This window comes from Ranitomeya variabilis, chromosome 3 (genome assembly GCF_051348905.1).
Source record: "Ranitomeya variabilis isolate aRanVar5 chromosome 3, aRanVar5.hap1, whole genome shotgun sequence".
NCBI classification, from domain to species: domain Eukaryota; kingdom Metazoa; phylum Chordata; class Amphibia; order Anura; family Dendrobatidae; genus Ranitomeya; species Ranitomeya variabilis.
Window position 1 is genome coordinate 767,152,332 of NC_135234.1, and position 144,179 is coordinate 767,296,510.

The 144,179-nt window shown below is 46.7% G+C and overlaps 4 protein-coding genes and 1 non-coding gene across 7 annotated transcripts in view; 3 read left to right on the top strand and 2 right to left on the bottom strand.

Moving 5' to 3' along the window:
• The first annotated feature begins 4,048 nt into the window (after window positions 1-4,048).
• On the top strand, window positions 4,049-111,956 carry LOC143817404 (sialidase-3-like). Of its 2 annotated transcripts, none has more exons than XR_013224131.1 (3): window positions 4,049-4,390; window positions 9,337-9,550; window positions 38,145-38,596. XR_013224131.1 is itself a non-coding variant. In XM_077298796.1 (3 exons), exons 2-3 carry the CDS (start codon window positions 9,353-9,355, stop codon window positions 111,379-111,381), a joined length of 267 nt encoding a protein of 88 aa, XP_077154911.1. In that variant the 5' UTR covers window positions 4,049-4,390; window positions 9,337-9,352; the 3' UTR covers window positions 111,382-111,956. The 2 variants fall into 2 exon arrangements, 1 of the variants encoding a protein (XP_077154911.1); XM_077298796.1 differs by lacking the exon at window positions 38,145-38,596 and adding an exon at window positions 111,313-111,956.
• On the bottom strand, window positions 42,832-48,791 carry LOC143818615 (uncharacterized). Of its 2 annotated transcripts, XM_077299869.1 has the most exons (6): window positions 48,560-48,791; window positions 47,558-47,714; window positions 47,119-47,243; window positions 46,903-47,037; window positions 46,335-46,406; window positions 42,832-45,007 (listed from the first exon to the last, which is right to left on the bottom strand). In XM_077299869.1, exon 6 carries the CDS (start codon window positions 44,987-44,989, stop codon window positions 43,262-43,264), a length of 1,728 nt encoding a protein of 575 aa, XP_077155984.1. In that variant the 5' UTR covers window positions 44,990-45,007; window positions 46,335-46,406; window positions 46,903-47,037; window positions 47,119-47,243; window positions 47,558-47,714; window positions 48,560-48,791; the 3' UTR covers window positions 42,832-43,261. The 2 variants fall into 2 exon arrangements, with proteins under 2 accessions (XP_077155984.1, XP_077155985.1); XM_077299870.1 differs by lacking the exon at window positions 48,560-48,791 and having other exon boundaries at window positions 47,558-47,840.
• LOC143818616 (uncharacterized) lies at window positions 88,315-94,006 on the bottom strand. Its single transcript, XM_077299871.1, has 6 exons — window positions 93,873-94,006; window positions 92,893-93,049; window positions 92,454-92,578; window positions 92,238-92,372; window positions 91,670-91,741; window positions 88,315-90,342 (listed from the first exon to the last, which is right to left on the bottom strand). Exon 6 carries the CDS (start codon window positions 90,322-90,324, stop codon window positions 88,597-88,599), a length of 1,728 nt encoding a protein of 575 aa, XP_077155986.1. The 5' UTR covers window positions 90,325-90,342; window positions 91,670-91,741; window positions 92,238-92,372; window positions 92,454-92,578; window positions 92,893-93,049; window positions 93,873-94,006; the 3' UTR covers window positions 88,315-88,596.
• Window positions 111,957-135,388: 23,432 nt separating the features above from the next.
• Window positions 135,389-144,179, top strand: part of LOC143817402 (piwi-like protein 1) — a 128,251-nt gene continuing 119,460 nt past the window's right edge. Inside the window, exons 1-3 of the mRNA XM_077298795.1 lie at window positions 135,389-135,602; window positions 142,696-142,782; window positions 142,977-143,430. Of these exons, the coding sequence (XP_077154910.1) occupies window positions 142,705-142,782; window positions 142,977-143,430 (532 nt within the window). The 5' untranslated portion in view covers window positions 135,389-135,602; window positions 142,696-142,704. The remainder of the gene's footprint in view (window positions 135,603-142,695; window positions 142,783-142,976; window positions 143,431-144,179) is intronic.
• Window positions 136,884-136,990, top strand: LOC143764021 (U6 spliceosomal RNA). The gene has a single exon (XR_013213009.1). It is a non-coding gene; the product is annotated as a U6 spliceosomal RNA (small nuclear RNA).

A 144,179-nucleotide genomic window follows, 5' to 3' on the forward strand; every position in this document is an offset into this window, starting at 1 on the left:
GCCACGTATTTAAGTGCCACGTGCCACGTATTTAAGTGCCACGTGCCACGTATTTAAGTGCCACGTGCCACGTATTTAAGTGTCACGTATTTAAGTACCACGTATTTCAGTTGCACGTATTTCAGTGCCACGTATTTAAGTCACGTTTAGGGTTAGGGTTAGGGGTAGGGGTAGGGTTAGGGTTTTCTTGTTTTTTCTTGTGTTTTCTTGTGTTTTCTTGTGTTTTTCTATAAAAACGCATGCGTTTTACACATGCGTTTTTCACACATGCGTTTTTTTAAAAACGCATGCAGATAAAAATGCAAGTGTGAAACCAGCCTTACATCAGTATCGGTAAACCAAAACCAGGAGCGAAACAATCAAAGTAAATGTAGAATAGAAACACGTCACCACTGGATTTATCACCCACTCCTGGTTCTGGCTTACAAATCCTGAGGTAAAAAACTGACCAAATACTGAACGTATGAGCGTGGTGTTAGACAGAACGGTCCAGTTGTCACCACTTCTGTGAATTCTGCCTCACCAACAACTACTGGGCTACGGCATTTTTTCAGCTACAATTTTAGCAACACAAAACTGAACAGATTTTCACAGTGTTCCCAATGACAAGCGATTGTCTATGTATATTTTATAAATTGACATTGAAATGACAATTGCTCTATTGCCTACACTTCGTCTTACTGCTCTCTGAAATCTGCAGTAACAGTCGTGACCACTAGGAGGCGATGATCTCCCATTCAGAACTGTAAATAAAGAGAAATCTGTCCCCGAAGTTCCGGCCGCACAAAGCCGGTGGTTTGCGTCTTACAGACTCGGGAGCCTTTACTGTGTGCAGAACTTTAAAGGAAATGGATTGACGATATCAGTTTTAGTGATAAAACTAGATAGTGATACACATTTTTTAAATCCATATTCCGATTATAATTTTTTTTTTTTTAAATATCTTCCTTCCATGATTATAGGGTAGCCATCTAATCAAAGCTGCAATTAGCAGCATTTAGAGAGATGATTTACTGCTGATAAATGGGAGGTAGCAAACGACAAGCTAAGACTTTGATTTCTATGTTCTAGTTTTCTAGACCTGTGCGGAGGTCACTGTGCAGAGAGGGGAGAAGGTGATCTGTTACCGTCACCTATTGGGAATGGTGGAACCTGTGTTATCTGCATCTAGGTGGAATCTGTGATCTGTGGTCGTAATGTGAGCTCTACTGATCAGGAGCCAAAGATCATCTCATTAGCCAAAGGAAAAATTGCAAGAGTTGGGATTTTTCTTTTCAACATAATAATATAGAAAAAATATACTGGTATGGAAAAAGTAAAAAATAAAGTTTTTGAAAATGAGAAAAAAATAAAAAAACAGGCATTTGAATAACCCCCATTTCCCCAGTTAACGACAAAGAAATGTGAAAAAATACATATCTGGTATCAACATGCACAGAAAAAGCATAACCTATCAAAATATAAAATGAAAGAACTCGATCTGTAAAAATAAAAAAACTGAAAGGGCAGAATTGTGTGTTTGTGATTGTGCAACACCACAACAAATCCATTAAGAAACAATCAAAGCATCCTATGTACTCCAGAATAGTATCACTAAAACTTCCGGTGACCGCGCCAAAAGCAATCCTGTCTATTCACCACTTAAACATTAGGAGTTTGGGAAAATGGGGACTCAAGCTATTTTTGGGGGACAAATTTCTGGATTTTTTCACCATTTAGATAAAACAATCTGCAAGTTTTGCATCATTATATTCACACTGACATGGACAGTCATATTTTCAGGTCGTATTTACAACAGAATGAACTCAAAAAAACTAAACCCAAAAAACCGTTGTGGAATTGTGTGTTTTTTTCATAATTTCACTTGACTTGGAATTTTTCCCATGGGCAGCACTCGGACCAAGAATCCAGTCCTGTGAACGAGCCCTAAGGGAGGTAAAGCACTTCTAATACATTTTGGGAATGTTGTTATCCCCTCTCACCATGGGAAATACATCAAGCCTAAGTTGTGGACCGTATCGTAACATTAGGCTCGGTTCACACATTGGTTTTTGCTGCATTTTTTTAATGCAAATCTTAAGCTGCGTTTTACAGCGCCAGCAAAAGCCGTGAGATTCCAGAAATCTCCTGCACACACATTGTTTTCTACCTGACTGAACTGGAAAACTGCGGCGTTTTTGAAGACTTCAGCATGTCGCTTCTTTCAGTGTTTTTGCAGCGTTGTTTCACCCATAGAAAACAATGAGTAAGTGCAAAATCGCAGCAAAAAGGCAGGTATCAGGTTTTGCTGCATTTTATGCAAAACACTTTTTTCTATACACTAAACTTTATCAGCATGCACAAGGGACAAATGTACCTAATAAAAAAGCAGCAGAAACCCGAAGCAAAACCTGCTTTTTTGTAAGCAGCAGTTTTACTGCAACGAGAGCAGGTTTTGCCTTATGAAAAACAAACAAACCAAAAAAGCAAAGTGTGAACATGGCCTTAAGGTACCTTCACATTAAGCGACGCTGCAGCGATAGTGACAACGATGCCGATCGCTGCAGCGTCGCTGTTTGGTCGCTGGAGAGCTGTCACACAGACCGCTCTCCAGCGACCAATGATGCCGAGGTCCCCGGGTAACCAGGGTAAACATCGGGTTGCTAAGCGCAGGGCCGTGCTTAGTAACCCGATGTTTACCCTGGTTACCAGCAAAAAATGTAAAAGAAACAAACAGTACATACTTACATTCGCATCCCCCGGCGTCCGCTTCCTTCACTGACTGAGCGCCGGCCCTATCAGCAGAGCGGTGACGTCACCGCTGTGCTGTACTTTCACTTTCACTTTACGGTGCTCAGTCAGTGTGGGAAGCGGACGCCGGGGGATGCGAAGGTGAGTATGTACTGTTTGTTTTTTTTACATTTTACACTGGTAACCAGGGTAAACATCGGGTTACTAAGCGCGGCCCTGCGCTTAGTAACCCGATGTTTACCCTGGTTACCAGTGTAAAATATTGCTGGTATCGTTGCTTTTGGTGTCAAACACGACGATAAACGCCGGTCTGACGACCAAATAAAGTGTGTGTGTGTGTGAGAGAGTGTGTGTGAGTGTGTGGTGCGTACGGCGTATAAATGTGTGTGTGTGAGAGAGTGTGTGTGACTGTGTGGTGCGTACGGCGTATAAATGTGTGTGTGAGTGTGTGTTGCGTACGGTGTATAAAGTGTGTGTGTGAGAGAGTGTGTGTGAGAGAGTGTGTGTGAGTGTGTGGTGCGTACGGTGTATAAAGTGTGTGTGTGAGAGAGAGTGTGTGTGACTGTGTGGTGCGTATGGCGTATAGTGTGTGTGGTGTGACGGTGTTCCGTTGGTGGTACCGCACAAGAGGCTGCGTGAGTGTGAGAGCGAGTGTGTGTGAGTGTGTGGTGCGTACGGCGTATAGTGTGTGTGAGTGTGTGGTGCGTATGGCGTATAGTGTGTGTGGTGTGACGGTGTTCCGCTGGTGGTACCGCACAAGAGGCTGCGTGAGTGTGAGAGCGAGTGTGTGTGAGTGTGTGGTGCGTACGGCGTATAGTGTGTGTGAGTGTGTGGTGCGTATGGCGTATAGTGTGTGTGGTGCGACGGTGTTCCGCTGGTGGTACCGCACAAGAGGCTGCGTGAGTGTGAGAGCGAGTGTGTGTGAGTGTGTGGTGCGTACGGCGTATAGTGTGTGGTGTGACGGTGCCCTGCTGGTCGCGCAATAGGTTGGTACCAGCAGCAGTTTCCATATTGAGACACAGATCACTTGGGTGTCCCAATATGGCGGTCGATGAACTTCCTCCGCTTGGAATTCTGGGATACGGTGACATCTGGACAGAACAGGAAATGAAAATATTACAAGGCAATTATATAAATAGATGACTATAGTATTAGTACTGGATAGGTGTTGTGGTGCAGTGACCAATGTTACAGCCAGAGGGCGCTGCATGTGCACTTCAAGATGCCTTTGGTGACATAATTGTGTTGAAGACCTGTGGTGATGTCACGCTCACCTGACTAGCCATGTGACAGGTACCTGGGTGTGGTTACACCTACATAATGGAGAGTGTTTGGTTCCTGTAGGTCTGAGTGTGTAGACCTGAATGGTACAGGTGCAAGGTCCTGAGAGAAACCTCGGTGTTAGGCATGCTAGCCCTGAAGAGCACGTGGTGGGACTTTGCTACTATTGGCCTGGGTATTGGATGGTCCCAGCCGGGGATGGACGTCCTGAATAGTACCCGGACAGGCCATCTGTGTGATCCCGAGTAACCTGGGTGTTGGGAGGTCCTGGGAGGAGGACTGGATCCCTGAACAGCACGAGGTGAGGACAGGGATCCGCAGAGCCAGAAACAGGTCCCGTGTGGAACTGCATTGGAAAGCCTGCAGCACTGACAAGCAGGTAATACCAGACTGTGTGTTTGGCTCCAGAGCGAGCCTGAATATCGGACTCGACCAAGAGCGTATGGTCACTGTCCTGATGGAACAGAATCACACTGTGAACATTGTCACTTTGATTTGCCTGATATGAAGATTGTTGTTTTGTGTTTCTGCCACTGGGGCTTATGGGGTAATAAACCCAGTTGAGTCTTTAGAAAGAAAACGTATTGCTGAGTGTTTTATCGCTGCCACGCGAGTATTCCCCAACCCGCAAGTAAGTGCAATCTTACAGTGTCTTATAGACATTTCACCGCCGATCAGAAGCGGTGTTTGTGGTGCTGTCATGCACATTACAGCATGGCAAACGCTGGATTTTTGGGCCCCCATTCAAGGGAATGGGGTCCGGGTTCGAGTCCGGGTACTGTTCTGGTACCCGAACCCAAACTTTTTGTAACTGCTGACCCACCAGATCCGAACATCCAGGTGTCCGCCCATCTCTACTAGAGATCCCAGACCAGCCCACCTAAACAACTAGAGATCCCAGACCAGCCCCCCTAAACAACTAGAGATCCCAGACCAGCCCCCCTAAACAACTAGAGATCCCAGACCAGCCCCCCTAAACAACTAGAGATCCCAGACCAGCTCCCTAAATAACTAGAGATCCCAGACCAGTATGTAAGCACATGCCATAGACTTTGAGAAAGAGAACAGTCCATAGCCCCCACCCATCGTTCCTACAGTCCCTATCCATACTTAAGGCTATGTTTCCACGGTCAGGATTTGCTGCGGATTGGACAGTGCGTACAGCTGCAGCGTCCAATCCACAGCGTCCAATGTTACAGCATAGTGGAGAGGATTTTATGAAATCCCATCTCCACTATGCGTACAAAGACGCAGGTGGCAGACCTGCATAACTGGACATGCGGCGCGTCTTCATAGACTGCAGCATGTCTATTTATCTTGCGCAAGACAAATAGCACTGTTCTATGTATAGGATGTGGTGATTCTGCATGTGTTCAATGAAAACATGCGGAATCACCGCGCATACAAAAGGGGGCAGCGCTTTGGGCGGGGTGGGTATCTGCTGCATTCAAAGCGCTGACAATCCTGAACGTGGACACATAGCCTTACAGTTGCTTTAGCAAAACTAATGTGTAGTTGGTCCTAACAATTAAGCTTGTTTGAATTTGATAATTTAAATTTGATGTAAATGGACAATAAATAGATGATAGATAATAGTAATAGATAATAAATAGATAGATGATAGATAGATAGATGATAGATAGATAGATAATAAATGATAGATAGATAATAGTAATAGATAATAAATAGATCGATGATAGATAGATAATAAATGATAGATAGATAATAGATAGATGATAGATAGATAATAGGTAGATAATAAATGATAGATAGATAATATATACACTACGGTTCCAAAGTTTAGGGTCACCCAGACAATTTTGTGTTTTCCATGATAACTCTTACTTTTATTAATCCAATGAGTTGCCAAATGAATGTAAAATCTAGTCCAGGCATTGACAAGGTTCGAAAAAAAGATTTTTATTTGAAATAATAATTTTCTCCTCCAAACTTTGCTTTCGTCACAGAATTCTCCCTTTGCAGCAATTCCAGCATTACAGACCCTTGGCATTCTAGCATTTAATTTGCTGAGGTAATCTGGAGACATTTCCCCCCCCATGCTTCCAGAAGCCCCCCCACAAGTTGGTTTGGCTTGATGATCACTTTTTTCACACCATACGGTCAGACTGCTCCCACAACAGCTCAATGGGGTTGAGATCTGGTGACTGTGCTGGCCGCTCCATTACAGATAGATACCAGCTGCCGGCTTCTTCCCTAAATAGTTCTTACATAATTTGGAGGTGTGCTTTGGCTCATTGTCCTGTTGTAGGATGAAATTGGCTCCAATCAAGCGCTGCCCACAGGGTATGGCATGGGGCTGCACAATGGAGTGATAGCCTTCCTTATTCAATATCCCTTTTACCTTGTACAAATCTACAAATCTCCCACTTTACCAGCACCAAAGGAACCCCAGACCATCACATTACCTCCACCATGCTTGACAGATGGCATCACACTCTTCCAGCATCTTTTCAGTTGTTCTGCATCTCACAAATGTTCTTCTGTGTGATCCAAACACCTCAAACTTTGATTCGTCTGTCCATAACACTTTTTTCCAATCTTCCTCTGTCCAATGTCTGTGCTCTTTTGCCCATATTAATCTTTTCCTTTTATTAGCCAGTCTCAGGTATGGCTTTTTCTTGCCACTCTGCCCTGAAGGCCAGCATCCCGGAGTCGCCTCTTCACTGTAGACGTTGACACTGGTGTTTTGCGTATACTATTTAATGAAGCTGCCAGTTGAGGACCTGTGAGGCGTCGATATCTCAATCTACAGACTCTAATGTACTTATCTTGTTGCTCACTTGTGCAGCGGGGCCTCCCACTTTTCTGTCTACTCTGGTTAGAGCCGGTTTGTGCTCTGCTCTGAAGGGAGTAGTACACACCGTTGTAGGAAATCTTCAGTTTCTTGGCAATTTCTTGCATGGAATAGCCTTCATTTCTTAGAACAAGGATAGAATGTCGAGTTTCACATGAAAGTTCTTTTTTTTTCTGGCCATTTTGAGAGTTTAATGGAATCAACAAATGTAATTCTCCAGATTCTCAACTAGGTCAAAGGAAGGTCAGGTTTATAGGTTCTCTAATCAGCCAAACTTGTTTCAGCTGTGCTAACATACTTGCACAAGGGTTTTCAAGGGTAGTCTAACCTCCCATTAGCCTTCTTACACAGTTAGCAAACACAAAGTACCATAACACTGGAGTGATTGTTGTTGGAAGTGGTGGGCCTCTATACACCTATGAAGATATTGCATTACAAACCAGACGTCTGCAGCTAGAATAGTCATTTACCAAATTAACAATGTAGAGAGTGTATTTCTGAATCATTTAATGTTAGCTTCATTGGAAAAAACTATGCTTTTCTTTCAAAAACCGATAATAGATGATAGATAGTAGATAGTAGATAGATAATAGATAGTAGATAGATAGATGGATAATAGATATATACGGTAGTTAATAGATGATCGATAGATAATAGCTATACAGCAGGCGAAATAAGTATTTGATCCTTTGCTGATTTTGTAAGTTTGCCCATTGACAAAGACATGAACAGTCTATAATTTTAAGGGTAGGTTATTTTTAAAATTGAGAGATAGAATATCAAAAATAAAATCTAGAAAATCACATTGTATAAACTATATAAATGTATTTGCATTTTGTAGTGAGAAATAAGTATTTGGTCCCCTACCAACCATTAAGAGTTCTGGCTCCTACAGACCAGTTAGACGCTCCTAATCAACTCGTTACCTGCATTAAAGACAGCAGTCTTACATAGTCACCTTTATAAAAGACTCCTGTCAACAGACTCAATTAATCAGTCAGACTCTAACCTCTACAACATGGGCAAGACCAAAGAGCTTTATGTCAGGGGCAAAATCATAGACCTGCACAAAGCTGGAATGGGCTACAAAACCATAAGTTAGATGCTGGGTGAGAAGGAGACAACTGTTGGTGCAATAGTAAGAAAATGGAAGAAATAAAAAATGACTGTCAATCGAAATCGATCTGGGGCACCATGTAAAATCTCACCTCGTGGGGTATCCGTGATCATGATGAAGGTGAGAGATCAGCCTAAAACTACACAGGGGGGAACATGTTAATGATCTCAAGGCAGCTGGGACCACAGTCACCAACAAAACCATTGGTAGCACATTACGCCGTAAAGGTATAAAATCCTGCAGTGCCCACAACGTCTCCCTGCTAAAGAAGGCATATGTGCAGGTCCCTCTGAAGTTTGCCAGTGAACACCTGGATAATTCTGTGAGTGATTGGGAGAAGGTGCTGTGGTCAGATGAGACAAAAATTGAGGTCTTTGGCATTAACTCAACTCGCCGTGTTTGGAGGAAGACAAATTCTGCCAGTGACCCAAAGAACACCACCCCCACTGTCAAGCATGGAGGTGGAAACATTATGTTTTGGGGGTGTTTCTCTGCTAAGGGCACAGGACTACTTCACAGCATCAATGGAAGAATAGATGGAGACATGTACCGTAAAATCCTGAGTGACAACCTCCTTCCTTCTGCCAGGACATTAAAAATGGGTCGTGGCTGGGTCTTCCAGCAAGACAATGACCCAAAACAAACAACCAAGGCAACAAAGGAGTGGCTCAAAAAGAAGCACATTAAGGTCATGGAGTGGCCTAGCCAGTCTCCTTAATCCCATGGAAAACTTATGGAGGGAGACGAAGCACCGAGTGGAGCAAAATTCCTCCTGACATGTGCACAAACCTCATCATCAACTGCAAAAAACGTCTGACTGCTGGGCTTGCCAACAAGGGTTTTGCCACCAAGTATTAAGTCTTGTTTGCCAGAGGGATCAAATACTTATTTCTCACTGCAAAATGCAAATAAATGATATAATTTATACAATGTGATTTTCTGGATTTTATTTTTGATATTCTATCTCTCAATGTTAAAATTAATCTACCCTTAAAATTATAGACTGTTCATGTCTTTGTCAGTCGGCAAACTTTCAAAACCTTTTCAAAAGGGGTCAAATACTTATTTCCCCCACTGTATAATAGATAGGTGGATAGATATTAGATAGATAATAGATAGATGATAGATAATAGATAGATGATAGATAGATAATAGATAGATGATAGATAATAGGTAGATAATAGATGATAGATAGATGATAGATAGATAATAGGTAGATAATAGATGATAGATAGATAGATGATAGATAGATAATAGGTAGATAATAGATGATAGATAGATAATAGATGATAGATAGATAGATACAGTATATAATAAAAGATAGATTGATTGATTGATTGATGGGTTTATCTATGAGATAGTCTTATGACCGTGCCCCGGTTTTATCTTCCAGAATCGTCATCGCCGCCATGAAGGCCTCACAACTGGAGAGGACGCCGCTGTTCAAGAAAGAGTCCAATGGCTGCGTGTACCGGATCCCCTCACTCCTCTACATCCCCGCAGAGAACCTGTTCCTGGCGTTCGCGGAGAAGCGTAACAGTGAGAGTGACACTGAGGCGGACAGCCTGGTCATGAGGAGGGGGATCTACAAGACCGGATCCGTGTCGGTAAGTTTACTGCAGCTTGTTTCTCAGCCACTTTACACCGGAGGAAGAATGATGGGCAGAGAATGATCACTCATAGGTTGTTCTGTCCACATACAGTATCAGGTTATCAGCAGCACATTTCCTGGCCTGTTTACACCAATGTGCTGCCGAGAACAGTGATTTTTGTTCTGGAATAAACAATCCAATCACCCAGTAAATAAGCAGCATTTTGCCCGTTCATTGGGTGATCGCCGCCATGTTTACTCCAATGAACTTCCGTCTGCACTGATGGGATAATATATAAATTCAGTGTATGGTACACACATATGTATGGACACAACGCACCACATATACACATGTATATACACAGAGCACACAAATATGTAAACAAATAGCACAGACATGTATAGAGTACACATACATACACACATGTATACACAAAGCATACACGCACATGTATACACAGAGCACATACACACATGTATACACAGAGCACATACACAGAGCACATACACACACGTATACACAGAGCACACACATGTATACACAGAGCATACACACACATGTATACACAGAGCACACACATGTATACACAGAGCACACACATGTATACACAGAGCACACACATGTATACACAGAGCATACACGCACATGTATACACAGAGCACATACACATGTATACACAGAGCACATACACACACACACACACACACACACATGTATACACAGAGCACATACACACACATGTATACACAGAACACACACACATGTATACACAGAGCACACACATGTATACACAGAACACACACACATGTATACACAGAACACACACACATGTATACACAGAGCACACACATGTATACACAGAACACACACACATGTATACACAGAGCACACACACATGTATACACAGAGCACACACACATGTATACACAGAGCACACACACATGTATACACAGAGCACACACACGTATACACAGAGCACACACACGTATACACAGAGCACACACACATGTATACACAGAGCACACACACATGTATACACAGAGCACACACACATGTATACACAGAGCACACACACATGTATACACAGAGCACACACACATGTATACACAGAGCACACACACATGTATACACAGAGCACACACACATGTATACACAGAGCACACACACATGTATACACAGAGCACACACACATGTATACACAGAGCACACACACATGTATACACAGAGCACACACACATGTATACACAGAGCACACACACATGTATACACAGAGCACACACACGTATACACAGAGCACACACACGTATACACAGAGCACACACACATGTATACACAGAGCACACACACATGTATACACAGAGCACACACACATGTATACACAGAACACACACACATGTATACACAGAGCACATACACAGCACTTACACTTATGCACAGATCACATACACACACACGTGTATACACAGAGCACATACACGTATGCACAGAGCACATACAAACATGTATACACAGAGCACACGCACACATGTATACACAGGGCACACACACACATGTATACACAGAGCACATACACACACGTATGCACAGAGCACATACACACATGTATGCACACAGCACATACACACACGTATACACACAGCACATACACACACGTATGCACAGAGCACATACACACATGTTTACACAGATCACATACACACACATATACACAGAGCACACACACATGTACAGTGGCATGTAAAAGTTTGGGCCCCCCTGGTCAAAATTACTATTATTGTGAACAGTTAAGTAAGGTGACTATGACATTTTCTCTTAAAGGCCTAAAGTTACAGATGACAGGTTTCCTTTGTATTTTAGGCCATATATTTATATCTTTGACATTTTAAAAATTAGAAAATTGAAAATGTGCCAATGCAAAAGTTTAGGCACCCTGCACGATTAGTACCTAGAAAAAAAACACAAAAATTGAGCTTGATTTAAGTTGGTATACATGCAGCACATAAACACAAGTTCACTTTGGCCATAAAGCATGCAGAACCTACAAGAAGCAAAATAAACATAAACCCTACTGTAAATAAATAAGCAAAAAAGCATTTAAATAACACAGGGTTCTTATTAATACTGTTTTTGATCAAAAATAACAAATGCCATCCCACCATCAGCAAAGTGATCCTGATCGGGACGGTCCTACGCTGTCTAATACTAAAAACCTTACCATGTGTCAAAGTTGACCTCAATGTGTGAATAAGGGCAGACAAAAGGACCTGGTCTCGACCTGTGGACACCAGTCTAGGGAAGACTTTAAATTTTATTAGTACCTAGTAGCGCCCCCTTCTGCAACTATCACAGCTTGTAAACTCTTTTTGCAGCCAGACAAGAGTCTTTCAATTCGTCTTTGAGGTATTATCCTCCATTCTTCCTTGGAGAATTCCTCCAGTTCTGTGAGATTCCTGGGGCGTCTTGCTTCCTCTGCTATTTTGAGGTGTAGACACAGATTTTCAATGATGATCAGATCAGGGCACTATGAGGGTCATTGTAAAACCTTCTGCTTGCGCCCTTTAGATGACATCTATTGTGGATTGTGATGCGTGTTTAGTATCATTCTCAGCATAGCTAGCGCGGGGGCAGAGGGGGTGGTCGCCCAGAGTGCCGTGCTCTGGGGGGTCCACCCGGAGCTACGCTACTGTAACTGCATCGGCTAGCGCAGCGCGCCGATACAATTACATTCTGCGGCAGAGCAGGGAGAATCCCTGCTCCCTGCCAGCAGTGGGGCCCCCGCCTGTCATCGCAAGGTCAGCTGTATCAGCATCTAGCCGATACAGCTCACCGCATTGATGAGAGAAGGAGCGTTACGCTCCCTCTCCCATCATCCCCCTGTCAGCGTCTGGCATCACCAATGCCAACACAGAGCGGGAGCGATGACGTCACTGTCCGGCTCCCGCGGTCAGGAGATGAGCAGGAGCTCGGAGCACCGCTGAAACAAGGAGGAAGAGAGGTGAGTATTTATTGTGTTTTTTTTAAGGGGGCTGCCTTATACTACAGGGTCTGCCTATGGGGGTGCTGCCTTATACTACAGGGTCTGCCTATGTGGGTACTGTCTTATACTACAGGGTCTGCCTATGGGGGTGCTGAGTTATACTACAGGGTCTGCCTATAGGGTGCTGCCTTATACTACAGGGTGTAATAATTATAGGGGATAACTCAGGAGACTTTGCGTGGAACAAGACAACAACAGGACACAGTTTTATAAGTGGTAAAGTCTATATTATCACAAGGTGATTCAAACAGGTGAAGAGAGAAACTCAAGTCCACAACACTTGGTGCAAATAATAAACGCAGCTTAGCAGTTATTACGAGCAGGAACGAAACAAGAGTGGACCCTCTGGACCGTGGGGGAACTACCCCTGGGCGAGCGGACCTAGATAGGAAACCAAACCCTATACAGGGATCGTTTAGGAGCAAGCCCAGAGGTCTCTTACCCACGGTGGAGTACCAAGAGGGACGGCTCCAGGAAGGAAGACGGGAGAGGCTGGAGGAGAACAAGGCTGAAGGTGTTTTGAAAGGCTGGAAACCGGAGCAGGGAGACTGATGGAAAGAAACAAAGGAACAAAGACAAGGGAAGGAAGGAGCGGGTACTGGAAGGGAAAGGAGGGCAATGGTGAGACTAGACGAGGAACCAAACGGAGTGGGTACACAGCACAGTAGCGGAAGGGGCCAGACGCACAAGCAAAAGCTAATGACAATCAGGCACAGAGGAACAGGTGAAGCAGCCTTTTGTAGCAGGAGCAAGAACAGGATAGGATGAGAGAGACCCCATGACCTCAGGGGGCGGTGGCCGAGAGGCTGTACCTGCGTCCAGGAGGGAAGCTAGAGCGCCTGCATTGAGACAGGACACCAGCCGAGGACCTGGAGACCGGAAGTGCCGGGGAGGCAGAGGAGCGTGCAAACCGGGACGCAGCAGAGGTGGAATGAGAACGCAGGAGAGTGGCGGTAGTAACAGGCGCAACGCTGGAGAGGTGAGAACCGCGCCGCAGGAGAGTGGCGGTTGTAACAGCAGTCTATAGGAAACTTCAGAGGAATAAAGCAGAAAGTCTATGAAGCACAGTTATTCTTGAGGATACTTGACACAAATAAATCCTTGTCTTAGTCCAGACACAGACAGATATGCTTATTAGGCAGTTCAAAACATATCTTAGCTCAGGGGTGGGGAACCTCGGCTCCTTAGCTCAACCAGGGAGGCCTGGTTAATAGTCTCAGGTTATTGCAAAGCAGCAACAGCTTACATGTCCAGCAAGTGCAGATGGAAGTAAACACGAGCAGCAGATGAAGGAGGATTACTGGAAACTTGTGTATGCAGCAGGAACTCAGAGCCAGAGTAGCAGGATCACCACACAGGTTAACAGGAGCAGGTGTATAGCCAGGGAGTAATCAGAGGTCAGGAGCTGGATGCAAGGCAGAATACTCTAGCACAGAGTGAAGGCTGGGGTGGAGTTTTATAGCAGGAAGACACAGTGCACATGAGACCAAAGACGCCATCTTGTAAAAGGGCAGTAATGCACAAAAGGTAAAAAATGTTCAGAGTCCTGACGCATGGTCTGCCAATGGGGGTGCTGCTTTATACTACAGGGTCTGCCTATGGGTGTACTGTCTTATAATACAGGGTCTGCCTATAGGGTACTGTCTTATACTACAGGGTCTGCCTATGGGGTGCTGCCTTATACTACAGGGTCTGCCTATGGGGTGCTACCTTATACTACAGGGTCTGCCTATAGGGGTGCTGCCTTATACTGCAGGGTCTGCCTATAGGAGTGCTGTCTTATACTACAGGGTCTGCCTATGGGGTACTGTCTTATACTACAGGATCTGCCTATAGAGCTATTGTGTTATACAACAGGGTTTGCCTATGGCGTGCTGCCTTATACTACAGAGTCTGCCTATAGGGGTGCTGCCTTATACTACAGGGTCTGCCTATGGAGTGCTGCCTTATACTACAGGGTCTGCCTATAGGGGTGCTGACTTATACTACAGGGTCTGTCTATAGGGGTACTGTCTTATACTACAGGGTCTGCCTATGGGGTGCTGTCTTATACTACAGGGTCTGCCTATGGGGTGCTGCCTTATACTACAGGGTCTGCCTATAGGGTTACTGTCTTATACTACAGGGTCTGCCTATGGGGGTGCTGCCTTGTGTTATATTGAGGACTATATGGCACATTATACTATATGGAGGTTATCTGTGGGGCCATCATACAGAGTGGGGATTACAGTGAAGGGGCCATAATACAGTGTTGGAGCCATCAAACAGTTTGGAGGCTACTAACGGGTCAGTATACTGTGTGGGTGGTACTATACAGTGAAGGGGCATTATACTGTGTATAGAGGAGCTGTACAGGGGGGACACTCGTGACTTTATTAAATGTAAAGTGGGCCCTTATTGTTATGGGGGAACAGGTTACTGTGACTGTCAAAGGGGCATACGCAGGGCATTATTACTTTCTAGGGGGCAAAATATGGCACTGTTTTCTGGGGCACTTGCGCCCGGCATTACTATATTATAGAGAGTTGCTTTAGAATTTAGAGGGCACAGAGAACTACACAGCAGGTGCAGTAATAGGGACACATAGGGCAGCAATGGCTCAGTATTGAGGTATCAGGTACAGTAATAGGGACACATACGGCAGCAGAGGCTCAGTATTGGGGTATCAGGTGCAGTAATAGGGACACATACGGCAGCAGAGGCTCAGTATTGGGGTATCAGGTGCAGTAATAGGGACACATACGGCAGCAGCGGCTCAGTATTGGGGTATCAGGTGCAGTAATAGGGACACACGGCAGCAGTGACTCAGTATTGGGGTATCAGGTGCAGTAATAGGGACACATACGGCAGCAGTGACTCAGTATTGGGGTATCAGGTGCAGTAATAGGGACACATACGGCAGCAGCGGCTCAGTATTGGGGTATCAGGTGCAGTAATAGGGACACATACGGCAGCAGCGGCTCAGTATTGGGGTATCAGGGACAGTAATAGGGACACATACGGCAGCAGCGGCTCAGTATTGAGGTATCAGGTACAGTAATAGGGACACATACGGCAGCAGTGACTCAGTATTGGGGTATCAGGTGCAGTAATAGGGACACATATGGCAGCAGTGGCTCAGTATTGGGGTATCAGGTGCAGTAGTAGGGACACATACGGCAGCAGCGGCTCAGTATTGGGGTATCAGGTGCAGTAATAGGGACACATACGGCAGCAGTGGCTCAGTATTGGGGTATCAGGTGCAGTAGTAGGGACACATACGGCAGCAGTGGCTCAGTATTGGGGTATCGGGTGCAGTAATAGGGACACATACGGCAGCAGCGACTCAGTATTGGGGTATCGGGTGCAGTAATAGAGTCACATACGGCAGCAGCGGCTCAGTATTGGGGTATCAGGTGCAGTAATAGGGTCACATACGGTAGCAGCGGCTCAGTATTGGGGTATCAGGTGCAGTATTAGGGACACATACGGCAGCAGCGGCTCAGTATTGGGGTATCAGGTGCAGTAATAAGGACACATATGGCAGCAGTTGCTCAGTATCGGGGTATCGGGCAGTAATAGGGACACAAACGGCAGCAGCGGCTCAGTATTGGGGTATCAGGGGCAGTAGTAGGGACACATACGGCAGCAGCGGCTCAGTATTGGGGTATCAGATGCAGTAATAGGGTCACATAGGGCAGCAGCGGCTCAGTATTGGGGTATCAGGGGCAGTAATAGGGACACATACGGCAGCAGCGGCTCAGTATTGGGGTATCAGGTGCAGTAATAGGACACATACGGCAGCAGCGGCTCAGTATTGGGGTATCAGGGGCAGTAATAGGACACATACGGCAGCAGCGGCTCAGTATTGGGGTATCAGGAGCAGTAATAGGGACACATACGGCAGCAGCGGCTCAGTATTGGGGTATCAGGGGCAGTAATAGGACACATACGGCAGCAGCGGCTCAGTATCGGGGTATCAGGTGCAGTAATAGGGACACATACGACAGCAGAGGCTCAGTATTGGGGTATCAGGTGCAGTAATAGGGACACATACGACAGCAGAGGCTCAGTATTGGGGTATCAGGTGCAGTAATAGGGACACATACGGCAGCAGCGGCTCAGTATTGGGGTATCAGGTGCAGTAATAGGGACACATACGGCAGCAGTGGCTCAGTATTGGGGTATCAGGTGCAGTAGTAGTGACACATACGGCAGCAGAGGCTCAGTATTGGGGTATCAGGGGCAGTAATAAGGACACATACGGCAGCAGCGGCTCAGTATTGGGGTATCAGGGGCAGTAATAGGGACACATACGGCAGCAGTGGCTCAGTATTGGGGTATCAGGTGCAGTAATAGGGACACATACAGCAGCAGTGGCTCAGTATTGTGGTATCAGGGGCAGTAATAGGGTCACATACGGCAGCAGCGGCTCAGTATTGAGGTATCAGGTGCAGTAATAGGGACACATACGGCAGCAGCGGCTCAGTATTGGGGTATCAGGTGCAGTAATAGGGACATATATGGCAGCAGTGGCTCAGTATTGGGGTATCAGGTGCAGTAGTAGGGACACTTACGGCAGCAGTGGCTCAGTATTGGGGTATCAGGTGCAGTAATAGGGTCACATACGGCAGCAGCGGCTCAGTATCGGGGTATCGGGCAGTAATAGGGACACATACGGCAGCAGCGGCTCAGTATTGGGGTATCAGGGGCAGTAATAGGGACACAAACGGCAGCAGCGGCTCAGTATTGGGGTATCGGGCAGTAATAGGGACACATACGGCAGCAGCGGCTCAGTATTGGGGTATCAGGGGCAGTAATAGGGACACATACGGCAGCAGCGGCTCAGTATTGGGGTATCAGGTGCAGTAATAGGGACACATACGACAGCAGCGGCTCAGTATGGGGGTATCAGGTGCAGTAATAGGGACACATACGGCAGCAGCAGCTCAGTATTTGGGGTATCAGCAGGATGAGGGGTTTGTGCACGTTGGGAATAGATGGTAATGGGGCTGGAATGTGAGAAGTGAAACGTGTCTTTGTTGTATTCTCTGCAGCCGAGTCCTGGGTGGAAGAAGTTGTCATGTCGGTCTGGGCCAGATGGAAAAGACGGGAAAAGTGACGATTCCATCAGAAAGAACGTCAGCGGTAAGTCATTATCTCTGTAACTGTGCTGTGATCTCTTATATGTTCTGTAGGACTGGTATCTACTAGTGATGAGCGAGTATACTCGTTGCTCGGGTGGTCTCCGAGTATTTGTAAATACTCGGAGATTTAGGTTTTGTTGACGCAGCTGCATGAATTATGGCTGCTAACCAGCCTGAGCACATGTGGGGGTTGCCTGGATGCTAGGGAATCCCCACATGTATTCAAGCTGTCTATCAGCTGTAAATCATGCAGCTGAGGCAACGAAAACTAAATCTCCGGGCACTAACAAATACTCGGAGACCACCCAAGAAACGAGAACACTCGCTCATCACTAGTATCTACCACTGACCATATGGCGGTAATATCCATGTTGGTCTTTATATGGAGATTATCTTCAGTAACAGCGCGGCCATCTGCTGAGGTTCTCCTCCAGTATTAGGGGGTGTCACCAAGTTCTATTCAAGGTTACCTGGTTAGGGGCCCACTCAGAAGCTTCGCCCCTCCCTGAACCAAAACCCTAGCTACGCCTCTGATCGTTATCCATTTGTAGAAGCCATCCTCTTCTTCTCAGCTTCAGCTTTTTTACAGATGGTGTTATGTTTGCATCAAGAATTTGTTGGAATTTCATTGAATCTGTAAGGTCGGGCCAGGGCCGTAGTCATGGCCGAGGACACCCGGGTTTCTGTGCCCTGGCCTCCCCTCACAGGAAAATTATCACTATTAGGCCGGCGTCACACTCAGCGTAAGACAATACGGTCCGTTTTTTACGGCCGTAATACGGCCATAATACGGAGAAATGTTCCCAAAATAGTGATCCGTAGGCAGGGTGTGTCAGCATATTTTGCGCATGGCATCCTCCGTATGTAATCCGTATGGCATCCGTACTGCGAGATTTTCTCGCAGGCTTGCAAAACCGACATCTAATGGATTTATGTGCTCAAATGTTCGGGAAAACATATATACAGTATGTATATGTATATGTATATATATATATATATATATCATTGAGACACACATATATATATATATATATATATATATATATATATTCTGTATTTATATTTCATTCAGCGCGATATCTGTGAAAAGCCGGTAATTCAATTGCCGGCTTTTCATTTCTCCTGCCTAAACCCGACAGGATATGAGACATGGTTTGCATACAGTAAACCATGTCATATCCCCCTTTCTTTTGCATATTCCACACTACTAATGATAGTAGTGTGTATGTGCAAAATTTGGGCGCTGTAGCTGCTAAAATAAAGGGTTAAATGGCGGAAAAAATTGGCGTGGGCTCCCGCGCAATTTTCTCCACCAGAATGGTAAAGCCAGTGACTGAGGGCAGATATTAATAGCCAGGAGAGGGTCCATGGTTATTGGCCCCCCTGGCTACAAACATCTGCCCCCAGCCACCCCAGAAAAGGCACATCTGGAAGATGCGCCTATTCTGGCACTTGGCCACTCTCTTCCCACTCCCATGTAGCGGTGGGATATGGGGTAATGAAGGGTTAATGTCACCTTGCTATTGTAAGGTGACATTAAGCCAGATTAATAATGGAGAGGCGTCAATTATGTCACCTATCCATTATTAATACAATTGTCTGAAAGGGTTAAAACACACACATTATTAAAAATTATTTTAATGAAATAAACACACAGGTTGTTTTAGTATTTTATTGCTCTCTCAATCCACCTGAAGGGGTTAAATCATATTACAGGCAGGAGCTGTGCTAATGCACTCGCTCGTACCTGTAACCCCGGGTGCTGAAAGGAAAGCTGGGCGATCTGTACTTACATTGAGTCGCGGTGATGCGCCCTCTGCTGGATGTCCTCATATGAACTCGAGCGTGGGAACTTTTCCAAGGCTCCAGTTCATGAGAACATCCACCAGAGGGCGCCTCACCGCAACTCAATGTAAGTACAGATCACTCAGCTTTCCTTTCAGCACCCGGGGTTACAGGTACGAGCGAGTGCTTTAGCGCAGCTCCTGCATGTAAAATGATTTAACCCCTTCAGATGGATTTACTTCGTGGGACGTGACAGGTCATCAGAGGGTATGTATATTGATGGTTTATTATTTTGCCAAGCGAGGGTCTTCAGATGGATTGAGAGAGCAATAAAATACTAAAACAACCTGTGTGTTTATTTCATTAAAATACTTTTTAATAATGTGTGTGTGTTTCATTCTGGATAGCATCAAATTTATACTCAATCATAACTATTTCAAATATGAAAATCAATACTATTTGCAAACATGGGGTACCGCAATGGGTACGCGCTTTGCGCCCAGTTACGCTAATTTGTATGTGGGTAACTGGGAACGACAACACATCTTCCAAAGCGGTACCCCTCAGACGGGACTGAAATTCTGGCGTCGTTTCATCGACGATATTCTATTTATATGGGAAGGATCGGCCACTGAATTGGATCACTTTATTCTAAATCTAAATAACAATCAGTTTGGTTTGGAATTTACACCTACCACTAGTACGGTGTCAGTTAATTTTTTAGATCTAACAATCTATGTGGAGAACAACATACTTAAAACCAAATGCTATCGCAAAGATGTGGACTCAAATAGTTTTATACATACATTATATCTAGTTGTCATCTCCCAATCTGGCTTACGGATATCCCAAAAGGGCAATACATGCGTATAAGGAGGAATTGTACGGATATTGATAATTATAATAACGAAACAATGCATATAACCAAACAATTCGAAGCCAAAGGCTATGATATGCAAGTTTTAAACACCACAAGACAGGCAGTAAGCCGTATACCGAGAACAACTCTATTAAACAAAGCAAAACTTAATAATAATTTACCCAATATCCAACAACAAATAAAAAACTTACCAATAGTGACCCAGTTTCATTCAGGTTATAAAACATTCACTAACATTGTTCGCAAATACTGGCCCATCTTACAGGGCGACAAAAATATTAGGGACCTACTGCCTAGTAATCCAAGATTCGTTTACACGAAAGCAAGAAACTTGGGCCTCCTTTTAGCGCCAACTACAAAATCAGTATATCAAAATAAGACAACACTCCAATCAGCAACCACACGTTTAGCTCATGGGTTCAAACCATGTGGTGTATGTCCATGTTGTACTCGCACAACTTTCAACAAGGTACTACAAACTATATTTATGGACTCAAGTGGGACTAAAACGTTCCACATTAAAAGTAGGATATCAAGTTGCGAGTCATCAGGAGTGATCTATGTACTGAAATGCCCCTGCAATAAAATGTATGTGGGCCGCACCAAAAGGCGCCTTAGAATCAGAATAAAAGAACATTTAGATAATATAAATAAAGGGTATACAGGTCATCCTCTATCTCGGCACTTTGCAGAGTATCACAATTGCTCATGTAATAATGTTTCTTTCTGTGGAATCCAATCTGTCCAGCAGAGTGCCAGGGGTGGGAATTTCATAAAACTAATGTCGAGGGTGGAATCCAAATGGATTTTCACCTTAGACAGTTTAGCCCCCAAGGGACTCAACCAGGAGATAGAGTTATATGCCTTCTAGTCTTTTTATTTGCCAATCTGCTATCATTCATTTTTAGACACACCCATCTCAGGAATGTTTATTACCTTTTAAATTCCACTTATTATATTTTAATCTCATTTATATTGTCCCATCAACGTTGGGGGTTTTAAATTGAAATTGAAATTTTGATCAGGTATTCCTGATCAATTTTATTGGATTTGTGCATATATATTTATCTCTTAGCCCAATTTTTTAATAAAGGCTTGGTTTTAAACTAATATTGTTCATAAAAACTGTATCTCCTGTAATATCCCTGTATTCAATGCCCAATATATTCAAACTAATGGACACTTTTTGTATGTTTTTAAGGGATGCACCATTCACTAATCCGCATAATTGCGGTGTGTATCCGTGTAGTAATTTGCATAGTAATTTACACATATGCCGATTATCGTCTCTCTATTTCTGATATGAATACCCAGCGTAGTCGGTTTAGTACGTGAGCTTTTCCCAAGAATGGCGAAATGTAAACATTGCTCTTTGAGGTATGCAGTAAATCGTCCGTCGACTCTCTCTGCGAATCACAGGGACAGGATAGGAAAGGGCCAATAATCAAGCACTATATAAGGATGGGTCCCACAGGGTACTGCAGCCCTGACGAAGAAGGTTGTTAGCCTTCGAAATGCGTTGGTTTGTGTCCCTGTACGCTCCCCGTCCTTACACTTGTGTGACGTCACATTTGAGCCACGCCCCTTTCACACTCCGCCACCGCTTCGGCGTCGCTTCCGGCCGGGGCATGCCAGAGGCAGGCAGTTCGGTCTAACCCCCTGTGACAAGCAAGGAGATACTCAGCGGGCGAAAGCCCTCACCTTATCCCCTCCTCTCTGCTCCACTCTATTACGGGACCGAACACTGGACACCTCCCGGGATAAGTTTAACTACGCTCCGGTGCCACTACAGATTCATGCGGTAAGTGCTCTTGTACTAAGTATTTGTCCGGCTGCATTGCTCCCTGATCTTTGGAGCTGGTAGTATCTATTTTTCCCTGTGTGCACATACATATATCTCATCTACCAACGCACTTTCTTAGCGCAGGTGATAGCTCCTATATTCAAAATTGTCAAACTGCTGATGCAGCCCCACAGAGGGCGGCCAGAGCAAGAGAAATGAATGAAGTAACTGAATCAAGTAGAGCATCTAATGCTGCACGACAATGAGCAATGCACAAAGTGATACACATATTTCACCAAAAAGAGAACAAGATAGAATACGTGTCCAAAATGCAAGAGCCACTCGACGACGGCAAGTTACATTTGCCCCTAGAGGACTTCTCAATCAAATTGGTGAGACACGTATTGAAGAGCACTATACTGGTGAACGGACATTTCGATGTCAGTTCTGCCAATCTAAAAATGTAAAAGACGAAATGGCGCAGGACAAAACATTCCCTTCCTGCTGCAAGAGAGGGCGCATCCAAGTACGTCCAATTCGCATGGGTGATCAATTAGTCAAGTTGATGGAAGGAGAACATCAGCACTCCTAAGTGCGGTGAAATTGCAAAAAAGTGAAATTCCACAATATTTTTTTAACCATCTTTAGTAAATGCTAAAACTGCCATTATGATTCTCCAGGTCATTGCAAGTTCGTAGATACCAAATATTTATAGGTTATTTTTTATTTAATAAAATTGTAAATAAATTTATATTTGCGCAAAAAGACCAGAAGAAACAGAAAAGTTACTGAAAAGTGTGCAAATAACTAAAATGTGCCAATTGGCACAATACAGTACCACCTAACCTATGCGTTAATTTACCTGTATAGCAGGATGATAAAACAGGAGTGGTGGTCCCATATAGAGAAGGTCCTTGCGATGTGCTTTCCTTAATGGGTGTCCTGATCAGGCTCCACCAAGCGGAGGTTAGTTCCTTCCTAGTGGGGCGCCGTCCCGGCCGGTGACAGCCGCCCCCGTGAGTTGGTAACAAGTTACCGCGTGTGTGTATTGCCGGTCACAAGCCGGCAAACAGCCAACAAGGGACAGCGCCCCATAGGTTAGGTGGTACTGTATTGTGCCAATTGACACATTTTAGTTATTTGCACACTTTTCAGTAACTTTCCTGTATCTTCTGGTTTTTTTGCGCAAATATAAATTTATTTACAATTTTATTTTATATAGTGGACAAAAAGGGTGATATTGTCCTTTTATTTGCAGCAAAGAACGGTGACTAAGTGCAGCGCCTTGGGCCATATATATTTTTTATTTGGTCTATTTTTTATTTAAGTGGTGAAAAAAATCCAAAGTTTGTCCAATTTTTTTTAAATGGAGCCATTTTCAGAGACCGTAGCATCTCCATTTTTCAGGATGTGGGGTTGGGTGAGGCAGGGCCGTATTTGCCACTAGGCAATTGAGCGCACGTCAAACAATATGAAGCAGGAAGCTAAATGCCATAAAATCATAAAAATCTTTATTAATACAATGTAGAAAATTGTTAAAAAGTGAATAAACAAAAGGGCAACAATATACAAAAGACAGCCCAAAAAGGTACAGAACAATGAAAGTGTATATTCATCTATAAGAGCAGAGCTACCATCTAGTATAAAAGGTGCAAAAAGCCCCTATTCAAAAAATCAAAGTCATGGGGTAAATACCTTTTTGGTAGCTGTAGCACGCACATTCCCTAGAAAAAGCTTAAACGTGAAACGCGCGTCGGGGTGCTACAGCTACCAAAAAGGTACAGTACTTTCTTCCCCTTCAGCCACGCTAAATTTTTACACCTTTAGTACCCTTTACCTGCTTGTGTATCTGTTTTTTACACTATGCAAATGACACTGCTGCTAATAGCTTCCAACTGTGGATCTTCTTTGCACTAATGGCACTTTCCTTTATGCATGGGTAGTTGTCAATATTATGAGATACATATTATAGCGTTTGCTGATAGATTTATTTTAATGAGCATTATACAGATGGAGGTATTTACCCCATGACTTTGATTTTTTGCATAGGGGCTTTTTGCACCTTTTATACTAGATGTATATTGTTGCCCTTTTGTTTATTCACTTTTTAGCAATTTTCTACATTGTATTAATAAAGATTTTCATGATTTTATGGCATTTAGCTTCCTGCTTCATATTGTTTGATGTGTATTTAAATTTGGAAGTGCCACAAGTCTAGGCAAGGTGTATTTATTAATGTGTGTGTGCATATATGTGCACATATATATTTAATAATTTATTTTGAAGTCAATTGAGGGCACGTGCCTAGGGCGGGAAGATGGGGGGGGCGGCAGCTAAGCATGTTTGCATTTTTTTTAGTCCGGCGGCGGAGCATCCCTGAAGACAGGGGGCGGCAGAGCGGCAGTCAGTACATGTGGTGCTGGTGCCGACTCTACCTATTCCCTGCTGACACACAGTCCACTTACCGGAGGTGGGGCTGAGGTGGAATGGCGGCGCACTGTCTCCCGACCTGGCTGGGACACACGTTGCTGGCCTGGCCTGGGACTCGCAGCGGCAGAGCAGTACACAGTAAGAAAACATGATCTCCCTCCTGCCCACGCACTGCCTGCTGCACGGCTCTGTCAGTGACTCACCACTTCTCTCAGATTCCTCAGGCTCATTTCTGCCTGGAGGCTGGAGCACAGAGAGCAGCAGCACTGGAATGTTTGCACCCAGTCCCAGATAGAGTGAGTGGAGTGGCGGGTGTAACATATGTCTGCCTCTGGTCTGGTCAGGACATTATGGGGATCTGCACATGATGGATGGAGGGAGGGATCTGCAGATGATAGATAGAGGGGGGATCTGCACATGATGGATGGAGGGGATCTACACATGATGGATGGAGGGGATCTACACATGATGGAGGGAGGGGAAGATCTGCACTGGACGGAGGGAGGGGGGATCTGCACATTATGGAGGGAAGGGGGATCTGCACATGATGGATGGAGGGGGGATCTGCACATGATGGATGGAGGGGGGGTCTGCACATGATGGATGGAGGAGGGATCTGCACATGATGGATGGAGGGGCATCTGCACGTAATGGATGGAGGGGGGTCTGAACATGATGGAGGGGGGTCTGCACATGATGGATGGAGGGGGGATCTGCACATGATGGATGGAGGGGGATCTGCACATGATGGAGGGAAGGGGGATCTGCACATGATGGAGGGAAGGGGGATCTGCACATGATGGATGGAGTGGGGATCTGCACATGATGGATGGAGGGGGGGATCTGCACATGATGGATGGAGGGGGGGATCTGCACATGATGGATGGAGGGTGATCTGCACATGATGGATGGAGGGTGGTCTGCACATGATGGATGGAGGGGGATCTGCACATGATGGATGGGGGGAGCTGCACATGATGGATGGGGGGGTCTGCACATGATGGATGGAGGGGGAATCTGCACATGATGGATGTGGGGGATCTGTACATGATGGATAGAGGGCGGATTTGCACATGATGGATGGAAGGGGGATCTGCACATGATGGATGAAGGGGGAGATCTGCACATGATGGATGAAGGGGGAGATCTGCACATGATGGATGGAGGGGGAGATCTGCACTGGATGGAGGGAGGATGTGCACATGATGGATGGAAGGGGGGTCTGCACATGATAGATGGAGGGGGTCTGCACATGATGGATAATGGGGGATCTGTACATGATGGATAGAGGGGGGGATTTGCACATGATGGATGGGGGGGATCTGCACATGATGGAGGGATCAGCACATGATGGATGGAGGGGCATCTGCACGTAATGGATGGAGGGGGGTCTGCACATGATGGAGGGGGGTCTGCACATGATGGAGGGGGGTCTGCACATGATGGAGGGGGGAACTGCACATGATGGATGGAGGAGAAGATCTGCACATGGTGGAGGAGGAGATCTGCACATGGTGGAGGGGGAGATCTGCACATGATGGATGGAGGGGGAGATCTGCACATGATGGATGGAGGGGGGATCTGCACATGATGGATGGAAGGGGGTCTGCACATGTTAAATGGAGGGGGGTCTGCACATGATGGATGGAGGGGGATCTGCACATGATGGATGGAGGGGGATCTGCACATGATGGATGGAGGGGGATCAGCACATGATGGATGGAGAGGGTCTGCACATGATGGATGGAGGGGGTCTGCACATGATAGATGGGATCTGAACATAATGGATGGAGGTGGGTCTGCACTGGATGGAGGGGGGATCTGCAAATGATGGATCAAGGGGGATCTGCAAATGATGGATGGAGAGAGGATCTGCACATGATGGAGTGAAGGGGGATCTGCACATAATGGATGGAGGGGCATTTGCACATGATGGATGGAGGGGGGTCTGCACATGATGGATGGAGGGGGAGATCTGCACATGATGGATGGAGCGGGGATCTGCACATGATGGATGGAGGGGAAGATCTGCACATGATGGATGGAGGGGGAGATCTGCACATGATGGATGGAGGGGAAGATCTGCACATGATGGATGGAGGGGGAGATCTGCACATGATGGATGGAGGGGGAGATCTGCACATGATGGATGGAGGGAGGATGTGCACATGATGAATGGAAGGGACGTCTGCACATGATATATGGAGGGGGTCTGCACATGATGGATGGAAGAGGATCTGCACATGATAGATTGAGGGGGATCTGCACATGATGGATGGAGGGAATCTGCACATGATGGAGGGAGGAGGGATCTGCACATGATGGATTGGGGGGGATCTGCACATGATGGATGGAGGGGAGATCTGCACATGATGGATGGAAGGGGATGCACATGATGGAGGGCGGCTGCAAATGATGTGAGGGAGGGGACGGGACTGCACATTATGAAGTGAAGGGAAAATGGGGGACTGCGAATGATGAAGGGAGGGGGCTGCAAATGATGAAGTGAGGGGGGAAGGGAGACTGCAAATGATGAAGTGAGGGAGAGGACGACAGCAAATGATGTGAGGGGGACTGCAAATGATTAAGTGAGGGACGGAGGACACCAATTGAATTGTATGTGGGGGATGGAGAGAGCAAATGACCTGGGGAGAGCAAATAATGATGAATTTTGAGGGCGGTGGGAGTAAATGATGTATTGAATGTGGGGGGAGAGCAGTTGATAATGAATAGAGGGTGGGGGTGGGAGAGAGACGACATGACAATGAATTGGGTCGGAAGCAGCATGTAAATATAATGGATCGGGGGAGCGGGAGGCACATAATGGGGGGCATTGAGGATGCTGTGACTGGTAATGAATTGGGGGAAAGGGTACAGGGGCTAATTAATGTATATATTAAGTGGGGAAAATGGCTATTTATAGTTGGTGGGGCATATTGGTGGATTAATAATAACTAATTTTATATTAATGGTGGGTACACGTCTTTATTCAGATGTGTACTGTAGTAGAAGAAAGGGAAAAAGTGGGGAATGTGCTCTGGAAGCCGTGCTCTAGGTAACTTATTTTATGCAGAGACAAGTCCTGGCTGGAAGAAATGATGGCAGTCTGCGCTGCATGAAAAAGAACAGCAAAGATGAAGGACTTCAGCTGGAGACATCACTGGTGAGTCAGTGTGTTACCTGTACACTGACTCTATACACTCTATTACCTGTTCACTGACACTATATACAGAGCTCCTGTGTATAATGTCACTGGTGATCACTGTATTACCTGTACACAGACACTATATACAGAGCTCCTGTGTATAATGTCACTGGTGGTCACTGTATTACCTGTACACTGACACTATATACAGAGCTCCTGGGTATAATGTCCCTGGTGATCACTGTATTACCTGTACACTGACATTATATACAGAGCTCCAGTGTATAATGGCACTAGTGTTGTGTTTTTTTTTATTTAGTACTGTAGTATTCGGTCACTATGTGGTGGCAGTAGGTTATCTGGTTATGGTGTGGCGGTATTTCTCCCTGTATATGGTATTATTTGGTCACTGTGTGATGGTAATATGTGATCTGGTCATGGTATGGAGGTATTTGTTACTTGTATGTGGTATTATTCTGTCACTATGTGGTGGTAATATGTCTTCTGGTCATGGTATTTCTCTATTGTATGTGGTATTAATGTTCATTCTAAAAATATATGTGACTCATTCCCTTAAAAATATACCTTAAAAAAAGTATTGGATATTTTAAGAAATGTTTAATAGGTTAGAGTAGAGTAGGTCCCAACCAAAAGAGTCTACCTTGTTGTGGCGGCTTAAAAATTATTTTGGCCACAACAAAAGCTGCCGGTTTTATGTGTGATCTGCTGTCTGCTGAGAACTGTTAATATCAGATTGGTGAGGACGTGGTGCAGAAGATGAGTTTTTCATAGAGCGGGTGTTGGGACTGTGGAAGGCTTGAGGGTGTGGAGGCGGAGCCGGGGTGGAGCTTGGGCAGAGTCTCAAGGGGGCCTGGAAATTTTGCTAGTATGGGGCCCCAAAATTACTAGTGGCAGCCGTGCCCGCACTGTCACCGCAGTTCTGTGAAGGCTGACCCCTTGTGTTGGCTCTGTTCCACCAGTGTCGACACTCGGGTTCATGGGACATTAAATGGAAGTGAGCTCTATGGCTGCCACTCATTTTCTCTTCATTACTTAGCCATACAAACACGGGGACAGTGACAGTATATTTATTTAAAGCCAGTCTGCATGATTTCACCCCTCCAAACCTTTTATATATAAATACCTTTATATGGTCAGTTCCTTTCTCCCTTCTTCAGAAATCAGCATTTCAATTGAAATATAAATAAAGTCTAGTGACTATGGTGGATCGTAACCCTCTATCACTCCGGCTCTATTTCCCGCAGAGTGCCACCACCTTTGCTTCACTGACGGCCTCTATACTGTGTTTCTTTCTGGAAAAAGAGCTGTAAGTCGATCAGGCAGAAGTGTCACTGAGCGGGTATAGAGCTGGAGTAACAGATCTACTCCCTCATTTGCATATGTATGCAAATCGATTTCAGATGAATGGACTGAACATGTAAAAATATTGCTGGAATTGTCTGAAAGAGCTGCATGGGCATAAACATAGATTTGGCCTCATTCATTCCCTATGGGACTTGCGGACATGTGCAGCACTTGCGGTTTTGCACTTACAATGAGACAAAAACAAACACTGCTAGCAGCTTTTTTTTCCCGTTGTTGCAAGTACGGCATTTGCGGGATCGCAGCAAAACCGCAAAAGATGCACGTGTCCTTATAGTAGAAGGGAAAGAATGAGGCTGAACGCAGTGTTGCCATAAGTGATCCGCTGCTCGGCAGATGCGGAAAAACTACTGTTCAGCACATAGGCTAGCGGACTGCCGTTATCGCAAGTGCCGACGTTTACATCGCGCTAGCGCAGATAGAGCATCTGCTAGCTCCATGTGCGCTAGCAGTGACGGACCCGGAAACGCTGCAGCCCGCGTCTCAGGGTCCGTCACTCAATGACGGCATATCCCTAGTGCAGCCCATTGTGGGCGTGCGCTAGCGATGCGTCCGACTGCAGTCAATGGCGGCCGTAACGGACTACGTTACACCGCGTTTATGCCGCGGTGTAACGTAGTCCGTCTAATGGACACCATTAACGCAATGTGAACCCGGCCTAAGTCACCGCTGACAGTGTCTGCATTAGTCATACTCACCAATGGCGGAGGCAGCACGAAAAGTGCCTAGGGCGGCATCAACTCTAAATACGGCCCTGGGGTGAGGGCTGATTTTTTGTGCACCAAGCTGACATTTTTATTGACACCATTTTAGGGCAGATACGATGTTTTGTTTGCCCGTTATTGCATTTTATTGTAATGTTGCAGTGACCAAAAAATGGACTTCTGGCCTTTTGATTTTTTTTCTTGTTACGCCATTTACCGCTCAGATTAATTCTTTTTATATTTTTATAGATCGGGCGATTCTGAAAGCGGCGATACCAAATATAAGGGTTTTTTATTTTGAATGGGGCAAACTGCTGGTGATTTAAATGTTTATATTATGTAACATAAATGCTCACAGCAGCTCAGCATTGACAACCACAGAGGTCTCCTGCAGACCCCGGCTGTCATACCAACCCATCGGCGACACGTGGTCATGTGACATGGGCCAAGCAGAGACACGCATCCAATTTGCATGAGTTAAATGCCCCTGTCAGAGATTAACAGCAGCATTTAACAAGTTAACAGCCGCGGGTGGATCGCAATTCCAACCGCGGCAGTTAGGGGCACATGACAGCTGATCAGATCAGGCTCCGGAGCCCGCACCAAAAAGGAGGACGTGACCTATGACGGACATAGCACGTCATAGGTCACTAAGGGGTTAATGACTCTTATAAATTACATACTGGTATAGAAGTTATTCTAATGCCATGAAGCGGGGCTGGACTGATCCGTTATTGGATGGCATTAGCATGCAACACTTTAATAGTATCCTCTGGACACCGATACGGTTAAACCCTGTTTAGGAGCAGAAAGCCATCAGATCCCGGCCACGGGCAGCTTCTGCTCATTATTATACAGGCTAGAAGAGGAAATGGCGGCTGCAGTGGACACTGAACCAGGACTGGGTGAGTATAAGATTCTTTATTTTGGGGGGATCCTGGGAGCTGTGGTGGCATTGTATGAGGGAATGTACTGTGGAGGCCATCATACTCTGCATGGAGGCTATGGGGCACCATACTGTGGATAGTGAGGATATGCACCATAATATGTATAAGGAACTATGGGAACGTATACTATGTATAGAGGCTATGGGGTTCCATACTAGGTTAGAGCTATGGGCCATTATAGTGTATATAGGGACTATGGGAACGTATACTATGTATAGAGGCTATGGGGTACCATACTAGGTTAGAGCTATGGGCCATCATGGTGTATATAGGGACTATGGGAACGTATACTATGTATAGAGGCTATGGGGTACAGGACTAGGTGAGAGCTATGGGCCATCATAGTGTATATAAGGGACTATGGAAACGTATACTATGTATAGAGACTATGGGGTACCATACTAGGTTAGAGCTATGGGCCATCATAGTGTATATAGGGGACTATGGGGATGTATACTATGTATAGAGGCTATGGGGTACCGTACTAGGTTAGAGCTATGGGCCATCATAGTGTATATAGGGACTATGGGGATGTATACTATGTATAGAGGCTATGGGGTACCATACTAGGTTAGAGCTATGGTCCATCATAGTGTATATAGGGATTATGGGAACGTATACTATGTATAGAGGCTATGGGGTACCATACTAGGTTAGAGCTATGGGCCATCATAGTGTATATAAGGAACTATGGGAACGTATATTATGTATAGAGGCTATGGGGTACCATACTAGGTTAGAGCTATGAGCCATCATAGTATATATAAGGGACTATGGGAACGTATACTATGTATAGAGGCTATGGGGTACCATACTAGGTCAGAGCTATGGGCCATCATAGTATATATAAGGAACTATGGGAACGTATATTATGTATAGAGGCTATGGGGTACCATACTAGGTTAGAGCTATGAGCCATCATAGTATATATAAGGGACTATGGGAACGTATACTATGTATAGAGGCTATGGGGTACCGTACTGTGGATAATGAGGATATGCACCATAATATGTATAAGGAACTATGGGAACGTATACTATGTATAGAGGCTATGGGGTACCATACTAGGTTAGAGCTATGGGCCATCATAGTGTATATAAGGGACTATGGGAACGTATACTATGTATAGAGGCTATGGGGTACCATACTAGGTTAGAGCTATGAGCCATCGTAGTATATATAAGGGACTATGGGAACGTATACTATGTATAGAGGCTATGGGGTACCATACTAGGTTAGAGCTATGGGCCATCATAGTGTATATAAGGGACTATGGGAACATATACTATGTATAGAGGCTATGCGGTACCATACTAGGTTAGAGCTATGGGCCATCATAGTGTATATAGGGACTATGGGAACGTATACTATGTATAGAGGCTATGGGGTACCATACTAGGTTAGAGCTATGAGCCATCATAGTGTATATATAAGGGACTATGGGAACGTATACTATGTATAGAGGCTATGGGGCACCATACTAGGTTAGAGCTATGGGCCATCATAGTGTATATAAGGGACTATGGGAACGTATACTATGTATAGAGGCTATGGGGTACCATACTAGGTTAGAGCTATGGGCCATCATAGTATATATAGGGACTATGGGAACGTATACTATGTATAGAGGCTATGGGGTACAGGACTAGGTTAGAGCTATGAGCCATCATAGTATATATAGGGACTATGGGAACATATATTATGTATAGAGGCTATGGGGTACCATACTAGGTTAGAGCTATGAGCCATCATAGTGTATATAAGGGACTATGGGAACGTATACTATGTATAGAGGCTATGGGGCACCATACTAGGTTAGAGCTATGGGCCATCATAGTGTATATAAGGGACTATGGGAACGTATACTATGTATAGAGGCTATGGGGTACCATACTAGGTTAGAGCTATGGGCCATCATAGTATATATAGGGACTATGGGAACGTATACTATGTATAGAGGCTATGGGGTACAGGACTAGGTTAGAGCTATGAGCCATCATAGTATATATAGGGACTATGGGAACATATATTATGTATAGAGGCTATGGGGTACCATACTAGGTTAGAGCTATGGGCCATCATAGTATATATAAGGGAATATGGGAACATATACTATGTATAGAGGCTATGGGGTACCATACTAGGTTAGAGCTATGGGCCATCATAGTATATATAAGGGACTATGGGAACATATACTATGTATAGAGGCTATGGGGTACCATACTAGGTTAGAGCTATGGGCCATCATCTATATATATAATTGTCTAAGGGTTTTTCCGTCTGTCTGTCTGTCTGTCTGTCTGTCTGTCTGTCTGTCCTGGAAATCACTCCATATAAGGTATGGTCTACAAACAGGATACCTTATATGGAGTGGTCGGCGGTTTGTAGACCATACCTTATATGGAGTGGTCGGCGGTTTGTAGACCATACCTTATATGGAGTGGTCGGCGGTTTGTAGACCATACCTTATATGGAGTGGTCGGCGGTTTGTAGACCATACCTTATATGGAGTGGTCGACGGTTTGTCGGGCGGCCTCGACCAATCAGAGATGGGCACAGCATGGCGACGATGATGTCATAATGGTTGCCATGGCGACGATGATGTCATAAAGGTTGCCTCGACCAATCAGCGACGGGCACAGTCTGCCGCGAATTCTGGAATCATCATTGTCCATATACTGCAGGGACATGCATATTCTAGAATACCCGATGCATTAGAATCGGGCCACAGTCTAGTAGTGTATATAAGGGACTATGGGAGCGTATACTATTTATAGAGGCTATGGGGTACCATACTAGGTTAGAGCTATGGGTCATCATAGTATATATAGGGACTATGGGAACGTATAGTATGTATAGAGGCTATGGGGTACCATACTAGGTTAGAGCTATGGGCCATCATAGTGTATATAGGGACTATGGGAACGTATACTATGTATAGAGGCTATGGGGTACCATACTAGGTTAGAGCTATGAGCCATCATAGTATATATAAGGGACTATGAGAACGTATACTATGTATAGAGGCTATGGGGTACAGGAATAGGTTAGAGCTATGGGCCATCATAGTGTATATAGGGACTATGGGAACGTATACTATGTATAGAGGCTATGGGTACCGTACTAGGTTAGAGCTATGGGCCATCATAGTGTATATAGGGACTATGGGAACGTATACTATGTATAGAGGCTATGGGGTACCATGCTAGGTTAGAGCTATGAGCCATCATAGTGTATATAGGGGGCTATGGGAATGTATACTATGTATAGAGGCTATGGGGTACCATACTAGGTTAGAGCTATGGGCCATCATAGTGTATATAAGGGACTATGGGAACGTATACTATGTATAGAGGCTATGGGGTACCATACTAGGTTAGAGCTATGGGCCATCATAGTATATATAGGGACTATGGGAACGTATACTATGTATGGAGACTATGAGGTACCATACTAGGTTAGAGCTATGGGCCATCATACTGTATATAGGGGACTATGGGAACGTATACTATGTATAGAGGCTATGGGGTACCATAATAGGTTAGAGCTATGGGCCATCATACTGTATATAGGGGACTATGGGAACGTATACTATGTATAGAGGCTATGGGGTACCATACTAGGTTAGAGCTATGGGCCATCATACTGTATATAGGGGACTATGGGAACGTATACTATGTATAGAGGCTATGGGGTACCATACTAGGTTAGAGCTATGGGCCATCATACTGTATATAGGGGACTATGGGAACGTATACTATGTATGGAGACTATGGGGTACCGTACTAGGTCAGAGCTATGGGCCATCATACTGTATATAAGGGACTATGGGAACGTATACTATGTATAGAGGCTATGGGGTACCATACTAGGTTAGAGCTATGGGCCATCATAGTATATATAGGGACTATGGGAATGTATACTATGTATGGAGACTATGGGGTACCGTACTAGGTCAGAGCTATGGGCCATCATACTGTATATAAGGGACTATGGGAACGTATACTATGTATAGAGGCTATGGGGTACCATACTAGGTTAGAGCTATGGGCCATCATAGTGTATATAGGGGACTATGGGAACGTATACTATGTATAGAGGCTATGGGGTACCATACTAGGTTAGAGCTATGGGCCATCATACTGTATATAGGGGACTATGGGAACGTATACTATGTATAGAGGCTATGGGGTACCATACTAGGTTAGAGCTATGGGCCATCATAGTATATATAGGGACTATGGGAACGTATACTATGTATGGAGACTATGGGGTACCGTACTAGGTCAGAGCTATGGGCCATCATACTGTATATAAGGGACTATGGGAAAGTATACTATGTATAGAGGCTATGGGGTACCATACTAGGTTAGAGCTATGGGCCATCATACTGTATATAAGGGACTATGGGAACGTATAATATGTATAGAGGCTATGGGGTACCATACTAGGTTAGAGCTATGGGCCATCATAGTACATATAAGGGACTATGGGAACGTATACTATGTATAGAGGCTATGGGGTACCATACTAGGTTAGAGCTATGGGCCATCATAGTGTATATAGGCCTCCTATACAGACTCACGGAGTAATGTCCACACTTTTAAATGTTAAAGATCTATTTTATTTATACAATAATGGAAAAATCAATATAGCAAACAAATCGGGAAAAATACATAAGTGACATTAAAAACAGCTTATCATAGCCAAGGCACAAGGAGGGCCTTTATGTAGTACACCACAGGGACACCTGGTCACTACAAGTCTATACAGGCTGGCTAGCAGGAGGACTGTATCCCTCAAAGAGCGCTGTAAAAAAGTGCATAGTGCATATAGCAAAGTGCAAACAGTGAGTCAAACAGAGAGGTTAAATGGACCAAAGTCCCAGAGCAGAAGGCAGAGTCAGAAGGGGCATGTACTACTCCAATAACGTCCATAGCCTGAAGGTAACAAGCACCATCCAGCTTACCCATGTAGCCTGTCAGTCAGTGTTTCGCGTGGGCTTCTTCGGGGGACTGTGGCTGTGTGTGTCTCATCCCCGGATCCTTATAGCTGAATTCCTCAGGTGTCCGGCATCAGCGGCGCATGCGCACCGGGTCCCGGGCCGCGTATGGACACCACTCTCCTGGCCTCCCATGTGACACAGCAGGTCGAGGGAAATCCCTTGTGACATCATATACCGGTCCCATCACAGCCGGAAGCCGGAGAGATGCGTCCTGGACCCGGACACAGCGGGCATGCGCACACGCCAGGAGATGCCATATTAAAAAGGGAAGAATAGTAGAGGGGGAGCCAAGTGTGGTACAGACGAGAAGGGAAATGTGTTCCAGCAAAAAACACCAAAAGAGTACACTTGTGAATACAGTGCCAGGTAAGTATAATCCATAGATACCATGTTTAACCCGCCAATCATAATCAACATGGCGGCCCCCATCATGTGTAACAAAGAGGTAACCTGTTAAAGTAGCGGCATTGATTTATCACCTACATATACATACTTATTAATCTCTATTATCAGAAAAAACAAAACGCAAAAAAATAAAAACTAAAAAGGATGAACACAAGAATGCACATCTGTGTAGCCGCTGAAGATGAGGGTGGGCAAACTCCCAAGTCACATCCAGAGGGGTGATCAATTCTGACCTCTGATTAGACACAAACACTTCTCCTTGGCAAAGGTACAAGTCCAGCTCTTCAAGGACCCGGAGATGAGATGAATGATGACATGGGTTGATAAGACATCTACTAAATAAAAATATAAAAACACACAAATTAAAATCCAAATAGGGAGACCACCAGAGGCTTATAAGAATGAGGAGAAGCTTAGCTGCTCTTTTAGGCCCGTGGGAGTCATGGTGTCTAGAGTGGTGATCCACCGACATTCTAACTGCTCCAAAGTACGCGTCCAGTCGCGACCCCTGATGCCACACCTAACCCGATCAATACCATGTACACTCAGATCCTTTGGATTGCATTTATGGTGTGACCAGAAATGGCAAGGGATCATCTTTAGCAACGTCACGTCATCCACCTCACTCGCGGCCGTAATATCCCTGACATGCTCGCGTGTGCGAACACGCAACTCACGTGATGTAAGGCCAATATAACATTTGTTGCATGGACATTTTGCCGTATATATCATGAGTGGTGCTGCACGAGATGTAGTCCGTGATCTTAAATTCTCTCTTGCCGTCAGCAGAAGTGAATGACGTGGCTCTCACATGATTACGGTCGGCCAGGCAGTCACCACAAAGATAAAATCCCCACTTCCCCTTGCCCGCCCCAAATAGCCTAGGTTCTCTTGCAACATAATGACTCCTTACCAGAATGTCCTTCAGGTTTTTACCCCGTCTTGCAGTCATGAGGGGTGAATCAGACAGACATCTGGCAAGCGTCAGGTCAGTTTTGAGGATAGACCAGTGTCTATTCATAATCCTGCGTATAGTTTCCATTGGTGATTATAGGTAGTAATATATCTTACTTTAGATTCCTCCTGTTTGTCTTTTACTTCCTTTTTCCCCGCAAGGAAATTATGTCTCTTAGAGTTCCTGGCACAGGTATAGCCTCTTTTAATACTTCTTTTACTGTATCCACGTGCCAGGAACCTCTCCCCAAGGTCCACAGACTGCCTTTCAAAAGATTCTTCAGACGTACATATTCTTCTCACACGTAAGAATTTGCCAATAGGAATGGCTCCAATCGTGGAACTAGTGTGAGAAGAGGAGGCGTGGATGAGAGCATTCACTGATGTTTCCTTACGGAACATATCCGTGTGGATGGCTCCATCCTCCTGACCAAACAACCTGATGTCGAGAAACCTCCTCCCTCCCTTTTCCCTCTGTGGAATGGCACAGGTTCCTGCAGAGGGTAGGTAACGTGGTATGGGATAGCACACGTTCCTGCAGGGGTAGGCCACGTGGTATGGGATGGCACAGGTGCAGGGGTAGGCCACGTGGCGTGGGATGACACAGGTTGCTTCAGGGGTAGGCAACGTTGTGGGATGGCAGGTTCCTGCAGGGATAGGCCACGTGGTGTGGGATGGCACTGGTTCCTGCAGGGGTAGGCCACGTGGTGTGGGATGACACAGGTTACTTCAGGGGTAGGCAACAGTGTGGGATGGTAGGTTCCTGCAGGGGTAGGCCACGTGGTATGGGATGGCACTGGTTCCTGCAGGGGTAGGCCACGTGGTGCAGGATGGCACAGGTTTCTGCAGGGGTAGGCCACGTGGTGTGGGATGGCACAGTGTCAGGACTCTGAACATTTTCTACCTTTTGTGCATTACTGCCCTTTTCCAACATGGCGTCTTTGGTCTCATGTGCACTTGTCTTCCTGCTATAAAACTCCACCCCAGCCTTCAGTCTGTGCTAGATTATTCTTCTTTGCATCCAGCTCCTGATTACTCCCTGGCCTTGCACCTGCACCTGCTCCTGTGAACCTGTGATGGAGATCCTGCCACTCTGCTCTGAGTTCCTGCTGCATACACCAGTGTTCAGTAATCCTCCTTCATCTGCTGTTCATGTTACTTCCATCTGCATTTGCTGGATATGTAAGCTGTTTCTGCTCTGCAAAATCTGAGACTATTAACCAGGCCTCCCTGGTTGAGCTAAGATATGATTTGAACTGCCTAATAGCATATCTATCTGTGTCTGGACTAAGTCAAGGATCTATGCGTGTCAAGTTTCCTCAAGAATAACTGTGCTTCATAGACTTTCTGTTTGTTTGAATCGACCTCTGAAGATTCCTATAGACTGTTAGGCTGCGTTTATTATTTGCACCAAGTGCTGTGGACTTGAGTTTCTCTCTGCACCTGCTTGAATCACCGTGTGATAATATAAGCTTTACCACTTATAAAACTGTGTCCTGTTGTCTTGTTCCACGCAAAGAGTCTCCTGAATTATCCCCTATAATTATTACACACAGGTTCCTGCAGGGGTAGGTCACGTGGTGTGGGATGGCACAGGTTCCTGCAGGGGTAGGCCACATGGTGTGGGATGGCACAGGTTCCTACAGGGGTAGGCCAAGTGGTGCGGGATGGCACAGATTCCTGCAGGGGTAGGCCACGTTGTGTGGGATGGCATAGGTTCCTGCAGGGGTAGGCCGCGTGGTGTGGGATGGCACAGGTTCCTGCAGGGGTAGGCCACGTGGTGTGGGATGGCACAGGTTCCTGCAGGGGTAGGCCAAGTGGTGCGGGATGGCACAGGTTCCTGCAGGGGTAGGCCACGTGGTGTGGGATGGCACAGGTTCCTGCAGGGGTAGGCCACGTTGTGTGGGATGGCATAGGTTCCTGCAGGGGTAGGCCACGTGGTGTGGGATGGCACAGGTTCCTGCAGGGGTAGGCAACGGTGTGGGATGGCAGGTTCCTGCAGGGGTAGGCCACGTGGTGTGGGATGGCACAGGTTCCTGCAGGGGTAGGCCACGTGTTGTGGGATGGCACAGGTTCCTGCAGGGGTAGGCCACGTGGTGTGGGATGGCACAGGTTCCTGCAGGGGTAGGCCACGTGTTGTGGGATGGCACAGGTTCCTGCAGGGGTAGGCCACGTGGTGTGGGATGGCACAGGTTCCTGCAGGGGTAGGCCACGTGGTGTGGAATGGCACAGGTTCCTGCAGGGGTAGGCCGCGTGGTGTGGGATGGCACAGGTTCCTGCAGGGGTAGGCCACGTGTTGTGGGATGGCACAGGTTCCTGCAGGGGTAGGCCACGTGGTGTGGGATGGCACAGGTTCCAGCCCTTGGGCTGTCCCACTCCTTGTGCCAGATAGAAACAACCATGGAGCCTGATGTGGCCCATGGGCCACACTTTGTCCAGGTTTGGACTAGAATTTAAGACATTAAGTAACTGCAGAGTAGTGACTACAGCCAGGGCCAATTCTAGCTGTTTTGCTAACTAAGGCGACAATTGAAATGGCTCTTGTTCCTGCAATACCATAAAAATCTGAAATAAACAAATGCTATGAAATCATAATTTTTTTTGCATTTGCTTTTAAGTTGTTCATTATTTGGTAAAGGAGATCTGTGAATATGATTCTCCAGGACAGTGTGATTACAGCAATACCAAACTTTCCTGTATTCTTTATTTTGCAAAACAAAAAATGTTTGGTTTGTAATGCTAATGTTTTCTCATTACCATATGGGTTAAATAGTTTAACTTTTTTTTTACAATTTCAATAGCCAGATCTTTTACTGATGTGGCTGTACCAATTTTTTTTTCTTACTTCTTTATTTTTAATGAGGGAATACAGCACCAGAATCATCAATTAGTACATGAATACATCACTAGAACCACCATCAGTACAAGAATACATCACCAGAACCATGATCAGTGCTGAACTACATCACCAAAACCTCCAGTCAGTAAATGACTACCTCACTACTACCACCATCAGTACATGGATACATAATCAGAACCACCGTTAGTACATGACTACATTACTAGAACTACCATCAGTACAAGACGACTCCTAGTATCTCCTTTACCATTGTTAAAGGGGTTGTCCAGTCTTCTGATGAAAGACTGTAATCACTCTTGTGACTGCAGACTTCAGAATCCTTACAGCATGTGCATGGCACACTGTCATTGCTGACAGGTGTCGCCGGCAAGAGCAGATGGTCATGTGAGTGCAAGTATGTGATTTGCATACTTAGGACCACATCCACTCAATTCAATGCAAGTGAATGGAGAAAGGCCAAACACATCTAGGTGACCGTATGTATGCAAATTACATTCATGCCGTCACGTGATCACCCTCTCTCGCCGGCAACACTGGAGAGCAGTGAGAGTATGTAGTGCACGCGCTGTAAGGATTCACAAGTCTGCAGCCAGCTAGACAGGAGATACCAGGAGTTGTCATTACCATCCAACATCAGACTGCAGATCATACAGGAGCCACAGGACTGATGGGACGTAAGCCATGCTGCACTGTGTGCTTTCTGCTGACTGAAGGATCTGTTCACATCTGATCGTCAGGCGTTTTGCATGTCAGACCAGGACTAATCTGATATTGATGACCTATGTCATCAGAATCATCGTCTAAAAAGCCCTGTTAAGAGCTTAACAAACATAGGCATATTAAGACAGTGGGAACTTATGGGAACAGTCCAGAAACATTGTGGCCAGTTACAATAAGCAGAGAAACACCCTAAGTTTTATTTTTATTTTCTTTATTTTAAGATTTTCATAAGTAAATTTGGGGGATGTGGGGATTGTTCTTGAGATGGTCTTCAATGGTCAAGAGTTTTACCTAAGTGTATTCAGGATGTCTCGTTCATTGACTCTTAGGCCGGCGTCACACTGGCGAGTTTTACGGACGTATGAGCGCAGAAAATACACCCGTAAAATACACACAACACACGCATAACCCAATGATTCTCTATGTCCCAGCTCCCATCAGCCGTATTTTACTGATCCGTATTATACGGTCTTGTACGGCCGTAGAAAATCGCAGCATGCTGCGTTTGTCATCGTATTGCGCAAAAAAATCGCCAATGAAAGTCTATGGGGGCGAGTAAAATACGGATTCCACACGGACCAGCAGTGTGACTTGCGAGAATTACGCAGCCGTGTTCTATAGAAAAGCCGGTAATTCAATTGCCGGCTTTTCATTTCTCCTTCCCAAACCCGAACCTAATGTTAGTAGTGTGTATCTGCAAAATTTGGGCGCTGTAGCTCGTAAAATAAAGGGTTAAATGGCGGAAAAAATTGGCGTGGGCTCCCGCGCAATTTTCTCCGCCAGAATGGTAAAGCCAGTGACTGACGGCAGATATTAATAGCCAGGAGAGGGTCCACGGTTATTGGCCCCCCGTGGCTACAAACATCTGCCCCCAGCCACCCCAGAAAAGGCACATCTGGAAGATGCTCCTATTCTGGCACTTGGCCACTCTCTTCCCACTCCCGTGTAGCGGTGGGATATGGGGTAATGAAGGGTTAATGTCACCTTGCTATTGTAAGGTGACATTAAAGGGACACTGTCACCTGAATTTGGAGGGAACAATCTTCAGCCATAGGGGATTACCAGTATAATAAAATATTACAACAACATGTGTCTTTATTTCATTAAAATACTTTGTAATAATGTGGCAATCTTGCCTTGCGCAGGCGTGTACTATGGAGGACAGAGAATGAACTTCAATCCAATATTGCAGCCAGCGGGTAAGGAAAGGATGAATCAAACACCCGAAAACCCCGCCCCTATGGCTGAAGATTGTTCCCTCCAAATTCAGGTGACAGTGTCCCTTTAAGCCAGATTAATAATGGAGAGGCGTCAATTATGACACCTATCCATTATTAATACAATAGTGTGAAATGGTTAAGAAAACACACACACATTATTACAAAGTATTTTAATGAAATAAAGACACATGTTGTAATATTTTATTATACTGGTAATGCAGCTGAAGACCATCGTCCTGAAACAAAGTTAAAAAAACAAACAACAATATTCCATACCATCCGTCGTTATGTCCCACGATGTAAATCCATATGAACTCGAGCGTGGGAACTTTTCCAAGGCTCCAGTTCATGAGGACATCCAGCAGAGGGCGCCTCACCGCAACTCAAGGTAACTACAGATCACCCTGCTTTCCATTCAGTACCCGGGGTTTTACATGCACGAGCGAGTGCATTAGCACAGCTCCTGGCTGTAAAATGATTTAACCCCTTCAGATGGATTTACTTCGTGGGACATAACGACGGAAGGTATGGAATATTGTTGTTTTTTTATTTTTCCTTTGTTACAGAACGAGGGTCTTCAGGTGGATTACCAGTCTAATAAAATATTACAGCACCGTGTGTCTTTATTTCATTAAAGGACTTTGTAATAATGTCTGTGTGTTTTCTTAACCATTTCGTACTATTGGATTAATAATGGATAGGTGTCATAATTGATGCCTCTCCATTATTAATCTGGGCTGGCTGGAGCAGATGTTTGTAGCCAGGGGGGGCCAATAACCATGGACCCTCTCCTGGCTATTAATATCTGCCCTCAGTCAGTGGCTTTACCACTCTGGAGGAGAAAATTGCGCGGGAGCCCACGCCAATTTTTTCTGCCATTTAACCCTTTATTTTACAAGCTACAGTGCCCAAATTTTGCACATACACACTACTAACATTAGTAGTGTGGAATATGCAAAAAAAAAGGAGATATGAGATGGTTTACTGTATGTAACCATGTCTCATATCCTGTCGGGTTTGTGAAGGAGAAATGAAAAGCCGGCAATTGAATTATCGGCTTTTCACATATCTCGCGCTGAATTAAATATAAATACAGTATATATATATATGTGTGTCTCAATGACATATATATATATATATATATATAGACTGTACGGATGCCATACGGATTACATACGGAGGATGCCATGTGCAAAATACGCTGACACACCCTGCCTACGGAGGACATAGGATCACTATTTTGGGAACATTTCTGCGTATTATTACGGCCGTAATAAACGGACCGTATTTACATACGCTGAGTGTGACGCCGGCCTTAGTGTGACATCTGGTGATAGATGCTTCACACTGAAGTCTCGTAGAATATCACTTCCACTCTTACCACTTTTTCCTTCATTACGTTACTCCGTGTTCCAACTTTCATTACTTTCACAGTTTTGATGCTCTTCCACTTGGTGCCCAGGATGTCAATGGCACGGTTACTTGCCTCCTGCACCTTTGGACTATGTGTCTGAGAATCGAGTCTCCTCAACCCTTTAAACACGTCCCATAAGGCTAGACGATGGAGTTCTTCATAGGGTAAAGCGTCTCTTATCAAGGTGAGGTGTTTCATGACAGCGTCCACCTCGTCTGCCATATACAGCATCATATATTCAGTGCTGTGGATCATCATGTTCACCAGAAGGGCAGGTTCCTTTTGCCCGAGATGTTGATATATTTTGCAGGCTTTTTCGCCATCAGCACATAACAGCTCTTGTGCGTTCTTACATCCGATGTAAGGTAGACAATGCAACAAGGCTGCAGTACCCGATGCCTTATCCTGCTGGTCTTTGCTGTGGAACTTTATCAGTAACACAGGTAGGCATGTCCTGACGTGGTGGCTGAAGCCTCTCTTGTCCCTGTTGCAGTTCTTGGCGAGATCTGCAAATAGTGAAGTGGAGAATGTCCGGACCTGCGGGTTTTCGTCGTTTAGAAAAGTAGTACAAAGATCGACAATTCTCTCAAATTTGCTGCCTAGTTTTGATCTTTTCAGCAGGGTGATAAACTTTGACATGGCTTTTAAGCTTTCGATGATCACTTTTAGCTTCCGATGGCCATTTAGTTTACTGTAAAGGCAGCGATAGATGCGGTCTTCCAGTTGATGCACCTGTCTTGGTGCACCTTTACAGGCATTTCCCATAGCTTCTATGGCAAGACAGACCTCAAGCTCGTCCGAGCTGTCCATCTTTGAATCCAATAATAACATTAAATCTCTTGCCAATTTCTCCTCCAGGAGCTCAGAATGGAGTAACAGCTCCGAGAAGAACATGACACTGATGAGTCTGCTCTTTCTGAGAGCAGATGTCATTGCTATAAGCAGGTAATGGATGACCTTTCTCCTCTCCTCATCAGTTAAGACACAGGTAATGTAACGGCACATGGCGGCCTGGGTTGTGTCTGTGTCATGGAGGATATCAGCGTCATCCAGATGATTTATGAACCCATAGCTAGGGTGCAGAAGATGATAATAAAAATCAGAGCTGTCGGGTGGTCCAGCTTCATGTTGTGCAGGTGTAATCAGGTCATCCACGGTCAGTGTATTCTGCGCTGCACTTCTCTCTTTCCAATCTGTGATGGTTTTCTTGGAAATCAGATCCAGTGTTTTCCGCGCACTGCTCTGTGGATGCTCCTCATCGATTTTGAAGCGCTCCAAGACGTCGTCGGAGCGATATACAGCAATATTGGCCAAGAGCGTCATAGCGGCACCAGTTATTCCCTGATGTCTCTCACTTTCTGCTTTCAGCATGTGTTGATAGGTCTTATCAATGAGCTCATTAGTCAGAAAGATGTCAGCGTCCGCTCTGGTAGATGTTATGGCTGACAGGAACAGGAGGGCATTCCCCAAATCCTGTCCATCCAGATCATGCAGATGATTTATTAGCATGCTGGTCGTGGTCTTCATTCTTCCAAACTCATATGATTTGACAATGCCTGGAATAGTGTCCTTCAGGAGTGGGACAGCGAGCAGGTCCAACACGGCCAGCAGGTCTTTATACTGATCGCTGGATGCCATGCCGGAATGCATCATCATATAATCAGAAGACGGAATCTGAGAACAATGGAAAATGATGTTAGAGGAAACGTCATGGAAATGATCAGTGGAATTAATGCTCATCATAATTAACAGTAAATTAGTTCTACAGTATAAATATAAACACAATTATATTTCACATTACAGATGTTTTCTGATTTTAGCTCAAATTTCAGTAATTTTTTACACTGATGTGTAATGGCGGAAGGAACAATAAAATGTCCCAGGGCTCGGATGAACAGAATCTGCTGCCTTCATCTACATCTGCGGAGGATGCAGCCACCGCCATATTGGAAACCTAGGGATGCTGTGGGCTTTATTTACATACAGTGGCTTGCAAAAGTATTCACCCCTCTTGGCTTTTTAAGCATTTTGTTACATTACAGCCTGTGTGTAAACATTCCTGTGGTCTGATTAGTGTGTGATACATCAGCACTAAATAGTCTAAGTTACTGAAGTGAGAAAACTATCGGCATAAATGACACTTCTGGGATGAAATCATGAACAATTGTCCGGTGCATATGTATTCACCCCTTTTGCTATGAGGCCCTCAGCCTTTTTATGCCATTACACGTCACTTTGTAGCATTTCTGAAGTCGGAGCTCAGAGCAGACGCCTCCTGTAATGTTGGTTTTCGGCAGGATCCCTACAAGGACACTAATGCCGGTACCGAGGGCCGTTCACCTCCTCATGGGAGGACTCCACAGAACTTACTGGCCCTAATTATATGGAAAGAACAAGCTGCACATTGTAATTAGACATCAGACCCGTCAGTAGTTACTGATCTGCAGTTTATCACTTTTTGGTGAATCTACAGAAAATCCATCAAAATGATGAGCTCATTGCTTTGTATTAGCTGAATAATCCGGCAAATTCAGCCTCTCATTAATTGTCACCATAGCTGCTCCTGTTGGGAATATCATAGATCGTCTCTGACCCTTTATCTCCTTCCCAACATGGGACATACCGGTACATCCAATATTCAGTGTGTGAAAGGCGCTGCCTCTCTCACCCCATTGGCACTCCCATGACACGATCGCGGGGAGCCGATGGTACTTATGGCAGCCAGAGGTCAAATAATGACATGATGCAGATGTAAAGTAGACATGTGCAGGGGCCCACATAGAAATCATGGGGCCCCATAGAAAAAGCCTGAATAGGCACTTTTATCACCCTCAAAAAAAATCCCAAAACAATTGACCGTTGCTGTTAAATCCAGGCGAGCATGTATTAGTTATAGGCCAAACATTGTATACGTAAGAGATTGTCCGGAAATACAAGACAATGTACATTTTATAGCGAGGCTTTGATGTTTCTTCTCATTTGAATAAAATAAAACACTTACATCCAAGATATGTTCCTTGTAACCGTCAGATAAGTAGTACGGCAAGATGGGAAGGTAAAGCCGGAGGACAACCTGAGACCGCAAAACATATAGAAAGTATTCACTTTACATGGGAACTGAACCGACGACACATTGTATAAATCAATAGTATAAGTGAGTATAAGACACTGTGTGATATATCTTATCAGAGAAATTAGCTTCATTCTACTCTTATCAGTCAGTTCTTCCCCTCCCCTGTCTCCTGAGGAAGCACAGAAACATTGTCCGGCCGGATTCTAGCAGGTACATTAGCTTATACCAGAGCTGGATTCACAGCTACAATGCTCAGTACTGATATATAATTTCCTCCATGGCTCTGTGCTACCTAAGGTAAGAGGTAAAATACTTTTTGTGTGGGAGACACCGATTCAAAGACAAATGCAATTTAGAGATAGTGACTGTAGGGTGAAAACTGGAGAATGATACAAAATACCATACAAGCCATATAATGGGCGGAAATGGCGCTATTCCTCACATCATGTTCACACATTGCAACTTAGGCTTAAATGTTACATAAAAGTATCGTTACCGTCTAACTACTTTACTCTTCTTGTAAATCCAAGAAATGTGATGTCACTAGTAGTGCTACAGAATTCAGCTGGGATCTTAGTAATCGACAGGGATCTTCTTGTCAAGATTTCAGCTCTGTAGTCGTTTATCAACCCTAAAATGAGCAATAGATCGGTCAGATTTTATTCTTTTATTTTTAGGCAGGAAATGTTTGTTATGACCTCAGAATACTTACAGTAATATCTGGTGAATTCCCGATGGAAATAAGATTCCTAATCCAGAACAAAGTTTACACTTGGAGTTTTCAACGCTCAACAAGTAAAACTTTGAGAACCTTCCAGCAGTAGAGCGTTATTCCACCTGTAGTATAAGGAACAGATGAGTTTTTACCATTTTATTTCCCAGTTCTGTGTGTAGAGCCCGCCCGGGTCGGACTGGCCATGGGCGTGGGGAGCAGTGAATATTCATTTCTCTTTAGCCGCAGCAGTCGGCTCCGTCCTCCTGTCACCTGCTGCTCCACCGCTGCTGCCCCCAGTGTGCACCGCATTAATAATAATAATCTTCACATAGCACTAACATATTTCGCAGCGTTTTACAGTTTGCCGTGGTCCGGCCTCCTCCACTTATCTAATTAGTGTAAGAAGATGGACCCCGGCGGCAGCCATTATACTCACTCTACAGATGTCCGGCTCTGCGGGTCCTGTGCACGCTGATGTTCTCTTCTCAGCTTATGTAGGTGGTGACTGACGTCCCCTCTGTGGTCCTGGACCAGACAGCCAGGAGCTGACGTCCCCTCTGTGGTCCTGGACCAGACAGAGTCAGGAGGGAGATCTGAAGGGGAGAAGATAACATTGGAGCCATATTACACAGTGCTATAATCCCTGGTGCAGCCCCCCTGCCCCATACAGGTAGAGCGCTGGCTGCCATTATTATTACTACTATTTATTAATAAAGGAAATCTCCCCTCGTCCCCCTAGCCGGGGGTCTGCAGAAGACCCCCATACCTGTCTTTGGGAATCTCCTGTAACGGTTTGGCAAGAAAAAAAATCTAATTATAACGCCAAAATTATGTTTTTTAGCCTCCGCAACATTGTGATAAAATTCAATTAGAGGCGATCTAAATATTTTGGGTATGAGCACACGTTGCTGATTTGACGCTTGTACAGAACCATGTAAACGTATGGAAAAAAAATCCGCAGTGCACATGCTGCGGAAAAAAACGCACGGAAACGCAGCGGTTTATTTTCTGCAACATGTCAATTCTTTGTGTGGATTCCGCAGCGAGTTACAACTGCTCCATAATAGGAATCCGCAGGTGTAAAACCGCACAAAAACCGCACAAAAACCGCAGTAAATCCGCGGTAAATCCAAGGGTAATCCACAGTGCAGTTTACCTGCGGATTTTGCAAAAACAGTACAGAAAAATCCGCCCACCAATCCGCAATGTGTGCACATAGCCTAAATCTACCCCAAAATGGTATCACTAAAAACATCAGCTCAGGGCGAAAACAATAATCCATCACCCAGCCCCAAATCACGAAAAATGAAAACGTTATGGGTCTCAGAAAATGGCGACGAACACAAAAACTTTTTTTCATGCAAATTTCATGAAAACATGAAAAAATAATGAGATGAAAGCTTCTAGTTTCATAAATAACAACACAAAATAGATTTACCTCCAGATGTAGAAGTCCTCAGTCAGTGATCTTCAGCAAAATCCAGAAGTATTCGCTAATACAGAAGTTTTCCTCTAATCGCTAATCTCACAAAGAGAAGATCTAGGTACAGTGTTGTCAGCAGACAGACATATACCAAGTCTGAGCCAGTGAGATGGAACCGAGGGTTTTTAAGGTTCCGCTCTATTGTGACATCATCACTCACCTGTGTGACATCACTGCCCGCTTCCATATAAGGTAAGTGATGATGTCACAATGCAGCGGAATAACCAATACTTTTTCTCTCACTATCTGCCCCTTATAAAGCAGCTGATAATGATGGAGGCACAAATAGGGATGAATGAAATAAAATCCTGGCAGTTTTCCAGGTAATAGATGACGGCCGGTGGTTACAGAGGTTTGGCTGAGCTTTTCCTATTTCCAGTTCTCATCATATGACATTATAACACACTCCATCTTTTCTGACACTTTCCTTTATCTTCTCATTCTCTCTATAAAGATACATTGAACTATATAATCTAGTGCTCAGGATAAAGTCTTCAAGCATTTGGTGTCATTATTGGATTTTCTCACATTTCCACTGATAGGGGGCAGTGTTCTGGGAATTGTCATCATCTGATTCCAGGCTGCCGTTCTAATTGCCCCCACTCCCTCATGCCCCTACATAAAAATATACACATAATATATATTTATACACAATACACACACACACATACATATTCAGCAATGCCCCAACCTTCATAAACCAGGGGAAGGAGGTGTTATGACAAATAAACAGTATTTATGTTCCTAGTGAAGCCCCTTAGTGTCCTCACCAATACCCCTTTTATGGCCATTATAACACATGTTTACAAAAATGCCCCTACCCCCCACACACTGATTATGATATCCCCCACAGTGAATCCTCCCCCACAGAGTCACCCCACGCTTACAATATGATGTCCCCACAGTGAATCCTCCCCCACAGAGTCACCCCACGCTTACAATATGATGTCCCCACAGTGATTCCTCCCCCACAGTCACCCCACGCTTACAATATGATGTCCCCACAGTGAATCCTCCCCCACAGTCACCCCACGCTTACAATACGTATACTATGTATAGAGGATATGAGGTACCATACTAGGTTAGAGCTATGGGCCATCATAGTGTATATAAGGGACTATGGGAAAGTATACTATGTATAGAGGCTATGGGGTACAGGACTAGGTTAGAGCTATGAGCCATCACAGTGTATATAGGGGACTATGGGAACGTATACTATGTATAGAGGCTATGGGGTACCATACTAGGTTAGAGCTATGGGCCATCATAGTATATATAGGGACTATGGGAACGTATACTATGTATAGAGGCTATGGGGTACAGGACTAGGTTAGAGCTATGAGCCATCACAGTGTATATAGGGGACTATGGGAACGTATACTATGTATAGAGGCTATGGGGTACCATACTAGGTTAGAGCTATGGGCCATCATAGTATATATAAGGGACTATGGGAACGTATACTATGTATAGAGGCTATGGGGTACCATACTAGGTCAGAGCTATGGGCCATCATAGTATATATAAGGGACTATGGGAACGTATACTATGTATAGAGGCTATGGGGTACAGGACTAGGTTAGAGCTATGAGCCATCACAGTGTATATAGGGGACTATGGGAACGTATACTATGTATAGAGGCTATGGGGTACCATACTAGGTTAGAGCTATGGGCCATCATAGTATATATAGGGACTATGGGAACGTATACTATGTATAGAGGCTATGGGGTACAGGACTAGGTTAGAGCTATGAGCCATCACAGTGTATATAGGGGACTATGGGAACGTATACTATGTATAGAGGCTATGGGGTACCATACTAGGTTAGAGCTATGGGCCATCATAGTATATATAAGGGACTATGGGAACGTATACTATGTATAGAGGCTATGGGGTACCATACTAGGTCAGAGCTATGGGCCATCATAGTATATATAAGGGACTATGGGAACGTATACTATGTATAGAGGCTATAGGGTACCATACTAGGTTAGAGCTATGAGCCATCACAGTGTATATAGGGGACTATGGGAACGTATACTATGTATAGCGGCTATGGGGTACCATACTAGGTTAGAGCTATGGGCCATCATAGTATATATAGGGACTATGGGAACGTATACTATGTATAGAGGCTATGGGGTACAGGACTAGGTTAGAGCTATGAGCCATCACAGTGTATATAGGGGACTATGGGAACGTATACTATGTATAGAGGCTATGGGGTACCATACTAGGTTAGAGCTATGGGCCATCATAGTATATATAAGGGACTATGGGAACGTATACTATGTATAGAGGCTATGGGGTACCATACTAGGTCAGAGCTATGGGCCATCATAGTATATATAAGGGACTATGGGAACGTATACTATGTATAGAGGCTATGGGGTACAGGACTAGGTTAGAGCTATGAGCCATCACAGTGTATATAGGGGACTATGGGAACGTATACTATGTATAGAGGCTATGGGGTACCATACTAGGTTAGAGCTATGGGCCATCATAGTATATATAAGGGACTATGGGAACGTATACTATGTATAGAGGCTATGGGGTACCATACTAGGTCAGAGCTATGGGCCATCATAGTATATATAAGGGACTATGGGAACGTATACTATGTATAGAGGGTATGGGGTACCATACTAGGTTAGAGCTATGGGCCATCATAGTATATATAAGGGACTATGGGAACGTATACTATGTATAGAGGCTATGGGGTACCATACTAGGTCATAGCTATAGGCCATCATACTATATATAAGGGACTATGGGAACGTATACTATGTATAGAGGCTATGGGGTACTGTACTAGGTTAGAGCTATGGGCCATCATAGAATATATAAGGGACTATGGGAACGTATACTATGTATAGAGGCTATGGGGTACCATACTAGGTTAGAGCTATGGGCCATCATAGTGTACATAGGGGACTATGGGAACGTATACTATGTATAGTGGCTATGGGGTACCATACTAGGTTAGAGCTATGAGCCATCATAGTGTATATAGGGGGCTATGGGAACTTAAACTATGTATAGAGGCTATGGGGTACCATACTAGGTCAGAGCTATGGGCCATCATAGTATATATAAGGGACTATGGGAACGTATACTATGTATAGAGGCTATGGGGTACCATACTAGGTCAGAGCTATGGGCCATCATAGTATATATAAGGGACTATGGGAACGTATACTATGTATAGAGGCTATGGGGTACCATACTAGGTTAGAGCTATGGTCCATCATAGTATATATAAGGGACTATGGGAACGTATACTATGTATAGAGGCTATGGGGTACCATACTAGGTCATAGATATAGGCCATCATACTATATATAAGGGACTATGGGAACGTATACTATGTATAGAGGCTATGGGGTACTGTACTAGGTTAGAGCTATGGGCCATCATAGAATATATAAGGGACTATGGGAACGTATACTATGTATAGAGACTATGGGGTACCATACTAGGTTAGAGCTATGGGCCATCATAGTGTAAATAGGGGACTATGGGAACATATACTATGTATAGAGGCTATGGGGTACCATACTAGGTTAGAGCTATGAGCCATCATAGTGTATATATGGGACTATGAGAACGTATACTATGTATAGAGGCTATGGGGTACCATACTAGGTTAGAGCTATGAGCCATCATAGTGTATATAGGGGACTATGGGAACGTATACTATGTATAGAGGCTATAGGGTACCATACTAGGTTAGAGCTATGAGCCATCATAGTGTATATATGGGACTATGAGAACGTATACTATGTATAGAGGCTATGGGGTACCATACTAGGTCAGAGCTATGGGCCATCATGTATATAGGGACTATGGGAACGTATACTATGTATAGAGGCTATGGGGTACCATATTAGGTTAGAGCTATGGGCCATCATAGTATAAATAAGGGGCTATGGGAACGTATACTATGTATAGAGGCTATGGGGTACCATACTAGGTTAGAGCTATGGGCCATCATAGTGTATATAGGGACTATGGGAACGTATACTATGTATAGAGGCTATGGGCACCATACTAGGTTAGAGCTATGAGCCATCATAGTATATATAGGGGGCTATGGGAACGTATACTATGTATAGAGGCTATGGGGTACCATACTAGGTTAGAGCTATGGGCCATCATAGTGTATATAAGGGACCATGGGAACGTATACTATGTAGTATAGAGGCTATGGGGTACAGGACTAGGTTATAGCTATGGGCCATCATGGTGTATATAGGGACTATGGGAACGTATACTATGTATAGAGGCTATGGGGTACCATACTAGGTTAGAGCTATGGGCCATCATAGTGTATATAAGGGGCTATGGGAACGTATACTATGTATAGAGGCTATGGGGTACCATACTAGGTAAGAGCTGTGGGCCATTATAGTGTATATAGGGACTATGGGAACGTATACTATGTATAGAGGCTATGGGGTACCGTACTAGGTTAGAGCTATGAGCCATCATAGTGTATATAAGGGACTATGGGAACGTATACTATGTAAAGAGGCTATGGGGTACAATACTAGGTTAGAGCTATGAGCCATCATAGTATATATAGGGACTATGGGAACATATACTATGTATAGAGGCTATGGGGTACAGGTCTAGGTTAGAGCTATGGGCCATCATAGTGTATATAGGGACTATGGGAATGTATACTATGTATAGAGGCTATGGGGTACTGTACTAGGTTAGAGCTATGGGCCATCATAGTGTATATAGGGACTATGGGAACATATACTATGTATAGAGGCTATGGGGTACCATATTAGGTTAGAGCTATGGGCCATCATAGTGTATATAGGGGACTATGGGAACGTATACTATGTATAGATGCTATGGGGTACCGTACTAGGTTAAAGCTATGGGCCATCATAGTGTATATAGGGGACTATGGGAAGGTATACTATGTATAGAGGCTATGGGGTACCATACTAGGTTAGAGCTATGGGCCATCATAGTGTATATAGGGGACTATGGGAACATATACTATGTATAGAGGCTATGGGGTACCATACTAGGTTAGAGCTATGGGCCATCATAGTGTATATAGGGGACTATGGGAACATATACTATGTATAGAGGCTATGGGGTACCATAATAGGTTAGAGCTATGAGCCATCATAGTATATATAAGGGACTATGGGAACGTATACTATGTATAGAGGCTATGGGGTACCATACTAGATTAGAGCTATGGGTCATCATAGTATATATAAGGGACTATGGGAACGTATACTATGTATAGAGGCTATGGGGTACCATACTAGGTTAGAGCTATGGGTCATCATAGTGTATATAGGGGACTATGGGAACGTATACAATCAATCAATCAAAGAAGCTTTATTGGCAGGACCAAATAAACATCAGTTTTGCCAAAGCACAAGTACAATAGGGAATAGGGAGCAGGGACTGTGGGGATAATGGGTGAGGACTGCGGGGACGATGGATAGGGACTGTGGGAATGATGGATGGGGTGCAGGGTGGGGGTAAGGAAGTCCATGGCATATCATGGTTGTCTTTCTCGCAGTCTATGGCAAGCGCTCACATACTGGGCTGCTATCTCCACTGCGCTCTCTTCTTCCCCCAGCAGGATATATGTTTTCTCTTCCTCCTTCATGGAGCTGAAATCCGGGAAGAGATCGGAGAGTCTCCTGAAGTGAGTGTCCCTCACTGCTGAGTATTTGGGGCAGTGTAGCAGGAAGTGGGTCTCATCCTCCAGGGTCTCCAGGTCACAGTGTAGGCACAGTCTGTCTTCTCTGGGCTTGTAGCTCTGTCTGTGCCGGCCGACCTCGATGGCCAGATTGTGGGCGCTGAGTCTATACCGGCTCAGGATCTGGCGGTCTCTGGGATCTGAGAGTTTCTCCAGATATGGGGCCAGTCTGTAGTCTCTCTGTAGACTCTGGTACACGGTCAGTTTCTGTGAGCTGCTGATTTCGTTCCTCCAGACACTGACGTACCTCTCCTGCCCCTCCTCTACCATCTTCCTGATTGTGGCTTTTGTCGAGTTGTTTTGGTTGACGGTTCGGGCAGGTTGGGTTTGGGTGAGCTGTTCCGGGGGTCCTGGTTTGTGGGGACCACCTATATGTAGCATGGCTTTATGGTGATGGGAGCTTGGGTTGCTACTCCGTAGGTGAGCCTGAAAGGACAGCACCCTCTTCAGGACAGCTAGGTGCAGTGGGAATCTGCCCAGCTCAGCTCGGCAGGCATTGTTGGTGGTGCTCCGATGGACCTGAAGAAGGTGTTTACAGAATTCCAGGTGGAATATTTCTGTTGGACTGGAATCCCACTTTGACCAGTCTGGGTATGTGTGAGGGCCCCAGACTTCACTGCCGTATAGGAGGATTGGGGTGATTATGGCATCGAAGATTTTTAGCCAGACCCTCACTGGTGGCTTCAGATGGTAGAGCTTCCTTCGGATGGCATAGAAGGTTTTGCAGGCCTTGTCTTTCAGTATCTCTATGGCTTGTTTGAAGCTCCCTGACTAGTGAATTTCCAGGCCCAGGTAGGTATATTTGTCCGTTTCTGTAAGAGCGCAGTTGTTTAGCATGAATGGAAGGTGCTGGTTTGGTCTTGGCTTTCTCTTCTGGAACACCATGATGTTGGTTTTCTTTGCATTGATCGGTAGTGCCCACGTGGAGCTGAATTTCTCCAGGATTTTCAGGTTGTCTTGGAGACCTTTCTCAGTTGGTGACAGCAGCAATAGGTCATCTGCATACAGCAAGAATTTCACCTGGGCATTATGGAGTGTGAGACCTGGTGCCGTGGAAGATTCCAGAGTGGTGGCCAGCTCATTGATGTAGATATTGAAGAGCGTTGGGCTTAGGGTGCAGCCCTGTCTGACTCCGCGGCTCTGCTGGAAATCATCCGTTCTTCTACCGTTCACACTCACACTGCAGCGGTTCTCGGTGTAGGAGCTTTTGATGACATCGTAGGTCTTTCCTCCTATTCCACTCTCCAGCAGTTTCAGTAACAGGCCTGGGTGCCACACTGAGTCAAAAGCCTTTCTGAAATCCACAAAACAAGCGTATATCTTCCCGTGCTTAGTGTTGTGGACGTGGCTCTGAATGAGGCTGTGCAGGGTGTAGATGTGGTCGGTAGTGCGATGGTTTGGCATGAACCCTGCTTGGCTTTTGCTGAGGACGTTATGCTCGGTGAGGAAATTAAGGATCCTTTTGTTCAGAATGCTATTGAACAGTTTCCCCAGGTTGCTGCTGACACATATGCCTCTGTAGTTGGCAGGGTCGTACCTGTCCCCACTCTTGTGGATGGGTGTGATGAGGCCTTGATTCCAGGTACGAGGAAAGTAGCCAGCACTCAGCACAATATTGAACAATTTGACCATTGCTGCATGTATTTCTGGTGGGCTGTACTTCAGCATTTCTGGTGGGATTCCATCTGGGCCACTGGCTTTTCTACATCTTATGGAAGATATTCTCTCTGTAACTTCCTGAAGTGTGATTGGTGTATCCAGTGGGTTTTGGAAATGTTTGACTTTTTCCTCCATAGCTTTTAGTTTTTCCGTTATGTTTTTCTGTTCTTGGTTTACTTCTTCCTTCGGGATGTCTTTGTAGAGGTCTCTGAAGTACTGAAGCCAGATATTGCCATTTTGGATATGGATGATGTTCTTCTTGTTTTTTGTGCCCATGTGGTTCCATAGTTCCCAGAAGGAGTTGTCCTGGAGGGCGTCTTCCAGTTGGTTAAGTTTGGTGGAGATGTAACTTTGTTTCTTCCTCTTGAGGATGGTTTTGTATTGCCTTTGTATGGTGTCGTAAGCATCCCTCAGACCCGGATGGTTGGGGTCTCTGTGTTTCTTGTTTGAGGCTGGTTTCAGGGTCTTCCGTATGGTTTTACATTCTCTGTCAAACCAACCATTGGTCTGTTTTTCTTTTGGCCTTTTATAGTTGACTTTTTTCAGGTCGGACAGTTCGGCCATGGTGTAGAATATATCGTTGAGGTCTTTTGTAGCTTGGTTCACTCCTTCTGGGTTAGGCTTGTACTCGTAGTTGTAGAAGTGGTGGAGCATCCCCTGTATTCTGTGTCTGCTGGGAGCCTCTTGATATTTTATTGCTGACGTCTTGGACCATTTATAGGATGGAGGCAGGTTGAAGAGGCCGCTCTGCTGAGGCTTTTGTGCCGATGGTTTCTCTGTAGATTTTATGTACAGAAGAAGTTGGCTGTGATCTGACAGGTGCGTTTGTGGGGTGACTATGAAGCCGCCGATATTTTCCATGTCCATATCTGTAATGGCGTAGTCTACTACACTCCTTCCTACATGGGAGTTTAATGTGTATCTTCCTAGGGAGTCTCCCTTGGTGCGACCATTAAGAATATGAAGTCCTAAACTTCTACATAGGTTCAAGATCTTTTTGCCACTTTTGTTGACTGTACTGTCGTAGCTGTTTCTCTCCATGTGTACTGAGTCATGGCTGTCAGTCTCTGCACCAAGAATGTAGGTGTTTCCATCCATGGTCAGAAAGTCTTTTTCTCTCCCAGTTCTAGCGTTGAGGTCTCCGATGATGAGAACTTTGCCCAGGGCCTGAAAATGGGCAGCTTCTCCTTGTAAGATCTCAAAGCTCTCTGGATTGAAGTAGGGTGACTCTGGTGGTGGTATATAGATGGCACAGACATAGCAATCAGACTGAGCGGTGAGGATGGAGCTGCTGATTTTAAACCATATGTGGCTGTCTCCTCTCTTCACCGGTTTGATGTACTGGTGGAGCTCTTCTTTATGCCAGATCAATATTCCTCCTGAGCAGCGGCCCTGTTTAATGTTCTTGTTTTTTAGGGCAGGGACACAGATTTCCCTGTATCCGATGGGCACCAGGGATTCATTTTCGGCCCTGGTCCATGTTTCTAGGAGAATCTGAATGTCTATGTTTTTCAGGTTTTGTATGAAATCTGGGTCGTTTGTTTTACATCCAAACACCGAGGTGTTCGGGCCTTGGATGTTCCAGCTGCTAATTTTAAGTGAAGTCATTTATTTTTAATATATCACTTGTGTGTGTATACCTTGTAATGAGTGTGGCTGTGTAGGACACACCGGATCTCTGACTGGTTTAGTAATGATGTTCCATCCAGTCACATTAGTTTCCTGCACACTATGCATACTGCATACTATGTATAGAGTCTATGGGGTACCATACTAGGTTAGAGCTATGGGCCATCATAGTGTATATAAGGGACTATGGGAACGTATACTATGTATAGAGGCTATGGGGTACCATACTAGGTTAGAGCTATGAGCCATCATAGTGTATATAGGGGACTATGGGAACATATACTATGTATAGAGGCTATGGGGTACCATACTAGGTTAGAGCTAGGGGCCATCGTAGTGTATATAGGGGACTATGGGAATGTATACTATGTATAGAGGCTATGGGGTACCATACTAGGTTAGAGCTAGGGGCCATCATAGCGTGTATAAGGGACTATGGGAACGTATACTATGTATAGAGGCTATGGGGTACCATACTAGGTTAGAGCTATGGGCCATCATAGTATATATAAGGGACTATGGGAACGTATACTATGTATAGAGGCTATGGGGTACAGGACTAGGTTAGAGCTATGGGCCATCATAGTGTATATAGGGACTATGGGAACGTATACAATGTATAGAGGCTATGGGGTACAGGACTAGGTTAGAGCTATGAGCCATCATAGTGTATATAAGGGACTATGGGAACGTATACTATGTATAGAGGCTATGGGGTACCATACTAGGTCAGAGCTATGGGCCATCATAGTATATATAGGGACTATGGGAACGTATACAATGTATAGAGGCTATGGGGTACCATACTAGGTTAGAGCTATGGGCCATCATAGTGTATATAAGGGACTATGGGAACGTATACTATGTATAGAGGCTATGGGGTACCATACTAGGTTAGAGCTATGGGCCATCATAGTATATATAAGGGACAATGGGAACGTATACTATGTATAGAGGATATGGGGTACCATACTAGGTTAGAGCTATGGGCCATCATAGTGTATATAGGGGACTATGGGAAAGTATACTATGTATAGAGGCTATGGGGTACCATACTAGGTTAGAGCTATGAGCCATCATAGCATATATAGGGATTATGGGAACGTATACTATGTATAGAGGCTATGGGGTACCATACTAATTCAGAGCTATGGGCCATCGTAGTATATATAAGGGACTATGGGAACGTATACTATGTATTAAGGCTATGGGGTACTGTACTAGGTTAGAGCTTTGGGCCATCATAGTATATATAGGGACTATGGGAACGTATACTATGTATAGAGGCTATGGGGTACAGGACTAGGTTAGAGCTATGGGCCATCATAGTGTATATAGGGGACTATGGGAACGTATACTATGTATAGAGGCTATGGAGTACCATACTAGGTTAGAGCTATGAGCCATCATAGTGTATATAGGGGACTATGGGAACGTATACTATGTATAGAGGCTATGGGGTACCATACTAGGTCAGAGCTATGGGCCATCATGTATATAGGGACTATGGGAACGTATACTATGTATAGAGGCTATGGGGTACCATATGAGGTTAGAGCTATGGGCCATCATAGTATAAATAAGGGGCTATGGGAACGTATACTATGTATAGAGGCTATGGGGTACCATACTAGGCTAGAGCTATGGGCCATCATAGTGTATATAGGGACTATGGGAACGTATACTATGTATAGAGGCTATGGGGTACCATACTAGGTTAGAGCTATGGGCCATCATAGTGTATAAAGGGGGCTATGGGAACGTATACTATGTATAGAGGCTATGGGGTACCATACTAGGTTAGAGCTATGGGCCATCATAGTGTATATAAGGGACCATGGGAACGTATACTATGTATAGAGGCTATGGGGTACAGGACTAGGTTAGAGCTATGGGCCATCATGGTGTATATAGGGACTATGGGAACGTATACTATGTATAGAGGCTATGGGGTACCATACTAGGTTAGAGCTATGGGCCATCATAGTGTATATAGGGGCTATGGGAACGTATAATATGTATAGAGGCTATGGGGTACCATACTAGGTTAGAACTATGGGCCATCATAGTGTTTATAAGGGACCATGGGAACGTATACTATGTATAGACTGTCATGATCTCTGCAGGCAGAGATCATAGCAAGCCTATAGAGGGACAAGCTCTCGGAAGATGGAACTATACTGACCATGAACTAAGCCTGCCGCGCAACTAGAAATAGCCAGGTAGCATTTCCTATTTATCGCTAGATGCCCAGCTCTGGCCTAAGACCTAAATAGCTAGCAGAGGGAAATATAAGACCTGGCTCACCTCTAGAGAAATATTCCAAAGAAGACAGTAGCCCCCCACATATAATGACGGTGAGTTCAGATGAAACAACAAACGCAGCAGGAAAATAGTCTTAGCAAATTTGAGGTCCGCTTACTAGATAGCAGAAGACAGATAGTATACTTTCATGGTCAGCAGAAAAACACTAACAAAACACCATCCAGAGATTACCTTAAACTCTGGCATTAACTCATAACGCCAGAGTAGCAATCCCTGATCAACGAGAGCTTTCCAGACACAGTAACAAAACTTCAGCTGTGAACTGGAACAAATAGGCAAAACAAAACATGGACAAAAGTCCAACTTATCTAGTAGTAGTCTAGAAGCAGGAACAAGCACTGAGAGGCATCAGATAACATTGTTGACCGGCAAGAAACCACCAGAGAAATGAGCTTAAATAGCGACACCCACTACTGATGGAACCAGGTGAAACAGGAAAGAGGATGACAAGTCCAATTCCACAAGCGGCCACCGGGGGAGCCCAGAATCCAAATTCACAACAGTACCCCCCCCTCAAGGAGGGGGCACCGAACCCTCACCAGATCCACCAGGGCGACCAGGATGAGCCCTATGGAAGGCACGAACAAGATCAGAAGCATGAACATCAGATGCATTGACCCAAGAATTATCCTCCTGGCCGTAACCCTTCCAGTTGACCAGATACTGGAGTCTCCGTCTGGAAACACGAGAGTCCAAAATTTTCTCCACAACGTACTCCAACTCACCCTCAACCAACAACGGAGCAGGAGGCTCAACTGAAGGTACCACAGGTACCTCATACCTGCGCAATAACGACCGATGAAAAACGTTATGAATGGAAAAGGACGCAGGGAGGTCCAAACGGAAAGAAACAGGATTAAGAATCTCCAATATTCTATAAGGGCCGATGAACCGAGGTTTAAACTTAGGAGAAGAGACCCTCATAGGGACAAAACGAGAAGACAACCACACCAAATCTCCAACACAAAGCCGAGAACCAACACGACGATGACGGTTGGCAAAACGCTGAGTCTTCTCCTGGGACAACTTCAAATTGTCCATAACCTGCCCCCAGATGTGATGCAATCTCTCCACCACCGCATCCACTCCAGGACAATCCGAGGATTCCACCTGACCGGAGGAAAATCGAGGGTGAAACCCCGAATTACAGAAAAACGGGGACACCAAGGTGGAAGAGCTGGCCCGATTATTGAGGGCGAACTCTGCCAATGGCAAAAAAGCAACCCAATCATCCTGGTCAGCAGAGACAAAACACCTCAGATATTTACAACCCGGTATCAAATCTATGGCACAATCGCACTCACGGTGCGGAGGTAACGACCCAAGCTTGGGTTCGTCAAAGACATCTTGATAATCAGAGAGGAACTCAGGGACTTCAGAGGGAATGGACGACGAAATAGAAACCAAAGGTAAGTCCCCATGAATACCCTTACATCCCCAGCTCAACACAAACATTGCTCTCCAGTCCAAGACTGGGTTGTGAGACTGCAACCATGGCAATCCCAGTACCAAATCGTCATGTAAATTATACAGCACCAGGAAACGAATAATCTCCTGGTGATCCGGATTGATACGCATGGTTACTTGTGTCCAGTATTGTGGTTTATTATTAGCCAATGGGGTGGAGTCAATCCCCTTCAGAGGAATAAGAGTCTCCAAAGGCTCTAAATCAAAACCACAACGATTGGCAAAGGACCAATCCATAAGACTCAGAGCGGCGCCAGAGTCAACATAGGCGTCCGTGGCAATGGATGACAAAGAGCAAATCAGGGTTACAGACAAAATAAACTTAGACTGAATGGTGCCAATGGAAACAGACTTATCAAGCTTCTTTGTACGCCTAGAGCATGCTGATATAACATGAGTAGAATCCCCACAATAGAAACACAATCCATTCTTCCGTCTAAAATTCTGTCGCTCGCTCCTGGACAGAATTCTATCACACTGCATACTTTCTGGCGTCTTTTCCATAGACACCGCCAGATGGTGCACCGGTTTGCGCTCCCGCAGACGCCTATCAATCTGAATAGCCATTGTCATGGACTCATTCAGACCTGCAGGCACAGGGAACCCCACCATAACATCCTTAACGGCATCAGAGAGACCTTCTCTGAAAGTTGCCGCCAAGGCGCACTCATTCCACTGAGTAAGCACAGACCATTTACGGAATTTTTGGCAGAAAACTTCAGCTTCGTCTTGCCCCTGAGATAGTGCCATCAAAGTTTTTTCTGCCTGAAGTTCCAAATGAGGTTCCTCATAAAGCAAGCCCAAGGCCAGAAAAAACGCATCCACATCGCGTAACGCAGGATCCCCTGCTGGCAATGAGAAGGCCCAATCTTGAGGGTCACCCCTGAGCAAGGAAATCACAATCCTAACCTGCTGAGCAGGGTCTCCAGCTGAACGAGACTTCAGGGACAAATAAAGCTTACAATTATTTCGGAAATTCTGGAAGCTAGCTCTATTCCCTGTGAAGAACTCCGGCAAAGGAATTCTCGGCTCAGATACCGGAGCATGTACCACAAAATCTTGTAAATTTTGTACTTTCGTGATGAGATTATTCAAACCCGCAGTTACACTCTGGAGATCCATTATTGTCAGGTGCACACAAAGCCATACAGAGATTAGGAGGAGAGAGAGAAAAAAGACTGCAGCAAGGCAGACTGGAGGGGAAAAAAAAAAAAAAAAATTCCAGCAGACTTCTTATAACTCTCCTTTCTCAACCTGGGTCTTTAACACTTTAGGGGCCGGTCAAACTGTCATGATCTCTGCAGGCAGAGATCATAGCAAGCCTATAGAGGGACAAGCTCTCGGAAGATGGAACTATACTGACCATGAACTAAGCCTGCCGCGCAACTAGAAATAGCCAGGTAGCATTTCCTATTTATCGCTAGATGCCCAGCTCTGGCCTAAGACCTAAATAGCTAGCAGAGGGAAATATAAGACCTGGCTCACCTCTAGAGAAATATTCCAAAGAAGACAGTAGCCCCCCACATATAATGACGGTGAGTTCAGATGAAACAACAAACGCAGCAGGAAAATAGTCTTAGCAAATTTGAGGTCCGCTTACTAGATAGCAGAAGACAGATAGTATACTTTCATGGTCAGCAGAAAAACACTAACAAAACACCATCCAGAGATTACCTTAAACTCTGGCATTAACTCATAACGCCAGAGTAGCAATCCCTGATCAACGAGAGCTTTCCAGACACAGTAACAAAACTTCAGCTGTGAACTGGAACAAATAGGCAAAACAAAACATGGACAAAAGTCCAACTTATCTAGTAGTTGTCTAGAAGCAGGAACAAGCACTGAGAGGCATCAGATAACATTGTTGACCGGCAAGAAACCACCAGAGAAATGAGCTTAAATAGCGACACCCACTACTGATGGAACCAGGTGAAACAGGAAAGAGGATGACAAGTCCAATTCCACAAGCGGCCACCGGGGGAGCCCAGAATCCAAATTCACAACAATAGACGCTATGGGGTACAGGACTAGGTTTGAGCTATGGGCCATCATGGTGTATATAAGGGGCTATGGGAACGTATACTATGTATAGAGGCTATGGGGTACCATACTAGGTCAGAGCTATGGGCCATCGTAGTGTATATAGGGGCTATGGGAACGTACACTATGTATAGAGGCTATGGGGTACCATACTAGGTTAGAGCTGTGGGCCATTATAGTGTATATAGGGACTATGGGAACATATACTATGTATAGAGGCTATGGGGTACCGTACTAGGTTAGAGCTATGAGCCATCATAGTGTATATAAGGGACTATGAGAACGTATACTATGTATAGAGGCTATGGGGTACCGTACTAGGTTAGAGCTATGAGCCATCATAGTATATATAGGGACTATGGGAACGTATACTATGTATAGAGGCTATGGGGTACAGGACTAGGTTAGAGCTATGGGCCATCATAGTGTATATAGTGGACTTTGGGAACGTATACTATGTATAGAGGCTATGGGGTACCATACTAGGTTAGAGCTATGGGCCATCATAGTGTATATAGGGGGCTATGGGAACGTATACTATGTAACTATGTATAGAGGCTATGGGGTACCATACTAGGTTAGAGCTATGGGCCATCATAGTGTATATAAGGGACTATGGGAACGTATACTATGTATAGAGGCTATGGGGTACCGTACTAGGTTAGAGCTATGGGCCATCATAGTGTATATAGGGACTATGGGAACGTATACTATGTATAGAGGCTATGGGGTACCATACTAGGTTAGAGCTATGGGCCATCATAGTGTATATAGGGGACTATGGGAAGGTATACTATGTATAGAGGCTATGGGGTACCATACTAGGTTAGAGCTATGGGCCATCATAGTGTATATAGGGGACTATGGGAACGTATACTATGTATAGAGGCTATGGGGTACCATACTAGGTTAGAGCTAGGGGCCATCATAGTGTATATAAGGGACTATGGGAACGTATACTATGTATAGAGGCTATGGGGTACCATACTAGGTTAGAGCTATGGGCCATCATAGTGTATATAGGGGACTATGGGAACGTATACTATGTATAGAGGCTATGGGGTACCATACTAGGTTAGAGCTATGAGCCATCATAGTATATATAAGGGACTATGGGAACGTATACTATGTATAGAGGCTATGGGGTACCATACTAGGTTAGAGCTAGGGGCCATCATAGTGTATATAAGGGACTATGGGAACGTATACTATGTATAGAGGCTATGGGGTACCATACTAGATTAGAACTATGGGCCATCAAACTGTATAGGGACTATGGGAACGTATACTATGTATAGAGGCTATGGGGTACCATACTAGGTTAGAGCTAAGAGCCATCATAGTGTATATAGGGACTATGGGAACGTATACTATGTATAAAGGTTATGGGGTACCATACTAGGTTAGAGCCATGGGCCATCATAGTGTATATAGGGACTATGGGAACGTATACTATATATAGAGGCTATGGGGTACCATACTAGTGTAGGGGACAAGGACCTGGCGAGCCGTACAGACGGGTGGAACCATTGTTGCCGGGAGTCGGGGTTCCGGGGGACGGATTTGAAGGGCGGATGAGAAGCCAGGCAGAGGTGACAAGAGACAGAGTGACGCAGGGAGAGGGGTGGATAAAAGAAAAAGCGCGCGAAAGCAGGGGCAGAGAAGCGCGGGAGAACTCTGAGGAGAGGGAACTGCAGCGCAGTTGTCGTGTGTGTGTAGGCTGCAGTGAGACTTGCTGGAAACGGGGAGAACGTGCAGCAGACGCTGCGGACAATTACCAGAGCCCCCAGAAAGCGGCGCAACCGTTGTCAGCGACCCCCAAAGCAGAGGGGTAGCGCTGATCATCTCAGGGACAGTATTACCGTGCTCCCCGGGAGTATCTTGCCAGAAAGTGTTCCGGTCCCTCCTGGGTTTCTCTCAGCTGTCACTGATACGGATTTCTCTGCTAATTCTCCTCGAAAAGACTCCTCTCTGGCCTTGGAAACTGTTACCCCGGATCAACGCCCGCCTGCAGGGGGTGACGCAGCACCGCAACAGACATTCTGGACTCGAATTTGCACCTGGGCTCGTCGACAGAGGACACCTCCTTCCCCCGCCATCAGGACTACGTCGCTGACGGAGCTTCACCATCAGGACTGCATCGCTGAAACAGCGCTGATAAGTGAACTTTGTTGACTTTTTCTTGTTAGGGGGTCACTAGTGAGGCGCTGTCGCGTTCCGCGGCAGGGGCGGACATACCGCCGGTTCAACCGGTGCAGCCGCACCGGGGCCCAGAGCGGGGAGGGGGCCCGACCCGACGGACATGCACGGCACGTCGGCAATCGACAATTGTTGTGACTCGTGAGTTGTGACTGTGCTGCTGCACTGCAGCCTGCCTGCCGCTGCGACGCGTGGATCATCATTCCTGAATTTCCTGCTGTAATGAGCGCCGGGCCGGCGAGTGACATGACCGCTGGAGCAGCCTCAGAAGCTGCCGTGCCCGGCGCCCGCCACTGCCCGGAGTCTGCGGAGACCATGATCTGTCCACAGTCCGGGTCTGGGAGAAGGAGCCAGGAGCAGGAGGTGAGTATATTTACCTGTCCATGATCCACGAGCCGCTCCATCTTCCCGCCCCGTCTCTGCGCTCTGACTGTTCAGGTCAGAGGGCACGCGGTGACGCGGATGACGTATAGTGTGCGCGCCGCCCTCTGCCTGATCAGTCAGTGCGGAGAGACGGGACGGTGAGGACCAGCGGGCGGGCAGAGACGAGAGTCGAGCCGAGGTGAGTATGCATTTATATGTGGTGGCACAGGCGTTATATATGGACGGAGCAGCATCACTCAGCATCTATCTATGGGGCCCTGGGGGCCGGGCCCGGGGCCATAATGAATTGGAGCGGTACAGGCGTTATATATGGACGGAGCATCAGACACTCAGCATCTATCTATGTGGGCCATAATGAATTGGAGCATTTATTATATCTGGCGGCACAGCTTTATAGGGAGGGAGTCCATATAAAGCTGTGCCGCCACATATAATGCTCCATTACTCATTATGGCCCCATAGATGCTCCATATTATGGATGGAGCATCTATGTGGTAATAATGAATTGTATGGAGCATTATATGTGGCGGCACAGCATTATATGGAGCATCTGGGCCATAATGAATTGTATGGACTATGGAGCATTATATGTGGCGGCACAGCGTTATATGGAGCATCTATGGGGCCATAATGAATTGTATGGAGCATTATATGTGGCGGCACAGGCACAGCGTTATATGGAGCATCTATGGGGCCATAATGAATTGTATGGAGCATTATATGTGGCGGCACAGGCACAGCGTTATATGGAGCATCTATGGGGCCATAATGAATTGTATGGAGCATTATATGTGGCGGCACAGCGTTATATGGAGCATCTATGGGGCCATAATGAATTGTATGGAGCATTATATGTGGCGGCACAGGCACAGCGTTATATGGAGCATCTATGGGGCCATAATGAATTGTATGGAGCATAATATGTGGCGGCACAGCATTATATGGAGCATCTGGGCCATAATGAATTGTATGGACTATGGAGCATTATATGTGGCGGCACAGCGTTATATGGAGCATCTATGGGGCCATAATGAATTGTATGGAGCATTATAAGTGGCGGCACAGGCACAGCGTTATATGGAGCATCTATGGGGCCATAATGAATTGTATGGAGCATTATATGTGGCGGCACAGCATTATATGGAGCATCTGGGCCATAATGAATTGTATGGACTATGGAGCATTATATGTGGCGGCACAGCGTTATATGGAGCATCTATGGGGCCATAATGAATTGTATGGAGCATTATATGTGGCGGCACAGCTTTATAGATGACTGCTTTGTGTTATATTCAGTTGTGTAATATTGAACGTGAATTTATTATTTAGATTTGATAGTTGTGTTCTAAACAGATAATAAATATTACAACCTATATGTTTACATAACTTTGTTGCAGTATGGGGGGGGGGCCCAGGAAAATTTCTTGCACAGGGGCCCTCTGCAGTCTGTGTCCGCCCCTGTTCCGCGGGTATAGTTCAGGGCACCTATATAGTAGATAGGATTTACTGTGAAATTGTGATCTTGTATTTAAGTTCCCTGCGTGGAAAACTGTTGTTATCTTTGTTGGGTTGGAAGTTAAAGGAAAGTTAAAAACGTTACTTGCTTTCTGGCTCCTTTTTGTCCCTGCATCCTTCTTTACCTGCAGTCTCTTCATTTGGCGTAGTCGGCAGGATGCAGGATCCAAAGAGGGAGCCAGAAGATACGGAGGATGGGGCTGGGCCGAGAGCGTCTCTCTCATTGGGGGCCATGTTAAATAATCTGCCCAAGTTTAATGGGAGCAACATGTTGTTGTGGAGCTGGACTGAAAGGATGCGGGGGCTGCTGAGAATGCATCCTATGACCCCGGCCCTGGAAGCAGAGGTGGCCATTATGGCCTTAGACGGGGAGGCCCGGGATTCAGTGATGTTGAGACCCCCCACAGAGCAAAATACTTTTACCCGGGTGTTAAATGTGTTAGAGGGGACACACGGGGATCCCACCGACGTGGGAGAGCTGCGGGCCCGGTTGTTTAGTCGGCGACAAAAAGAGGGCGAGACGGTCACTCAGTACATGAATGCTCTGCAAGAGCTAAACATTGCAATCGTGCGGAAAGATGGTATGGGGATGGGACATGTGGACGTGACCCTGCGCGACCAGCTGGTGACGGGACTGAGAGATGAGTTGATCAAACAGGCTCTACGTGAACGAGTGCGGGTCGACTCGCGCCTGACTTTCTCCGACATAGGCAATGAGGCCCACACCCGGGAGCAAGAGAGGGGGGTGACGGTCCCGACAGGAGAGACTCGGGTTATCCAGACCGCCGCCGCAGGAGAGGGTGAGCCGTCGTGGGTCCAAGAGATGCGGCAGGAGCTAAAACAAATCAGAGACGAACTGGCTGAAGTTAAAAAGAATGCGCGAAGCCCAAGGGAGTTACCCCGGGGGCAAGGGTCTGGGAGTCCAGCTCGTGGCGCTCGTCCAGGATATTATCCGGTCCCCGGTGTTTGCTATGGTTGCGGGGAGGCCGGACATTTCGCACGGGAGTGCCCCCGGAGAGGGAGGGCCTCGTCTCGTCGGGCGTTAAACTAGAGGGCTCCGAGCTTAGGGGACGACGCTCGGAGTCAGAGTCGCCGCGGATGGGTGGTGAAAGTCCCGGAAATTTGGTTGCCAGCTGCCCCCTGGTTTGGGCAGAGTTCGAAGGGCGGGCTGTACGTTGTCTGGTGGACACCGGGTCCCAAGTCACGACTATGCCCGAGGCTTATTTTAGAAAACACTTTCCTTTGACAGTCAGACCCCAATGGGGTCCCGTAATTCGGTTACAGGCCGCCAATCAGCTGCCCATCCCAGTGGAAGGGGTCACCTGGATGCAAATATCTTTATGTGCGAAGGACCTGGGCCGCCGGGGGGTTGTGTTAACACGGGGAGATCCCAGCCCACAACATACCGTGACCTTGGGGATGAACGTATTGAAAGATTTTGGCAGTTTTCTGTTAGGGGAGACTACGCAAGAGACACTCAATCAGTGGGGGACCAGTACACCTCAGGGCTCCGTGTTCAGACAGTTAGTGAGGGAAGTCCGGGTACAAGAGACCTGTCAGGAGGGAGACATACTAGGGAGAGTAATTACTTCCCCGACAGCAAAGGTGACGTTCCCCCCAGGACAGACTGTTATATCCCTGCCCATACGAGCTCGCATCCCTCTAGAAGGAGTACAAGTACAGATTGAGCCCACCTTTACATCCCCATTGCCCACAGGACTGCTGGTGGCCCGATCTCTGGCTACTGTTAAAAATGGGGCCGTACCAGTGCGATGTGTGAATGTGGACGAACACGATGTCGTGCTACGGGTCCGAAGTGAGATGGCCAAAGTGTTACGACCTTTAGAAGTGATGCCTCCACCAGATACTTTGCAGTTAAAGGTGGATTCCCCTGATCCCTGGATGGTCAGTGTCCGGTCTACGCAGGATCCTGAGCCGATAGCGTTTCGAAAGGGTCAAACTATTCTGGAGCACATGCGGACAGAATTATCGGGCCTGGATCCATCACAGATCTCACAAGTGCAGCGACTCCTTGGACATTATGCCACAGTGTTCGCACAACATGAAGATGATTTTGGCTGTACCACGGCCATCGAACATGGAATTCCGACCGGGGATACAGTGCCCATCAGGGAGCGGTACAGACAGATTCCCCCGCAGATGTACCAGGAAGTAAAGACGTTGTTAGGCCAGATGCTACAAAAAGGAGTGATCCGTGAGAGTCAGAGCCCGTGGGCTGCCCCGATCGTGCTGGTGCGGAAAAAGGACGGCACGCTCCGGTTCTGTGTGGACTACCGTAAGCTAAATGCATGCACCGTCCGAGACTCTTATCCACTTCCCCATATTGAGGAGTCTCTCTCCGTGCTGGGTCGGGCCAAATATTTTTCCACCTTAGACCTAGCCAGCGGATACTGGCAGGTCCCGATGTCAGAAGCAGATCGTCCTAAGACAGCGTTTATCCTGCCCATGGGACTATTTGAGTTCAATCGAATGCCGTTTGGGCTGGCCAACGCTCCAGGCACCTTCCAACGATTAATGGAGCGGTGTCTGGGTCATTTGAACTTCGAGGCCACTCTCATTTATCTGGATGACATCATCATCTATGCCCCAACATTCGAGGAACATCTGTGCCGACTGGAGCAGGTACTAGACCGGTTACTGAAATACGGGCTTAAGGTGAAGCCCCAGAAGTGTCACTTGTTCCGGGAACAGATCGAGTACCTGGGGCATGTGGTGTCCGCCGAAGGAGTCCGGCCATCACAGGAGAAGATTGCCGCAATCCAGGAGTGGCCCACACCGGAGACCGCCAAGGATGTACGGGCGTTCTTGGGCCTCGCTGGGTACTACCGGCGCTTCGTGAAGAACTTTGCTCGCCGCTCTCACGATCTACAAGTCCTGCTGAAAGGAAGCTCCCCCAAGGAACGGGGAAAGAAGATACAATGGCAGGAGCCACAAGAAGCAGCGTTCCGGGACTTGAAGACAGCTCTCATGGAGCCGCCGGTGTTGGCTTATGCGGACTTTTCGCAACCGTTCATCCTACACACCGACGGCAGCTCTCAGGGATTGGGAGCTGTGTTGTCTCAGGTTCAGGATGGGCGGGAGAGAGTGATCGCCTATGCGAGTCGGTCTCTTCATGACTCTGAGTTGAACCCGGACAATTACAGTTCTTTCAAGGTGGAGCTGCTGGCCGTGGTGTGGGCTATGACGGAGCGGTTCGCTGAGTACCTGGCCGGTTCTGAGGTGCTGATACGCACGGATAACAACCCATTGGCACATCTGGAAAATGCGAAATTGGGTGCCCTGGAACAGCGCTGGGTAGCCCGGATGGCCAAGTACAGATACCGTATCCTCTACAAGCGAGGAGCGGAGAATGTGCATGCTGACGCATTATCTCATCTGCGGAGGAACACCCCAAGAACTAACCGAGATGAGGAGCTGGAGGGAGAAGAAATCCCCTACGCCATCGGGGGCGCTGCTCGGACGGCTGTGAGCCGGGAGCAGACCGGGAACGGAACGGCTACAGGACTGTTGGTTCAGAGTCGGGACGAATGGATACGGCTGCAACAGGAAGACCAGGAACTAGCTCCATTGCGACAGTGGGTAACGAATGGTCTATTGCCCGTGAGAACTCCTGGACAAACCCTCCCGTCAGACCTGAACCTTCTTCTGCGGCAATGGGAGCGCCTAACTCTTCAGGAAGGGCTCTTATGCCACTTAACCATGGCTCAGGCAGACTCCGGGCCGACGTGGCAGATGGTCTTACCAGGGCCCGTGGTGGCCGCAGTTGCTAAAGAAGCTCATGAGTCCGGGGTACACTTCGGAGTGAAGAGGACGTTTAAGTGGCTGCAAACTCGGTTCTATCATCCTCGGCTGCTTGCGGAAGTACAAACTGCCTGTAGGCAATGTCGACAATGTGAGTTAACCAAGTCACCGGAGGAAAGGGCACCTGTGCAGAGCATCACGACTTCTGCCCCTTTTGAAGTATTAATGATAGACTACATTACCATTGGAGCAGCGCATCAAGGCTACGAACACTGCCTTGTTATGGTAGATCATTTTTCAAAATTCGCGGTAGTCACCCCTACCCGTGATCAGACAGCTGAGTCGGTGGCGAGCGCTATCTGTAAGAACTTTATTCAAGTTTACGGCCGTCCGAGGCGAATACATTCGGATCAAGGCGCCTGTTTCTTGGGCAAAGTCATGGATGAGCTGCATCGCCTCTACGGCATTGATAAGTCACGCACCACACCGTATCACCCCCAGGGAAATGGGGCTTGTGAGCGGTTTAACCGGACTCTGCTTCAAATGTTGCGTACGCTAGAACAAGATCAAAAGACCCGCTGGCCGGAGTATGTGTCTGACCTAGTGTGGATCTACAACAATAGAGTTCATCAAGTCACAGGACGCACCCCGTATAAAGTGGTCTTTGGGCGCCCAGGGAAAGGCATGACAGATCTGGAACTGTCTTCGGAGGAAGAAGGCCCCCGAGCAGGGATGGCCTCGTGGGTGCGTGATCATCGACATCGGCTGCAGACCTTACACCGGATGGTGCACACTCGAATTCGGGAAGTGGAGCATCGGAGCACCCCTACAGCAAAACCCCCAGGGTTCCAGCCAGGTGATCGAGTACTAGTTCGAGAGCAAAGACCACAAAACAAGTTAGACCACCGTTGGGAAAAAACACCCTATCGGGTACTTCGCCGTTTAGACCCGCATGGACCTGTACAGTATATGAAGTGCGGTCTGAAGTCCCCGGAAGTACAGGTACTCGTATACTCCATCGCAACATGCTCCGTTTGTGTCGCTCTGTTGACTCGGACACCCCAGAATCCGCAATCAGGGAAGAGCCACCTACGACTGAGTCCCCCAACAACCATTGGTGGGATGGAGAGGATGATGAAGAAGAAGAACGGCGTCAAAATACTCCCCCTATCTCGACTACTACACTACCCCTGATCAGTCGCCCCTCCGTTGACTGCATTCCCCCGACACTCCCTACACAAGGACCCGAGCTACGACGTTCTGAACGTTCTACTGCAGGTAGACCCCCAACTCGCTACAGTCCTGACTTACACGCTAGACAGACCCAAGTGTGGAACAATCCGTCAGGTGGGCGACCTGTCAGTTCGAAGGCCTCGCCCAGGGACTGGCGAGCATACAGGGTGGGGGAATGTAGGGGACGGGGACCTGGCGAGCCGTACAGACGGGTGGAACCATTGTTGCCGGGAGTCGGGGTTCCGGGGGACGGATTTGAAGGGCGGATGAGAAGCCAGGCAGAGGTGACAGGAGACAGAGTGACGCAGGGAGAGGGGTGGATAAAAGAAAAAGCGCGCGAAAGCAGGGGCAGAGAAGCGCGGGAGAACTCTGAGGGAGGGAACTGCAGCGCAGTTGTCGTGTGTGTGTAGGCCGCAGTGAGACTTGCTGGAAACAGGGGGAGAACGTGCAGTAAACGCTGCGGACAATTACCAGAGCCCCCAGAAAGCGGCGCAACCGTTGTCAGCGACCCCCAAAGCAGAGGGGTAGCGCTGATCATCTCAGGGACAGTATTACCGCGCTCCCCGGGAGTATCTTGCCAGAAAGTGTTCCGGTCCCTCCTGGGTTTCTCTCAGCTGTCACTGATACGGATTTCTCTGCTAATTCTCCTCGAAAAGACTCCTCTTTGGACTTGGAAACTGTTACCCCGGATCAACGCCCGCCTGCAGGGGGTGACGCAGCACCGCAACAGACATTCTGGACTCGAATTTGCACCTGGGCTCGTCGACAGAGGACACCTCCTTCCCCCGCCATCAGGACTACGTCGCTGACGGAGCTTCACCATCAGGACTGCATCGCTGAAACAGCGCTGATAAGTGAACTTTGTTGACTTTTTCTTGTTAGGGGGTCACTAGTGAGGCGCTGTCGCGTTCCGCGGGTATAGTTCAGGGCACCTATATAGTAGATAGGATTTACTGTGAAATTGTGATCTTGTATTTAAGTTCCCTGCGTGGAAAACTGTTGTTATCTTTGTTGGGTTGGAAGTTAAAGGAAAGTTAAAAACGTTACTTGCTTTCTGGCTCCTTTTTGTCCCTGCATCCTTCTTTACCTGCGGTCTCTTCACTAGGTTAGAGCTATGGGCCATCATTGTGTATATAGGGGACTATGGGAACGTATACTATGTATAGAGGCTATGGGGTACCATACTAGGTTAGAGCTATGAGCCATCATAGTGTATATAAGGGACTATGGGAACGTATACTATGTATAGAGGCTATGGGGTACCATACTAGGTTAGAGCTATGAGCCATCATAGTGTATATAGGGACTATGGCAACTTATACTATGTATAGAGGTTATGGGGTACCATACTAGGTTAGAGCTATGGGCCATCATAGTATATATAAGGGACTATGGGAACGTATACTATATATAGAGGCTATGGGGTACCATACTAGGTTAGAGCTATGGGCCATCATAGTGTATATAGGGGACTATGGGAACGTATACTATGTATAGAGGCTATGGGGTACCATACTAGGTTAGAGCTATGGGCCATCATAATATGTATAAGGGACTATGGGAACGTATACTATGTATAGAGGCTATGGGGTACAGGACTAGGTTAGAGCTATGGGACATCATAGTATATATAAGGGACTATGGGAACGTATACTATGTATAGAGGCTATGGGGTACCATACTAGGTTAGAGCTATGGGCCATCATAGTGTATGTAGGGGACTATGGGAACGTATACTATGTATAGAGGCTATGGGGTACCATAGTAGGTTAGAGCTATGGGCCATCATAGTGTATATATAGGGACTATGGGAACGTATACTATGTATAGAGGCTATGGGGTACCATACTATGTTAGAGCTATGGGCCATCATAGTGTATATATAGGGACTATGGGAACGTATACTATGTATAGAGGCTATGGGGTACCATACTAGGTTAAAGCTATGAGCCATCATAGTGTATATAAGGGACTATGGGAACGTATACTATGTATAGAGGCTATGGGGTACCATACTAGTCAGAGCTATGAGCCATCATAGTGTATATAGGGGACTATGGGAACGTATACTATGTATAGAGGCTATGGGGTACCATACTAGGTTAGAGCTATGGGCCATCATAGTGTATATAGGGACTATGGGAACGTATACTATGTATAGAGGCTATGGAGTACCATACTAGGTTAGAGCTATGGGCCATCATAGTGTATATATGGGACTATGGGAACGTATACTATGTATAGAGGCCATGGGGTACCATACTAGGTCAGAGCTATGGGCCATTATAGTGTATATAGGGGACTATGGGAACGTATACTATGTATAGAGGCTATGGGGTACCATACTAGGTCAGAGCTATGGGCCATCATAGTATATATATAAGGGACTATGGGAACGTATACTATGTATAGAGGCTATGGGGTACCATACTAGGTTAGAGCTATGGGCCATCATAGTGTATATAGGGACTATGGGAACGTATACTATGTATAGAGGCTATGGGGTACCGTACTAGGTTAGAGCTATGGGCCATCATAGTGTATATAGGCCTCCTATACAGACTCACGGAGTAATGTCCACACTTTTAAATGTTAAAGATCTATTTTATTTATACAATAATGGAAAAATCAATATAGCAAACAAATCGGGAAAAATACATAAGTAACATTAAAAACAGCTTATCATAGCCAAGGCACAAGGAGGGCCTTTATGTAGTACACCACAGGGACACCTGGTCACTACAAGTCTATACAGGCTGGCTAGCAGGAGGACTGTATCCCTCAAAGAGCGCTGTAAAAAAGTGCATAGTGCATATAGCAAAGTGCAAACAGTGAGTCAAACAGAGAGGTTAAATGGACCAAAGTCCCAGAGCAGAAGGCAGAGTCAGAAGGGGCATGTACTACTCCAATAACGTCCATAGCCTGAAGGTAACAAGCACCATCCAGCTTACCCATGTAGCCTGTCAGTCAGTGTTTCGCGTGGGCTTCTTCGGGGGACTGTGGCTGTGTGTGTCTCATCCCCGGATCCTTATAGCTGAATTCCTCAGGTGTCCGGCATCAGCGGCGCATGCGCACCGGGTCCCGGGCCGCGTATGGACACCACTCTCCTGGCCTCCCATGTGACACAGCAGGTCGAGGGAAATCCCTTGTGACATCAGATACCGGTCCCATCACAGCCGGAGAGATGCGCCCTGGACCCGGACACGGCGGGCATGCGCACACGCCAGGAGATGCCATATTAAAAAGGGAAGAATAGTAGAGGGGGAGCCAAGTGTGGTACAGACGAGAAGGGAAATGTGTTCCAGCAAAAAACACCAAAAGAGCACACTTGTGAATACAGTGCCAGGTAAGTATAATCCATAGATACCATGTTTAACCCGCCAATCATAATCAACATGGGGGCCCCCATCATGTGTAACAAGAGGTAACCTGTTAAAGTAGCGGCATTGATTTATCACCTACATATACATACTTATCAATCTCTATTATCAGAAAAAACTAAACGGAAAAAAATAAAAACTAAAAAGGATGAACACAAGAATGCACATCTGTGTAGCCGCTGAAGATGAGGGTGGGCAAACTCCCAAGTCACATCCAGAGGGGTGATCAATTCTGACCTCTGATTAGACACAAACACTTCTCCTTGGCAAAGGTACAAGTCCAGCTCTTCAAGGACCCGGAGATGAGATGAATGATGACATGGGTTGATAAGACATCTACTAAATAAAAATATAAAAATACACAAATTAAAATCCAAATCGGGAGACCACCAGAGGCTTATAAGAATGAGGAGAAGATTAGCTGCTCTTTTAGTCCCGTGGGAGTCATGGTGTCTAGAGTGGTGATCCACCGACATTCTAACTGCTCCAAAGTACGCGTCCAGTCGCGACCCCTGATGGCACACCTAACCCGATCAATACCATGTACTCTCAGATCCTTTGGATTGCATTGATGGTGTGACCAGAAATGGCAAGGGATCGTCTTTAGCAACGTCACGTCATCCACCTCACTCGCGGCCGTAATATCCCTGACATGCTCGCGTGTGCGAACACGCAACTCACGTGATGTAAGGCCAATATAACATTTGTTGCATGGACATTTTTCCATATACACTATGTTCCAAATTATTATGCAAATGACATTTTTCTCTGATTTTCCTAAATGGTTGGTGCAAATGACAGTCTAATAAAAGTCATCACCCGTTAGAGTATACATCGAATTTTATTGAATAAACCTCCCAATGATAACAGTATAATCTCCAAAATGAATAAAAACTTAAAATGCACTGTTCCAAATTATTAGGCACAGTAGAATTTCTAAACATTTGATATGTTTTAAAGAACTGAAAATGCTCATTTGTGGAATGTGCAGCATTAGGAGGTCACATTCACTGAACAAAAAAGCTATTTAACTCCAAAACATCATAACAGGCCAAGTTACATGTAACATAGGAGCCTTCTTTGATATCATCCTTCACAATTCTTGCATCCATTGAACTTGTAATTTTTCGGAGAGTTTCTGCTTGTACTTCTTTGCCTCCCAGAGCTGCTGTTTTGATGTGAACGGCCTCCCACCCTCATAGATCTTTTTGCTTGATGATACTCCAAAGGTTCTCTATAGGGTTGAGGTCAGGGGAAGATGGTGGCCACACCATGAGTTTATCTCCTTTTATGCCCATAGCAGCCAATGACTCAGAGGTTTTCTTTGCAGCATGAGATGGAGCATTGTCAGCATGAAGATGATTTTGCTCCTGAAGGCACGTTTCTTTTTTTTATACCATGGAGGAAAGTTGTCAGTCAGAAACTCTGTATACTTTGCAAAGGTCATTTTCACACCTTCAGGAACCTGAAAGGGCCCTACCAGCTGTTTCTCCATGATTCCGGCCCAAAACATGACTCCTCCACCTCCTTGCTGTTGTTGCAGCCTTGTTGGGACATGGTGGCCATCCACCAACCATCCACTACTCCATCCATTTGGACCATCCAGGGTTGCTCAACACTTATCAGTAAACAAGAATGTTTGGAAATTAGTCTTCATGTATGTGTGGGCCCAATGCAACCATTTCTGCTTGTGAACACTGTTTAGGGGTGGCCGAATAGTAGGTTTATGCACCACAGCAAGCCTTTGAAGGAGTCTACACCTTGAGGTTCGAGGGACTCCAGAGGCACCAGCAGCTTGAAATATCTGTTTGCTGCTTTGTAATGGCTTTTTAGCAGCTGCTCTCTTAATCCGATTAACTTGCCTGGAAGAAATCTTCCTCATTATGCCTTTATCAGCACAAACACATCTGTGCTCAGATACAGCCACAAATCTCTTAACACTACGATGATCACGCTTAAGTTTTCGGGAAATTTCTAATGTTTTCATCCCTTCACCAAGGCATTGCACTATTTGATGCTTTTCAGCAGCAGAGAGATCCTTTTTCTTTCCCATGTTACTTGAAAACTGTGACCTGCCTAATAATGTGGAACATCATTTTTATGTAGTTTTCCTTTAATTAGAATCACCTGGAAAACGAATTATCCCATGTGTTTAAGATTGATTTCAGTGATCCATTGAGCCGTGAGACACAATACCATCCACGAGTTTATTTGAAAAACAAAACAATTAATTATTTTTCACTCTTAAATCCAATTTGCATAATAATTTGGAACACAGTGTATATCATGAGTGGTGCTGCACGAGATGTAGTCCATGATCTTAAATTCTCTCTTGCCGTCAGCAGAAGTGAATGACGTGGCTCTCACTTGATTACGGTCGGCCAGGCAGTCACCACAAAGATAAAATCCACACTTCCCCTTGCCCGCCCCAAATAGCCTAGGTTCTCTTGCAACATAATGACCCCTGACCTGACCAGAATGTCCTTCAGGTTTTTACCCCGTCTTGCAGTCATGAGGGGTGAATCAGACAGACATCTGGCAAGCGTCAGGTCAGTTTTGAGGATGGACCAGTGTCTATTCATAATCCTGCGTATAGTTTCCATTGGTGATTATAGGTAGTAATATACCTTACTTTAGATTCCTCCTGTTTGTCTTTTACTTCCTTTTTCCCCGCAAGAAAATTATGTCCCTTAGAGTTCCTGGCACAGGTATAGCCTCTTTTAATACCGTATATACTCGAGTATAAGCCGACCCGAGTATAAGCCGACCCCCCTAATTTTGCCACAAAAAACTGGGAAAACTTATTGACTCGAGTATAAGCCTAGGGTGGAAAATGCAGCAGGTACCGGTGAATTTAAAAATTAAAAATAGATGCTCCATACCGTTCATTATGGCCCCATAGATGCTCCACATAAAGCTGTGCCAGATATAATGCTCTGCACTGTTCAGTATGGCTCCACATAAAGCTGCCCCATATAGAATGCTCTGCACAGTTCATTATGGCCCCATAGATTCTCTACATAAAGCTGTGCCATATATACAATGCTCTGCACCGTTGCCCCATAGATGCTCCACATAACTCTGTGCCATATATACAATGCTCTGCACCGTTGCCCCATAGATGCTCCACATAACTCTGTGCCATATATACAATGCTCTGCACCGTTGCCCCATAGATACTCCACATAACTCTGTGCCATATATACAATGCTCTGCACCGTTGCCCCATAGATACTCCACATAACTCTGTGCCATATATACAATGCTCTGCACCGTTGCCCCATAGATGCTCCACATCTGTGCAATATATAACGCTGCTGCTGCAATAAAAAAGAAAAAAACACATACTCACCTCTCTTGCTTGCAGCTCCTCAGCGTCCCGTCCCGGCGTCTCTCTGCACTGACTGATCAGGCAGAGGGCGGCGCGCACACTATATGCGTCATCGCGCCCTCTGACCTGCACAGTCAGTGCGGAGAGACGCCGAGAAGATGGAGCGACGCCCGGCGTGTGGAACGAGGGAAGGTGAATATGCAATACTTACCTGCTCCCGGCGTCCCGCTCCTTCCCCCGGACAGCTGGTCTTCGGTGCCGCAGCCTCTTCCTCTGTCAGCGGTCACCGGCACCGTCATTAGAGGAATGAATAGGCGGCTCCGCCCCTATGGGAGTGGAGTCCATATTCATTTCTCTAATGAGCGGTCCCACGTGACCGCTGAACAGGGGACGAGCTGCGGCACCCGGAGACCGTGGGACGGGCAGGGGGAGCGCCAGGAGCGCCGGAACTAGGTGAGTATATGACAGTCCTCACCCGCCGACCCCACCACCGATCATGACTCAAGTATAAGCCGAGAGGGGCACTTTCAGCCCAAAAATTTGGGCTGAAAATCTCGGCTTATACTCGAGTATATACGGAACTTCTTTTACTGTATCCACGTGCCAGGATCCTCTCCCCAAGGTCCACAGACTGCCTTTCAAAAGATTCTTCAGACGTACATATTCTTCTCACACGTAAGAATTTGCCAATAGGAATGGCCCCGATCGTGGAATTAGTGTGAGAAGAGGAGGCATGGAGGAGAGCATTCACTGATGTTTCCTTACGGAACATATCTGTGTGGATGGCTCCATCCTCCTGACCAAACAACCTGATGTTGAGAAACCTGCTCCCTCCCTTTTCCCTCTGTGGGATGTCACAGGTTCCTGCAGGGGTAGGTCACGTGGTATGGGAAGGCACAGGTTCCTGCAGGGGTAGGCCACGTGGTATGGGATGGCACAGGTTCCTGCAGGGGTACGCCGCGTGGTGTGGGATGGCACAGGTTCCTGCAGGGGTAGGCCAAGTGGTGCGGGATGGCACAGGTTCCTGCAGGGGTAGGCCACGTTGTGTGGGATGGCACAGGTTCCTGCAGGGGTAGGCCACGTGGTATGGGATGGCACAGGTTCCTACAGGGGTAGGCTGCGTGGTGTGGGATGGCACAGGTTCCTGCAGGGGTAGGCCACATGGTTTGGGATGGCACAGTTTCCTGCAGGGGTAGGCCGCGTGGTGTGGGATGGCACAGGTTCCTGCAGGGGTAGGCTGCGTGGTGTGGGATGGCACAGGTTCCTGCAGGGGTAGGCCGCATGGTGTGGGATGGCACAGTTTCCTGCAGGGGTAGGCCACGTGGTGTGGGATGGCACAGGTTCCTGCAGTGGTAGGCCACGTGGTGTGGGATGGCACAGGTTCCTGCAGGGGTAGGCCACGTGGTGTGGGATGGCACAGGTTCCTGCAGGGGTAGGCCGCGTGGTGTGGGATGGGATGGCACAGGTTCCTGCAGGGGTAGGCCCCGTGGTGTGGGATGGCACAGGTTCCTGCAGGGGTAGGCCCCGTGGTGTGGGATGGCACAGGTTCCTGCAGGGGTAGGCCGCGTGGTGTGGGATGGCACAGGTTCCTGCAGGGGTAGGCCACGTGGTGTGGGATGGCACAGGTTCCTGCAGGGGTAGGCCGCGTGGTGTGGGATGGCACAGGTTCCTGCAGGGGTAGGCCGCGTGGTGTGGGATGGCACAGGTTCCTGCAGGGGTAGGCCACGTGGTGTGGGATGGCACAGTTTCCTGCAGGGGTAGGCCACGTGGTGTGGGATGGCACAGGTTCCTGCAGTGGTAGGCCACGTGGTGTGGGATGGCACAGGTTCCTGCAGGGGTAGGCCACGTTGTGAGGGATGGCACAGGTTCCTGCAGGGGTAGGCCGCGTGGTGTGGGATGGGATGGCACAGGTTCCTGCAGGGGTAGGCCCCGTGGTGTGGGATGGCACAGGTTCCTGCAGGGGTAGGCCCCGTGGTGTGGGATGGCACAGGTTCCTGCAGGGGTAGGCCACGTGGTGTGGGATGGCACAGGTTCCTGCAGGGTTAGGCCACGTGGTGTGGGATGGCACAGGTTCCTGCAGGGGTAGGCCACGTGGTGTGGGATGGCACAGGTTCCTGCAGGGGTAGGCCACGTGGTGTGGGATGGCACAGGTTCCTGCAGGGGTAGGCCGCGTGGTGTGGGATGGCACAGGTTCCTGCAGGGGTAGGCCGCATGGTGTGGGATGGCACAGGTTCCTGCAAGGGTAGGCCGCGTGGTGTGGGATGGCACAGGTTCCTGCAGGGGTAGGCCACGTGGTGTGGGATGGTACAGGTTCCTGCAGGGGTAGGCCGCGTGGTGTGGGATGGCACAGGTTCCTGCAGGGGTAGGCCGCGTGGTGTGGGATGGCACAGGTTCCTGCAGGGGTAAGCCACGTGGTGTGGGATGGCACAGTTTCCTGCAGGGGTAGGCCGCGTGGTGTGGGATGGCACAGGTTCCTGCAGGGGTAGGCCGCGTGGTGTGGGATGGCACAGGTTCCTGCAGGGGTAAGCCACGTGGTGTGGGATGGCACAGTTTCCTGCAGGGGTAGGCCACGTGGTGTGGGATGGCACAGGTTCCTGCAGGGGTAGGCCGCGTGGTGTGGGATGGGATGGCACAGGTTCCTGCAGGGGTAGGCCCCGTGGTGTGGGATGGCACAGGTTCCTGCAGGGGTAGGCCGCATGGTGTGGGATGGCACAGGTTCCTGCAAGGGTAGGCCGCGTGGTGTGGGATGGCACAGGTTCCTGCAGGGGTAGGCCACGTGGTGTGGGATGGTACAGGTTCCTGCAGGGGTAGGCCGCGTGGTGTGGGATGGCACAGGTTCCTGCAGGGGTAGGCCGCGTGGTGTGGGATGGCACAGGTTCCTGCAGGGGTAAGCCACGTGGTGTGGGATGGCACAGTTTCCTGCAGGGGTAGGCCACGTGGTGTGGGATGGCACAGGTTCCTGCAGGGGTAGGCCACGTGGTATGGGATGGCACAGGTTCCTGCAGGGGTAGGCCGCGTGGTGTGGGATGGGATGGCACAGGTTCCTGCAGGGGTAGGCCCCGTGGTGTGGGATGGCACAGGTTCCTGCAGGGGTAGGCCACATGGTGTGGGATGGCACAGGTTCCTGCAGGGGTAGGCCACGTGGTGTGGGATGGCACAGGTTCCTGCAGGGGTAGGCCACGTGGTGTCGGATGGCACAGGTTCCTGCAGTGGTAGGCCACGTGGTGTGGGATGGCACAAGTTCCTGCAGTGGTAGGCCACATGGTGTGGGATGGCACAGGTTCCTGCAGGGGTAGGCCACGTGTTGTGGGATGGCACAGGTTCCTGCAGTGGTAGGCCATGTGGTGTGGGATGGCACAGGTTCCTGCAGGGGTAGGCCACGTGGTGTGGGATGGCACAGGTTCCTGCAGGGGTAGGCCGCGTGGTGTGGGATGGCACAGGTTCCTGCAGGGGTAGGCCGCGTGGTGTGGGATGGCACAGGTTCCTGCAGGGGTAGGCCGCGTGGTGCGGGATGGCACAGGTTCCTGCAGGGGTAGGCCACGTGGTGTGGGATGGCACAGGTTCCTGCAGGGTTAGGCCACGTGGTGTGGGATGGCACAGGTTCCTGCAGGGGTAGGCCACGTGGTGTGGGATGGCACAGGTTCCTGCAAGGGTAGGCCGCATGGTGTGGGATGGCACAGGTTCCTGCAGGGGTAGGCCACGTGGTGTGGGATGGCACAGGTTCCTGCAAGGGTAGGCCGCGTGGTGTGGGATGGCACAGGTTCCTGCAGGGGTAGGCCGCGTGGTGTGGGATGGCACAGGTTCCTGCAGGGGTAGGCCACGTGGTGTGGGATGGCACAGTTTCCTGCAGGGGTAGGCCACGTGGTGTGGGATGGCACAGGTTCCTGCAGTAGTAGGCCACGTGGTGTGGGATGGCACAGGTTCCTGCAGGGGTAGGCCACGTGGTGTGGGATGGCACAGGTTCCTGCAGGGGTAGGCCGCGTGGTGTGGGATGGGATGGCACAGGTTCCTGCAGGGGTAGGCCCCGTGGTGTGGGATGGCACAGGTTCCTGCAGGGGTAGGCCACATGGTGTGGGATGGCACAGGTTCTTGCAGGGGTAGGCTGCGTGGTGTGGGATGGCACAGGTTCCTGCAGGGGTAGGCCACGTGGTGTGGGATGGCACAGGTTCCTGCAGGGGTAGGCCACGTGGTGTCGGATGGCACAGGTTCCTGCAGTGGTAGGCCATGTGGTGTGGGATGGCACAGGTTCCTGCAGGGGTAGGCCACGTGGTGTGGGATGGCACAAGTTCCTGCAGTGTTAGGCCACGTGGTGTGGGATGGCACAGGTTCCTGCAGGGGTAGGCCACGTGTTGTGGGATGGCACAGGTTCCTGCATTGGTAGGCCATGTGGTGTGGGATGGCACAGGTTCCTGCAGGGGTAGGCCACGTGGTGTGGGATGGCACAGGTTCCTGCAGGGGTAGGCCGCGTGGTGTGGGATGGCACAGGTTCCTGCAGGGGTAGGCCGCGTGGTGTGGGATGGCACAGGTTCCTGCAGGGGTAGGCCGCGTGGTGTGGGATGGCACAGGTTCCTGCAGGGGTAGGCCGCGTGGTGTGGGATGGCACAGGTTCCTGCAGGGGTAGGCCACGTGGTGTGGGATGGCACAGGTTCCTGCAGGGGTAGGCCCCGTGGTGTGGGATGGCACAGGTTCCTGCAGGGGTAGGCCACGTGGTGCGGGATGGCACAGGTTCCTGCAGGGGTAGGCCACGTGGTGTGGGATGGCATAGGTTCCTGCAGGGGTAGGCCACGTGGTGTGGGATGGCACAGGTTCCTGCAGGGGTAGGCCACGTGGTGTGGGATGGCACAGGTTCCTGCAGGGGTAGGCCACGTGGTGTGGGATGGCACATGTTCCTGCACGGGTAGGCCACGTGGTGTGGAATGGCACAGGTTCCTGCAGGGGTAGGCCACGTGGTGTGGGATGGCACAGGTTCCTGCAGGGGTAGGCCGCGTGGTGTGGGATGGCACAGGTTCCTGCAGGGGTAGGCCACATGGTGTGGGATTGCACAGGTTCCTGCAGGGGTAGGCCACGTGGTGTGGGATGGCACAGGTTCCTGCAGGGGTAGGCCACGTGTTGTGGGATGGCACAGGTTCCTGCAGGAGTAGGCCACGTTTTGTGGGATGGCACAAGTTCCTGCAGGGGTAGGCCACGTGGTGTGGGATGGCACAGGTTCCTGCAGGGGTAGGCCACGTGGTGTGGGATGGCACAGGTTCCTGCAGGGGTTGGCCACGTGGTATGGGATGGCACAGGTTCCTGCAGGGGTAGGCCACGTGGTGTGGGATGGCACAGGTTCCAGCCCTTGGGCTGTCCCACTCCTTGTGCCAGATAGAAACAACCATGGAGCCTGATGTGGCCCATTGGCCACACTTTGTCCAGGTTTGGACTAGAATTTAAGACATGATGTAACAGCAGAATAGTGAATGCAGCTCTGGATCTCACTAGATTATAAGACAGGATTTAATACAGAAAAATGACTGCAGCTCTGGGTGTGATAGGAGTATAAAACTAGATACAGCAGAGGAATGGTTACTGCAGCTCTGGATGTGACTAGAGTAAAAGACATTAAGTAACTGCAGAGTAGTGACTACAGCCAGGGCCAATTCTAGCTGTTTTGCTAACTAAGGCGAAAATTGAAATGGCTCTTGTTCCTGCAATACCATAAAAATCTGAAGTAAACAAATGCAATGAAATCATAATTTTTTTGCATTTGCTTTTAAGTTGTTCATTATTTGGTAAAGGAGATCTGTGAATATGATTCTCCAGGACAGTGTGATTACAGCAATACCAAACTTTCCTGAATTCTTTATTTTGCAAAACAAAAAATGTTTGGTTTGTAATGCTAATGTTTTCTCATTACCATATGGGTTAAATAGTTTAACTTTTTTTTTACAATTTCAATAGCCAGATCTTTTACTGATGTGGCTGTACCAATTTTTTTTTCTTACTTCTTTATTTTTAATGAGGGAATACAGCACCAGAATCATCAATTAGTACATGAATACATCACTAGAACCACCATCAGTACAAGAATACATCACCAGAACCATGATCAGTGCTGAACTACATCACCAAAACCTCCAGTCAGTAAATGACTACCTCACTACTACCACCATCAGTACATGGATACATAATCAGAACCACCGTTAGTACATGACTACATCACTAGAACTACCATCAGTACAAGACGACTCCTAGTATCTCCTTTACCATTGTTAAAGGGGTTGTCCAGTCTTCTGATGAAAGACTGTAATCACTCTTGTGACTGCAGACTTCAAAATCCTTACAGCATGTGCATGGCACACTGTCATTGCTGACAGGTGTCGCCGGCAAGAGCAGATGGTCATGTGAGTGCAAGTATGTGATTTGCATACTTAGGACCACATCCACTCAATTCAATGCAAGTGAATGGAGAAAGGCCAAACACATCTAGGTGACCGTATGTATGCAAATTACATTCATGCCGTCACGTGATCACCCTCTCTCGCCGGCAACACTGGAGAGCAGTGAGAGTATGTAGTGCACGCGCTGTAAGGATTCACAAGTCTGCAGCCAGCTAGACAGGAGATACCAGGAGTTGTCATTACCATCCAACATCAGACTGCAGATCATACAGGAGCCACAGGACTGATGGGACGTAAGCCATGCTGCACTGTGTGCTTTCTGCTGACTGAAGGATCTGTTCACATCTGATCGTCAGGCGTTTTGCATGTCAGACCAGGACTAATCTGATATTGATGACCTATGTCATCAGAATCATCGTCTAAAAAGCCCTGTTAAGAGCTTAACAAACATAGGCATATTAAGACAGTGGGAACTTATGGGAACAGTCCAGAAACATTGTGGCCAGTTACAATAAGCAGAGAAACACCCTAAGTTTTATTTTTATTTTCTTTATTTTAAGATTTTCATAAGTAAATTTGGGGGATGTGGGGATTGTTCTTGAGATGGTCTTCAATGGTCAAGAGTTTTACCTAAGTGTATTCAGGATGTCTCGTTCATTGACTCTTAGGCCGGCGTCACACTGGCGAGTTTTACGGACGTATGAGCGCAGAAAATACACCCGTAAAATACACACAACACACGCATAACCCAATGATTACCTATGTCCCAGCTCCTATCAGCCGTATTTTACTGATCCGTATTATACGGACTCGTACGGCCGTAGAAAATCGCAGCATGCTGCGTTTGTCATCGTATTGCGCAAAAAAATCGCCAATGAAAGTCTATGGGGGCGAGTAAAATACGGATTCCACACGGACCAGCAGTGTGACTTGCGAGAAATACGCAGCGGTGTTCTATAGAAAAGCCGGTAATTCAATTGCCGGCTTTTCATTTCTCCTGCACAAACCCGACATGATATGAGACATGATTACATACAGTAAACCATCTCATATCCCCTTTTTTTGCATATTCCACACTACTAATGTTAGTAGTGTGTATGTGCAAAATTTGGGCGCTGTAGTCCGTAAAATAAAGGGTTAAATGGCGGAAAAAATTGGCGTGGGCTCCCGCGCAATTTTCTCCGCCAGAGTGGTAAAGCCAGTGACTGAGGGCAGATATTAATAGCCTAGAGAGGGTCCATGGTTATTGGCCCCCCCGGCTACAAACATCTGCCCCCAGCCACCCCAGAAAAGGCACATCTGTAAGATGCGCCTATTCTGGCACTTGGCCACTCTCTTCCCACTCCCTGTAGCGGTGGGATATGGGGTAATGAAGGGTTAATGTCACCTTGCTATTGTAAGGTGACATTAAAGGGACACTGTCACCTGAATTTGGAGGGAACAATCTTCAGCCATAGGGGATTACCAGTATAATAAAATATTACAACAACATGTGTCTTTATTTCATTAAAATACTTTGTAATAATGTGGCAATCTTGCCTTGCGCAGGCGTGTACTATGGAGGACAGAGAATGAACTTCAATCCAATATTGCAGCCAGCGGGTAAGGAAAGGGTGAATCAAACACCCGAAAACCCCGCCCCTATGGCTGAAGATTGTTCCCTACAAATTCAGGTGACCCTTTAAGCCAGATAAATAATGGAGAGGCGTCAATTATGACACCTATCCATTATTAATACAATAGTGTGAAATGGTTAAGAAAACACACACACATTATTACAAAGTATTTTAATGAAATAAAGACACATGTTGTAATATTTTATTATACTGGTAATGCAGCTGAAGACCATCGTCCTGAAACAAAGTTAAAAAAACAAACAACAATATTCCATACCGTCCGTCGTTATGTCCCACGATGTAAATCCATATGAACTCGAGCGTGGGAACTTTTCCAAGGCTCCAGTTCATGAGGACATCCAGCAGAGGGCACCTCACCGCAACTCAAGGTAACTACAGATCACCCTGCTTTCTATTCAGTACCCGGGGTTTTACAGGCACGAGCGAGTGCATTAGCACAGCTCCTGGCTGTAAAATGATTTAACCCCTTCAGATGGATTTACTTCGTGGGACATAACGACGGAAGGTATGGAATATTGTTGTTTTTTATTTTTCCTTTGTTACAGAACGAGGGTCTTCAGGTGGATTACCAGTCTAATAAAATATTACAGCACCGTGTGTCTTTATTTCATTAAAGGACTTTGTAATAATGTCTGTGTGTTTTCTTAACCATTTTGTACTATTGGATTAATAATGGATAGGTGTCATAATTGATGCCTCTCCATTATTAATCTGGGGTGGCTGGGGGCAGATGTTTTTAGCCAGGGGGGGCCAATAACCATGGACCCTCTCCTGGCTATTAATATCTGCCCTCAGTCACTGGCTTTACCACTCTGGAGGAGTGCCAATTTTTTCTGCCATTTAACCCTTTATTTTACAAGTTACAGAGCCCAAATTTTGCACATACACACTACTAACATTAGTACTGTGGAATATGCAAAAAAAAGGGATATGAGATGGTTTACTGTATGTAATCATGTCTCATATCCTGTCGGGTTTGTGAAGGAGAAATGAAAAGCCGGCAATTGAATTATCGGCTTTTCACATATCTCGCGCTGAATTAAATATAAATACAGTATATATATATGTGTGTCTCAATGACATATATATATATATATATATATATATATATATATAGACTGTACGGATGCCATACGGATTACATACGGAGGATGCCATGTGCAAAATACGCTGACACACCCTGCCTACGGAGGACATAGGATCACTATTTTGGGAACATTTCTGCGTATTACGGCTGTAATAAACGGACCGTATTTACATACGCTGAGTGTGACGCCGGCCTTAGTGTGACATCTGGTGATAGATGCTTCACACTGAAGTCTCGTAGAATATCACTTCCACTCTTACCACTTTTTCCTTCATTACGTTACTCCGTGTTCCAACTTTCATTACTTTCACAGTTTTGATGCTCTTCCACTTGGTGCCCAGGATGTCAATGGCACGGTTACTTGCCTCCTGCACCTTTGGACTATGTGTCTGAGAATCGAGTCTCCTCAACCCTTTAAACACGTCCCATAAGGCTAGACGATGGAGTTCTTCATAGGGTAAAGCGTCTCTTATCAAGGTGAGGTGTTTCATGACAGCGTCCACCTCGTCTGCCATATACAGCATCATATATTCAGTGCTGTGGATCATCATGTTCACCAGAAGGGCAGGTTCCTTTTGCCCGAGATGTTGATATATTTTGCAGGCTTTTTCGCCATCAGCACATAACAGCTCTTGTGCGTTCTTACATCCGATGTAAGGTAGACAATGCAACAAGGCTGCAGTACCCGATGCCTTATCCTGCTGGTCTTTGCTGTGGAACTTTATCAGTAACACAGGTAGGCATGTCCTGACGTGGTGGCTGAAGTCTCTCTTGTCCCTGTTGCAGTTCTTGGCGAGATCTGCAAATAGTGAAGTGGAGAATGTCCGGACCTGCGGGTTTTCGTCGTTTAGAAAACTAGTACAAAGATCGACAATTCTCTCAAATTTGCTGCCTAGTTTTGATCTTTTCAGCAGGGTGATAAACTTTGACATGGCTTTTAAGCTTTCGATGATCACTTTTAGCTTCCGATGGCTATTTAGTTTACTGTAAAGGCAGCGATAGATGCGGTCTTCCAGTTGATGCACCTGTCTTGGTGCACCTTTACAGGCATTTCCCATAGCTTCTATGGCAAGACAGACCTCAAGCTCGTCCGAGCTGTCCATCTTTGAATCCAATAATAACATTAAATCTCTTGCCAATTTCTCCTCCAGGAGCTCAGGATGGAGTAACAGCTCCGAGAAGAACATGACACTGACGAGTCTGCTCTTTCTGAGAGCAGATGTCATTGCTATAAGCAGGTAATGGATGACCTTTCTCCTTTCCTCATCAGTTAAGACACAGGTAATGTAACGGCACATGGCGGCCTGGGTTGTGTCTGTGTCATGGAGGATATCAGCGTCATCCAGATGATTTATGAACCCATAGCTAGGGTGCAGAAGATGATAATAAAAATCAGAGCTGTCGGGTGGTCCAGCTTCATGTTGTGCAGGTGTAATCAGGTCATCCACGGTCAGTGTATTCTGCGCTGCACTTCTCTCTTTCCAATCTGTGATGGTTTTCTTGGAAATCAGATCCAGTGTTTTCCGCGCACTGCTCTGTGGATGCTCCTCATCGATTTTGAAGCGCTCCAAGACGTCGTCGGAGCGATATACAGCAATATTGGCCAAGAGCGTCATAGCGGCACCAGTTATTCCCTGATGTCTCTCACTTTCTGCTTTCAGCATGTGTTGATAGGTCTTATCAATGAGCTCATTAGTCAGAAAGATGTCAGCGTCCGCTCTGGTAGATGTTATGGCTGACAGGAACAGGAGGGCATTCCCCAAATCCTGTCCATCCAGATCATGCAGATGATTTATTAGCATGCTGGTCGTGGTCTTCATTCTTCCAAACTCATATGATTTGACAATGCCTGGAATAGTGTCCTTCAGGAGTGGGACAGCGAGCAGGTCCAACACGGCCAGCAGGTCTTTATACTGATCGCTGGATGCCATGCCGGAATGCATCATCATATAATCAGAAGACGGAATCTGAGAACAATGGAAAATGATGTTAGAGGAAACGTCATGGAAATGATCAGTGGAATTAATGCTCATCATAATTAACAGTAAATTAGTTCTACAGTATAAATATAAACACAATTATATTTCACATTACAGATGTTTTCTGATTTTAGCTCAAATTTCAGTAATTTTTTACACTGATGTGTAATGGCGGAAGGAACAATAAAATGTCCCAGGGCTCGGATGAACAGAATCTGCTGCCTTCATCTACATCTGCGGAGGATGCAGCCACCGCCATATTGGAAACCTAGGGATGCTGTGGGCTTTATTTACATACAGTGGCTTGCAAAAGTATTCACCCCTCTTGGCTTTTTAAGCATTTTGTTACATTACAGCCTGTGTGTAAACATTCCTGTGGTCTGATTAGTGTGTGATAGATCAGCACTAAATAGTCTAAGTTACTGAAGTGAGAAAACTATCGGCATAAATGACACTTCTGGGATGAAATCATGAACAATTGTCCGGTGCATATGTATTCACCACTTTTGCTATGAGGCCCTCAGCCTTTTTATGCCATTACACGTCACTTTGTAGCATTTCTGAAGTCGGAGCTCAGAGCAGACGCCTCCTGTAATGTTGGTTTTCGGCAGGATCCCTACAAGGACACTAATGCCGGTACCGAGGGCCGTTCACCTCCTCATGGGAGGACTCCACAGAACTTACTGGCCCTAATTATATGGAAAGAACAAGCTGCACATTGTAATTAGACATCAGACCCGTCAGTAGTTACTGATCTGCAGTTTATCACTTTTTGGTGAATCTACGGAAAATCCATCAAAATGATGAGCTCATTGCTTTGTATTAGCTGAATAATCCGGCAAATTCAGCCTCTCATTAATTGTCACCATAGCTGCTCCTGTTGGGAATATCATAGATCGTCTCTGACCCTTTATCTCCTTCCCAACATGGGACATACCGGTACATCCAATATTCAGTGTGTGAAAGGCGCTCCCTCTCTCACCCCATTGGCACTCCCATGACACGATCGCGGGGAGCCGATGGTACTTATGGCAGCCAGAGGTCAAATAATGACATGATGCAGATGTAAAGTAGACATGTGCAGGGGCCCACATAGAAATCATGGGGCCCCATAGAAAAAGCCTGAATAGGCACTTTTATCACCCTCAAAAAAAATCCCAAAACAATTGACCGTTGCTGTTAAATCCAGGCGAGCATGTATTAGTTATAGGCCAAACATTGTATACGTAAGAGATTGTCCGGAAATACAAGACAATGTACATTTTATAGCGAGGCTTTGATGTTTCTTCTCATTTGAATAAAATAAAACACTTACATCCAAGATATATTCCTTGTAACCGTCAGATAAGTAGTACGGCAAGATGGGAAGGTAAAGCCGGAGGACAACCTGAGACCGCAAAACATATAGAAAGTATTCACTTTACATGGGAACTGAACCGACGACACATTGTATAAATCAATAGTATAAGTGAGTATAAGACACTGTGTGATATATCTTATCAGAGAAATTAGCTTCATTCTACTCTTATCAGTCAGTTCTTCCCCTCCCCTGTCTCCTGAGGAAGCACAGAAACATTGTCCGGCCGGATTCTAGCAGGTACATTAGCTTATACCAGAGCTGGATTCACAGCTGCAATGCTCAGTACTGATATATAATTTCCTCCATGGCTCTGTGCTACCTAAGGTAAGAGGTAAAATACTTTTTGTGTGGGAGACACCGATTCAAAGACAAATGCAATTTAGAGAGAGTGACTGTAGGGTGAAAACTGGAGAATGATACAAAATACCATACAAGCCATATAATGGGCGGAAATGGCGCTATTCCTCACATCATGTTCACACATTGCAACTTAGGCTTAAATGTTACATAAAAGTATCGTTACCTTCTAACTACTTTACTCTTCTTGTAAATCCAAGAAATGTGATGTCACTAGTAGTGCTACAGAATTCAGCTGGGATCTTAGTAATCGACAGGGATCTTCTTGTCAAGATTTCAGCTCTGTAGTCGTTTATCAACCCTAAAAGGAACAATAGATCGGTCAGATTTTATTCTTTTATTTTTAGGCAGGAAATGTTTGTTATGACCTCAGAATACTTACAGTAATATCTGGTGAATTCCCGATGGAAATAAGATTCCTAATCCAGAACAAAGTTTACACTTGGAGTTTTCAACGCTCAACAAGTAAAACTTTGAGAACCTTCCAGCAGTAGAGAATTATTCCACCTGTAGTATAAGGAACAGATGAGTTTTTACCATGTTATTTCCCAGTTCTGTGTGTAGAGCCCGCCCGGGTCGGACTGGCCATGGGCGTGGGGAGCAGTGAATATTCATTTCTCTTTAGCCGCAGCAGTCGGCTCCGTCCTCCTGTCACCTGCTGCTCCACCGCTGCTGCCCCCAGTGTGCACCGCATTAATAATAATAATCTTCACATAGCACTAACATATTTCGCAGCATTTTACAGTTTGCCGTGGTCCGGCCTCCCCCCCTTATCTAATTAGTGTAAGAAGATGGACCCCGGCGGCAGCCATTATACTCACTCTACAGATGTCCGGCTCTGCGGGTCCTGTGCACGCTGATGTTCTCTTCTCAGCTTATGTAGGTGGTGACTGACGTCCCCTCTGTGGTCCTGGACCAGACAGCCAGGAGCTGACGTCCCCTCTGTGGTCCTGGACCAGACAGAGTCAGGAGGGAGATCTGAAGGGGAGAAGATAACATTGGAGCCATATTACACAGTGCTATAATCCCTGGTGCAGCCCCCCTGCCCCATACAGGTAGAGCGCTGGCTGCCATTATTATTACTACTATTTATTAATAAAGGAAATCTCCCCTCGTCCCCCTAGCCGGGGGTCTGCAGAAGACCCCCATACCTGTCTTTGGGAATCTCCTGTACCGGTTTGGCAAGAAAAAAAATCTAATTATAACGCCAAAATTATGTTTTTTAGCCTCCGCAACATTGTGATAAAATTCAATTAGAGGCGATCTAAATATTTTGGGTATGAGCACACGTTGCTGATTTGACGCTTGTACAGAACCATGTAAACGTATGGAAAAAAAATCCGCAGTGCACATGCTGCGGAAAAAAACGCATGGAAACGCAGCAGTTTATTTTCTGCAACATGTCAATTCTTTGTGTGGATTCCGCAGCGGGTTACAACTGTTCCATAATAGTAATCCGCAGGTGTAAAACCGCACAAAAACCGCAGTAAATCCAAGGGTAATCCACAGTGCAGTTTACCTGCGGATTTTGCAAAAACAGTACGGAAAAATCCGCCCACCAATCCGCAATGTGTGCACATAGCCTAAATCTACCCCAAAATGGTATCACTAAAAACATCAGCTCAGGGCGAAAACAATAATCCATCACCCAGCCCCAAATCACGAAAAATGAAAACGTTATGGATCTCAGAAAATGGCGACGAACACAAAAACTTTTTTTCATGCAAATTTCATGAAAACATGAAAAAATAATGAGATGAAAGCTTCTAGTTTCATAAATAACAACACAAAATAGATTTACCTCCAGATGTAGAAGTCCTCAGTCAGTGATCTTCAGCAAAATCCAGAAGTATTAATTCGCTAATACAGAAGTATTCCTCTAATCGCTAATCTCACAAAGAGAAGATCTAGGTAAGTGTTGTCAGCAGACAGACATATACCAAGTCTGAGCCAGTGAGATGGAACCGAGGGTTTTTAAGGTTCCGCTCTATTGTGACATCATCACTCACCTGTGTGACATCACTGCCCGCTTCCATATATGGTAAGTGATGATGTCACAATGCAGCGGAATAACCGATACTTTTTCTCTCACTATCTGCCCCTTATAAAGCAGCTGATAATGATGGAGGCACAAATAGGGACGAATGAAATAAAATCCTGGCAGTTTTCCAGGTAATAGATGACGGCCGGTGGTTACAGAGGTTTGGCTGAGCGTTTCCCATTTCCAGTTCTCATCATATGACATTATAACACACTCCATCTTTTCTGACACTTTCCTTTATCTTCTCATTCTCTCTATAAAGATACATTGAACTATATAATCTGATGCTCAGGATAAAGTCTTCAAGCATTTGGTGTCATTATTGGATTTTCTCACATTTCCACTGATAGGGGGCAGTGTTCTGGGAATTGTCATCATCTGATTCCAGGCTGCCGTTCTAATTGCCCCCACTCCCTCACGCCCCTACATAAAAATATACACATAATATATATTTATACACAATACACACACACACATACATATTCAGCAATGCCCCAACCTTCATAATCCAGGGGAAGGAGGTGTTATGACAAATAAACAGTATTTATGTTCCTAGTGAAGCCCCTTAGTGTCCTCACCAATACCCCTTTTATGGCCATTATAAAACATGTTTACAAAAATGCCCCTACCCCCCACACACTGATTATGATATCCCCCACAGTGAATCCTCCCCCACAGAGTCACCGCACGCTTACAATATGATGTCCCAACAGTGAATCCTCCCCCACAGTCACCCCACGCTTACAATATGATGTCCCCACAGTGATTCCTCCCCCACAGTCACCCCACGCTTACAATATGATGTCCCCACAATGATTCCTCCCCCACAGTCACCCCACGCTTACAATATGATGTCCCCACAGTGATTCCTCCCCCACAGTCACCCCACGCTTACAATATGATGTCCCCACAGTGAATCCTTCCCCACAGTCACCCCACGCTTACAATATGATGTCGCCACAATGAATCCTTCCCCACAGTCACCCCACGCTTACAATATGTTGTCCCCACAGTGAATCCTCCCCCACAGAGTCACTCCATGCTTACAATATGATGTCCCCACAGTGAATCCTCCCCCACAGTCACCCCACGCTTACAATATGATGTCCCCACAGTGAATCCTTCCCCACAGTCACCCCACGCTTACAATATGATGTCGCCACAATGAATCCTTCCCCACAGTCACCCCACGCTTACAATATGATGTCCCCATAGTGATTCCTCCTCCACAGTCACCCCACGCTTACAATATGATATCCCCACAATGAATCCTTCCCCACAGTCACCGCACGCTTACAATATGATGTCCCCACAGTGAATCCTCCCCCACAGAGTCACCCCACGCTTACAATATGTTGTCCCCACAGTGAATCCTCCCCCACAGAGTCACCCCACGTTTACAATATGATGTCCCCACAGTGAATCCTCCCCCACAGTCACCCCACGCTTACAATATGATATCCCCCACAGTGATTCCTCCCCCACAGTCACTCCATGCTTACAATATGATGTCCCCACAGTGATTCCTCCCCCACAGTCACTCCATGCTTACAATATGATGTCCCTACAGTGAATCCTCCCCACAGAGTCACCCCACGCTTACAATATGATGTCCCCACAGTGATTCCTCCCCCACAGTCATACCACGCTTACAATATGATGTCCCCACAGTGCCATCAACAAAGTATAATATCGCCATAGCTTGATGCCCCTATAGTGTCCCCCATAGTATGATATCATCATGGTCACCTTCCACACACATAAACAGTATCATGGCCTCTACACAGAATGATGGCCTGTCTTCATGATGACCCCTCACAGTATAATGGCCCTCATTTAGTATGGTGAATCCAACAGCCCACTCTCAATATGAAGACCCCACAGCCCCCTACTCAATATCAGGGCCCCCACACAGAATGAAGCACCCCAGAGCCCTTCACACAATATAAGGGCTCCACTGCCACGCACTCAGTATGATTGCCCCACAACCCATCACACTTTATGGTGGCCCCACACAGCACCTCACACAGTAAAGAGGTCCCCATAGCCCTTCACACAGTATGATGGCTCCCCACAGCCACTCACACATTTTGATAGCCCTCACTGCCGCTCACACAGTATAATAGCCCCCATATCTCCCCACTCAGTATAATGGCCCACTCAGCATGAGGGCCCCCATCAGTCTCCCATTTTAGTGTAATGGCCCAGTCTAATATGTGTGGGGATATGTGAACCACTATACTGTGTGGGGCCATCATAAAGTGTGAAGTGATGAGGGGGCCATCATACCGATAGGGTGTGTGTGTGGGGGCCATTATATTGAGTGGGAAGCAGTGGGGCCCTTATACTGTGTGGGTGACTGGCGCACACCCTACTCAGGCCCTTGGGTGACAGATTCCCATTGGGCCTCTCTTCAGTTCTATGTTTCCTTCTTGTCTCCCAGGAGCTCTAAAATGATTAATCTTACAAACGTGATGCAGCACGCCATATCTCACCTTCTCATTTTCTTTAAATTATTTTTATTAATTTTATAGGGAAGGGTTACAATACACACATAAGGAAATATACATAGAAATAGTATATGTGACAAGAAGAACATGAGGAAAAAGTTAGGGAGAAACAGAATACAGATAGGAGGGACATAGGAACATATAAAAGCATACACATAAAAGGTCAACTGAAGCTATTGCCCCTTAGATGGAACCTCTGGCGGAAGATTCCCTATAATGAGGCAGATGGAGGCACTGTGGACCCCATACGACCTGTGATCTGGCGGTGTCTGTCTTTTTAGGATTGCATAAAAGTGCCGTCAGCCAGTTTTGTGCACTTCTGAAAAAGACACCGCTGAACAGAGGCCAGACGGAGTCCAGAGTAACTTCTGCCTCATAGTGAATGGATCCCTCGGGGGTTTCATCTGAATCACGTCACTCAGAGACTTAGATGGAAACCCTGATATAAGTGCTGTAACAACTCTGCTGGCATCACGGCATGGCCTCTCATCTCTCACACTATCTTACTGCTCCAGGCCATGATGTGGTTTCTGTTTCTCGTCAGCTCCATATTCTGTGTCTCTGCTCTCTGCATGCTTCCTGGCTGTGTACATAGGGGGGCGGCACCTGAACTCTCTGGTTCTTATAGGAATCAGGTGCATCTGTCTAATCTGTTCCTGACCAATTGCCAGGAGGCCTCCAGTATTTAGTGCAGCTCCACCCAGTGGACTGGGCCTGTGCAATGTGTTAGCTCAGTTTGTGTTTAGCTTCTGAGTTTGCCAGAAGCTAAACACAAACAGAGTTTGCAGAGAGCAGAGACACAGAATATGGAGCTGGCGAGAAACAGAAACCACATCATGGCCTGGAGCAGTGGGTAAGATAGTGTGGTAGATGAGAGGACATGCCGTGATGCCAGCAGAGTTGTAACATGTGCTCAGCGTAGAGCGCCGGATAAATGTGATCCCAAAATGTTCCCAATAAAAGCTTCAACCTGATCCACAAAAAAAGCAAGTCCTCTCTCAGGTCGGTCATCTGTTAATGGAAATATAGGGGGCTTCCACGTTACTGGTAGCACAAAGGCTCTGGAAAAGCGAAATGGCTCCTCACCCAGCAAAAGAAATTCAGCAAATTCTCCACTGTCAAATCCAAATGCCCCCTACCTTCTGAGCCCCACAGTGTACCTAAACCACATATTGTATCCACGTTCGGCATTTCTGAATTTGTTGCCACCTCTGTGGACTGTACTGGGTGTGATGTTGAGGTGGAGGAAGAGGAGGCGAGGCCACTTGAAGCTGCACTTGCCATCCACTCGAGCACATGCTCTTTCTGGGCCTCATCAACAAGGCGTACCGCTGTGCATCTGCCATAGAAAGGTAGTGGAGTAGCCCGTCCTGTAACAGAAGTTGTCAGATGTCTTTGCATAGGACGTGATGTTGCTTCACTAGAGCTTTCACAAACATTATCACCTACCTCACGTACACCTTGAACAACAAGGCTATTTCCCCTTCCACCACGGCCTCACTTTTTTCCAGGCATGTTTGTTGCTCAGATAGTGTGGTAGGAGCACAGTATTAGCAACAAAAATTAGATTTTAAACTCTGCACCACCTCTGCAAACAGCTGAACTTCAGCGACCGTAAATTCCAAGGTGAAATATGGCGTGCTGTATCGTGTTAGTCACAGAAGAAAGAATTGTTTGAGTGTGGATGAGGCCTGTATGACAAAGAAGTTATGCTACAAAGAATTTGATAGTCAGATGTCCTGTACTGTGTGAAGCTAGGAACACAATAATTATTTGGTGGCCTCTGGATCAGGCCTCTATAACACACTAGACGCTACAAACTATTTTAAAGTCAAGAAGGTAACAATCAGGGTTGTCATATGTTGGAGAAGAACGGAACGGGACACTTTATACCAAGAAGAGGTCAATGATAGGACACATTACTCCAGGAAGGAGCCGAAGATGTGAAACATTACTCCAGGAAGGGGACCATGATGGAGAACATTATCTCGGGAAAGCGCACAGGACCAGGAAGAATCACATTACCCCAAGACCACATTATCCCAGGATGAGACCCATTACCCCAAAAAAGGGACCAGGGGAGGGCACATTTTCCCAGGAAAGGGCTCAGGATGAGACACATTACACCAGGAAGGGGACCAGGATGGGGTATATTATTCCAGGAAGGGGACCAGGATGGGGTATATTATTCCAGGAAGGAGGCCAAGATGGGGCACGTTATTACTGGAAGGGGCCCAGGATGGGAGATGGTATTACACAAAGAGGCCAGAATGGGGATATTATTAAATGTGAGGGGGAACATGTATGTCTTCATAAGATCTAGAATGCAACAAAGGCCTATACATCTGACCAACATGTAGTTGGGGGCCCAGGTTCAAATTTTGCTAATTTGCTGATAGCATCCTCTCCCAACATCCCCCCACCAAAAAAAAACTCTTTCCCCCTCCTTTGATCTCATTGTAAGAATCTTTCCCATCCCCTAATTATGTTGTTATCAGGGACTTATAATGAATGTGTGGGGGTGGTGGAGAGACAGGGACACAGGACAGGGACTAAGGCTATGTCCTCAAGTTCTGGATTTGGAGCAGAAAATTCTGCCTTGTGCAGGCCTACAATTTTGTCCCTGGTGTCTTTAGACAGCTCTTTGGTCTTGGCCATGGTGGAGAGGCTGGAGTGTGATTGAGTGTGTGGACAGGTGTCTTTTATACAGGTAACGAGTTGAAACAGGTACAATTAATACAGGAATGAGTGCAAAGAAAGAGGCTTTTTAAGGAAAAACTAATAGGTTTGTGAGAGCCTGAATTCTTGCTGGATGGTAGGTGATCAAATACTAATTTCCTGCAGTAAAATGCAATTTAATTATTTAAACATCATACAGTGTGATTTTGTTTTGTTTTTTATTTTTAGGTTCTGTCTCTAACATTTGAAATATTCCTATGTTAAAAATTACAGACCTCCAGATGGAACCTCCATGTATTAGTATACATAATGAGAGGAGACTACTAATAGGGAACATTAGTGTACATAATGAGAGAATACTACATAATAGGGGACATTAGTATATATAATGAGAGGGCACTATGTAATAGGGGACATTAGTATATATAATGAGAGGGCACTATGTAATGGGGCATTAGTATACATAATGAGAGGGCACTATGTAATAGGGGACATTAGTATACATAATGAGAGGGCACTATCTAATAGGGGACATTAGTATATATAATGAGAGGGCACTATGTAATGGGGGCATTAGTATATATAATGAGAGGGCACTATATAATGGGGGCATTAGTATACATAATGAGAGGGCACTATGTAATGGGGGCATTAGTATACATAATGAGAGGGCACTATATAATGGGGGCATTAGTATACATAATGAGAGGGCACTATGTAATGGGGGCATTAGTATATATAATGAGAGGGCACTATATAATGGGGGCATTAGTATACATAATGAGAGGGCACTATGTAATGGGGGCATTAGTATACATAATGAGAGGGCACTATATAATGGGGGCATTAGTATACATAATGAGAGGGCACTATGTAATGGGGGCATTAGTATATATAATGAGAGGGCACTATGTAATAGGGGGCATTAGTATATATAATGAGAGGGCACTATGTAATGGGGGCATTAGTATACATAATGAGAGGGCACTATGTAATGGGGCATTAGTATATATAATGAGAGGGCACTATGCAATGGGGGCATTAGTATATATAATGAGAGGGCACTATGTAATGGGGGCATTAGTATATATAATGAGAGGGCACTATGCAATGGGGGCATTAGTATATATAATGAGAGGGCACTATGTAATGGGGGCATTAGTATATATAATGAGAGGGCACTATGTAATGGGGGCATTAGTATATATAATGAGAGGGCACTATGTAATGGGGGATATTAGTATACATAATGAGAGGGCACTATGTAATGGGGGCATTAGTATATATAATGAGAGGGCACTATGTAATAGGGGACATTAGTATACATAATGAGAGGGCACTATGTAATGGGGGCATTAGTATATATAATGAGAGGGCACTATGTAATAGGGGACATTAGTATATATAATGAGAGGGCACTATGTAATGGGAGCATTAGTATATATAATGAGAGGGCACTATGTAATGGGGGCATTAGTATATATAATGAGAGGGCACTATGTAATAGAGGGCATTAGTATATATAATGAGAGGGCACTATGTAATAGGGGACATTAGTATATATAATGAGAGGGCACTATGTAATGGGGGCATTAGTATACATAATGAGAGGGCACTATGTAATGGGGGCATTAGTATATATAATGAGAGGGCACTATGTAATGGGGGCATTAGTATATATAATGAGAGGGCACTATGTAATGGGGGCATTAGTATATATAATGAGAGGGCACAATGTAATAGGGGGCATTAGTATATATAATGAGAGGGCACTATGTAATAGGGGGCATTAGTATATATAATGAGAGGGCACTATGTAATGGGGGCATTAGTATATATAATGAGAGGGCACAATGTAATAGGGGGCATTAGTATATATAATGAGAGGGCACTATGTAATGGGGGCATTAGTATATATAATGAGAGGGCACAATGTAATAGGGGGCATTAGTATATATAATGAGAGGGCACTATGTAATAGGGGACATTAGTATATATAATGAGAGGGCACAATGTAATAGGGGACATTAGTATACATAATGAGAGGGCACTATGTAATAGGGGACATTAGTATATATAATGAGAGGGCACTATGTAATGGGGGCATTAGTATATATAATGAGAGGGCACTATGTAATGGGGGCATTAGTATATATAATGAGAGGGCACTATGTAATGGGGGCATTAGTATATATAATGAGAGGGCACAATGTAATAGGGGGCATTAGTATATATAATGAGAGGGCACTATGTAATAGGGGGCATTAGTATATATAATGAGAGGGCACTATGTAATGGGGGCATTAGTATACATAATGAGAGGGCACTATGTAATGGGGGCATTAGTATATATAATGAGAGGGCACTATGTAATGGGGGCATTAGTATATATAATGAGAGGGCACTATGTAATGGAGGCATTAGTATACATAATGAGAGGGCACTATGTAATGGGGGCATTAGTATATATAATGAGAGGGCACTATGTAATGGGGGCATTAGTATACATAATGAGAGGGCACTATGTAATGGGGGCATTAGTATATATAATGAGAGGGCACTATGTAATAGGGGGCATTAGTATATATAATGAGAGGGCACTATGTAATGGGGATATTAGTATACATAATAAGAGGGCACTATGTAATGGGGGCATTAGTATATATAATGAGAGGGCACTATGTAATGGGGCATTAGTATACATAATGAGAGGGCACTATGTAATGGGGGCATTAGTATACATAATAAGAGGGCACTATGTAATGGGGGCATTAGTATATATAATGAGAGGGCACTATGTAATAGGGGGCATTAGTATATATAATGAGAGGGCACTATGTAATAGGGGACATTAGTATACATAATGAGAGGGCACTATGTAATGGGGGACATTAGTATATATAATGAGAGGGCACTATGTAATAGGGGACATTAGTATACATAATGAGAGGGCACTATGTAATGGGGGCATTAGTATATATAATGAGAGGGCACTATGTAATGGGGGCATTAGTATATATAATGAGAGGGCACTATGTAATGGGGGCATTAGTATAAATAATGAGAGGGCACTATGTAATGGGGGCATTAGTATACATAATGAGAGGGCACTATGTAATAGGGGACATTAGTATACATAATGAGAGGGCACTATGTAATAGGGGACATTAGTATACATAATGAGAGGGCACTATGTAATGGGGCATTAGTATATATAATGAGAGGGCACTATGTAATGGGGGCATTAGTATATATAATGAGAGGGCACTATGTAATGGGGGCATTAGTATATATAATGAGAGGGCACTATGCAATGGGGGCATTAGTATACATGAGAGGGCACTATGTAATAGGGGATATTAGTATACATGAAAGGGCACTATGTGATGGGCGTTAGTATACATATTGAGAGGTGACTATGTATAGGGGACATTAGTGTACATAATGAGACTATGTAATAGGGGACAGTATTATACATAGCTAGATTGTGGCCCGATTCTAACGCATCGGGTATTCTAGAATATGCATGTCCCCGTAGTATATGGACAATGATGATTCCAGAATTCGCGGCAGACTGTGCCCGTCGCTGATTGGTCGAGGCAACCTTTATGACATCATCGTCGCCATGGCAACCATTATGACATCTACGTCGATACTGTGCCCGTCGCTGATTGGTCGAGGCCCAGGCGGCCTCAACCAATCAGAGACGCGGGATTTCCAGGACAGACAGAAAAACCCTTAGACAATTATATATATAGATGAGGGCACTGTGTAATAGGGGACAGTAGTATACATAATGAGAGGGCACTATGTAATAGGGGACAGTAGTATACATAATGAGAGGGCACTGTAATAGGGGACAGTAGTATACATAATGAGAGGGCACGATGTAATAGGGGACAATAGTATACATAATGAGAGGGCACTATGTAATAGGGGACAATAGTATACATATTGAAAGGGCACTATGTAATAGGGGACAATAGTATACATAATGAGAGGGCAATGTGTAATAGGGGACAATAGTACACATAATGAGAGACGACTATGTAATATGTACATTACATATAATCTGCAGCTTAGACCCCATAAAGGAAGGGGGCTCAAACACATTTCATGCACAGGGGCCTCAAGCTGTCAGTGTCTGCCTCTGACCCTCTGCGCCTCTTTATTATAATAATGCTCATGAACATGGGTGTACATAGAAATAACAGGCGTCCTATAGTAAAAGTCCTATGATATCATAGTCAAAGAAGGGCATATCTCGCAACTTTTTAAGAAAGGGATAAGGATATAAATTGCAGCACTTACAGTCATTTTGCTCCTACTAAAGCCCCTAAGTTTCCTCACCCACTATAATACCCCTTTCATGACCCCATAGAGTGTTATCCCCCAATCTGTATGATAGCCCCACAAACCCCACTCAGCCGAGGTTGTGAGTGCCGGATTCTGCATCTGATCCTCATACTTCACACTGGATAAATCGAGATGTGTAGAAAGTTTAGTTTCCATATCTCTGTCAGTTGCAGACCAATAACCTGCCTATCCATCCTGTGGTTTCTGCGACTCTTCCTTCGTGGTGTTGTAATGTGAATGCGGAGGAGTGGACATGCGCCACAATCTCCTCCTGACAGTAGGCATTACTGGGTCTGCAGGGGCCGCAGCGAACATTGATTCTGCCTTCTCTTCATATTGATATTTCATTATTATTGAAGTGTTATTTTTCTCCTCCAATTCCTCACCGCTCTGTTGGTCTCTGCCCGGATCAGCAGTGATCAACCACTTTTAGTTTTTAGAAACTAGAAAATATGTTCAGCAAGACGTTTCTACCTAGAAAGACACGTGCTCCTTCTTGTGCACATTTACACATAAGGACTGGTGATGAGCGAACGTGCTGGCATAAGGCCTTATCCGAGCACGCTCCTGTGCTCCCCGAGTGTCTCCGGCTCGAATACTGTGTACGAGTCCCCGCAGCTGCATGTCACACGACTGCGCCACACCACATGCGGGATTTCCTGTCTGTTAGGCCATCACTGCTGTGTTTCGGCTGTCGAGCAGCAGAGAGACTTGCAGCCGCGAGGACTCAAACATATTTTTCGAGTGCATCTAATAAGGACCCAATGGAGTCTGCCTGGTTTTCTTCATGGTGTCCCATTTTACCAGCAAATTGTGGGTTTTTTTGGCCGTGAAGGAGACGCCGGATGGATCCTCTGACGTAGATCTTAACAGAATCTTTCATCGTGATGAATGAGACACAACATGACTTATACACAAACCTTTATTAAATGGAAATAAAAAAAGAATTAAATAGAACGCTGAATGAGGTAGAATCCGCTTCAAAGGGATATCCAGGACTTAAGGGGTTTTGCTATGTGGCTAAGAACCTACTGACAGGAAGTTGCTGACTATCTGCCTGCTCGGTAACGACCTGGTCCGTTCGGACACCTCTATGTCATTAACCCCTTCCCGACCTGTGACACAGCGTATGCATCATGAAAGTCGGTGCCAATCCAACCTGTGACGCATATGCTGTGTCACAGAATGATCGCGTCCCTGCAGATCGGGTGAAAGGGTTAACTCCAATTTCACCCGACCTACAGGGACAGGGGGAGTGCTACTTCAGCCCAGGGGGGGTGGCTTCGCCCCCCCGTGGCTACGATCGCTCTGATTGGCTGTTTCACTTTCAACAGCCAATCAGAGCAATCTGTAATATTTCACCTATGAAAATTGGTGAAATATTACAATCCAGCCATGGCCGATGCTGCAATAGCATCTGCCATGGCTGGAGACCCTGATCTGACCCCACCACCGACTGACGGCAGCGATCTGCAGCCGCCGTCAGTGTTCAGCTCCCCCCCGGTCTTGTCCTGAGCGCCTTCCTCTCCCCTCCTCCCCTCCCCCGTCCTCCCCTCCGCCCCCCCGCTGTCCGATCGCACCCCCCCCATACTTACCTAGTCCCGGTGTCCCACCCGCTGTCCTCGGTCTTCTCGCACGGGCGCCGCCATCTTGGAAAATGGCGGGCACATGCGCAGTGCGCCCGCCGAATCTGCCTGCCGGCAGATTCATTCCCTGTACATTTTGATTGCTGTGATAGGTTCTATTACAGCGATCAAAATAAAAAAAAATAGTAAATAACCCCCCCCCTTATCACCCCCATAGGTAGGGACAATAATAAAATATAGAAAATATATTTATTTTTGTTTTTCCATTAGGGTTAGGGGTAGGGTTAGGGGTAGGGTTAGGGTTGCACTTAGGGCTAGGGTTGCACTTAGGGCTAGGGTTGCACTAAGGGCTAGGGTTGCACTTAGGGCTAGGGTTGCACTTAGGGATAGGGTTGCACTTAGGGTTGCACTTAGGGATACGGTTGCAATTAGGGATAGGGTTGCACTTAGGGTTGCACTTAGGGACAGGGTTGCACTTAGGGATAGGGTTGCACTTAGGGTTGCACTTAGGGTTAAGGTTGCACTTAGGGTTGCACTTAGGGTTAAGGTTGCACTTAGGGTTAGGGTTGCACTTAGGGCTAGAGTTGCACTTAGGGTTGCACTTAGGGTTAGGGTTGCACTTAGGGATAGGGTTGCACTTAGGGCTGCACTTAGGGATAGGGTTGCACTTAGGGATAGGGTTGCACTTAGGGTTGCACTTGGGGATAGGGTTGTACTTGGGGATAGGGTTGCACTTGGGGATAGGGTTGCACTTGGGGATAGGGTTGCATTTAGGGTTGCACTTAGGGCTAGGGTTGCACTTAGGGTTGCACTTAGGGTTATGGTTGCACTTAGGGCTAGGGTTGCACTTAGGGCTAGGGTTAGAATTAGGGTTAGAATTAGGGTTAGGGTTACAATTAGGGCTAGGGTTGGAATTAGGGTTAGAATTAGGCTATGTGCACACGGTGCGGATTTGGCTGCGGATCCACAGCGGATTGGTCGCTGCGGATTCGTAGCAGTTCCATCACGTTTACAGTACCACGTATACCTATGGAAAACCAAATCCGCTGTGCCCATGGTGCGGAAAATACAGCGCAGAAACACTAATGATTGGAACTAATTTTCCATGCAAAAAGCCAAATGGCATGCCTTCCCTTCCTAGCCCTGCCGTGCGCCCAAACAGTGGTTTATCCCCATATATGGGGTATCGGCGCACTCAGAAGAAACTGGACAACAACATTTGGGGTCCAATTTCTCCTGTCACCCTTGGGAAAATAAAAAATTCCGGGCAAAAAAAATCATTTTTGAGGAAAGAAAAATTATTTTTTATTTTCACGGCTCTGCGTTATAAACTTCTGTGAAGCACCTGGGGGCTTAAAGTGCTCACTATGCATCTATATAAGTTCCTTGGGGGGTCTAGTTTACAAAATGGGGTCACTTGTGGGGGAACTCCAATGTTTAGGCACACAGAGGCTCTCCAAACGCGACATGGTGTCCGCTAACGATTGGAGCTAATTTTCCATTCAAAAAGTCAAATGGCGCGCCTTCCCTTCCGAGCCTTGCCGTGCGCCCAAACAGTGGTTTACCCCCACGTATGAGGTATCGGCGCACTCAGGAGAAATTGCCCAACAAATTTTAGGATCAATTTTATCCTGTTGCCCATGTGAAAATGAAAAAATTGAGGCTAAAAGACATTTTTTTGTGGAAAAAAAAGTACTTTTTCATTTTTACGGATCAATTTGTGAAGCACCTGAGGGTTTAAAGTGCTCACTATGCATCTAGATAAGTTCCTTGGGGGGTCTAGTTTATAAAATGGGGTCACTTGTGGGGGAACTCCAATGTTTAGGCACACAGGGGCTCTCAAAACGCGACATGGTGTCCGCTAACGATGGAGATAATTTTTCATTCAAAAAGTCAAATGGTACTCCTTCCCTTCCAAGCCTTACCATGTGCCCAAACAGTGGTTTACCCCCACATGTGAGGTATTGGTGTACTCAGGAGAAATTGCCCAACAAATTTTAGGATCAATTTTAGCCTGTTGCCCATGTGAAAATGAAAAAATTGAGGCTAAAAGACATTTTTTGTGGAAAAAAAAGTACTTTTTCATTTTTATGGATCAATTTGTGAAGCACCTGAGGGTTTAAAGTGCTCACTATGCATCTGGATAAGTTCCTTGGGGGGTCTAGTTTCCAAAATGGGGTCACTTGTGGGGGAGCTCCAATGTTTAGGCACACAGGGGCTCTCAAAACGCGACATGGTGTCCGCTAACGATGGAGATAATTTTTCATTCAAAAAGTCAAATGGTGCTCCTTCCCTTCCGAGCCTTACCATGTGCCCAAACAGTGGTTTACCCCCACATGTGAGGTATCGGTGTACTCAGGAGGAATTGCCCAACAAATTTTAGGATCCATTTTATCCTGTTGCCCATGTGAAAATGAAAAAATTGAGGCAAAAGAATTTTTTTGTGAAAAAAAAGTACTTTTTCATTTTTATGGATCAATTTGTGAAGCACCTGGGGGTTTAAAGTGCTCACTTTGCATCTATATAAGTTCCTTGGGCGGTCTAGTTTCCAAAATGGGGTCACTTGTGGGGGAGCTCCAATGTTTAGGCACACGGGGGTCTCCAAACGCGACATGGTGTCCGCTAAAGATTGGTGCCAATTTTTCATTCAAAAAGTCAAATGGCGCTCCTTCCCTTCCGAGCCCTGCTGTGCACCCAAACAGTGGTTTACCCCCACATATGAGGTATCAGCATACTCAGGATAAATTGGACAACAACGTTCGTGGTTCAGTTTCTCCTTTTACCCTTGGGAAAATAAAAAAATTGTTGCTAAAAGATCATTTTTGTGACTAAAAAGTTAAATGTTCATTTTTTCCTTCCATGTTGCTTCTGCTGCTGTGAAACACCTGAAGGGTTAATAAACTTATTGAATGTGGTTTTGAGCACCTTGAGGGGTGCAGTTTTTAGAATGGTGTCACTTTTGGGTATTTTCAGCCATATAGAACCCTCAAACTGACTTCAAATGTGAGGTGGTCCCTAAAAAAAATGGTTTTGTAAATTTTGTTGTAAAAATGAGAAATCACTGGTCAAATTTTAACCCTTATAACTTCCTAGCAAAAAATAATTTTGTTTCCAAAATTGTGCTGATGTAAAGTAGACATGTGGGAAATGTTATTTATTAACTATTTTGTGTCACATAACTCTCTGGTTTAACAGAATAAAAATTAAAAATCTGAAAATTGCGAAATTTTCAAAATTTTCGCCAAATTTCCGTTTTTTTTCACAAATAAACTCAGAAATTATCGACCTAAATTTACCACTAACATGAAGCCCAATATGTCACGAAAAAACAATATCAGAACCGCTAGGATCTGTTGAAGTGTTCCTGAGTTATTACCTCATAAAGGGACACTGGTCAGAATTTCAAAAAACGGCCAGGTCATTAAGGTCAAAATAGGCTGGGTCATGAAGGGGTTAAACAGGGGGAAGGATTCCTCCTCTGAGGCAGAGGATAAGGGGAATGGGAAAAAGAAAACCATCTAACTCAATCACCAATGATGGTGGTATTATTATTATTATTTATTTATATAGCACCATTGATTCCATGGTGCTGTACATGAGAAGGGGTTACATACAAATTACAGATATCACTTACAGTAAGCAAACTATAGCAATTACAGACTTGTACAGAGGGGCGAGGACCCTGCCCTTGTGGGCTTACATTCTACAGGATGGTGGGGATGGAGACAGTAGGTTGAGAGTTGTAGGAGCTCCGGTGTTGGTGAGGCAGTAGCTTCGGTAGCGGTAAGGAGGCAGCAGGGTCAGTGCAGGCTGTAGGCTTTCCTGAAGAGGTTGGTTTTCAGGTTCTGTCTGTAGGATCCGAACGTGGTTCATATTCGGACATGTTGGGGCAAAGAATTCCAGAGGATGGGGGATATTCGGGAGAAGTCTTGGAGGCTATTGGGTGAGGAGCAAATAAGTGTGGAGGAGAGAAGGAGGTCTTGGGAGGACCAGAGATTACGTGAGGGAAGATATCGGGAGATTAGTTCAGAGATATATGGAGGAGACAGGTTATGGATGGCTTTGTAGGTCAGTGTTAGTAATATGAACTGGATACGCTGAGGGAATGGGAGCCAGTGAAGAGATTTGTAGAGGGGGGAAGCGGAGGAGTAGCAAGGAGAGAGATGAATTAGTCGGGCAGCAGAGTTAAGGATGGACTGGAGAGGTGCAAGGGTGTTAGCAGGGAAGCCACAGAAAAGGATGTTGCAGTAGTCAAGGCGGGAGATGATGAGGGCATGCACAAGCATTTTAGTAGATTGACGGTTGAGGAAAGGACGGATTCTGGAGATATTTTGAGCTGGAGGCGACAGGAGGTGGAAAGAGCTTGGATGTGTGGTTTGAAGGACAGGGCAGAGTCAAGGGTTACTTCAAGGCAGCGGACTTCCGGTATGGGTGAAAGCGTGATGTCGTTAATTGCGATAGATAGGTCAGGTAAGGAAGATCTATGAGATGGAGGAAAGATGATGAGTTTAGATTTCTCCACATTGAGTTTGAGGAAGCGAGAGGAGAAGGAGGATATGGCTGATAGACACTCCGGGATTCTGGACAGCAGAGAGGTGACGTCTGGGCCAGAAAGGTAGATCTGAGTGTCATCAGCATAAAGGTGGTACTGGAATCCATGACACTTTATGAGTTGTCCCAGGCCGAGTGTATAGATTGAGAAGAGTAGGGGTCCTAGAACAGAGCTTTGGGGGACTCCAACAGAGAGAGGGTGGGATGAGGAGGTAGTGTGGGAGTGGGAGACACTGAATGTGTGGTTGGAAAGGTATGAGGAGATCCAGGATAGGGCGAGGTCTTTGATTTCAAAGGAAGGATCTGTAGTAGGAGGCAGTGGTCAACTGTATCGAAAGCAGAGGACAGGTCTAGAAGGAGGAGTACAGAGTATTGTCTGTTAGCTTTGGCTGTAAGTAGGTCGTTAGTGATTTTGGTCAGAGCTGTCTCAGTTGAGTGATGGGGCGGAAACCAGATTGTAGATTGTCAAAGAGCAAGTTAGATGAGAGGTGGGAGGAAAGTTCAGCGTTGACGTGCTGCTCCAGAAGTTTGGAAGTGAATGGGAGCAGCGATATTGGGCGATAGCTGCACATAGCTGTTGGATCGAGGGTTGGCTTTTTAAGGATAGGTGTGATTGTGGCATGTTTGAAAGCAGAAGGGAAGGTGCCAGAAGTTAGTGAGAGGTTGGAGATGTAGGTTAGGGATGGGATAAGAGTGGTGGTGAGGTTGGGGAGGAGGTGGGATGGGGTCGAGCGCACAGGTGGTGAGGTGCGATCTGGAGAGGAGACAAATAAGCCCCCCTTCAGTGATGTTGGATAGGGAGGTTATGGGGTTTTGGTAGCCACTCCGTTGACGCTGGCGTTCATTAATGTCGCCAGCATAAAGTCAAATACAGCTAGATTTGCGGCCTTTGATTTTCTCAGCTGGGTTGAAGCTGACATTTTCGTTTTGCAAGAGACCAGGCTGCCAAACATGGCAGACATGTTTAAAGCTAAGAGGGAGTGGAGACTCGGGCCCTCCTATTGGTTTCTTGCGGCTGAGCCGTATAGCGGAGTGGCGGTCCTTTTTACCACACCGGTGTAATGCTGACGGGGTATTGAGTTAGAAATGGGGAGGTGCTTGATCTTAGATGTCCTCATGAAGGGACAAGAGCTCCGGCTCATTAACATCTATGGTCCCCAATCTATATAGGACTGGAAGTGTCTCTTTATGAGGATCAAGCCCTACCTTTTTACAAGTTGGCAGGTTGTCTTTGGAGGACACTTCAATACTGTCATGAGCCACGAGATACAGGAGGTTCCAGAGACAAGATGACTTATGATAGTGTTGCCCTTAATAGTATAACTAGTGAGGCTCGCCTGGTGGATGTCCACATTCGGCACACCCCAGGCCACGAGGGGTTCACCTATCATAGAGGTAACTGTAGGTCTAAGATAGACAGGTTTTATTTAAAGGAGGAAGCTGTCTCTTCATCAGTGTCTGTTGTTGAGGTGGAGTTCTCCGACCACTGTTTAATTTTATTTTCTCTGAATGTTACAGAGACCCTCCAGATGGGAAGAGGCTTTTGGAGGCTCAATTCATCTCTCTTGGAACAAGCGGATAAGATAGTCCTTTGAGAATTTTCTTCAGAGCCAGGTACCTGTCAGGACTCTGAACATTTTTTCTTGCCTTTTGTGCATTACTGCCCTTTTCCAAGATGGCGTCTTTGGTCTCATGTGCACTGTGTCTTCCTGCTATGAAACTCCACCCCAGCCTTCAGTCTGTGCTAGAGTATTCTGCCTTGCATCCAGCTCCTGACCTCTGGTGACTCCCTGGCTATATACCTGCTCCTGTGAACCTGTGTGGTGATCCTGCTACTCTGCTCTGAGTTCCTGCTGCATACACCAGTTTCCAGTAATCCTCCTTCATCTGCTGCTCGTTTACTTCCATCTGCATTTGCTGGACATGTAAGCTGTTGCTGCTCTGCAAAAACCTGAGACTGTTACCCAGGCCTCCCTGGTTGTGCTAAGATATTATTTGCACTGCCTTATAACCATATCTATCTGTGTTTGGACTAAGACAAGGACTTATTAGTGTCAAATATCCTCAAGAATAACTCTACTTCATGGACTTTCTACGTGATTGCATTTTCCTCTCAAGTTCCCTATAGACTGCTAAGCTGTGTTTAATATTTACACCAAGTGTTGTGGACTTGAGTTTCTCTCAGCACCTGTTTGAATCACCGTGTGATAATATAGACTTTACCACTTATAAACCTGTGTCCTGTAGTTGTCTTGTTCCACGCAAAGAGTCTCCCGAGTTATCCCCTATAATTATTACAGTACCCTTACTGGATCTTTGTAGTAGTAAGTCAGAGTGGTGGGAGATGTTCAAGGAAAGGATGGCGAGATTCTTCCGCCAGCTCTCGAGGCTCAGGAGTCTGAGCAGGTACCCCCTGTATCAGGGTCTGAGGAGGAAACTCGAGCATCTTGTCTCAACTGGAGGTAGCCGCGTGTTGTGAACTCTATTTTTGGGCTCCCTCTGGTGGTCACAAGTGGTACTGTGTGAGTGCTGTCTTTGGGCTCCCTCTGGTGGCTCTTTGTGTCTTTCTGCAGGTTGTGGCTGGGATCAGCTGTTTTTTTCTCTACCTTTGCTGCAGTCTGTCCAGCTTCTCTCATCCCCTTAATCTCTGGGTGGTTTTGAGTTCAGCTGCAGACATGGATATTCAGAGTCTGACTTCTAGTGTGGATCATCTTGCTGCAAGGGTGCAAAGCATTCAGGATTTCGTTGTTCATAGCCCTATGTCAGAACCAAAAATACCTATTCCTGAGTTGTTTTCTGGAGATAGATCTAGGTTTCTGAATTTTAAGAATAATTGTAAATTATTTCTATCTTTGAGACCTCATTCCTCTGGTGATTCCGCTCAGCAAGTTAAAATTGTTATCTCCTTGTTACGTGGCGACCCTCAAGATTGGGCTTTCTCTCTGGTGCCAGGAGATCCTGCATTGCTGAATGTGGATGCGTTTTTTCTGGCGCTTGGACGGCTTTATGAGGAACCTAATCTTGAGAACCAGGCAGAAAAGGCTTTGCTGGCCCTCTCTCAAGGTCAGAATGAAGCAGAGGTGCATTGTCAAAGATTTAGGAAATGGTCGGTGCTTACTCAATGGAATGAGTGTGCCCTGGCTGCAAATTTCAGAGAAGGTCTTTCGGAAGCCATTAAGAATGTTATGGTGGGGTTCCCCACGCCTGCAAGTCTGAATGACTCAATGGCTTTGGCCATTCAGATTGATCGGCGTTTGCGGGAGCGCAAATCTGCGCATCCTCTGGCGGTGTTTTCTGAACAGAGACCTGAGTCTATGCAATGTGACAGAATTCTGACCAGAATTGAGCGGCAAAGTCATAGACGTCAAAATGGGTTGTGCTTTTACTGTGGTGATTCTACTCATGTTATCTCAGCATGCTCTAAACGCTTAAAAAAAATCGCTAAACCTGTCACCATTGGTACTATACAGCCTAAATTCATTTTGTCTGTTACTTTAATTTGTTCTTTGTCATCCTACTGGGTTATGGCTTTTGTGGATTCAGGTGCTGCCCTGAATCTGATGGATTTGTCGTTTGCCAGGCGCTGTGGTTTTGTCCTGGAGCCTTTGGAATTCCCTATTCCACTGAGGGGAATTGATGCTACACCATTGGCTGAGAATAAGCCTCAATATTGGACTCAAGTGACCATGTGCATGACTCCTGTACATCAGGAGGTGATTCGCTTTCTTGTGCTGCATAATTTGCATGATGTTGTCGTTTTGGGTCTGCCATGGCTGCAGGCCCATAATCCAGTTCTGGATTGGAAAGCTATGTCAGTGTCAAGTTGGGGTTGCCAGGGGATTCATGGCGATGCTCCTCTGGTGTCAATTGCTTCTTCCACTCCTTCTGAGGTCCCTGAGTTTTTGTCGGACTACCAGGATGTATTTGATGAGCCCAGATCCGGTGCCCTGCCTCCTCATAGGGATTGTGATTGTGCTATAAATTTGATTCCTGGTAGTAAGTTCCCTAAGGGACGACTTTATAATTTGTCTGTACCAGAACATGCCGCGATGCGGAGTTATATAAAGGAGTCTTTGGAGAAGGGACATATTCGTCCATCCTCCTCCCCTCTTGGTGCAGGATTCTTTTTTGTGGCCAAGAAGGATGGTTCTCTGAGACCTTGTATAGATTATTGTCTTCTAAATAAAATCATGGTCAAATTTCAGTATCCTTTGCCATTGTTGTCTGATCTGTTTGCTCGGATTAAGGGGTCCAGTTGGTTCACCAAGATAGATCTTCGTGGTGCGTATAACCTTGTGCGTATTAAGCAGGGGGACGAATGGAAAACAGCATTTAATACGCCTGAAGGCCATTTTGAGTACTTGGTGATGCCTTTTGGACTCTCTAATGCTCCTTCTGTGTTTCAGTCCTTCATGCATGACATCTTCCGAGAATATCTGGATAAATTTATGATTGTGTATCTGGATGACATTTTGGTATTTTCTGATGATTGGGAGTCCCATGTGAAGCAGGTCAGGATGGTATTTCAGGTCCTGCGTGCTAATGCCTTATTTGTGAAGGGCTCAAAATGTCTCTTCGGAGTACAGGTTTCCTTTTTGGGTTTTATTTTTTCTCCTTCTACTATTGAGATGGATCCAGTCAAGGTCCAGGCTATTCATGACTGGACTCAGCCTACATCTGTTAAGAGTCTTCAGAAGTTCTTGGGTTTTGCTAATTTTTACCGTCGCTTCATCGCTAATTTTTCTGGCGTGGTTAAGCCCTTGACGGATTTGACCAAGAAGGGTTCTGATGTGACTAATTGGTCTCCTGCGGCCGTGGAAGCCTTTCGGGAGCTGAAGCGCCGGTTCTCTTCAGCTCCAGTCTTATGTCAGCCTGATATCTCTCTTCCTTTTCAGGTCGAGGTTGATGCTTCTGAGATTGGAGCAGGGGCTGTTTTGTCGCAGAAAAGCTCTGATTGCTCTGTGATGAAGCCTTGTGCCTTCTTTTCAAGAAAGTTTTCGCCTGCCGAGCGGAATTATGATGTTGGTAATCGGGAGTTGTTGGCTATGAAGTGGACATTTGAGGAGTGGCGACATTGGCTCGAGGGAGCTAAGCATCGTGTGGTGGTCTTGACTGATCACAAAAATCTGATTTATCTCGAGTCTGCCAAGCGGCTGAATCCTAGACAGGCTCGTTGGTCATTGTTTTTCTCCCGTTTCGATTTCGTGGTCTCGTACCTGCCTGGTTCGAAGAACGTGAAGGCTGATGCTCTTTCTAGGAGTTTTGTGCCTGACTCTCCGGGAGTTTCAGAGCCGGCTGGTATCCTCAGAGAGGGAGTGATTTTGTCTGCCATTTCCCCAGATTTGCGACGAGTGCTGCAGGAATTTCAGGCGGATAGACCTGACCGTTGCCCACCACAGAGACTGTTTGTCCCTGATAGATGGACCAGCAGAGTTATTTCCGAGGTTCATTCTTCGGTGTTGGCAGGTCATCCTGGGATTTTTGGTACCAGAGATTTGGTGGCTAGGTCCTTCTGGTGGCCTTCCTTGTCGCGGGATGTGCGTTCCTTTGTGCAGTCCTGTGGGATTTGTGCTCGGGCTAAGCCTTGCTGTTCTCGTGCCAGCGGTTTGCTTTTGCCTTTGCCTGTCCCGAAGAGGCCTTGGACGCACATTTCCATGGATTTTATTTCTGATCTTCCAGTATCTCAGAGAATGTCTGTCATCTGGGTGGTGTGTGATCGTTTTTCCAAAATGGTCCATTTGGTGCCCTTGCCTAAGTTGCATTCCTCCTCCGATTTGGTTCCTTTATTTTTTCAGAATGTGGTTCGCTTGCATGGCATCCCTGAAAATATTGTGTCGGACAGAGGATCCCAGTTTGTGTCCAGATTTTGGCGGATCTTTTGTGCTAAGATGGGCATTGATTTGTCTTTTTCGTCGGCTTTCCATCCTCAGACAAATGGTCAAACCGAGCGAACTAGTCAGACCTTGGAAACGTATTTAAGATGTTTTGTTTCTGCTGATCAGGATGATTGGGTGACTTTTTTGCCATTGGCCGAATTTGCCCTTAATAATCGGGCTAGTTCTGCTACTTTGGTTTCGCCTTTTTTCTGCAATTCTGGTTTTCATCCTCGTTTTTCCTCGGGGCAGGTTGAGCCTTTTGACTGTCCTGGGGTGGATTCTGTGGTGGATAGGTTGCAGCAGATTTGGAACCATGTGTTGGACAATTTGAAGTTTTCACAGGAGAAGGCTCAGCGCTTTGCCAACCGCCGTCGCGGTGTGGGTCCCCGACTTCGTGTTGGGGATTTGGTATGGCTGTCTTCTCGGTATGTGCCTATGAAGGTCTCCTCTCCTAAATTCAAGCCTCGCTTCATTGGTCCTTATAAGATTTTGGAAATCCTTAACCCGGTGTCTTTCCTTATAAGATTTTGGAAATCCTTAACCCGGTGTCTTTTCGTTTGGACCTCCCAGCATCGTTTGCCATTCATAATGTGTTCCATAGGTCTTTGTTGCGGAGGTATGTGGTGCCTGTGGTTCCTTCTGTTGAGCCCCCTGCTCCAGTGCTGGTTGAGGGCGAATTGGAGTACGTGGTGGAGAAGATCTTGGATTCTCGTATTTCTAGACGGAGGCTTCAGTATTTGGTTAAGTGGAAGGGCTATGGTCAGGAGGATAATTCCTGGGTTGTCGCCTCTGATGTTCATGCGGCCGATTTGGTTCGTGCCTTCCATGTGGCTCATCCTGATTGCCCTGGGGGTCTTGATGAGGGTTCGGTGACCCCTCCTCAAGGGGGGGGTACTGTTGTGAACTCTATTTTTGGGCTCCCTCTGGTGGTCACAAGTGGTACTGTGTGAGTGCTGTCTTTGGGCTCCCTCTGGTGACTCTTTGTGTCTTTCTGCAGGTTGTGGCTGGGATCAGCTGTCTCGTTATCTGGTAGTTGGTTTCCTATTTAGCTCACCTGGACTTTCAGTGGTTGCCTGCTGTCAATGTCTTCAGTGCTATTTTGAGCTCTCCTGCATTCCTTCGTTATCAGTCTCTTCAAGAGAAGCTAAGTTTTTGTTTGTTCATTTTTTGATCATCAGAGTTCATATGTTTCTTGGTTTATTTTTGTTTCTTGTCCAGCTTGCTAATATGTGATTTCCTTGCTTGCTGGTAGCTCTAGGGGGCTGAGTTTCTCCCCTCACACCGTTAGTTGGTGTGGGGGTTCTTGTATTCTCAGCGTGGATATTTTGCATAGGGTTTTTTACTGACCGCACAGTTCCCTATCTGTCTTCTGCTATCTAGTATTAGCGGGCCTCATTTGCTGAATCTGTTTTCATTTCTACGTTTGTATTTTCCCCTTACCTCACCGTTATTATTTGTTGGGGGCTTCCTATATCTTTGGGGTGATTTCTCTGAGGCAAGTGAGGTCTTACTTTCCCTCTAGGAGTAGATAGTTTCTCAGGCTGCGTCGAGACGTCCAGGAATTTAGGCACGTTCACCGGCTACCTTTAGTGTGTTTGGTTAGGATCAGGTTTGCGGTCAGTCCAGTTACCACCTCCCTAGAGCTCGTGTCTATGTTCATTAACTTAGCTAGTCCGTTTTGTGATCCTCAGCCACTAAGGATCATAACAGCCGCGATGAGATCTCCAGAGTGAAATCATTGCTTATGAGGTGTCAGTATGATAGACACGCATCTTTGGTATTTGAGAAGGATTACAGGAAGTACTGCAAGATGTCAGTGAATAGTAAAGTGGTTACAGGACTGGTTGACACTACGGGGTCCGTGAGGCGATCCAGATCAGGGATCCTGGAGGTTGTCAGATCCTTCTGCTTGCACCTCTTGGGGAAGAGGGATCTAGATTGGGATGAGATGTTGGCTTTCCTGGCCGAAGTCATCCCCGAACCAGGGGTAGACTCCTCTCTTAGCGTTTTGACAGAAATGATCAGGGAAGAGGAAGTTAAGTTGGCCATTGAAGGGCTTGCCCAAAAAAAAAAAAAAAAATCGCCTGGTCCAGATAGCTTAACATCTGAATTCTATAAGACCTTTAAGGATGTTTTGGTTTCCCTCTTGACTGAGGTATTCAATGAGTGTCTTTCCTCTGGCATGCTGCCGAAGTCAATGAGGAGGTCTGCCCTGATCATCTTGTCAAAGGGTAAGGACCCATCTTGCATTGAGAATTGGCGTCCCATAGCTCTTCTCAATGAAGACAGGAAGGTTCTGGCAAAGGTGCTGTTTAATCGGCTGTGAAATTTGCACCGACTCCTTTCGGAGGTCCAGCATTGCTCTGTTCCAGGCCGCAGCACACTTATTGCTGTGCTCTGTGTCCAAGAGGCAGTGGAGCAGGGTAGGGCTTGTCACTGGAAGGGGTACATGCGGTAACTGGACCATGCAAAAGCGTTTGATTGCATTAATCACTAGTACCTCTGGTCCGTCCTTCTGAGATATAGCCTGCCGGGGGGGTTTGTTGGTTGGCTTAAGACCTTGTACAGTGGGACAGAGTTTCCCGCTTTTGAATAGTTGGATTGGCAGCTCTTTGAGGTTGGGTCTGGTGTTCGCCAAGATTGTCCCTTGAGCCCGCTGCTGTACATGTTTGTGATTGACCCACTTCTTAGGAGGGTGGAGCGTGGACCTTTGGCCGGGAATGGGATGGACTAGGCAGCACCGGAAGCCACTCTGAGGGTGGTGGCGTATGCCGATGATGTTACTGTTTTTGTTTCCTCTCACGAGGAGGCAGGGTGGATGAAGTCAGAGGTAGATCGCTACTCTGAGGCGTCCGTGTCCAAGATCAACCGGGATAAGTGTGAGAGTCTCTGGCTGGGAAAAGGAGATCCTGATTTTGATCTCCCGGACACCCTCCAGGAGCCAAAGTCTCTGCAAAAGTCCTTGGCATCGAATTTGGCCAGGGGTATTACCCCAAACAAAATTGGGACAGCAGGCTAGAGATCACCACTCAGAAGGTGAACCAATGGAAGGGTTGGTCTTTGGCCCTAAGGGAAAGGGTAGCCTTGATCAAAACTTACCTGCTCCCTTTACTGATTTATCTGAGCAGTGTGTGCATCTTGCCGGAATCTCTCTGGACTCAAGTCTACAGTTTGTTCTTCCAGCTGGTATGGGGGAATAGACTGAACCTGGTCAAGAGGGAGGTTACTTACCGTACGAGGAGACTAGGAGGGTTGGGTATGGTCAACCCTGTGGTATTCCTTGTGGATATCTTCATTAAGATCAATATTGCAAACCTCTGGAAAGAGAGGGCTCCTCAGTGGGTATTCTCCTGTAGGGGATGGTTCTGCCTTTCTTCCAGGAATGGGAGACAGGAGGGCAAGTGAAGGATCTTCGCACACCACATGGACATCTTCCGGCTTACGCTACCTTGGTTCTGAAGGTAATTCGTCGGTGTGATCTGGGAATGTGGGAGATCAGGACTCTGTCAAGGAAACTCCTTGACAATAGGGTTCTGTTGACCCATTTCCAGAGGCCTCTGGCGCTCAGGGATTGCCCAAGTCGGGATCTTGGGGTGGGTTTGCATCTTTTGAATTCTATCAGGATCCCCTCGAATTTTTGGGACTTGGAGCTGCTTCCATAGGAAACTGTGTGTGAGGGACAATCTGAAGTGTAGGAGTTCTGAGGACAGTTCCTGTCTTCGGGAGAATTGTGGTACGATGCTGGAAAGCATGGACCACTTCCTGCTTCATTGTCCCTTCAACACAGAGGTGTACAACAGGGTGGGCGCCTCCATTGGCTGGTCTCGGCTTGCAGGTCTCTCCTATGTGGAATGGGCCTATGGGGCATTCAGAGACCTTGGTGGCCGGGACCGCTGCACCTTATTTATGATTAGTGCAGTGGCTAGATATCACACGTGGAACGCACAGTACTTGGTATCGACGCAACGGAAAATCCTCAAGGTGGACGATGTGCTTAGGACCATACTCGGTGACCGGGCGAAGGTGCGCTCTCTGGAGTATGGGAGACTGGGCGCACGGAGGGCTGCGCTCCTCTGGAGGGGATTTTCTTTTAGTGTGCCCTAGTCTGGTCATCTCCTTTCCTGGTGGTGGGCTGCTGTCACTGTAGATTTTGGTTTTGTTTGATCATTATACAGTGAGGTAGGGCTGCAGGCGCCGAACTTGGGCTTCGTGATTTGTGGTTATTGTAGTGCGTGCTGCTGTATATATTGTATATAGATTTGGGTGTAGGTGTTAGGTTGGGTGGTGGGAAAAGGGGGGAGGTGGGTTTATCTTGTGGGACTATGGGACACTTGGTGTTTGGGAGAAAAACCAAAAACTGGCACTGCCTGATCTGGCCTATGGACGTTGGACATGAGCTGAGGCATGAGACGCAGGACCAGCTCTCAGGTCAGTGCAGGGGGTTGGAATGGAGGATAGCTTAGTATTGTATATACTTGTTTAATGTGTGGTTACCGTATTTTCCGGCGTACAAGACGACTTTTTAACCCCTGAAAATCTTCTTAAAAGTCGGGGGTCGTCTTGTACGCCGGGAATCGCCTTGTACGCCGGGTGTATATGGTGGGTGGGGGGGGGAGTGATCCTGATGACGACGAGGGGGCGTCTCACAGGAAAGTGAGTATCCCCCATTACCTTATCATAGCGCTGCAGCGTGGGGTCTCTGTGCTGGGAGCGGCGGCTGCTGTGCTGTGCTGTGGCGGCTCCTCTTCTGCAGTGTGGGGCCTCTGGTGCTGTGGGGCGGTGGCAGCGGTGGCGTATCTTCATGCAGTCGGGGCTCCTCCGGCATCTCAAAGCCTAGAAGCCCCGCCGGCAACTCCATCGGTGTAATGCGCTGGCCTCCGGGAAAATGGCCGCTGCTTAGATTCAGATCTCGTGTCCCGAGATTTCGGGACGAGATCTGAATCTGAGCATGCACAGCCCCCAGCGGCCGGGCCACCGCATCGCACCTATTGAGCTGCCTCCGGGAAAATGGCCGCTGCTCAGATTCAGATCTCGTCTCCCGAGATCTCGGGACGAGATCTGAATCTGAGCAGCGGCCATTTTCCCGGAGGCCACCTGACCGCATTGTACCGATGGAGTTGCCGGCGGGGCTTCCAGGCTGAGATGCCGGAGGAGCCCCGACTGCATGAAGATACGCCGCCGCCACTGCCCCACAGCACCAGAGGCCCCACACTGCAGAAGAGGAGCCGCCACAGCACAGCAGCCGCCGCTCCCAGCACAGAGACCCCACGCTGCAGCGCTATGATAAGGTAATGGGGGATACTCACTTTCCTGTGAGACGCCCCCTCGTCCTCATCAGGATCACTCCCCCCCCCCCCCAAAAGGCACATATTCACCGGCCCTATAAGACGACATACGGTGTATAAGAAGACCCCCAACTTTTAAGAAGATTTTATTTTTTAACTGGTAAAGTTGGGGGGTCGTCTTATACGCCCAGTCGTCTTATACGCCGGAAAATACGGTATTTTATTTAAAACTGAAAAAAAATAAGTTTATGTATATAGTTTTTGTTTACCATTGTTTATTTTATTTGTTATTATTTTGTTTGGCGACCGGACCAGAACGTCAAAGTAGTTATTATTCTGTATATATAATATGTGTAAGAGGAGAGAATGAGCAGCTGGACCAGTGTTCATTATACTGATTATTTTCTAGCTGAAATTTTTGTTATGTTTCTGTTATTAATATTGTTATGTTTTTCATTTTTATAAAAAAAGATCTACAGGATGTAACTCAGGATCAGTAATGTAATGTATGTACACAGTGACTGCACCAGCAGAATAGTGAGTGCAGCTCTGGGGCATAATACAGGATGTAAATAACGCGGCTTCTTCTCGCTGACAGGAAGTAGAGACCCTATATGTGGTGATAGAAAGGTTGGAACGTTTCCTGATACAATGATCACTGCCATTGCCTCCATCACAGCGCTGTCCCTTTACTGTGGGTGGCGGCTGCACTCGGCGGTTCCGTTATTAGGGCTGGGCGTCTCGTACCTTCTTCGTAGGACATGTCTCAGGCTGTAGACGGGATGTTGGGAGAATCCTCCATATTGCACCTTCAGATCCCTCTCTGGACAGAGGCCCTGGCGGGAGGGAGACGAAAGTGCAGGTGAATTCCCAAGGTGGGAGACAGCAGAGAACAATAGATGAGGGGACGGTCAGAGCCATGAGCTCTGTGTGTGACGCAAAATGGCATCATTTATTTTGAAAATCAGATGTGGCAGAGATGGATTACAGCATTGAACAGTATGGATTATCTTCACGTCGGACAAATGAGGGATATGGTTATTATTTTATTTTTTTACAGGGGACAAGGGCTTCACTGGATTAAGTGTAAAGGAGAGTATAACTTTTTATTTTTAGATAAACGTGTAATATATTTGTTTTATTTCAAGTAAAGGATGTTCTTACTGTGATAGGCCGGCGTCACACTCGGCGTAAGACAATACGGTCCGTTTTTTACGGCCGTAATACGGCCGTAATACGGAGAAATGTTCCCAAAATATTGATCCGTAGTTAGGGTGTGTCAGCGTATTTTGCGCATGGCATCCTCCGTATGTAATCCGTATGGGATCCGTACTGCGAGATTTTCTCGCAGGCTTGCAAAACCGACATCTAATGGATTTATGTGCTCAAATGTTCGGGAAAACATATATACAGTATATATATATATATATATGTCATTGAGACACATATATATATATTCTGTATTTATATTTCATTCAGCGCGATATCTGTGAAAAGCCGGTAATTCAATTGCCGGCTTTTCATTTCTCCTGCACAAACCCGACAGGATATGAGACATGATTACATACAGTAAACCATCTCATATCCCCTTTTTTTTTGCATATTCCACACTACTAATGTTAGTAGTGTGTATGTGCAAAATTTCAGCGCTGTTGCTGCTAAAATAAAGGGTTAAATGGCGGAAAAAATTGGCGTGGGCTCCCGCGCAATTTTCTCCGCCAGAGTGGTAAAGCCAGTGACTGACGGCAGATATTAATAGCCAGGAGAGGGTCCATGGTTATTGTCCCCCCCCCCGTGGCTAAAAACATCTGCCCCCAGCCACCCCAGAAAAGGCACATCTGGAAGATGTGCCTATTCTGGCACTTGGCCACTCTCTTCCCACTCCCTGTAGCGGTGGGATATGGGGTAATGAAGGGTTAATGCCACCTTGCTATTGTAAGGTGACATTAAGCCAGATTAATAATGGAGAGGCGTCAATTATGACACCTATCCATTATTAATCCAATTGTTTGAAAGGGTTAAAACACATACACACACATGATTTAAAAGTATTTTAATGAAATAAACACAGCGGTTGTTTTAATATTTTATTGCTCTCTCAATCCATTTGCAGACCCTCGCTTGGCAAAACAATAAACCCACAATATACATACCTTCTGCTGACCCGTCACGTCCCACGAGGTAATCCATCTGAAGGGGTTAAAATAATTTACAAGCAGGAGCCCTGCTAATGCAGCTGTGCTCGTGCTTGTAATTCCCCAGCGAATGAAGGAAATGTAGGTCATTGACCTACATTTCCTTCAGTCGCGGTGATGCGCCCCTGCTGGATGTTCTCATGAACTGCAGCCTGGGAACTTTTTCCCACGCTCCAGGTCATATGAGGACATCCACCAGGGGGCGCATCACCGCGACTGAAGGAAATGTAGGTCAATGACCTACATTTCCTTCATTCGCCGGGGAATTACAAACACGCGCACTGCTGCATTAGCAAGGCTCCTGCTTGTAAATTATTTTAACCCCTTCAGATGGATTACCTCGTGGGACGTGACGGGTCAGCAGAAGGTATGTATATTGTGGGTTTATTGTTTTGCCAAGCGAGGGTCTGCAAATGGATTGAGAGAGCAATAAAATATTAAAACAACCGCTGTGTTTATTTCATTAAAATACTTTTAAATCATGTGTGTGTGTTTTTTAACCCTTTTAAACAATTGGATTAATAATGGATAGGTGTCATAATTGACGCCTCTCCATTATTAATCTGGCTAATCTCACCTTACAATAGCAAGGTGGCATTAACCCTTCATTACCCCATATCCCACCGCTACACGGGAATGGGAAGAGAGTGGCCAAGTGCCAGAATAGGCGCATCTTCCAGATGTGCCTTTTCTGGGGTGGCTGGGGGCAGATGTTTTTAGCCACGGGGGGGGCCAATAACCATGGACCCTCTCCTGGCTATTAATATCTGCCGTCAGTCACTGGCTTTACCACTCTGGCGGAGAAAATTGCGCGGGAGCCCACGCCATTTTTTTCCGCCATTTAACCCTTTATTTTAGCAGCTACAGCGCTGAAATTTTGCACATACACACTACTAACATTAGTAGTGTGGAATATGCAAAAAAAAAGGGGATATGAGATGGTTTACTGTATGAAAACCATGTCTCATATCATGTCGGGTTTAGGCAGGAGAAATGAAAAGCCGGCAATTGAATTACCGACTTTTCACTAACACCGCTGCGTATTTCTCGCAAGTCACACTGCTGGTCCGTGTGGAATCCGTATTTTTCTCGCCCCCATAGACTTTCATTGGCAATTTTTTTGCGCAATACGCTGACAAACGCAGCATGCTGCGATTTTGTACGGCCGTAGAAAGCCGTATAATACTGAACCGTAATATACGGCTGATAGGAGCAGCCCCATTGAGAATAATTGTGCCGTTTATTTTGCGAGTTTGACGGACGTATTTTCTGCGCTCTTAAGTCCGTAAAACTCGCATGTGTGACGCCTGCCTTTGTTTCAATACTTACTATGGGGATAGTAATGGGGGAGTATAATCAAGCTGATATCAACCCCACAAATATTACCTCACTTGCCACCGCCACAGGGCAAGTGGGAAGTGCTCGGCTATGTGCCAGTTTATGGATGCGCCATTTCAAGAGTTGCTGAGTACTGATGTTGGTAGCCTGGGAGGGGGCCAATATTCATAGCCCCTTCCCAGGCTATTAACCCCTTCCCGACCTGTGACACAGCGTATGCGTCATGAAAGTCGGTGCCAATCCGACCTGTGACGCATATGCTGTGTCACAGAATGATCGCGTCCCTGCAGGCCGGATGAAAGGGTTAACTCCAATTTCACCCGACCTACAGGGACAGGGGGAGTGGTACTTCAGCCCAGGGGGGGGTGGCTTCGCCCCCCCCCCGTGGCTACGATCGCTCTGATTGGCTGTTTCACTTTCAACAGCCAATCAGAGCAATCTGTAATATTTCACCTATGAAAATTGGTGAAATATTACAATCCAGCCATGGCTGATGCTGCAATAGCATCTGCCATGGCTGGAGACCCCGATCTGCCCCCCCACACCGCCACCGATCTCCTCCTCTCCATCCTGTCATGTCCCACGCTCCCCTCCATCCTCCTGTCCGCTCCCCCGTCCTCCTGTCTGCTCCCCCCGTACTCCGATCCCCCCCACGGTCTCCGATCGCACCCCCCCATACTTACCGAGCTCCGATGTCCCTCCCGGTGTCCCCGGTCTTCTCCATGGGCGCCTCCATCTTCCAAAATGGCGGGCGCATGCGCAGTGCGCCCGCCGAATCTGCCGGCCGGCAGATTCTTTCCAGGTACATTTTGATCGCTGTGATAGGCTCTATCACAGCGATCAAGATAAAAAAATAGTAAATAACCCCCCCTTTTTTTCACCCCCATAGGTAGGGACAATAATAAAATACAAAAATTATATTTATTTTTGTTTTTCAATTAGGGTTAGAGTTGCACTTAGGGATAGGGTTGCACTTAGGGATAGGGTTGCACTTAGGGTTAGGGTTGCACTCAGGGTTAGGGTTGCACTCAGGGATAGGGTTGCACTTAGGGTTAGGTTTGCACTTAGGGTTAGGGTTGCACTTAGGGTTAGGGTTGCACTTAGAGTTAGGGTTGCACTTAGGGTTAGGGTTGCACTTAGGGCTAGGGTTGCACTTAGGGTTGCACTTAGGGTTAGGGTTGCACTTAAGGATAGGGTTGCACTTAAGGATAGGGTTGCACTTAAGGATAGGGTTGCACTTAAGGATAGGGTTGCACTTAGGGATAGGGTTGCACTTAGGGTTAGGGTTGCACTTAGGGCTAGGGTTGCACTTAGGGTTAGAATTACGGTTAGTATTAGGGTTGCAATTAGGGTTAGGGTTACAATTAGGGCTAGGGTTGGAATTAGGGTTAGAATTAGGCTATGTGCACACGGCGCAGATTTGTCTGCGGATCCGCAGCGGATTGGTCACTGTGGATTCGTAGCAGTTTTCCATCACGTTTACAGTACCACATAAAACCTATGGAAAACCAAATCCGCTGTGCCCATGGTGCGGAAAATACAGCGCGGAAACACTGCGTTGTATTTTCCGCAGCATGTCAATTCTTTGTGCGGATTCCGCAGCGTTTTACAACTGCTCCATAATAGGAATCCGCAGGTGAAATCCACACAAAAAACACTGGAAATCTGCGGTAAATCCGCAGGTAAAGCACATGCGTTTTACCAGCAGATTTTTCAAAAACGGTGCGAAAAATCCGCACACAAATTCGCAACGTGGGCACATAGCCTTAGGGTTAGGGTTGGAATTAGTTAGGGTTGGAATTAGGGTTAAGACTAGGGTTAGGGGTGTGTTGGGATTAGGGTTAGGGGTGTGTTGGGGTTAGTGTTGGAGTTAGAATTGAGGGGTTTCCACTGTTTAGGCACATCAGGGGGTCTCCAAACGCGACATGGCGCCACCATTAATTCCAGCCAATATTGCGTTGAAAAAGTCAAATGGTGCTCTCTCCCTTCCGAGTCCCGACGTGTGCCCAAACAGTGGTTTACCCCCACATATGGGGTACCAGCGTACTCAGGAGAAACTGGACAACAACTTTTGGGATCCAATTTCTCCTGTAACCCTTGGGAAAATAAAAAATTGCGGGCTAATAAATTATTTTTGAGGAAAGAAAAATTATTTTTTATTTTCACAGCTCTGCGTTATAAACTTTTGTGAAGCATTTGGGGGTTCAAAGTGCTCACCACACATCTAGATAAGTTCCTTTGGGGGTCTAGTTTGCAAAATGGGGTCACTTGTGGGGGGTTTCTACTGTTTAGGCATATCAGGGGCTCTGCAAACGCAACGTGACGCCCGCAGAGCATTCCATCAAAGTCTGCATTTCAAAACGTCACTACTTCACTTCCGAGCCCCGGCATGTGCCCCAACAGTGGTTTACCCCCACATATGGGGTATCAGCGTACTCACGAGAAACTGGACAACAACATTAGTGGTCAAATTTCTCCTGTTACCCTTGGGAAAATAAAAATTTGCGGGCTAAAAAATCATTTTTGAGAAAATAAAAATTATTTTTTATTTTCATGGCTCTGCGTTATAAACTTCTGTGAAGCACTTGGGGGTTCAAAGTGCTCACCACACATCTAGATTAGTTTCTTGGGAGGTCTAGTTTCCAAAATGGGGTCACTTGTGGGGGAGCTCCAATGTTTAGGCACACAGGGGCTCTCCAAATGCAACATGGTGTCCGCTAATGAGTGGAGCTAATTTTCCATGCAAAAAGCCAAATGGCGTGCCTTCCCTTCCGAGCCCTGCCGTGCGCCCAAACAGTGGTTTACCCCCACATATGGAGTATCAGCGTACTCAGGACCAACTGGACAACAACATTTGGGGTCCAATTTCTCCTGTTACCCTTGGGAAAATAAAAAATTCTGGGCTAAAAAAATCATTTTTGAGGAAAGAAAAATTATTTTTTATTTTCACGGCTCTGCGTTATAAACTTCTGTGAAGCACCTGGGGGTTTAAAGTGCTCATTATGCATCTAGATAAGTTCCTTGGGCGGTCTAGTTTCCAAAATGGGGTCACTTGTGGGGAAGCTCCAATGTTTAGGCACACAGGGGCTCTCCAAACGCGACATGGTGTCCGCTAACGATTGGAGCTAATTATCCATTCAAAAAGTCAAATGGCGCGCCTTCCCTTCCGAGCCTTGCCATGTGCCCAAACAGTGGTTTACCCCCACGTGAGGTATCGGCGTACTCAGGAGAAGTTGTCCAACAAATTTTAGGATCCATTTTATCCTGTTGCCCATGTGAAAATGAAAAAATTGAGGCTAAAAGAAATTTTGTGTGAAAAAAAAGTACTTTTTCATTTTTACGGATCAATTTGTGAAGCACCTGGGGGTTTAAAGTGCTCTCTATGCATCTAGATAAGTTCCTTGGGGCGTCTAGTTTCGAAAATGGGGTCACTTGTGGGGGAGCTCCAATATTTAGGCACACGGGGGCTCTCCAAACGCGACATGGTGTCCGCTAAAGATTGGAGCCAATTTTTCATTCAAAAAGTCAAATGGCGCTCCTTCCCTTCCGAGCCCTGCCGTGCGCCCAAACAGTGGTTTACCCCCACATATGAGGTATCAGCGTGCTCAGGACAAATTGCACAACGTTCATGGTCCAGTTTCTCCTTTTACCCTTTGGAAAATAAACAATTGTTGCTAAAAGATCATTTTTGTGACTAAAAAGTTAAATGTTCATTTTTTCCTTCCATGTTGCTTCTGCTGTTGTGAAACACCTGAAGGGTTAATAAACTTCTTGAATGTGGTTTTGAGCACCTTGAGGGGTGTAGTTTTTAGAATGGTGTCACTTTTGAGTATTTTCAGCCATATAGAACCCTCAAACTGACTTCAAATGTGAGGTGGTCCCTAAAAAAAATGGTTTTGTAAATTTTGTTGTAAAAATGAGAAATCACTGGTCAAATTTTAACCCTTATAACTTCCTAGCAAAAAAAATGTTGTTTCCAAAATTGTGCTGATGTAAAGTAGACATGTGGGAAATGTTATTTATTAACTATTTGGTGTCACTTAACTCTCTGATTTAACAGAATAAAAATTCAAAATGTGAAAATTGCGAAATTTTCAAAATTTTCGCCAAATTTCCGTTTTTTTTCACAAATAAACGCAGGAATTATCGACCTAAATTCACCACTATCATGAAGCCCAATATGTCACGAAAAAACAATCTCAGAATCGCTAGGATCCGTTGAAGCGTTTTTGAGTTATTACCTCATAAAGGGACACTGGTCAGAATTGCAAAAAATGGCCAGGTCATTAAGGTCAAAATAGGCTGGGTCATGAAGGGGTTAATTTCAGCCCACAGCTGTCTGTTTAGCCTTTGCTGCTTTGAATTTATAGGGGGATCCTACATCTTTTTTTTCTGGGTTCCCCGTAAATTCACCAGTAAAGGCTAAGCTGACAGCTGTGAGTTGTTATTAATAGTCTGGGAACCTTTTGGGATATTGTCCCTTTTCCCACATTAGTAACATCAGCCCCGAGCTGTGGGCTTTCCCTCTGCTGGTTATGAAAATTACACGGGACCCCACGCCATTTTTGTATTTCATTCTTAATTTTACGCAAGATGTACACAGCAGGTCTCCTGGCCGCGCTGATCTCAGAGAGACGAGGCAACAATGATGAGAGCTGCCGTCAGCAGCCGGCGCCTGGGATAAGCAAGAACTGTACTGCATTTCCCATGTGACGGTACGTGTCACATAGACGACACACGGATGTGAATCACGGACAAACGGATGACCCACGTACATGGACCACGGATCTCACAGTACTGGTTTTTCCTCTACAGAAATCACCAGGATGTGAGGAGCCCATGCAGGATACTGGGAGAGCTGGGTACGACACTATCTACTGCTGTAACTTGGGCTGGTCAGTGCTAGTAGTATTAAAATGAATGAAAACACGTAAGAGAGTAACACCGCCACCTGGTGGTGATAATTGAGAATGCAGACTCAGTCTTAGGAACAGATGGAACCCATTTTCCGTCACAGCCAATTTTTAGTTTTTCTTCACCTTTTTCCCACGAGCCCTGACACTTCTATTGTTCTGTCCCCATCGCTGTATAGCAGTTTATTTTTGGGGAGGAGCGGTACTTTTGTGACTGCTCCCATTCACGTCACAGTAGAATATCCTGAAAAACGAAAAAAAAAAATGTCACGTTTGGGCAAATAACAATGTGATTCCGCCATTGACGTTTGCGTTCTGTTTTTACAGCCATCAATGTGCGGAGAAATGACCGGATTGTCCAGCTCAGTGCAGATACCATCATCTACAGTCAGGAAAAAGAAACGATTTTTAGTTATTTATTTTTTCACTTTTTCTTTTCCGGGACCGAAAAACGACAATTTTTATGACGTCACCTCGAGATTAGATCATTACACACGGATGGATCCAGATTTTGATACCGTTTTTTAATTTCTTTATTTTTGCTTTAGGATCTTCGGTTTTGTTTTTTGGTTAATATTTTTCCAATCTTTTTCTCTATAACTTTTTCCTGTGTTTTCGTCCCCTGTGATCACTTCTCCTATAGGGGGGATCACTAGTATGGCGGCATGTATTCGGCTCCGTCCATGATGGCAAACCATCGGACCCCGCGATCACGTGGTGGGTGGGCAGGTGGTGTCCTAACAGGCTAGTAACACAGCGCAGGCGTCACTGATCGGACCCCCACCTATTGTTCCCTGGCCCAAAATCGGGGTCCGGAGGAGCGGCTGAAGTCAAAGTCTACTGCGCTCACTTGTGGTGTCAGCTGCGTCCTTGCCGCCAAAATAAAAAACTGGGGTCACCGATTCCGGCATGGACCAACCAGTGATCGGGGGTCTGGAAGACCCCAGTAAGTTTCCTTTTACAAAGAGTAGAAAGATAAAAAAGAAAGAGCCAAGACCGAAACCCCTGAAGCCCCCGGAGCCGCTGCAGCCCCCGCCCGTTACCTGGTTCTGCTGCTCCAGGAGCTTCTGCGGGAAGAGCAGCTGCAGGATCTCTTGTCTCCGGCCCCCCGAGGACCCCGCGATACAGAGACCTGCAGGACAGAGCATCAGTAAGGCAGAGACCGACGGACCCCCGCACTGTGCGGCATAAAGGGGGCTCCGAACTGCAACCAAGCCGGACGGAAATCTACAGAACAGGACGGAGCTACTGACTGCGGCAGACAAGACACTACAAGTCTCAGCAGGCCCAGGGGCAGTGTTGTGCTAGCAGGATGGGAGTTGTGGTTTACCAGTCATGTATATACAGCTCTGGCAAAAATTAAGAGACCACTGCAAAATGTTCAGTTTGTCTGATTGTTCTCTTTATATTTTTCAGTAAAATGTAAATTGTTCTTTTATTCTATAAACTTCTGACAACATGTCTCCGAAATTCCCAGCAATAAATTTTGTATTTTCTTCCTGAAAAGGAGAAATGGTCAAAATGTAAAACCCCAGTAATTTCAGACCTTAAATAATGCAAAGAAAACAAGTTCCTAATCATTTAGAAACAACAATACTAATGTTTTACCTCCGGAAGAGATCAGAAATCAATATTTGGTGGAATAACCATGATTTGTAATCCCAGCTTTCCTGCGTCTCGGCAGCTTTCCTCCAGTCTATCACTCTGCTCCTGGTAGAATAATGTCAGCCGTTCTTCTGTGTTTGATGGCTGTGACCATCCGTCATCCTCCTGATTACATTCCAGAGGTTTTCAGTGGGGTTCAGGTCTGGAGATTGGGCGGCCATGACAGGGATCTGATGTGGTGGTCTCTTAATTTTTTCCAGAGCTGTACACAGCCCACAGGTAACAGGCGAGACCCCCGGTACAGGAGGTGACAGGATGTACCCACCGGTGTCACCCGACCAATCCACGACTCTCGTCACCTCCTGCAGCTCAAAGGCGTGAAGATCCCGATATCTGAGGACAACAGAGAACGATCACTGCGGCCTGATAATGCACGGACCCCCATAATAGCGTCACCCACAAAGCCCCCTATAACAGTGCGTCCTCCGCAGACCCTCATAACAGTGCATCACCCACAGACCCCCCATAACAGTGCATCCTCCACAGACCCCCATAACAGTGTCCTCCGCAGACCCCCCATAACAGTGCATCCTCCACAGACCCCCATAACAGTGTCCTCCGCAGACCCCCCATAACAGTGTCCTCCACAGATCCCCCATAACAGTGCGTCCTCCGCAGACCCCCATAACAGTGTCCTCCATAGACCCCTCATAAGTGTCCTCCGCAGACCCTCATAACAGTGTCCTCCACAGACCCCCCATGACAGTGCGTCCTCCACAGACCCCCATAACAGTGTCCTCCGCAGACCCCCCATAACAGTGTCCTCCGCAGACGCCCCATAAGTGTCCTCCACAGACCCCCATAAGTGTTCTCCACAGACCCCCATAACAGTGTCCTCCACAGACCCCCCATGACAGTGCGTCCTCCGCAGATCCCCATAACAGTGTCCTCCTCAGACCCCCCATAACAGTGTCCTCCTCAGACCCCCCATAACAGTGTCCTCCTCAGACCCCCCATAACAGTGCGTCCTCCACAGATCCCCATAACAGTGTCCTCCGCAGACCCCCCATAACAGTGTCCTCCAGACCCCCCATAACAGTGTCCTCCGCAGACCCCATAACAGTGTCCTCCACAGATCCCCCATAACAGTGCGTCATCCACAGATCCTTCATAAGTGTCGTCCACAGACCCCCCATAACAGTGCGTCCTCTGCAGACCCCCATAACAGCGTCCTCCGCAGATCCTCCATAACAGTGTCCTCCACAGACCCCCCCATGACAGTGCGTCCTCCACAGATCCCCCATAACAGTGTCCTCCACAGATCCCCCATAACAGTGTCCTCCGCAGACTAGAATCTGCCAGCGCCTCACTGCTCAGTGTCCATGTTGTTTATGGGCAGATAACCTGTAAAAGTAACAAAATGAACGTTCTTTCCCTTCTGTGAATCGGTCCCATGATTAGATATTTGGAGAGAAGATCGATATATTTTATTGCGATGACATTTTCAGTCCCAAATGTCCCGACTCAAACATGGCCGCTCTGCAGCCTCCGTCACGTTCAGCGCATGTGCGTTAAGCGAAAAGCCAATTTAGCGTTGAGTCACGGCGGTTCGGTGCGGACTCTGCGGAGCGGTTGGCGCATGCGCACACAGTAGTGCGTGCGGTTTGTGGACGCTGAGGAGCTCATGGTGGCGTCTGTGGTTATCCCTCGTGGTCTATGTCAGCAGCGCTGTAGAACTACAAGTCTCAGGATCTCATAGTACTACTGTTCAGTATTTAGTGCCTGTAAAGTGTTTATGTCAGGCTGAGCTCCGTTTGGTGTCACGTGGTGCTGGCGGCTGCCGGTGCTGGTAACCGTCTAGACCGGACTCTTCCTCCGCACTGTTAACCGTTTAGGGACCCTGCCGGTGTTGTTTCATCTGGTTTTTCCTGTGTTTCGTCTCTGTGGCGCCGTGTTTCGTCTCTGTAATAATGTAAAGAGATAAAAGGTAGGCCTCATAACCGGGAATCACCACATAAATAAGAATAGCATGATAGAACACAGCTTTATTTCACAAAAAATACACAGAAGGCAAAGCACACACATTAAAACCATATAAAAAAGGGGAAATACAAAGAAACCCCGTACACACAACGGCCCCTAATAAGGCAGAAAAGCCCGCACATAACTGAGGGGTACAAAGTGAACATGCCCACCGATGACAATAGCCTATATAGACAGCATGACCATCAGGTCTGTAACATGAGTGCGGCTCGCCCGAGTGCCTGCGCACATGACAAACCAATAAGCAGATGCCAAGTGACATAACAGCACACATCAGCTAAGATGAAGCCAGGAGGAAATAACGGAGGGTTAAATGACGAAAAACACACTATAAAAGGAACATCCAGATGTAACTCCTAAGCAGACAGACAGGGCCAGTACTGCCACCAAGAAGGACATGTAATACTGTCCACTACACACCCAACAGTGAACCTGGCGACTGGAGGGAATCAGGGCAAACCTGCCTTAAATAATAACCCTTCCGTGGCCAGCCATGGGCAGAATCATGTGAGCATGAGGACCCTAATAAGTGAAAGTGCCGGCTGCGGAGACCCAACGCGTGTCGCCACAGACTTGTGGCTTCGTCAGGGGTAGTAACCGCATTGCCAGCCTAATGTTTAAATAGGAAATAATCAGTTTACATTACCATGAACAGCTGTGCCTGAGCCAGATTCACTGCATGGAGTATGTGCAATCCTCATTGTACACGCCGAGCCCGGCGTGCGTCCTACTGCGCATGCGCCGGCGTCTCAGAGCGGACATACGTCATCCGCTCAGGGCTGCCTTGACAGCGTGCACGCTGTGCATAGTGCGCACGCGCTGGAGTACAATGAAATGGTCACAGGAGGAAGTAAATAAGTGCCGGGTTATACCGCTCTGTGCTACTATGGCCGGCCTCACACTAGCGAGTTTTACGGACGTATGAGCATAAACTACGTCCGTAAAATACGCATTGCACACGGCCCAATGAATCTCTATGGCCCAGCTCCTATCTGCCGTATATTACGCATCCGTAATATACGGTATGTTACAGGCATAGAAAATCCCAGCATGCTGCGTTTGTCACCGTATTGCGCAAAAAAAATCGCCAATGAAAGTCTATGGGGGCGAGAAAAATACGGATTCCACACGGACCAGCAGTGTGACCTGTGAGAAATACGCAGCGGTGTTAGGGTGCGTGTCCACGTTCAGGAAACGCTGCGTGTTTGATGTTGCGTGGGGCCGCAGCGTCAAACACGCAGCGTCCAGATGTTCCAGCATAGTGGAGGGGATTTTTTAAAATCCCGTGTCCACTATGCGTGGAAACACGCACACGGCGGCCCTGCGACTCCAGACATGCTGCGCGTCTTTTAAGATCGCAGCATGTCCGTGTTCCTTGCGGCGAAGCTGCGCCACCGCAAGGAATAACACAGGGCGCTATGCGAGGGGTGCGATGATCCCGGATGTGTGCAATGAACACATCCGGCATCATCGCGTCCCAGAAGGGGGCGGGGCTTAGCGCCGAGCGGGTTTGCCGCTCCGACGATACCGCCGGCCATCCTGATCGTGGACACGCACCCTTAGAGGAAAGCCCGTAATTCAATTGCCGGCTTTTCATTTCTCCTTCACAAACCCGACAGGATATGAGACATGATTACATACAGTAAACCATCTCATATCCCCTTTTTTTTGCATATTCCACACTACTAATGTTAGTAGTGTGTATGTGCAAAATGTGGCCGCTGTAGCTGCTAAAATAAAGGGTTAAATGGTGGAAAAAATTGGCGTGGGCTCCCGCGCAATTTTCTCCGCCAGAATGGTAAAGTGACACCATTCTAAAAACTGCACCCCCCAAGGTGCTCAAAACCACATTCAAGACGTTTATTAACCCTTCAGGTGTTTCACAGCAGCAGAAGCAACATGGAAGGAAAAAATGAACATTTAACTTTTTAGTCACAAAAATGATCTTTTAGCAACAATTTTTTTATTTTCCCAAGGGTAAAAGGAGAAACTGGACCACGAACGTTGTTGTACAATTTGTCCTGAGTACGCTGATACCTCATATGTGGGGGTAAACCACTGTATGGGCGCACGGCAGGGCTCGGAAGGGAAGGAGCGCCGTATGACTTTTTTAATGTAAAATTAGCTCCAATCATTAGCGGGCAGTCAGTATCGGCCATGGCTGGATTGTAATATTTCACCAATTTTCATAGGTGAAATATTACAGATTGCTCTGATTGGCTGTTGCACTTTCAACAGCCAATCAGAGCGATCGTAGCCACGGGGGGGGGGGGGGGGGGGGGGCTGTAGCACCCCTCCCCCTCCCCCTGTCGTTAACCCTTTCCCCCGACCTGCAGGGACGCAATCATTCTGTGACACAGCACAGGCGTCACAGGGCGGATTGGCTTTCATGACGCCTACGCTGTGTCACAGGTCGGGAAGGGGTTAAAGGGGTGGTGGACCGAGGCTGATCCCTTTATCCCTGCACGTCCAAGAGCAGCAGCGGCAGAAGGAGAGGAGGACACGTCCCCGCCGCATATCGCTGGCTTACCTGCCCCCCGGCAGCTTCTCCGGGTAAGTGCGGGGCTGGAGGCTCTGGGCAGGCGGTCTGTGGCGGCGCTGCATAGAGGGGGCTTTTCCTGATGGTGGTGGCGCTGCCTGGCCCTTCTGGTACCCGGCGCCGATAAATTTAGTCCCCAGCTTCGGTTCTCTGCTAGGCCGCATTCTGTAACTCCGCCCCCGCTATGACGTGTCCAGCGGCTCCGCCCACCTTTCTGGCGCTTCTCGTACAGGACGAGAAGCGCCTCTTGTAATCTCGGCGGCCATCTTCCCTTCTCCCGCGGCCCCTCTGGGCACACACTGGCAGTTGGCAGCAGTGGTCTCTGAGCTCGGCGGCCATCTTCCCTTCTCCCGCGGCCCCTCTGGGCACACACTGGCAGTTGGCAGCAGTGGTCTCTGAGCTCGGCGGCCATCTTCCCTTCTCCCGCGGACCCTCTGGGCACACACTGGCAGTTGGTCTCTGAGCTCGGCGGCCATCTTCCCTTCTCCCGCGGACCCTCTGGGCACACACTGGCAGTTGGTCTCTGAGCTCGGCGGCCATCTTCCCTTCTCCCGCGGACCCTCTGGGCACACACTGGCAGCAGTGGTCTCTGAGGTAATTTGTCTGGTCTCTGAGGTAATTTTTCTGGTCTCTGAGGTCATTTGTCGGGAGCAGCTCACCGCAGGCGTCGGCACTCTCTGGGGAGGCTCACAGCTACAGTGGGGACACAGGCTCTGGGTGAGGGGGCTTCTCTGGACCACCCTCCTGCTGTAACCCTCTCACTGCAGAAGTGTCCTACAGGGGACACACAGAAGGGTACAATGTCCCAACCTAAAGCATCTGTACAGGCTCACAAGGCTATTGCCGCCTTTGTCACTTCATGTACCTCCTGCCAGTCTGTGTTTCCTTAGGCTCAGACTTCTGCAAGGCCTGTGACCCCCAAATGCCCTCAGGAGCCTCCGCCACCACCGAGCCCAGTGTACCGGGCCCCCCTGAGTGGGCTACGACACTGTCACAATCCATGGCTTCTCTGGCCAAAGTGATTGAGTCCCTCCACGATCCCTCCAGGGTCGGAGTATGCGCAGGTCTGACATAAATGGATCCTCTCCCTATGGGAGCAGTCGATCAGTAGGTGTCGGCCCTTTAGAAACCTACCGGCGTCTAGGAAAAGGATCAGCAGCACGTCCCCAGAGCGTTCACATGCATTCTTGTTGGCGAGTTACGCTTCTCGCTCTCCCTCCCCAGGGGTCAGTAACTACCACGATTCTGAGTACGAATCGAGCGGCCCCTTGGACTTGGATTCACAAGACTTCCAGGTGCCCGCATAGGCAGCACATATACTAAAATTGGAACGATACAGAGAAGATTATCATGGCCCCTGCGCAAGGTTGACACGCAAATTCGTGAAGCGTTCCATAAAAATGGTGGATTCGCTGATAGAGGCGGTCAATCTGACACATTGCAGAGAAATCTGATTCCATTCCGGATCAAGCCGCGTCCTTTAAGAGGACTAAACACCCCCATAAGACTTTTGCAGTCCACCCTGAGTTTACGGCCATACGCAATCGTCACAGGGAGCGACCGGACAAACGCTTCACAGGACAAAAGTCTCTCGAAGCGAAATATCCTTTTTCGGCTGTGCCGGGGAAGGATTGAGCTGAACCCCCTGTTGTAGACCCTCCAGTTTCTCACCTGGCATCCAAGACCCTTTTATCCGTAACGGATGGGTCATCCTTTAAAAATCCCACAGACCATCAGATGGAACACCAGGCTCGCTCTGTTTTTTGAGGCCTCAGGCTCGGCCCTCTGTCCTTCAGTCGCTGCAGCATGGGTCTAAGGCGATAGTTTTCTGGGCAGATACCCTGGCCAAATCCATTCAGAGCGGTAATTATCTCCTCTGAAGCAGTACATCTTGCCAGTCAAATTTTGTGGCCTGGACATTACCTGGTACACGCATTTTGGTTGCAGCTGGCTGTTCTGCTCTATTGGCAGCGAACGCAGTCACGATCAGCAGAGCATTATGCTCAGAGAGTGGAAAGTGGACTCTGCGTCAAAAAAAAGTCCTTGATATCTCTGCCTTTCCAGAGTGGTCGCCTATTTGGTAAGAACATGGATCAGCTTATTTCTGATGCCACGGGAGGAAAGAGTAAATTTCTTCCCCAGCAGAGGCTTAGGCGTCTTTTTCGGAGACATCAACAATTTCGTTTCCGATCCCTTTGCTCCAACCCGGGCTGGTCCACCGTCACTACCTTCCCCGGGTCAGGCCGCTCCCCACACAGGGACAGAGGTTCTTGAGTCTCCTACAGACCTAGTCGACAATGGTAATCTTGCCCTAAACAGTTGAGATCTAAGGGATCTAGGTCTCAGAGATTTTCCGCCGCTGACTCCTGGCATCGTCTGGTCGACACCGGCAGGGTGGGCGGCCGCCTACTTCTATTCAGTCAGGCCTGGCTGTCTGTATTTTACAAGACCTCAAACTTCTAAACAAGTTTGTCAAGGTTTGTCATTTTTGCATGGAATCTCTGCATTCAGTCTTCGCTTCTATGGAAGAGGGAATGTTTTTTTGGCATCCATCGACATCCAAGATGCTTACCTACATATCCCGATCTTTCATCCGCCACTAGAGATTCCTGCGCTTCGCCATTCACGACCAGCATTTCCCATTTTGAGTCACTCCGCAAGACTGGGTCATTACCCTGGTTCCGGGAAATGAGAAGTTCAAGGGTTTCTAGTCAAATCTACTTGTGTTCCCAAAAGAGGATGGTACAGCCAGGGCCATCCTGGACCTAAAGCTTCTGAACAATTCTGTCAGAGTACGGCATTTGAGGATGGAGTCTCCCCCTCTCCAAGGGTTCCTGCACTTTGCCATCCGCGAAGAACATTTTCAGTTTAGCCTTGCCCTTCGGCCTTGCTATCGCCCCCAGGGTATGCTCAAAGGTCATGGCGGCAGTCATGTCCAGTCTACATTCTCAGGGCCTGGTCGTCTTGCTAGCCCTTCAGCAAGTGGCCTGAGCACTTTGTCAACCATCTGTTCGTTCCATCCGCCTTGGCATGAGGGACAACATGCGCTTTGGACGCATGTGACAGGAGCCTCTTCTCCCTCGTCAACATACTGCCCAGGGTAAATGGTCTCCTCAGGAGTGTTCTCTTCCCATCTACTGTATGTGCTGGAGATCCGAGCGATCTGGCTGTTCCTGCGGCGGTTCCATCGTCTCCTGACAGGCTGTCCCATCCGAATTCAATCAGACAATGCCATGGCCATGGCTTACAGAGGGGTCATCTGCAGCAAAGCGCGAGGTGGAACACATCCTTCACTAGGCCAATAGGAACCACTCCGTTATCTCGGCTGTTAACTCCCGAGCATGGAAAACTGGGCTGCGGACTTCCTCAGCTGTCAAGGCCTGCCCTCGGGAGAGTGGTCTCTTCATCCGGAAATTTTCCAGCGGACCTATCTTCACTAGAGGACACCAGACGTGGATCTGAATTGCCAAGATGCTTGATTTTGTAGCTCGATTACGGGACCTGAGAGCCATCGGGTGGACGCGCTCGTCCTTCCGTAGAGTCAGTTTAGTCTTCCCTACATGTTTTCCCCCATTGCTTTTGATTCCGAAGGCCTTCAGGAAGATCAAAGCAGAGGGAGTACCGGTGATCCTAGTTGCTCCTGACTGGCCACGCCGAGCGTGGTACGCAGAATTAGTGCAGCTTGTCAGACATCCCTTTGCAATCACCAGATTGACCAGACCTGCCTTTCCAGGGCCCGTTTGACACCAGAACTCAGGGCCCTGAGTTTGAGGGCTTGGCCGTTGACTCCTGGGTCCTGACCGTAGCTGGTTTCTCCCATGAGGTAGTTTCCACCATGATTAATGCTCTGAAGCCGGTGTCAGTACGCATCAGAAGCTGGTGTTAGTACGCATCTATCATCGGACCTGGAAAGCCTTTTTTGAATTCCTTCAGTCCGGTCTGTACTCGGGCCTAGCGCCGAGCTCCCTCAAAGGGTGGGTCTGCCTTGTCCTTATTGTTTCAGAATAAAGTCTCTTCCAAACCGCAGGTGAGAACTTTCTTTCTGGGAGTCTCTTGTGTGGTACCTCTACATAGCGCCCTTAGACGCCCGGGGCCTTAACTTGGTCCTAGGTGTCCTATAGGAATCTCCCTTCGAACCGTTACAGGTTGTCTCCTACCTCTCATGGAAGGTCGCCTTCCTAGTCACGGTAACATCAATCAGAAGGATCTCGGAGCTAGTTGCTCTCTCCTGCCAAGCGCCTTTTCTGACTTCACAGACACAAGGTAGTCCTCAGGTTGTCCCTGCCCTTCCTTCCAAAAGTGGTGTAGCTGTTTCACCTTATCAAGGATATTGTCCTACCCTCGTTTTGCCCAGCACCGGTGCACCGTGTGGAGAAAGCTTTTCACTCTTCGGATCTTGTGAGGGCTCTCAGAAGGTACGTGTCTAAGACTGTGCCTTTTGCCAGACGGACGCCCTGTTCGTGCTCCCGAAGGGGCACCGGAAGGGATCGACCGCTTCTAAGTCGAGAATAGCCACATGGATTAGGTCGGCTATTCGAGAAGCTTAATGCGGGGATCAAGGCACACTCCACTTAGTCGGTAGGTGCTTCATGGGCCATTCGGCATCAAGAGTCTGCGGAGCAGGTTTGTAAAGTGGCGACCTGGTCTAGCCTGCACACTTTCTCAAAGCATTATGATGTCCATACTCAGGCACCAGCAGGTGCGGGCCTGGGTAGACGAATTTTGCAGGCAGCGCTAGCGCGTCTTTAGACAGCGGATGCTGGGAGTTTACTCTGTTATTTCCCACCCAGGGACTGCTTTGGGACTTCCGACGGTCCTGTGTCCCCCAATGTGGCGAAGGAGAAACGGGGATTTTTATGTACTCGTAAAAAACCTTTTCTCCGAGCCACTCATTGGGGGACACAGCACCCACCGTGTTGGACTGAAGGCTGCTATTGTTTTTCTGATTTAACATGATGTACCTATTCTTGATGATAATAATCTCCTACTGCTTGGTCACTAGACTGGTTTGGGCTGGAGCCAGTGGGTGGTGTATACTGTAGAGGAGGAGCTAGCTTTTTTTGTATTCACTTAGTGTCAGCCTCCTAGTGGTAGCAGCATAACACCCACGGTCCTGTGTCGCCCAATGAGTGGCTCGGAAAAAAGGATTTTACGGTGAGTACTCAAAAATCCCTGTTTTGATCATGTGATGGGGTCTATCACAGTGATCAAAATGAAACAATAGGAGAAATCTTTTTTCCTGGAAGATGATGAGGGGCGGGTGCCAGAGCTGGAGGTACCAGGGGCGGATCTCATTTCTCTCTCCTCTGATGTGCTAGATCATAGAGGAGAGAGAAATAAATGGAAAATCTGCCCTTTTTTTTTTGCCATTATTCGGAGAATAAACCGACCCTAATCATGTTCTCCGGAGTATCATCTACCTCCGGTAGCAGAGACCCTAGAGATTTTCCAAAACTGGGAAGCGCTATAACCTTATTTCTCAGCGCTGTTCAAAAGGCGTATAGGCGGTCGTTAAGGGGTTAAGCAACTGTGCACACCTCGCTTGTAAAAGTCAACAGGTTGCTCCAAAAGACACGTTGTGACTTCGGAAATCAGAGTCTCATTATCTGGATAACTTAATTGTTGGAAAGAGGTGGAAGTCTGGTGAATAAAGGGATGTCGTAGAATTTTAGGCCACAGGATCATGTGTTGTGAACTGGTGCATTGTCTTGCAGAAAGCGGACATCTTCGGTGAGCATGCCACGGCTCTTGGTTTTGATGGCCTCCCGCAATTTCCGCAGCAGTGAAGCACAGTATTCCCCAGTGATCATGGTACCCTTTGCTAGAGAATCCATCAATACTACTCTGTGCTGGTCCCAAATACTGTGAGCATGACCTTGCCTGCCAAGGGTTGGGCACGTGCCTTCTTTGGAGGTGAGTCATGATGCGTCCATTACATCTACTGGACTTTAGTCTCAGGATCCTAGTGATGGATCCAGCTTTCATCCTGTGTAATCAATCTGTTGATAAAATCCTCCTGGCCTCCATGGCACATTGTCAATAAAGCCTGAGAGCGTTAGACTCGTTCCTGCTTCTGGAAAGGTGTGAACAGCCGGGGAACCCAGCGAGCAGATACCTTATGTATGTGAAGATGGTCTTGGATGATTTTTTCCATGGACACCACACTAATCTTGACATTTTGGGCTAGGTGGCGAATGGTTATGCGGCGATTTTCCAAAAGGGCGCCCTCCACTTGCTGGATGATGTGTTCATCAATAGCAGAGTGGGGTCGCCCTGGAATTGGAGCTGTTAGCACCGAAGCCCGACCACATCTGAATTGACGATGCCAGTTCTTGACTACATAATATGATGGGAATCATCACCTTTCATCTCATCGAACGTCTCTTTGGTGTGCGGCCTTTCAATAAAGGAACTTGATGACGGCTCGGAATCCACTGGGTCCATTATCAAACTTCACACCACTCCAGCACCTGTAACATCAACACCGTTGTCAGGTCTGAGTGGCAAATTGGCACAAAATCTACAGTGACTTGTATCATTACACATGTGCAGTGTCATCGTCCTGTGATAAATAGAAGTGGGTCAGGGAAAATCTTTAATGAACGCCCCTCGTATCTGTGAATCCAGATTTGGGGTAAGATTAAACAATTACAAGACAGGATCTTCAGCCTAAAAGATGTAATAGAGCTGTGTAGATGGAAATCCAGCTCTGTAGTGAGTTGAAGCAGTTACTAGACAGCAAGATGGAGGTCATTGTACAGAGCCATATACCTGGAAATCCAGCTATTAGGTGAGATTAAACACTAGAAAGCAGCAGCATGGAGTAAATTATAGAGCAATACTGAGCAATATAGCTGTGAGTCCAACTAGGGTGAGACTAAACACTTACTAGAAGACGAGCCTCTCACTGATCTCCGCATAGCCTTCAATAGGCAGCTATCCTGTAATCCCTCAGTGAGCCGGCACTCAGTCTTGTAATGAGTAGGATGATGCACCTTTTTTTCACAGTCACAGATGCAGTTTTTCAGGGTGAAAAATATGTGTGTGTGTGTATATGTATATATTTTTTTCCATTTATATATTGAAATTAATCTGTTTCCTTTGCAGAAGTAGAAGATGAGCGGACGAGCCAGATCCCGGGCCCGCGGCCGAGCTCGTGGGCAGGAGCAGGCCCCACAAAGACCACCTGGACAGGTTTTGTACCCCACTCATTAACCCTTTTAGTAATTCCTGCTGCTTTTTCATAATGGAGGGGCTTTAAGCGGTTTCTTTTTTTCCCACAATGCATTGCATTGTTCTCTAATCCTGCAGAGGCAGCAGAATTATGGGAATCTGGGTCCAATTTTTTTTTTCCTTACTATATTATTGAATAACTCTCGAATTTACAGGTACAGCAGACCCAAGGACCCCAGCCAACAGTCAGACCACCGCAGCCCCAAGGACCCCAGCCAGCAGTCAGACCACCGCAGCCCCAAGGACCCCAGCCAGCAGTCAGACCGCCGCAGCCCCAAGGCGCCTGGGCAGCAGTCAGACCACCGCAGCCCCAAGACCCCCGGCCAGCAGTCAGACCACCGCAGCCCCAAGGCGCCTGGGCAGCAGTCAGACCACCGCAGCCCCAAGGCGCCTGGGCAGCAGTCAGACCACCGCAGCCCCAAGGCCCCCGGCCAGCAGTGAGAGCACAGCAGCCTCAAGAATCCTGGCCGGCACTCGGACCACAGCAGCCCCAAGACCCCCGGCCAGCAGCAGTCCGACCTCAGCAGCCAGCACCTGAGCCTTTGCTGGTCGGAAGAGGGCGCCAGAGAGGCCCGCCGGCAGCGACAGCAGAGAGACCAGCGCCCGAGGGTAAGTGTCCTTAATGTTCCAGGGTTAAGTGTGAAATCTGACTGAGAGGCTGGTCCGTGTGTCATGAATCGGAGGTGTTTGGTTGCCCCCAGTTCTTCATCAGGGATTTATTTATATCCCAGTTCCGGTTTGCAACTTGCAGCTCTTTGCCCCCCCCCCCCTTACCCTCAGGTTAGTCAGGGAACTACACCTAGGATAATTAGTCACCAGAAAGGCTGCCTGCTCGTGTACTGACTATCGGGCACGCTGCAGTGAGGGCGTTATACCTATTCCCAGTCACAGGCAGGAAATCAACTTATAAGACCCTTTCCGTCACTGCCTGCTTTGCTCAACAAGCTCAAAACGCTTCGCTGCCACCAGCTCCTATTACTATGATTAATAGTGGGTTGGCTCCTGACCTGATCAGTAGCAATGGCTTAGGTCGGAGGACTTGGGGTACGTTTAGAGCAAGGAGAGCAACACAAGTAAATATTATATCTTTTACTCCAAGAAAGATTAGGCAGTGTTTACAAAAAGTATAAAAACGATATTACAAGATGAGGTACAGAACGATTACAAAATAAAAAGGATTAAGGATGAAAAGCACTTACAGTTCACGCATATCATGGCTTCCATGGGGCGAAGGAAGTGACATCCCAATGCATCAGGCTGGTTCCTTAGCCTCCTGTAGCAGGCTTCCTAGGCAAAAGACCACCTCTCAACTCAGCTGGTCAATGTTATGCCCTGTGCTTCATGACCACACTGATTGG

Bases quoted from the DNA above. Each gene is read 5' to 3' on its own strand.
- LOC143817404 (XM_077298796.1), top strand. From the start codon at position 9,353: ATGAAGGCCTCACAACTGGAGAGGACGCCGCTGTTCAAGAAAGAGTCC. The intron at 9,551-111,312 runs GTAAGTTTACTG...TGAATGTTACAG, and splicing joins ACAAGACCGGATCCGTGTCG to AGACCCTCCAGATGGGAAGA.
- LOC143818615 (XM_077299869.1), bottom strand. From the start codon at position 44,989: ATGATGATGCATTCCGGCATGGCATCCAGCGATCAGTATAAAGACCTG.
- LOC143818616 (XM_077299871.1), bottom strand. From the start codon at position 90,324: ATGATGATGCATTCCGGCATGGCATCCAGCGATCAGTATAAAGACCTG.